General features: G+C 45.8%; 2 protein-coding genes and 3 long non-coding RNA genes across 7 annotated transcripts; 2 read left to right on the forward strand and 3 right to left on the reverse strand.

Annotated features, from left to right (window-relative positions):
* Positions 1–2,164: 2,164 nt before the first annotated feature.
* Positions 2,165–19,213, forward strand: LOC150044869 (uncharacterized). Of its 2 annotated transcripts, XR_016533107.1 has the most exons (5): positions 2,165–2,834; positions 4,835–4,868; positions 9,950–10,130; positions 10,928–11,106; positions 13,453–19,213. It is a non-coding gene; the product is annotated as an uncharacterized LOC150044869 (long non-coding RNA). The 2 variants fall into 2 exon arrangements; XR_016533106.1 differs by having other exon boundaries at positions 10,928–19,213.
* A 10,042-nt stretch (positions 19,214–29,255) lies between these two features.
* C29H5orf15 (chromosome 29 C5orf15 homolog) lies at positions 29,256–33,751 on the reverse strand. Its single transcript, XM_090320857.1, has 3 exons — positions 33,573–33,751; positions 31,887–32,395; positions 29,256–30,709 (listed from the first exon to the last, which is right to left on the reverse strand). The coding sequence occupies exons 1-3, from the start codon at positions 33,706–33,708 to the stop codon at positions 30,578–30,580; spliced, it is 777 nt and encodes a 258-aa protein (XP_090176983.1). The 5' UTR covers positions 33,709–33,751; the 3' UTR covers positions 29,256–30,577.
* A 73-nt stretch (positions 33,752–33,824) lies between these two features.
* On the forward strand, positions 33,825–91,842 carry LOC150044871 (uncharacterized). Of its 2 annotated transcripts, XR_016533115.1 has the most exons (6): positions 33,825–33,913; positions 45,660–45,826; positions 65,429–65,598; positions 67,781–67,835; positions 90,890–91,036; positions 91,461–91,842. It is a non-coding gene; the product is annotated as an uncharacterized LOC150044871 (long non-coding RNA). The 2 variants fall into 2 exon arrangements; XR_016533114.1 differs by lacking the exon at positions 91,461–91,842 and having other exon boundaries at positions 65,429–65,641; positions 90,890–90,978.
* Positions 37,087–64,760, reverse strand: Vdac1 (voltage dependent anion channel 1). The gene is made up of 9 exons (XM_090321189.1): positions 64,677–64,760; positions 52,975–53,047; positions 51,703–51,752; positions 50,516–50,668; positions 50,376–50,428; positions 43,915–44,142; positions 40,571–40,721; positions 39,881–39,938; positions 37,087–38,054 (listed from the first exon to the last, which is right to left on the reverse strand). The coding sequence occupies exons 2-9, from the start codon at positions 53,039–53,041 to the stop codon at positions 37,963–37,965; spliced, it is 852 nt and encodes a 283-aa protein (XP_090177315.1). The 5' UTR covers positions 53,042–53,047; positions 64,677–64,760; the 3' UTR covers positions 37,087–37,962.
* Positions 90,919–93,525, reverse strand: LOC150044873 (uncharacterized). Its single transcript, XR_016533116.1, has 3 exons — positions 93,485–93,525; positions 91,800–92,657; positions 90,919–91,003 (listed from the first exon to the last, which is right to left on the reverse strand). It is a non-coding gene; the product is annotated as an uncharacterized LOC150044873 (long non-coding RNA).
* Positions 93,526–126,241: the final 32,716 nt, after the last annotated feature.

Raw genomic sequence — 126,241 nt, forward strand, 5'->3', positions numbered from 1 at the left:
TCTGTAGCCCACTGTTGGGTTAACCATGTGAAGGAAGGTATCACCTAAGGCTTACCAGATTGTAGCTTCGACTGGGTTGAGAGTGAAGGCAGCAGGAGAAAATTGCAGTTACACCCCTGGCACAGTGAGAGAATCTAATTAACTCAGTTTAATACCATAGTAATAACTCCTGGACCTAAACTGAGACATCTAAAAATTCTCAAGCTGAAGAATGTAGTAATTGAAAATATATATATTAAAAAAAAAATACCAGAGGGGCTCAGGAGCAGATATGGGCAAGCAGAGCACACTTGAACAGAGAACAATTCAAATTACCAATCCTAACAAAGCTAAAAGACCTGCCTGTAAGACACCATCATAATAACTAATATATGCATTATGGAAGTCCCATGGGCCAGGACTGTGGCCTAGTGGTAGAATGCTTGCCTAGCATGCATGAAGCCCTGGGTTCGATTCCTCATTACTATATACACAGAATAAGGTCAGAAGTGGGCGCTGTGGCTCCAGTGGGAGAGCAATAACCTTGAGCAAAAAGTGCCTAAGGACCATGCCCAGGCCCTGAGTTCAAACCCCAGGACTGGCAAAAAGGAAGGAAGGGAGGGAGGGAGGGAGGAAAGGAGGGAGGGAGATGCACCCTCCCTTAGCATATGCATCAGCTACTTGTTGGCATTTTCTTCAGTCTCTGGATTTGTTTGCTTCTTAAACTGGAGGCCCCTTTAGTGACCTCTTTGCCAGCCTTGGGCGTGCCTACACCTTCAGGGTCCCAAGACCTCCCCACAAGATGCCCGCGGCCTTTGCGGCTGGAGCACGTGGGCGCAGAGGTCCTAGGCCCTGGGAGCCCTTAAGGATAGAGGCCGTTGGCCTATGTCCTCGCGGAAAGTAGGACAGGACGTGGACCGACCGCCCTCCAGCATGGCAGCTATTGGCCAGTGTCCCCGCGGAAGCTATTCATCAGCCAAAGGGGTCCAACGAGAGAAGGGTGGAGGCCGTTGGCCCACTGTCCTCGCGGGTCCTGAGGTGCCGCCAGGAAGGTGCTGAACCTCCCCCTCAAGCCCTTGGCAACAACAGTCCTCCAGGCCTACCCTGGGTCCGTGCCCAGCGGTGATTGGTCCATTCCTCGCCTGACGTCACCGGGCCGGGCTCTGATTTGTCCGTTCCTTCCTCGCCTGACGTCACCGAGCCGGGCTCTGATTTGTCCGTTCCTTCCACGTGTCGCTGAAGCCCCACCCCCACCCCGAGGCGGGTGTCCCCGCGGGTGTAACTGCTGTGCTCCCCTTTCGTCTGTCCGTTACACCGCCCGGAGACTCTCCGGATTGTCTGCGCTGAGCACTTGTATCACCACAAGACCTGAAGCCCGACCACATCCTGTGGGACGCCAAAAGCCAATGGCCAGAGGCAACACGAAAGTCGGTGATTCGGGGCCCTGAGTGCTAGGTTCACTCCGGGACAGATGTGGATGGATAATGCGTGGTGCCTTCATACGCCGTGAGCCTGCACCAAGGTTACGATGGCTGCAAAGTGGATGTGTAGAGCTTGGGCATCCCCTTGTGCTCGTTTCATGGGAGGAATTTTAACCAGGAGTTTCCCTTTCCTTTGGGAAGGAAGCAGACAGCCCGAGAGGCCAGGTACAATGTATCATCTCCCCCTGTGCAAAAGGATCCAATGCCATTATCCAGTTATTAACTATGGATCCAAAGGCCCAATATAGAACAAATAATGGAGTGTCCGTGACTCAATCAGATTGAGGAATGGTTCCTGTGTCCTGGTGAGCCACTACTCAACCAGCTGGGCCCAACAATTGTTAAAAGTAATGTATGACAAAGATTCCAATGGACCTGAGATTTACAAATCTGTACTGCACAGAACATTTGATGACGCCATGGGCATATACCTCTTGATCAAAGAATGCTTAAAGCAAGAGAGTGCCAGCAATCTCAAACCCAGCTCCCACAAACCTTTCCACCTTCCCTCTCCAAAGAGGAGAGCCAATTCACCCGCCCTGCTTCATTCACCTTGTCATCTGAATTTCAGCTGCACCGGGATGACAAGCAGAAGAAAGAAAAGTACCACCCTGCCTGCCATTCTCCTCTGCTTCCTGCAGAGCGCCAATCTCAGCATAATCTCACAATTCTGTTGCTGCCCTCAACTACTGGTTTTCCTGCTGGAGAGCCATGACGTGACAGTAGTAAATCCAAAGAAAAAGTCCTCCCCTTTGGACAGGTGCATGATGCAACCATAGTCTCTAGCATTAACAAGAGCCAGGGCGGAGTGGAGCCTGTAATGGGACATGGAAATATGCCTAGTATGAAAGTAAAGAGCAGCAAGAGGAAACTGGGCAGAAAGCTCACACTGCTGTGTTCCCAACACTTCCAGCAAAGACCTCTGGCTGCTCTTCCTGGATATCAAAAAAATAGACAATGCTGTCCATCAGAGGAACATGTCCTTCCCACTCCGAAGCCCCATAATGAGACTAAAGACTCTTAGTTTAAAGAGGAGTTGGGGCTGGAAGGGAATGGCTAGCAGGGCAGCTATCACTCTACTTGGACTAGACTGCTGTGTGCAGCCCCAGAAACAGCATTTCCAGAGAAAGATGTGGAAAGTTCTGAAAGAAACCAAAACAACCGAGAGTCAGGGAATCAGGAGCTTTGCAAGGTGTATACTCAAACAGCTGCAAAATGGACCCATGCCTGGAGATCAGAATGCTGTGGGACCGGCAGCAACCTCAGTCCAGTATAGTAGGGAAGAGTGTCAACTGCCATAGGTTTCTCCAGGAAGGAGTCCAGTCAAGGAACATCTAGTACTGCACTGACCTTCCATCAGCTAGGATTGCAAGTGTGAGTCAACATGCCTGGTTTACTTTTTTTTTTTTCGTTATATTTACTTTTTCTTTATATTTCTTTTGTCTTTTTCTAGTATTTAGCAATTTTCCTTTTTTTTTTTTTTTGTCAGTTGTGGGACTTGTACTCTGGGCCTGGGTGTTGTCCCTGAGCTATTCAGCTCTAGAACACCTGCCTACCCCTTGAGCCCCAGAGCCACTTCTGGTGGTTAATTGGAGATGAGTCTCATAGTCTTTAGTGCTCGGGCTGGCTTTGGACCACAGTCCTCAGATCTCAGCCTCCTGAGTAGATAGGATTACAGGCGTGAGTCACGCACCTGGCTCCAATTATCTTTTTTTTTTTTTTTTTTTTTTTTTTTGCCAGTCCTGGGCTTGAGCTCAGGGCCTGAGCACTGTCCTTGGACTTTCTCAAGGCTAGAGCTCTACCACTTGAGCCTCAGCACCACTTCCGGCTTTTTTCTATGTATGTGGTACCGAGGAATTGAACCCGGGTCTTCATGCATGCTAGGCAAGCACTTTAACCACTAGGCCAAACTCCCGGCCCCCCAATTATCTTTTTATTCTTTATTAACTACTATGTTTTTTTCTAGTTTGTTCTGTATTTTTTCCTCTCTCCTATGGTGTTATTGCTATTGTAATTATTTTAAGTCATTATTACTACTTTCCCATCTTTAGTTTGTTTATATGTTGTAATTGTTAGCAACATTTGTTTTCTTTTCTCTTGGGGATGCTGGGGATCAAGTTAGTACTTTGAGCAGTTAAGTATTCTGCTCCTGAGCTCCACCTCCATCCCAGTTGTCAGAAAAGCTGTACCTCACTATAGTTTGAATCCCACTCAAACAGTGGAGAATATTCCAACTTATAGAAAATGGAGGGTGAGGTATGGGAGATTAAAACTCCTAATCAATGACTTGGCTTCAGATAGACAAATCTCTTATGTAGAAACACAAGAAATGTGGGAAAACAAGGCAACATGACTCAGAAGTTAACACAGTACCTTTTCACAATGATAAGTGGGTAAAATGCCATGTAAAAAATTCAAAAGACATACTTAGCTCACACCTAGCTACTCCAGAGGCAGAGAATGCAAAAATGGAAGTTTGAAGGCAACCTGGGAAAAATATTCCCATTTCAATCTATAATTGCTGGGCATAGTGGTATATATCTTTCATCCTAGATTCATAGAAAGTAACAATTAGGAAGACTGAAATCTAGATCAGCCCAAGCATAAACACAAGACTATTACAAAATTAACTGAAATAAATAGGGCTAGGAGACATGGTTCAAATGAGAAAAGGGCTGCACAGAAAGCACAAGACCTTGAGTTGTAACCCTATTATCAGGAAAAAACAAAGATTTCAAAACTGATTATAAAACTCATGAACAGCCAGGCGCAGTGGCTCACACCTGTAATCCTAGCTACTCAGGAGGCTGAGATCTGAGGATCAAGGTTCAAAGCCAGCTCGGACTTGAGACTTTTATCTCCAATTAACCTCTAGAAAATGGGAAGTGGGGCTTGGCTCAAGGGTAGGGCGGTAGCCTTGATCTGAAGAACTCAGGGACAGCTCCCAGGCCCAGGGGTAGGATGGTAGCTTTGGGCTGCAGAGCTCAGGGACACAGTCCAGGCCGAGTTCAAGCCCCATGACCCACAAAAAAAAAAAAACAAACCTCATCCACAGACTGAAAGAGGATAATTTAAAAAAAATAAGGGAAGATTAGGTTATAAAAAAGTAATTTAAGAGAGATTCTGAGGGGGGAAAAAATCAGACCAAAATCTTGATAATAAAATGCTAAGTCAAAAGGAAAACAAAAGATGTAGGAAAGATGGTAAATTAGAAGCAATGTAGACTATGAATGGAAAAAGGTAATAAGAGAGACTATATTCTAAAAGATAAAATGAAGAACACTGAGAATCCTGAAAAGACTTGATAGGGAAAAGTCACAGATAAACTAAGGCAGTAAAGAAAAACAGTTTCAATTCCATGCCTATCTTTACAGGAAGAAGAAAGAAAACTGAAGATACCATCACAAGGTAAAATATTCCTGGTGACAAACCTGGTGTAAACTTTAAACCAGTATATGGATCTATGAGACAATTGTGGCTGTGGTTTGGAAAACTAGACTTGATGAAGAAGATATTCTGTCATACCCCTTATCACAAAGGGTAACCCCAAGGAGCCACCTGAGAAAGGGCATATTATTTTGAGGCTGATGTACTCTGTGCACTGAGAACAAGGAACAGTCATGGTTCAGGGAAATTTGCGCATCTTGCCAGAGTGTGAGTGAGAGTCTGCTGTGATGCCAAAGAAAGTTTCAGTCCACAGGGCACTGTGATAACACTATAAAGAGCTCATGGTGCTCTGAGGCTATTTATTCCATGGGCAGAAGAAGCATTGCCTGAGCTGGTATGAAAACAAAGCTATGAGCCTGTGACTAGCTTACTGTTCAGCCTCTAAGACTTGTATCCTGACTGTATTGGTTTCTGAATAAGTCAAATCCATGCACATAATGTCCACAGCCACATTTAGCTCACAGGAAAGTGAATTATCAGGCAAGGCCTGAAAGCATTGAGATTTTCCCCTAGAGATTGCATCCTGGTGTCTGTTATCTGAGAGGACTGAAGGCCCAAATCCAGACCTTCTGAATCATGAAACCTCTATACCTTCTTCCTCCACAAAGGGTAATGATCTGCCAAGGTGCCTTGTTTCTCCCCTAGCCAATAAATAAAGGCTCTGTTGATTCATCTGACTCTGATACACTCAGGGGTCATGCTGAAGTTGGGAATATTTGCTGCCCTGGAGCCATAAACCAAGGGGGGGGACCACGTGAAGTACAATCTGCCAGGCTCACCGGCATATACAACATTTCTTTTTCCTAATCTTGAGAGAAGTTACAGTGAACTAGAGCAAGAGAACCAGGCACCATGAAGGAGGTAGCAGGAAGAAAGAAAACTACATAGAACAGACACCAGCAGAAGAAAAGTAATATGAAGGCCTGAGCCTTTTTCCACTCTCAGGGAGTGGAAAGGGGAGGGGAAGCTGATGACACCAATACCAGGTAAAACAGGCAGCCCTGGTGATGCACTTGCCAATTCTAGCTGCAGGAAACACCCCCACACATCCCACAAACCTCATTCTCAGTACAGTAAATTGTGGGGAAGCAACTATACTAAGAGGCTAGCCTTGGTAAAGATGGTGATAGTAAGATGTGATCTTGACCAAATGTCTATTATTGGGGACTGAAGTTCCCTGAGGGTCAGAGAATCAGGAATAATCATGTCTCAAGGAGTCTATGACACCTGGCCACTAGGTCTCAAAAGGTGGTTGAGGAAGAGAAGAGAGTGCCTGAAAGGACCCCACAGGAAAGGTTAAAATGTAAGGAACCACACTAGCAGCTTAGATTCGAGAAGTGGCTGATTGAGATGCTTGGCAATGGTGGAGGCTTAGGACTCCCTTTGGGGTCCCACAGCGGAAACCCGTATGTCCGCCACTAGAGTGATACACAAGAGTGTGCAGCTGTAGCTCAATCTGTCTACTAGAGGTACCATTACAGGCAGCTTCACTTATTGGAGGCTCCACTCTTGCCAACCAGGAATGAACTCATCACCAGAGGCTAGATTTATGACTAAGGTTTGCTAAGTACTTTTCCCTCCAGGGCCTGACGGTTGGCCCAGGCATTGTGTCCACAGATGTGTGTGTGTGGAGATAGGTAGGTAGGTGGTTGTACACACAAAAACAATGGAAAATAAGTGTCTCTATTGATGTTTGCGTTCTGATGTGTCGTTTGGTGTGTGTGAGCTACCGGCTCAGCAGTTGGGGACCAGAACTAGCGGGAAATCGTTGTTTCCATGCTCCCTAGTACTAGATACCAGAGAATCTAAATTTAGTCAACCAGAAGTTGCAGTAGACAGGTTATCTTCATACACTCCCGGGGGTCGAGAGCTTGTCTCAGATGTCCCCACAGCAGACCCTGTGATTGCACACCCAACACTATGGTTTGCTGAGGCTCAGGCGCCACATGCACTCGCGCATGCGCAGACTTGCTCTCCGGGCCCCCACCGGAGCTCCGCCCCTTCTCCCTCCAGGTCAGAATCCCACGCCTTTTCGTGTTTCGGTGGGCTTCCACCAGGACCACGGACAGCATCGATACTGTCAGGTGTGAGGGACAGAGCAATGCCAGGTTTGCGTCTCTCCAAGCAGCGAGCTGGGTGGCGGCCTCCTCAAGATGGCGCCTGTCCCAGAGCCGCCATGGTCTCCATTGACAAAAGCGCAGCGGTCAGCCCCGGGGCCCCACAGAGCCCCGCCGCCCGCCGGGGCGGAAGCGCTGTTTCCCGCCCTTTCCTGACAATCAGCGTCTCCACCTCACCGTTTCCTCCCCATCACCACCACCACCACCACCACCGTTTTTACCTTGGCCTGTTTCCTCAGCCACTCACCTGGTGGGCTTTCTGGACATTTTGGTCCTGAGCCCTTGAGAAGCTGAAGTCCGATCGGCCTTGTTTTGTTTTTTCTTTCTCTTTTTAGATAAAGTGAGTACAGTGTATTTGGAACTGAGGGCCCCCGAAAGAAAAGAGCGGAGCCCTCCGGGCACGAAGCGCGGACGGGAGGGCTCCGCCCACCCCGGGCTCCGCCCACCCCGGGCTCCGCCCACCCCGGGCTCCGCCCACCCCGGGCTCCGCCCACCCCGGGCTCCGCCCACCCCGGGCTCCGCCCACCCCGGGCTCCGCCCACAGAGCTTCTTGGCCTTCTGCATGCTCTTCTATCGGTTGAGCGGGGCATTGTGGGCACTAGAGGTACAGGACGAGCCGTGTCATCTGCCAAGTGTATTTTTATCAGAGCCTGTAATAGACAAGATATGGTAGGCAAATGCAAACGCGTGGAGATGTGGACTACTCTGAGATGGTATGTACTGAGAACCGTGTAATATCTGAGGAGGCATCTAGGAAGACACGACTTTTTATCCCGAATGTAGGAGGGTAGGCAGGATTTCAATGAAAATTTCTAGAGAAACTTGACCATCCTTGTCAACTTCAGGAAGGATAAATGGTACAGCTAATGTAGGCTCTGGATGTGGTATGATGAAAATGGCAAGTTACCTCTATGGACTTGCCCTCACAAACCCATAACCTGGTGTGATCGTAAGAAAAACACTAGACAAATTCTGGTGTGGAGGCATTCTACAAACTACCCAGGCACGAGCTAGGCATAATGCCACACACTTGTAATCTCCGTCCTTGGTGACGGAGGGAAACACCTCAAGTGAGTTATGCATGGTGAAATGTGTGTCATTTCCTCTGAAAAGGGAAACACAGAAAGGTTTAGCACAGAACGGTTCCAGGGTGTTGTTATAATGATTCAAGTGCTAAACAAAAGCTAGTACTGCAGATATCACTTGTGCTAATGACAAGATAACTAACAAAAATTACTGGCTCCCAGAGTGATAAGCAGTGTTAATGCTGAGGAGGAGAGCTGGTGAGCATGCGTATAGACTGCCATAGTGAGAGCATGTCAGGGGTGACTCTGGTACCAGTGCTCAAGACATGTCCAGAGCTTTCCACCATAGTCAGACCCCAGTCACCACCTGGGAAGGTACTCAGTCTTTCAAAGCAACTAGTGCCAATATTTTTTTGAAACTAAAATCATGATTACATACTGGCTGAGATTTCTGGAGCTGAGAGCACAGTGAGATATTTGCATGAAGGCCTTGGAGGGTCTGGAGCTCTGTCATTTACAGCATTCCTTTAACCACTTTACTTTTAAATATCTGTCTAATGTTGGACTCTTGAGGCATCGTCTCGCCTTTCAGCTCTGCTTCCAAAATCCTATTTACAGGATTTTGAGTAAAAGAATCTTTGCCTCTTCAAAGCAGGATTTAACAGCTCTGCTTTCCTGATTCTGCCTATCTGTGGCTGGGGCAGCACGTTGGGATTATTTCAATTCCATTTAAATTCTCTGGGGGTCTGGCAGTCTGGGAAGGCAGCTGCTGTCTTTCCTGACTTTCTTTTCTCCAAGAAGGCTGTGGATTTGGTACCTGCAGATATCTGTCTTCACCCACTGGGACTCCACCAAGGCTGGAGGGACCTCCACAGAATTGCTCTCCACTTCAGAGACCCTCTCTTGGGTGTTATGCAAAAAAGTGTGTTAGCCAATTTTGTATCTGTGAGTGCAAGTGCTCTGGGCCATGTAGAAGCTGGATTTAAGAAGCAAGCTCATTCCCTGTGTAAACAACCCCAACTGTGTACCAGTCACTGGCCATACAGAGGTGCCAAGTCACTTTCTAGTTGGTGGAAGTGGTAAATCTTGCAAAAGAGAACACATGGAGTGCTGTGGCTCCTAAGAGTGAAAGGCTTCCTGGAGGAGGTGGTAGCTTCAGTATTAAAGGGTGAGCCACTTCTCTTGTCTAGAGGAGAAGATGGGGCCACTGGATCTGCCCTATACAGGTCTGGCTGGCACCTTGGCAGGAATGATGTGAGGTGATGACGTTACAAGACATAGGTAGTTCTAAGGACTGGAAGTGACAACAAGGTACAGCTATCCATTCACTGGAAAAGAGCAAGGTGATCAGGGCTGCTTCCCTTTCTGGCCCATGTAAAGGATCAGGGGTCCTTCCTAACTTGGTTGAATCTGGAAGTGGCTTCTCTAGTGTTAGGGGGATGCATGGATCTTGGCTGGGGTATGCAAAGCTTTTGGTATATTCTTCAAGAACTCTGAGGCAAACAGGAGCTGGATCCACTGGCTGAGGCTCTATAGTATCACTGAGACTAAGCTAACCACTTGGCCTGGTAGATACCTGGGCCCCTGCGGCCAGGTTCACTAGGTTCACAGTGAGCCAGCACTGTACTTAATTAATGTCTCAAGGAGAGCAAATGGTAGGAGAGGCTCATCTGGCATCTTTTGGTGTGGTGACATCACAGGTCCTGTTCTTAGAAAAACGCAGCTTATTGTGATGGATTTGCTGGATTCTGTGGTCAGTTTGCTAGCTTTATCGTTTTCCCTATGTTTTTCTTTTCGTTCTATGTTCTGGCTTCGTAGGATGTCGGTAGGTAAGCTTATATGTGGTATTCCCATGATATATGGCAAGGCTAATATGCCCATCTACTCCTCTATTCTGCAGAATCCTTTCCTGGACCTCCCCAATTGGCCTTAAGGATCCAGGGAGAAACCATAACCACCAAGACCTGTCTCTGTGGTGACTCGGATCTTCATTTCAACATAGGAAAAAGTCAGAGCAACGGATGTGACGATGAACGTAACAGCAGGGATCTGAAAATAGCTTCTCTGACAGCTTGGGATGGGTGGGCAGCACTGATTTTATCTGTCTGCAGTTCCTTAGCTCACAGAGACAGCAATATGCCCTTCCCAGATAGAACCAGGAGGTTCATGGTAGTATGGAAGGAAGATAGCGCCCCTGTCATCATGTCTGGCTCCCCAGAAAACCCCATGTGAATGTGGAGACCATAGGTGGTAGGCTTAGGCATTATTGATGGAAGATTCCAGATTTCAGTCCTCTCTCTCTCTCTCTCTCTCTCTCTCTCTCTCTCTCTCTCTCTCTCTCTCTCTCTCTCTCTCTCTCTCTTTCTTTCTCTCTCTCTGGCCTAGGCAGGTGTTATTCCCCCATTTTATGGGTAGAAAAGGTAAGATCTAGCATTTTCCTAATTCTTTAAGCCACACACTAAGTAGAAGGCAGTATAGTCTAGAAACTAGATTCCAGATTTTGTGGTACATGCGCCACCAGTCCTGAGGCTTGAACACATGACCTAGAAGCTGTCCCTGAACTTGTTTTGCTCAAAGCTAGTGCTCTAAATAAACACTGAGCCAGAGCTCCATTTCTGGCTTTTGTTGGGGATAGTTTATTGGAGATGAGTCTCATAGACTTTTCTGCCTGGGTGGCTTTGAGTCTTCTGAGAAGCTAGGATTACAAATATGAGCCACCAGTGCCTGGTCAGGTTTTTATGATAATATAAATCCTAGTTTTGACAGGTAGGTTAAATAACTTAACCTTTTCAGAATAACTATTATTTGCTATAAGACAATACTCATCACCCCTGTGACTCCCCCTTCTTTTTCTTTTGCACATGGTTGCTCTCTGAAGCTAGGCTACGGAAAGCATGATCCTCAGAACTGCAACAGTCACAATATGATCATCTGGGGGCATGTTGAAGAACCGGAATATATCAGGCCAGCCCTGCAAAACACAACTGGCATGGTAGCAGCATCCCTAGGTGATTCATAGACTGTAATTTGAGAGATTGAGGTCAACAAGAACTACACGTGAGTCTTCTGCCTGTGGGCCTCCTATAAGATAGACCCTCCTATAAGATGAACACTCCTGCTTCAAATGTCCTTCTGTACTTGAATTAGCAAAGAGTGGATCCCTTATCCTGTGATAAGGTTGGATCACTGGCAATGTTAGTAACTTCTCTGGGTGCTTTTCGGCTGGGACGCTAGGGGAGGGACCATTGAGAAAACTCCTCAGGCATATATGTCTAGCATATAAAATTGCCAAGACCTGAGGAAGAGTGGCTTCAGAAAAGGAAGCAGGCAAGACAGGTTGGATTCATTCAGTGCAAAGACCTTCCAAAACTCCTGAGAAATTGTGCTGTTTGTTCCACTCAATAGAAAACTTGCCCTGCTGACTCTAGCAGTATTACACACAATCTCAGGGTTTGTCTCAGTTCATGAAACAGAGCTTTCCCCTGCCTCTAGCCCCACCTACCTCTGTAATTTTCCCCAAGTTGTAATGGATAAATTATTGAGCTGGAAGCTGTGAACACGCTCTCTGAATTTCCAGGTCACCATGCTGAAGAAGTCAGCTACAGAGAGGAAAGCAGTAAGCAGGGCTACCGTATACAGCCACACTCCCATTTTCCAAATGAGGATAAAGTGGTTAAAGTGGCCTCTCAGCAAAGAGTAGTGCTGAGCATCTGAGTTAGGGCATCTCAGTGCGTATAGCAAGTGCTTAACGTGTCTTGTGACTGTCACTAACCTGTATAGGGGTTTCTGAGCTTTTGTGTCCCTGGACTAAAGGGAGCTTGTTAGGCCTAAGGAAATGCAGAGGAAGAAGAGAAAGCTTGAGAAAAGACCAGAACCCTGCTGGCACAAGCACTAGGAGGGTCTGAATGGGTACTGGAAAAGTCCTACCTCAGTGCAGTATCTCTTGTTATATACCTCTCACTGGGACATTCTTCTTGGGGGAAGGTGGGGTATGAGGGAATGTCATGTTTCCAGAAAGCTTGGCCACTGACTGTCCCAAGAACCTGTAGAGAGGTATCAACTGATGGGTAAGCTCCCAAGTAATTCAGTGTTTTGCATCTCAGTACTTTTTTTTCTTATGGATAATTTCTCTAAGATATACAAGAAGAAGGAGAAGCTGAGGGGCTTAAGTGTCTTAACTGGGCTGAAATATTTAAGACTCCTCCTGTATCTACACTGCTTGACCATCTGAACTAGACTTACAGGTGGCTTCACACCACTTTGTGTCCCTCAGGTAAGGTGTATGTGAGGACAGGAAAACAATCACCACTGCTTGTCCTGAGCTGGAGTCCTCTGGGTAGAAGAAGAACCATGTTGACCACCCTCCTCCCTTACTGATGTAGACCAGGTCCCAAGGGGTCACACCCTCTACTTCTTTGTTTTGCTATGGCAGTGGTTGGTGAACATGTAGGGAAGGTTGCTTGGTTATATTTGATGTATTGAGTCATTCAACAAGTATCCACCAGTGAGCTAGCTTCCTGATGGGTAGGAGAGACGCCACTGATAAACATCATGTCTACAGCAGTCCTGGCTGGGATACGATATCTACTGAGGGCTGTGACTGAGATGCGAATAATAACAAATACAGGGTTAAGAGCGTGGCTTAGTGGTAGAGTGCTTGCCTAGCACCCTCGATGCCCTGGATTTGATTCCTTGGTGTACAGGAAACACCAGAAGTGGTACTGTAGCTCAAGTGGTAGAGTGCTAACTTTGAGAAAGCTCAAGGACAGTCCCCAGGCCAGTAAATTCATTTGGCACTGTTTTATTTTTTTTATCATTTATATTTCATACATGAGGAAGAGAAGTCTAGAGAATGAAAGAAAGTTGCCTAACATTACATATAGGCAGTAGGTGAAGGAGCTGAATGTGGAATTCAAGCATGTGCTTCCTGGGGACTATTGTCTTACTCTAGAACTGTGCACAACACTTCAGCAGGTACAGAGTAGGGAGAGCACAGAAGCCACTCTCTAAGGAGAGAAGGTTAAGCTTGAAGTTAATTTGAGCATTGCAAACCACCTAAACTTAAGTGTAAAACAATACAGTTATCTCTCATTATCATCAATCATAGTACTGACAGGCTCACTTAGGAGCCTTAACTGGGGCTCCATGTGCTTAACTAGTTGGCAGCTGAAATGGATCAGTCTTTGAAGATCTCCTCATTTACCTGTGTAGCTCTGGAAGTTGTCCCTTAGCCAAGCCCCCAGCTAGTGCTCAAATGAGATCTCTACATAACCTGAACTTCTCTAAAGGACAGCTTCTATCTACAGGAAGAATCTTCCTGAAACAAGGTCAGCAAAAGTTATCTTGCCTTTACAGTTTAGCCTTGGAAGTAATTTAGTATCACTTCTGTATTTTATTCATTAGAAGCAGCTTACTATGGCCAACCTCCATGCAGGGAGAATGGAATTAGAGTCTACCTCTCCATTGGAAGAGTGTCAAGAAACCGGTAGACACATTGGGACAAATTCAGAGCAGAAGACCAGCAGAAGGATAAGAAACAAGATAAGTAGCAAAATAAAAGGTCGGCTGAAGGGATCTTGAGGGCAAAGACTTGGAGGGATCAGTGCATCTGGGTGAGGTGTAAAAGGCTAGTGAAAGAAGTATAAAGGATGTCCTCTGCAGAACTGAGAATAGTGGCAAGAGTTGGATTAGCTGAGAAGGCCTTGTGGGCCACTGCAGGCAATATTAGTATAATAGTTCGTTGGGTTTTTTCCTCTCATTATTGAATGAAGGGAAAAATTTCCTCCCTTCCTCCCTTTCTGATAGTCGTTTTCCCACATGAATCTGATCCTTAAAACCCAGAACCAATCTGTCTCTCTTGAGCTACATGAGAGATACAGGGGAACTGTCTACCCTTTTTGAATATTCATTCAAAGAGTGTGAAGGAGATGGAACTAAAATTGGCTCTTTTGGATTATTTGTTTGTTTTTCTTGTAATCCAGGCCAGCCTAGAACTCCCTATGTGGCTCTGGCTGACCTTGGACTCCACAATTTTCTCTTTCAGTGCTGATATTATGCCAACATAATAGGTGGACCAACACCTATGGCTCCAAAACCTTCTATACTGATAGTCACTGTTTTCTCTTGGAGATAAACATTTGTAAAATATTTAATATTTTCACGGCAGATCTAATAATGACACTCTCGCCCAGTTTTTGTCTGAAAAATGTGTTTTGAGGATTTTCCACAAGCTATAATGCAGTGTTATGGGTTGCCTTCATCATGTCGTTCCCTTCAAGTCTGACAGGTTGTGACAGGTTCTCAGTTGCTTTTTTAAAAAAATTATTTTAAAGTTGTTGTACAAAGGAGGTGCCATTCAACAAACCAATGTATGAACGCAATTCATTTTGGTCTCTGTTGCTCTTAAAATGAAATTTGTTGGTGAGCTATCCTAGTTACTGAGGGGGTAAAATAAGTGGTTTGAAGCCAGTACAGGCAGGAGCAGCCTATGAAACTCTCATCTTCAAGGTTACGTAAGACAAATTAAAAGCCTGGTCCAGGAATTGAAAGAGAATCAGGAAGAAAGCATCCCTCCCCATCTCCAGAAGTTCTCTCCAGCAGCTGTTTGAGTCCATACCTAGGAAATCTCCCATATTCCACTACAGGCCTTTCAGTCCCATCTCCTGTTAACAGTAGATTCTGTGGTTTCATCATTGGGCTGCCCAGAGAGAAGGGCTTTTTCTTCTGACTGACAGCTCTCTATCTCCTCATAGCTGCCCAGGAAGAAGGAGCAGCTGTGGGCAGCCACAGAATTATGGTGGAAGAATATGCTGGCCTGGGAGTTCTCTACAGGAAGCAGAAGAGAATGGGCAGAGTGGAACCTCTGCCTCTCTTCTTCCCTGACTTCTTAACATCATAGGGCAGTTGACATTTAAATGACAAGAAAGTGAAGGTATGAATGAGGGCAGGTAAAAGCTGTCCTTCCTAAAAGGAAAAGGAAGGTGAGAAGGTCTGTGCTGGGCATGTTACTGGTGCTCTTACCCTAACTTAAGTGTTCTTGAATCAAGAGGTATGCACCCATGGACTCACTGAATTCTGAGTCCTGCACAGGTTTGCCTATCTCAGGTGGATTGTAACCCACGTCACACATTACTGCCACAATGGTGCTATCCAGGTAGTTGGGTTGTATTCCACCAAGACTCAGGAATATACTTTGCTTGGTTGAGCCACAGGCCCCCCATTATTTGTTCTACTGTGGATCTCTGCCTAAGATCTATGGTTACCAATTGGATGATGGTATTTCTTTCCTTTTGCAAATAGTGAGTTGGAACATTGTATCTTGCCTGCAGAAGTTGTATCTGTGTTTGGGAAAAATTCTTCTCATCAAATGAGAATTTTCCCATGGGGAGAGGGGAATAAAAAGGATTCTTAGACTCCGAAGTCTACCTTGCAGCTGTAGTACTCTTGGCACAGGAAGATTTCGGGGGACAATGAATGTCAAAATGCCACACATAATGCTAACTTTGTACTCTGACCAAAGTCATGTTGTCTTTGGCATCCAACAGAACATTTTCAGGCTTCCGGTCTCTGTGTACAATGCCAATCTAGTGACAGAATTACACAGCAAACATAATCTACTGGAAGAGCCTCAGGGACACATCCTCAAAGAAGCACTGGGAATATTATCCTGGAAAACATTCCCGATATCTAGTAAATCTAGTGTACCATCTCAATCACATAGAAAACTGTCATCACCAGTGGTGAAGGAGGCTCCCTCAGGTATCTATTTTGCTTGCAAACAGAGTAGACTGCTCTCTCACAGTTAGGAAATTTACTGCAACCCTAATATAAGTGACTATTAGGGCAATTTCAACTATCCAATGTCACACTTGAAGTTAGTCTTCACCATGTGATAATGATTGGTGGGCATTATCAGAGTAGCTTGTTGAGAAGCTGTTCTGGGTTGAGCACCATGTGCTAAATAAACTAAGATTTAAAGCCATTATAAATAAGTTGTAAAACCAGGAAAGAGGATGAATAAAAAACAGCCAAGAATTTTAAAAATTAAGAAGAAGGAGCGCCACAGGCCCTTGTCCACAAACAAATGGCATTGGTATGCATCAGCTATTGTGGGGACAGGGACTCTCCTGCTGGCCAGATTATGGGCCAAGTAGATGTGGTTGGAACACTAATCGACCTGGAACTTCTTCATCATGTGTGGGTAACGCACACATGATGCCTACCTCCTTTGCAACCAGAGCGGGCTCTTCATACCTATGCCACCTGGGCCATGGTTGCATGGCCCTCATCATGTAAGCAGTTCATCATCAAAGGAACTGGGCATACCAACCATCCTGGGACCTAAAGCCCACAAAATAGAAGAAAACTAAGAAATAAGTGCAAGAAGAAGAAATCTGAAATACGGAGACAACTAAAAACAAAGTTTTAAAAATAAAAAGAGTCTAAAGGCCTCATACTGAAAACAGGCCCCAGGAGTGTTGGCTTATTCTGTTATTAGGTAGATGTGGTCAGCTGCCTCAGTGACTGGACTTCCTTCATCCTGTATGTGGGTGATACAGATTCTTTATGATAGCTACTTCGTTTCCCAGCCTTGGACAGCTACCAGCATGCCAGTGACTCTTTGGTAAGCCAGTATCACACAACCAGTTTCCCTGTGGTTAGTGATCCCCAACTTTTGGTTGTGAATGGTGAGTGACTGCTCATTGCAACAGCTAAGCAACAATAAGTATAAACTGGAAAATGTAACGAATAAATGAAAATGAACAGCCAAAGGAAGGGAGAGCGTGGGGCAGGCAGCAGAAATACTAGATCCACCCCCACATCTCCCCAGTTGGATTTGGTCAGTTGCCTTGACTACCTGGAATTTATGATGTGCGGGTGATGAAGATTCTTTCTAATGCCTACTTTCTCTTCAACCATAGCAGGGTGCTCTCCATCTCCCAAAAAAAAAGGAGAGACTGAGAGCCTGGAATTCCAGCCATCATCCGGGATGTTCCACCTGCTACAGAAGGCCTACCTTGCTGGCCAGTTTCGTCACCAGGTAGATGTGGTTAGCTGCCTCGCTGACTGGACTTCCTTCATTCCCAGTGTGGATGGTGCAGATCCTTTATGATATCGACCTCCTTTGCAACCAGAGCTGGCTGTTCTCCCTTCTGTAGCACTTCTACTTCCACCTCGGTGTCAATGACTTTACGGTAAACCATTTTTATGAGGCCTAAGCTGCTATAGCCATTATCCGCATCATGTAATATGACTGGGGAGCATCTCCTCATTAGGGGAGCTGAATAAGAAGCCATGTTGTGCTGCCTTCCTCATATTATCTCATATTCATTAAATAGAAAAAACTAAGAAATAAATAAGTACAAGAAGAATAAATATTAACTACAAAAACAACACAAAAATAGCCAAGTGAAAGAGGAGCCTAAGGGCATCATCCTGAAACAAATGCCAGAAATGTCAAACCTGCTATGGATAGGGCTATCCTAATGGCCTGTTCCATTACTTGTTAGTTTTGATTGGCTGTCTTGATGACTGGACTTCCTCAATCCCACGTGCGGATTCAGATTCTTTACATCTACATTTGCAACCAGGGTGTGTTGTCTTCCCAAATGCTTTTATTCCCACCTGGGTGTCAGTGACTGTCTGCTAGTCCATTTTCACATAGTCAAAGCTACCATGTCCAGGACCCTCATCGCATGATACTGAGTGAGAAGCTAGTCTAGAAGCAGTGCTGAAGCAGCCTTCCACATACTAACCATCCTAGACAGCAACTACTAAACAAATGGAAAAAAAAACAAATGAAATATAAGTGCAAGAAGAAAAATAAACATTAACTACATAGAGTAGTAAAAGAATACAGTGAAAGAGCCTCATAGCTTCATGATGAAACAGGCACCAGCAGCATTGGGTTGCTACCGAAGGACTATCTTGCTGCCCTATGGATGTGGTCAGGTGGATGTGGTCAGCTGCCTTGATGACTGGACTTCCTTCATCTTGCATGTGGGTGATACAGTTGCATCAGGACATCTACCTCATTTGAAACCTTAAGGTAGCACCCCATTTCTCACCAATTCTACTAACACCTGTGTCAATGGTAGGCCAGAATCACATGGCCACTTCCCTGCAGCTAACTATCCTCAGATAATCCATCAGAACATCTGGTCAACAAGTGAATTGGTGCTGCCATCCTGTGTTAAGAGATTATGAAGACCTAATGCCTGCTAAATGATGTAAGTCTAAGAAATAAGTATAAACTGGAAAATATAATGAATTAATGAAAATGAGCAGCTAAAGGAAGGAAGAGATTTAGGGACTTGTCCTGAAACAGGCAGCAAAAGTATTTACATCCACTCCCAGAAGATCTCCCCAGATGACCAGTTCTAGATGAAGTGGATTTAGTCAGCTGCCTAGATAACCTGGGATTTTTGTATCATGTATGGATGATGCAGACTCTAATGCCAGCTTTCTCTTCAAGCAGAGCAGGGTGTTTTCCATCTCCCAGCATATTAACTGTTACCTGGGCGTCAGTGACTTTGTGGTATGTTGCATGTGGCCAAATCCACCAATTTCATGCTCTTCCTCACATGATTTGGAGTGGTGAGCCTCTCATCAGAGGAGATAGGTGAGAAGCAATTCTACTGCCATACATGTACTTAGCATCATGAGTCACAATGTGAGTGACTCATTTTTTTAAAAAACTTCATTTAAAAATAATTAAGCAGGAAAACAGGAGAAAAATAGGAAACAAACAACTAAATATAAAGAACTAAACAAAAGGAGAAACTTGGCGCATCCACTTCCAGTGGTCAGCAAGGGTAGTTCACTGCTTATCCTTGATGGCTAGTTACATCACCAGGTAGATGTGATTAGCTGCCTTGATGACTGGACTTCCTTCATCCCAAGGGTGACACAGATTCTTTATGATATCAACCTCATTTGCAACCACAGTGGACTGCTCTCCCTTCTCTAGGACTTTTCTTGGCACCTAAATATCAGAGACTTAGTGGTAGGTACTTGTACGTACCCAAAGGCACCATTAAAGATAGTGCTCATGATATAGTGTTGCTTGATGTGGGCATCTACTCACCAGAGAATCTGGGCCAAGAAGCTGCCATCCTTCTACCAACCAACATGGGTACCAAACTGGTGCACTAATAAAAATAAAGCTAATCAGAAAAAAAAAAACATAGAAACATAGGGAAAGATAAAATACTGGCAAACCACCAAATATAAACGACAGAAGAACCATTGAACCTTTACCTCAAACTGTGGTGTCTAGGCTACTGCAGGATGTCTCTTGTGCTGGACAGATTCTAGGCCAGGTAGATGTGTGGCATGTGTGGGCAAGGCAGAGTCCTACTGATGACTAAGTCCACTACAACCAGAGCTGGCTGCTCTTACTTTCACAGTGCTTTCAACTAACAATGAATATCAGTGGCTGTCTGGGAGCCCATTTCCACATGGCCAAAACTGCCATTGTCATAACCCACTTCATGTGATACTGATTGAGGGGCATCTCCTCATCAGAAGAGTTGCATGAGTGGCAGTGCTTTGCTGTCTTACACCTCCTAGGAATCGGAATCCTCACTACATAGAAGAAAAGTAAGAAATAAAGGGCAAACAGAAAAAGAAATACTAACTACCTAGACTACCAAAAATAAACTCAAAGTAGAAGAGTCTGAGGGAGAGCTTCATCCTAAAATGGGCAACAGGAGTGTTGGGTCTGCTATAGAAGGTCTATTCTGCTGGCATGTTCCATTATCAGGTAAGATGATGGAAAGGTTAGCTCCCTCCATGACTGGACTTCCTTCACCGTGTATGAATGATGTAAATTCTTTATGATATCTACTTCGTTTGAAACCAGAGCAGACTGTCCAAACTTTCCCTGCCTTTTTTACGGCCACTAGTTTTCCAGTGACTCTGTGGTAGGGCCACTTTTCCTCGGCCAATACCTATAATTGGTTGTCCTCACTGTGTGACATTGACCGGTCAATATCACTTACTAGAACAGTTAGACAATATGCCGTTCTGGGCCATTGTTCTTGTGCTAATGATCGTGAGGACCTACTGCTCACTATCGGAGGTAAATCTATCTTTAAAAAAAAGTAAATATAAATACAAATAGTGAACAGCGAAAAATGTGCCTCAGGGACTTGTCCTGAAACAGGCAGCAGGAATATTAGATCCACCCCCAGATGGCCAGTTCTAGACCAAGAGGATTTGATCAGCTGCCTCAGTCCACTGGAATTGTTTAATCACATGCAGGGGTGCATTGACCATTACCTGAGTGTCAGTGACTCTGTGGTAGGACTGTTACACGTCCTGGCCAAATCGGCCAATCCCATTGGCTTCCTTGTGTGATTTTTTTTGTCTTGTGCCTCTCATCTGAGGAGAAAGGCAAGAAGCAGTTCTCTACTAGCATCTAACCATCATGAGTTGCAATGTGAGTGACACATTAAAAAAAAACTCACTGGAAAATAAGTATAAAAACAGGAGAAAATAGGGAACAAATGAATAAGCAACCAAATATAAACACAATGAAAGACTCAGAGCCTTCATGTCCAATAGTCAGCCAGGGGCATTTCACCCGCTGCACAAGGCCATCCTTGCTGACCAGTTTCATCACCAGGTAGATGTGGTCAGCTGCCTCGATGACTGTACTCCGCCATCCCAAGTATGGGTGATACAGATTCTTTATGATATCAGCCTCATTTACGACCAGAGCGGGCTGCTCTCCCTTCTCTAGGACTTTTATTGCCACAAAGGTAGCAAGAAACCCAGTGGTAGGCTACTTTTACACACCCAAAAAGTACCTTTGAAGATAGGCCACCATGTGATATTGATTGGTGAGCATCTCCTCCACAGAGGAGCGAGACAAGAAATTGCTTGGGGCTGCTAATCAGGGTTCCCTAATTAAGATAAAAAGGAATAAAGTAGAAACAGCAAATAAGATACTGACCAAAAAAAAAAAAAAACCTTCAAGACCTTGTCCTCAAACAAGTGGCCATGGTATCCCATTGGCAGTGAGTGGTCTTGCCTGCTCTCTAATTTCTAGACCAGGTAGATGTGGTCAGACCCTCTGATAACCTGGAATTCCTTCACCATGTGTGAGTGGTGCTTATATCCCTTACAAACCAGAGCGGCTTCTCTTCCTTCCACAGCACACTTACTGCGACCTGGGTGTCGGTGACTCCTTGGTAGGTTGTAAGTTGTTTGCATATGGCCAAAGCTGCCATAGCCATCACCCTCACCATGTGATATTGATTGGGGAGCATCTATCTCCTCACAAGAGGAGCTGGGGCAAAGAGCAGTGCTGTGCTGCCTTCCATATACCAACCATCCTGAGAACCTAACCCTAACAGTGAAGGGAAGAAAATTAAAATAAGAATGAATATCAAAATCACAGAAGCCCAAACCAAACAGAGAAGAGTCTCGTCCTGCAACAGGAACCAGGGGTGATAGATTCGTGACAGAAGTCTATCTTGCTGGCCTGTTCCATCGAGCTCCCTCATGGCTGGACTTCCCTCATCTCAAATGTGGGTGCTGCAGATTCTTTATGATATCTACTTCGTTTGCAACCAGAGTGGACTATCTAACCCTTTGCAGCCCTTTGGCTGCCACTTGCGTGTCAGTGACTCTGTGGTAAGCCAATGACCCCATGACTGGTGATCCTCACCATGGGATATTGACTGGTGAACTCATCAGAACAGCTTGGGCAATCAGTGATTCTGTGCCATGGTCCTTGTGCCAAGGATTGCGGGGTCCTAGTGCTCACTAAATGAGATAGATACAATGAATTCTGAAGACAGACAATAAAATGAAAGGAAGGGCCTCAGGAACCTGTTCAAAAAACAGGCAGCAAAACTATCAGAACCCAGAAGATCTCTCCAGGTGACCAGTTCTGGACCAAGTAGATTTGGTCAGCTACCTCGACCACCCTGGAACTATGTCAGCATCACAAACTGAACTTGTCCTCACCCAAGTGATTACAGTGCCCCCTCTGCTGTGGGGTGGTCTCCTGTGCTAGCCAGATTCTAGGCCAAGTAGATATAATCAGACCCTCTGGTTACCTGGACCTCCGATTACGCATGGGTTATGCAGTGTCTTGACGACCTTCCCTCCTGTGCAACTAGAGCAACTGCCACTGCACTTTTACTAACACTTGAGTGTCAGTGGATCTCTGATAAGCCATTTTCATATGGTCATAGCTACCATGTCTCTGACCGTCACCTTGTGATACTGATTGACGATCTCACCAAAAGAGCTGGGAAAAAAGCAATGCTGTGCTGTCATCCATGTACTAACTACATAGGTCACGGTGGGAACAAGCTAAAGTAAAACTCATAAACATTTAAAAACAGGAGGAAAATAATACTAAAAACCCACAGAAAGGAGAGACTGAGAGCCTTGTCTTCTACAGTTGGCAGATGTGTTCTATTCACTACCTTGCTGACCAATTTTATCACCAGAGAGATGTGGTGAGCTGTCTCTTTAACACATGTTGGTTATGCAGATTCTATGTCTACTTCATTTGCAATGAGTGGACTGGTTTTTTTTTTTTTTTTTTTTGCTAGTCCTGGGCTTGAACTCAGGGCCTGGGCACTATCCTTGAGCTTTCTCAAGGCTAGCACTCTACCCCTTGAGACACACAGCACCACTTCCAGCTTTTTCTGTATATGTGATGCCAAAAAAGTCAAACCAGGGTTTCATGCATGCTAGGCAAACATTCTTACCACTAGACCACACTCCCAGCCCTGGGCTGCTCTTTCAGTACTGCGCTGCTTCCTGGCTATATCATGACTTTATGTGTATGCAAATGAATTGCAAACAAGAATTGTAACCTAACGCCAAGTTCACTAATACTTGAAACAGTCAACAAGTGGAAACAGTCAACAGATGAAATAAAATGTCTACATACAAAAGAAATGAAACACATATATATATAACATGGTCACAACAGATCATTTTCACACCATTTATGTGAAATGTATTGAAGGAAACCAATTTATTGAAACAAAGTAGATTGAAAGTGTTCAGCAGTAGAGTGTTGGGAAAGTTGTTGATCAATGATTCTGGGTTGTTTCAAATGTGAAAGTTTTGAAATAGTGGTATTAGTTGCACAATAATTGGTGAAATAAAGACTGAGATTTAAGTAATAACAACGTACTAGTGGTTATGTGCTGGGGATTGAGGAGAAAAACTGGGAAACTGTTTACTACTTGGAAAGTTTCTGTTAAATCTAAAATTATTCTCAAACAAAATTTGTTTTTTGTTTTTGGCCAGTCCTGGGGCTTCAACTCAGGACCTGCGCACTGTCCTTGGACACTTTTTGCTCAAGGCTAGTGCTCTGCCCTTGAGCCATAGTGCTTCTTCCAGCCTTTTCTGTATATATGGTACAGAGAACCCAGGCTTTCATGACTGCTACCCGAGCACTCTACACTAGGCTACACTCCTGGCCCCCCCAAAATTTGTTTTTAAAGTGCAACTAGGCAAGGTGTAGTGACAAATCTGTAACCTCAGCTCTCAAGGTAGGCAGATTAATTTAAAACTAGCCTATGCTGTATTTAAACACTGCTTTAAAAGAGAGAGAGACAGAGAGAGAAACAAAGAGAGAGAGAGAGATAGGGGGCTGGGAGAGAATAAACCACCCTCTAACAAAACTGAAAACAAGAAGACAGAAAAATTTCATGAGTGATTTTCTAAAAAACACACCTTTAAGGGGGAAAAAATTTTTTTAAAAAGCACTGGGCATCAAACCCAGGAAATGGCCTGCAGTAAGCAAACCCTTTACCACTTGTCATGTCTGTCAGTCAAGTCTATTTGTAGAGTCTTCATAACTTTGCCCTGGCCAGCCTACAACATGTGATCATCCTGCCTCTACCTCCCGAGTAGCTGGGATTACTGACATGCACCAGCTCACCCTGTTTCATAAATTCAGAAAAGGAAGGAACACTTCCTATTTTTATAATCCAAGGACAAAATGAGAACCTAATTATAGCAATTTCCTAATGAAGAGTATGACAAAGAAAATCCTAAACATATCCCCTCCCCCTCCCTTCCTCCCCCCCCCCCCCATCTCTCTCTCACTCACTCAACGATTTAAGCCAAGCACTAGTGGCTCATGTCTGTAATCCTAGCTACTCAAAAGGCTGAGATCTGAGGTCCATGATTCAAAACTAGCCCAGGCAGGAAAGTCCATGAGCCTTTTATCTCCAATTCACCACCAAAAAGTAAAAAGTAGAGCTGTGTCTCAAGTGGTAAACTGTAAGCCTTAGGCAAAATAGCTCAGGAACAGTGCCAGGCCCTGAGCTCAACAACTGGCAAAAAGAAAAAAAAGGATATTTTATGGGGCCGGAAGTTTGGCCTTGTGGTGCTTGCCTAGCTTGCACAAAGACCAGGATTCAATTCTTCGGTACCATATACATAGAAAAAAGCTGGAAGTGGTGCTGAGGTTCAAGTGGTAGAGATCTAGCCTTGAGAAAATCCAAGGACAGTGCTCAGGCCCTGAGTTCAAGCCCAAGGCTGGCAAAAAAAAAAAAAAAGATTTTCTTTCTAAAGACTGATTGGGGCCACACACCATACCTTGCTTCACAGTAACCAGTCCAGAGAAACACATCCTAACAAAATGTTGAATTCTTCCCCCACTGGTTTTGAAGAACTATAGTTATACAGTCACCAGAGCCCAACTTTAATATTATATGTAACAAAGTTTTATAGCTTTCATCTAACTTATTGACCTAGAAAAGGGTTAACAGCACATTTTAAAAATAAACTAGGCTGGGCACCAGTGGTTCATAACTGTAATCCTAGCTACTCAGGATCATGGTTTAAAGCCAGCCTGGGCAGGAAAAGTCCATGAACCAGCAGAAAATTTGAGCTATGGCTCAAGTGGTAGAGTGTTAGTCTTGAGCTGAAGAGCTCAGGAAACACACCCAAACCCAGAGTTCAAGCCCCATGACCCACCAAAAAAAAAAAAAAAAAGGAAAGATAAAATTAAGACAAATTGGGGCCGGGAGTTTGGCCTAGTGGTTAAAGTGCTTACCTAGCATGCATGAAGACCCAGTTCAATTCCTCAGTACCACATACGTAGAAAAAAGCTGGAAGTGGTGCTGAGGCTCAAGTGGTAGAGTGCTAGCCTTGAGAAAGTCCAAGGACAGTGCTCAGGCCCTGAGCTCAAGCCCAGGACTGGCAAAAAAAAAAAAAAAAAGACAAATTAATTCACATATCCGAGGCCAGGAGTTTGGCCTAGTGGTAGAATGCTTGCCTAGCATGCTTGAAGACCCAGGTTTGATTCCTCTGTACCGCATACATAGGGGAAAAAAAGCCAGAAGTGGTGCTGTGGCTCAAGTGGTGCTGTGGCTCAAGAGGTAGAGCTCTAGTGTTGAGAAAGTCCAAGGGCAGTGCTCAGGCTCTGAGTCCAAGCTCCAGGACTGGCAAAAAAAAAAAAAAAACAAAAGAAAAGTAAACTACTAAACAAAAAGGGCTATAACAAAATAACTATAACAAAATGCAGGAAAAAGGAATGGCATTCCAGCAATCTAGTTAACAAGAATGTAGACAATGATGAATGATAAGAGATGAGGGAACAGGTGCAGAAGGAAGTAATAAGAGAACAGTTCTGCTTATAGATAGAATTTAAATATAAATTGAAAAGGGCTCTAGAAAGGGGGTGAAAATATGTGTTAAAATTGAATGCTGAAAGGCAGGAGTTTAAATATAATAGCATCAAGGAACAGCAAAGATGGAGCAGGACTGAATAGTAAATGGAAATAACAGTGTATAATACAAATCAAAACTAAAAAGATATACAGAAAAAAATCCATGTGGTTAAATGTAAACAAATCAGCCAGGAGTTTGGCCTAGTGGTAGAGTGCTTGCCCAGCATGCACAAGGACCCAGGTTTGATTCCTTTGTACCACAGACACAGGAAAAGCCCGAAGTGGTGCTGAGGCTCAAGTGGTAGAGCTCTAGCCTTGAGAAAACCCAAAGACAGTGAGTGTTCAGGCCCTGAGTTCAAGCCCTGGGACTGGCAAAAAAAAAAATAAATAAACAAAATCAAAGTCAAACCAATAAAGTAACACAGGCTGGAATGTATCTACACAGATCACAGGCCCAAAGCACCATTTTATCAGGTGGTGCCAATGTAATTCTCTCCTTGCTTGTGAGGGTGAATGCTACAGACAGCAGCCACGCAACTCCTTTCAGGATCCTAACTGCTTCTTATGGCTTCTCTCCTGTGTGACCCTGCATGCTGCTGCCTTTGGCATCTCTGCCACCTCTAGTGGTTGGGTAATCCAGAAGTCCCTAAACCTTTCTCTAGCCTTCAAATATCAGGGTTGTAGTTCAATCCCAAAGCCTATCTGGCTTCAAGCTGTATGCAACCCAATCAGTGTAAGCTGATCCTAGCTAACTACCACTGATGCTGTATTTTCTGAAATGGCCCCCACAGAAGGAAGATGTTGGGTGGGGGCAGCCAGTGGCTGGGGTCTGAGTTTGCCTGCCAGTAACCAATGTATACTGACCTATGACTAATCAGAGCTCTCAACCAGCAGAGGCTAATCATTTGTACTTAGAAACAATGGTTGGCCCAAGGCTTTCACTGAGGAACTGGCCAACTCTCCCAGTCCAGGTCACCAATGATGGACATGAGCTATGTGGACACTGTCTGGTGCTGCAGATCAGCTGATTGCTGATTGTTTTTTGGTTTTCAAGGCCCCAGTGCTATCTCATTCTTAGGGACCTGGTTTGAGTTGGCACCTGTGGCTCATACCTGTAATCCTAGCTACTCAGGAAGCTGAAATCTAAGCATCACGGTTCAAAGCCTGCCAAAGCAAGGAAGTCCATGAAACGCTTATCTCCAGTTAACCAACAGAAAACCAGAAATGACACTGTGTCTCAAAGCTCAGGGACAACATTCAGGCCCTGAGTTCAAGCCCTACCACCACCACCACCAACAACAAAAAGAACCTAGCTAGCTGCTAATGAAACCTGATGCCTGGAAGTAGGTCTGCCTCAAACAAGATGCCCTCACACAAGCTGGCATCTAGCTCCAACTTGCCAAGACATGGGAAATGTCTTCATGATAGGCTGGTCTGTCATGGAGACGTCATTGACCTACCAAATCCCCACACTGAGATCTGATGCTTTCAGATAGGGATTTGCCCCACAGCTAGGTCTGCTGATCTGTCACCAGGTCCTCTTCTTTTTCCTAGGAGATCTGGGGCTGGTGGTACAAACTCTTGGCTCATTTTCTCTGTCCTCTTTCCTGCCTTGTGCTGCTCAATGACCTCCCTAAGTCTGGCTTTTCTAAATATAGTCTCTTAGAATATTCAGAGCCCAAAGAAGAAAGTCACCCTGCTCTAAGGCAGGCAATTATGTCCTCTTTCCCCTTTAATAAACTTCTGTTGTTCCTTTTCTTTGCAGTCTTCCTGAGCCACATATCTATGTGCCTTTCATCATTTAATCCTAAATCATTTTTTCCCCACATTCCTTCAAATGCCATGGAGATTCATAGCAGTTTTTGATTAAGTTCTCCCTCCCACTCTGACCCCTAACAAAAGGGAAACAGAAGATTTGATCTAGCTTCAGCCAAAGTCACAAATCTGACTGTTAAGAATATGATTAAAAAGAACAGCAGCAAGGCCAGTGCAGTGGCTCATGCCTGTAATCCTACCTCCTTGAAGGCCGAGATCTGATGATCAGGGTTCAAAGCCACCCCAAGCACAAAAGGACCTGAGACTCTTACTTCCAATTAACTTCTAGAAAATGGGAAGTGGGGCTTGGCTCAAGGGTAGAGCAGTAGCCTTGAGCTGAAGAGCTCAGGGACAGTGCCTAGGCTGAGTTTAAGCTCCCTGGATGTTGATGAAAATGAACTATACAACTGATGAGCAGAGATGGGAGGGACTGGGAGTGAATGAGGAAACAAGATACAGTACAAAAGGAAATGTATTTGTTAGCTGACTCATAATATTTTTTTTTAATTTAACCAGCTACTCAGGAGGCTGAGATGTGAGGATCACAGCTCAAAGCCATCCTGGGTAGATCTATCTAGAGCATCAATTTTGGGACTATATGCCAGAAGTGTGATCCTGTGCAGAGCTAAGGCTACTTTAGTTCTCACTATATCTAGTTTCTCAAATACTTTATCAAACTTGTGCCAGTAGCTCACATTATAATCCTACTTAGGAAGCTGAAATCTGAGAATCATGGTTCAAAGCCAGCACAGGCAGAAAAAAATCTGAGACTCTTTATCTCCAAAAAACTACACAGAAAAAGCTGGAAGTAGAGTTGTGGCTCAAAGGCTCGAGTGGTAGCCTTGAGCCTAGTCCCTGGGCTGAGGGACTGTGCCGTGGCTGAGTTTAAGCCCCAGGAGAGGCAAAATAAATACTCTAAAGAGAGTCTGAAAGATGCTAGGCAGTACCAAGTTGGAAGGCAGGAGGAAAAAAAGGCCACACCCTGCCTTCAACATACTCTATGGGGCAATTCACACTTTCCACAAAAGAGCCTTTCATGACTTAATTCCTAAATGCAAGAAATTCCAGTCAAGACAGCCAGCTTGCCTGCCTGCCTTGGCAAATCTTAAACATTTATTTGTCTGCTTTTCAAGTTTCAATAAACCTTTTCAGCTAATACCCAGAAACAGAAGTTATGGGGAGGCCCAATATACCATCAGGCACACACTGAGGACTGCTCTATCCAGATAGCCGGTCTTGAAAATGGAAGCAGATCACAGATAAATGAGTAAGATGCCTCAGTGCTGTCATCTCACATAGGTTCTAAATCCCTCCCATCCAGCATTTCCAATCAATATACGACATGATGTTCCAAGCATAAAGCCACTGGATAACAGCAATGGAACTTTCAGAGCAGACTGTACCATGTCAAATACAATACTGGAGAGCCCTAGGTACACTAAGAAATGGTCCTGCAAGCAGAGGCAGCCTTCCAGAAAAAGGGAGCCTACGATGCTGGAAAGAGCACAATGATCAGCCAGTTTTCTTTCCCTTCCTACATTGCTGAAGTGTCAATATATGTCAGCACCCAGCAGTGAGCCTAAGAAAAGTTGCTACACTGGAAATGGCATTCCTTGCAGGCAGAGTTCTGCAGCTGACAGAGACTGTAAGCTATTCAGGCTCACTTTCCAGATGCAGGACTGTGCTGTTCCTACTACATGTTACCAGTGAAATGAAACACCCTTGTAAAAGCACTGATTTGGACCTTTACAATTTATTTTTTAAAACCTTATTCAAAATATTAAATAATACAATTTCAGATACGAAAAAAACGCTGCAATAAAACAGTTCAGGTGTATATCCATTGTGCTTCCCTTATTGAGAGTCAGCTGTCCACTGGAGAGCAGGATGGATGGCACTGCAACTCCAGCTCTACCCAAAGCATGTGACCACTGGCTCCCCTGGGCTTTGGTTAGCACACGGTAAAGATTAGGTTTCCATGACAACAGGATTCAAGCCACATATTTATATACTGATCAATTCTTTATGATAGAAACACAGGCTAAAATGAAATATAGTAAATAATTTCCAGTTGCTGTAAATAACGAATAAAACAAGACAGGGCATAGGAAGGTCATTGTACATACATACATACACACATACATATGTATATACAATGTATACATACATATACTATGTGTATACATATATATGTACATATATATATACCCTTTATACAAATGACTCCAGTAATTTTAGTTTGAAAGACCTGCATATATTATTTAAATGATGACATAAAGGATTTATTCAAACGTATTATACAATAAGAAAGTGAACAAATATAACTTTAAACTCTTCCTGTTGCCTGAAACCTTGGGACCAGTGCTACAATGAACTGCTAAAATTAAACTTCACACATTTAGTTCTTTATCACCTTTTCTACCTCTAAATTTAACTCAAACCAAAAGCTGATATCTATATGATATTTTATCTTATGTTCACTGCAAACTATATTCTCTTTTGCCAGAGTTTCTGACATACTTAATGTGTTGCCTAAAACTGGGGTCAGATTGAATAGGATCACTATCTTAACTCGTGTTTTAATTGCCTAAAAATATCTAGAGAAGTTCTCTTGAGAGAAAAACAAGTGTTAATGCACCACATTATCACATATCATACCCTTCTACTTACAGTGTGGGACCAATAAGAAGTGCTTAAAAAAATATCATTTGGATGGCAAAGAATAATCTAAATCAGTATTAGATATGTTAGAAATTTTTTGAGATGTTTTACAAGTAGTATTAGCTTGAGAACAATAAATGGAAAATAATAAAAACTGTAAATATAAAATGATGCTTAACTCATATTTTGGACACCTGATTAATTCAGCTCTAAAAGTGTAGATACAAAAGAGTATACTCTTTGTTTGTGACACTTAATTTCCAAAGCACCAAGGCAAAGAGAGAGATCTACCTCTTGTGTAAGTACCAAATGCCATGGCAAACATCTGCACAATATCATATATAAAAAGTCAAGCAAATAAAATGACATAATAAGCAAACTCAAATCACAGTGCTTTAAAAAATATAATCATTGGTAATCTTTAGAGAGGGCATAGCCTCATTAACATTCTGGTCTAAGCGATGATATTCCACTGTTTTGGAACAAAGGCCATCCCGCCATTTCCTGCTTTGAACTAGAAGGAAAATCTGGAATAAAACAAAATTAGACATTCATAAGAGAAAACAGAAGATATATTAAAACTTTTCAAGCAAGTTCTCTCTTTCTCACAAACTCACACACACACAAAGTTGCATCAAAAATATGTTGTTGCCAGGTGCCAGTGGCTCACACATGTAATCCTAGCTACTCAGGAGGCTAAGATCTGAGGATGGAGGTTCAAAGCCAGCCCAGGTACTAAAGTCCATAAGACTCTTATCTCCAATTAACCACCAGAAAACCAGAAATGGTGCTGTGACTCAAAACAGTAGAGTACTATCCTTGAGCTGAAGTGCTTAGGCTCAGGGTTCAAGCCCCATGACTGCCAATAAGTAAATAAGTAAACATGAGATAGGAAACCAGGCACTAGTAGCTCTCACCTATAATCCTAGCTACTCAAGAAGCTGAAAACTGAGAAAGTTCAAAGCCAAGCCTGGGCTGAAAACTCTGAGACTCTCATCCCCAACAAACCAGCAAAATTAAAATCAGAAGTAGGGATGTGACATCAGCCTTGAAAGAAAAAGCCAAAGGAGAGCATCAAGACCTGAGTTCAAGCCCCAGTACTGGGCGCGCGCGCGCACGCACACACACACACACACACACACACAAAATCTAAAAGTTATAACATGTACACATATATAGACTAGAAACAGAAACACACTAAATGCTAATAATGCTCTAGATAGTAATGAATAGCTGACTGTTTTTTTTCTTTTAATTTTTCCCCCTCCTTTTTCTTGAAACTGGGTCTCATTAAGGACCTGGAACTCACTAAACTGGACTCAAACATGATCCTCCTGCCACAAACTCCTGAATGCTAGTGTATACCAGCATATTCAGCCTAAATTTTATTTTCTAAATACCCCAACCTTTTACCACCACTTTTAACTTGACTAAAAAAATAATTTGAAAATAACTCATATAATAAAACTAGAGGGACTTAAAAGTCTCAAACTAAAGCTGGGAATGTCACTTAGTGGTAGAGCACAACCTGCCATGAAGCCCTGAGTTCCAATCCTCAGTACAACATAACCAGAAGAAGCTGGAAGTGGCACTGTGGCTCAAGTGGTAAAATGTTAGCCTTGAACACAAAGAAGGTCAGGGACAGTGCCCAGGCCCTGAATTCAAGCCCCAAGACTGGCAGGAAAAAAAAATTCTCAAACTTACCTTCCTTTTGTTGTGATATGTAACATAAACAACAGCAATACAAAAAGCAAAAATAATAAGGTGAAAAAAGAAGTGGCTATCTTCCTCTTCTACTTCTGAGGACGGGGCCTTAAAAGATTTCACTGACTGCTCAATTTCCATATAACTCCTGTTTTCTTCCAAAGTCTCATCAGGCTCATCGTCCCTAGGGCTAGTGGTCCAGTCATAGTCTGGTTCTCCATAATCTCCATTGTCCAGAGAGTCTTTGGCTGTGGATGGAGAACTGTTCAGTGTGAGAAGATCCTCCTCTTCCATGCTAGGATCTTCATTGTTCTCAGCCTCCTCTAGGGACACCGAGGTGGTAGGTGAGGGACGGGGAGCCACAGATGTTCCTTTACTTTTCCCCGTGCTAGTTGGGGGAGCGAGAGTGGTACTGATTTGAAAAACAGAAGGTTTGGTTTGGTTTTCCTGTGGTGAAACAACCACATTTAAAGAAGCATCTGTATTTTGTACAATTTGGCCAGTTGTATCTAATATAGAGGAAATGAAGAAAAACGTTATATGAAGAAAAACATTATTATATTATATTTAATTCCACTAAGCAAAAAGCTTCCTTACCCCTTTTCACTATGCATTTCTCTTGGCTAATAGCTAGTCTATAACTTTCTCCTAAGTAGTTAAATCTCAATGGCCATCTGTTGTATTTCTTATTTTCTACTTATTTTACCTATTCAGCACAGCAGATTTATTGAAGTACATGAAAAGATTAGCAGTTAGGTACATAAAAATTAAAATCAGAGCTGGGCATTGGTCGGTCAGCTGTAGCTTTGAGCTCAAGAGCTCAGGGACAGCGCCCAGGTGGAGTTCAAGCCCCACAACAGACCAAAAATTACCAAAAAAAAAAAAAAAAAAAATCAGAACAGGAACAAGTGGCTCACACTGTAATCCTAGCTACTCAAGAGGATGAGATCTATGGCAAACTTTTAAGTGCATATACAGACACACTCTTTGTACATTTGTTTTTATGTGAACTTAAAATTTTGTCTGAAAAAAATAATTGGAGAGGGGCAGAGTGCTTGCCTAGCATGCATGAAGACCCAGGTTCGATTCCTTGGTACCACATTCACAGAAAAAAAAAGCCAGAGGTGGTGCTGTGGCTCAAGTGCTAGAGCTCTAGCCTTGAGAAACCCCAAGGACAGTGCTCAGGCAAAAAAAAATAAATAAATAAAAATAAAAAAAAGTGAAGATAAGGCTCACAGACCTTCCTGCCCAGGCTGGCTTTTAACTATGATCTTCAGATCTCAGCCTCCTGAGTACCTAGGATTATAGGTACCACGTACTCAGCCGGAAGTGGTGCTGTGGCTCAAGTGGCAGGGTGCTTTGAGCAAGCAGTGTCCGAGGTAAGTTAAGTGCCCAGGCCCTGAGTTCAAGCCCCGGGACAGGCAAAATAAAAAATAAACAATACATAAAATAAAAATAAATTAAGAGGGCTCGGGACGCCACCACCGCTCCCCCCTTCCCCGCATTCTGGTCCCTGCATTTCCCAACCTGGCTTCTCAAGACCCTGGGGAAAACCCCCACCGTCTCGGACCCCTCCCCGGCCTCCACGAGACGAGGCTCGGTCCGCTCGGGACACCCGGAAGCGTCTTCCCCCGGCCCGGCCTGTCTCCCGACCCCGCGCCCCTCGGGCAGCCGCGTTCCCTTTACCAGCAGACACGGCAGAAGCAAACAGAAGCGCCAGGACGAGCGGCCTCGCCAGCCCGCCGGAAACGCGGATGCCCAGCCCCAGCAGTAAGTGCGCTGGCACGGCCGCTCTCATCTTCCCCAGGGCGGCAGCCGCCATAACGGAATCAGCCGGGAACCTGCGCTGTTGCTAGGTTGTACGTCATGACGCCGGATATGCGTCAGGGGCCGCGCCGGAGCCGCCTTACGTCCCAGCGTGATGACGTTTTCTGTCAAGGGCTGGTGGTGGCGTCGCGGAAAGGGCGCCTTTTTGCCTCTCATTGGGAGGTTACTGGGAAACGCAGCGCCCCCTTCCCCTACAAAAGGTAAAAGAAAGGAAAATGTCACTATCTATAATCATATTTATTATTGCGACAAATATTTACTTCATCACCTTTGGGGAACAATGGTGAATGAACGCCAAGCGTATGCAGTTTACTTGCTTGTGAGGCAGATTACAGTGTCGAGTATACGTTATATAAGATGGCAAGCGCATATGTTATGTAGTTGTATGTGTATAATTAATATTATATTTTTAGTTGTGTACGGTTTATGTGGCTTAGTTATACATTTATAATTAAAGTTTGTAAGCCCTTGGTATACAGAAATTTAGAAACTTCCAAGAAGTTTACTTAGGGCCCTGACACAATGCTTTGGTCTGTATGTTCTTTTTTTTTTCTTTTCTTTTCTTTTTTTGCCAGTCCTGGGCTTGAGCTCAGGGCCTGAGCACTGTCCTTGGACTTTCTCAAGGCTAGAGCTCTACCACTTGAGCCTCAGCACCACTTCTGGCTTTTTTCTATGTATGTGGTACCGAGGAATCGAACCCGGGTCTTCATGCATGCTAGGCAAGCACTTTAACCACTAGGCCAACCTCCCGGCCCCTGGTCTGTATGTTCTGTGAATGCTTCCTTCATAAACAGCTCTCAGCTTCCGTTCATCAGTTTTTCAGGAAATCAAGGTAGCACAAAGCCCATATTTACTGTGTCCACAGCAGTGCAGTGATTTCCTCAGAAGAGTGCTTGTGTCCCCCAAAGACAACTGAGCTGCCCCTAAAGAGAAGGGCCTGTGTTCCCAATCAGGTTTCCCCACACCATTTATCTGGCCCCAAGACAACACAGAAACACAGACTCTTGTTCAGAAAACTAAGAAGTCATTCACTGCATTTTTCAGAAGTCTGCCACAAGCCCATTGAGAGAATAGTGCCCTTACTGCAACGCTCCAGGTTAGCCAAGGCACACAGTCTTGCCAAGTGCCTTGAAGTTTGTCTTCTGTCAGTAGGCAGAAAACACCATTCATTTTCATGACTAAGCCTCTTCAGTCTTCTACTTGTTTGGAGATTGTTTCAGAATTGAAGAAAACTTATAAACTTAACACACTGCAGTCCTCTTCCTTGATGATTTGCCCATTTGTCTTCATAACAAACTTGCTTTCTTTTTTTTGGGGGGGGGGCAGTCCTGGGGCTTGAACTCAGGGAGCTTTCTCAAGGCTAGTGCTCTACCACTTGAGCCACAGCACCACTTCCGGCTTTTTCTGTGTTAGGTCGTACCAAGGAATGGGGCCCAGAGCTTTGTGCATGTTAGGCAAGCACTTTACCACTAGGTCACACTCCTGGCCTAGCCTCAATTATTTTAACTGATGTTTTTGCATAGTGATATCCCAACACACTGCATACAATAGGCATTTAATAATGAACTTGTATGTGAAATGTTTTCACATATTCAAAGGGCTCTTATATACATGTCAAAGTATTTAACACTGTACCTAGTACCTAGCAATGTACCTAGCAATGACTATGTGCCAAAACCTAGACAAATTTTAACATTCTTTTAAAAACAGCTGCATGTCCTTATAAGCCTGATGACAACATTGACAAACACTGAGACATAGTTTCTGGACATCTGATCCTTGTTTTCTTCTTTGGAAAGTACTAGGGTTTGAACTCAGGACCTTGAGCCTGCTACACAGGCTGTCACTTGAGCTATTCACCTATCCCTTTTTGATTTTGAGATAGGGTCTCAATAGCCAGCCTGGACTGCATTCCTATTTATACTCGCCAAATAACTGGGATGACAAGCCACCATACATTTATAAGTAGTGAGTACATTACTTCTTGAACATTGTTACCCCTTCCCATATTTTCTTCCTGCTTTCCCCTCCCCCTCCTGTTATTTCTAAGTGAGACTATTGTATATTGATGTAAGCTTACACACACACACACACACCACATTCACTTGAAGTCATTAAAAAAAATTACAATTTGTCCCAATGTAAACCAGAAACATTAATTTAAAATGAACAAATCTACACATATGTAAATACAATTTACATATAACTTGTATGTAAATGTGATTTGCATGTATCTGAATCCTTGGAGCTAACTCCAAAATTATCCCTGGCCATAACCTACTGGTAGAAAGTTGTATGATGAGGTTTATACCTGATTAGGTTACCTCACCAAGTACTTAACTTTTTGGAAGGGAAATCATCCTTTGAAGTAGAGAGAAGGCCTAACCTATCAAGTCAGCCATTAAAAGGAACAGAGTAATATCTCATGCCTGTAATCCCAGATACTTGGGAGGCTGAGACCTGGCCGGTAACAGTTTGAAGCCAGCCTAAACAGAAAAATCTAAATTGCCACTCCATCTGCAGTTAACTAGCAAAATAAAAAACCTTGACCAGAGGCATGGTTCAAGTGGTGGAGCACCAGCTGGGAGCAAGAAAGCTGAATGAGCGCATAAGGCTCTGAATACTGGCACATAAAAACTTGAAAATTAGGGTGGTGGAGGAAGAGGGGGACAAAAGCATGAAAAGGGATATCAAGGTTTGAGAAGTAATGTACCCATTACATGACAAATGTAACTGTAACCCCTCTATATATTATCCCAGCAATAAGATAAATAAAAATTGAAAGAAAAAAATAGAAATAATAGAAAATTAAAAGAAAAACAAAAAAGGATGAGCTCTCCCTGGAAAAGATTTAAAGTCTAAGGGACAGAAAAGTTTATATATTCGTGATATAGAGACAAAGATAACATGAGAAGGAATTCTGGTGGGCTCTAGGCCCAGAGAACGGTCCCCAGGTGTTGACAAGGAAAAAAAGGACTTTTATGTTACAACCAAAAAAAGAACTAACTCCTGCTAAATCATGCAGAAGATGTCGAGCATCTTACTAATGAGAACAAAACCTACTTGACAACCCAATTTCAAGCATTTTTAGAACCTGAAGAAAGCCCACACACCTGCTTGAGCTTCTGACCTGCAAAAGGCAAAAAAGCTCAGGGACAGCATATCTGAGTTCAAGCCCTACAACTAACATAAAACAAAAATCACAATCCTAACAGGTGTATGTTCTGGTCATGAGTGTCATTTCAAATTCATGGTAATCTGTTGTATAACAAGAGAAAACTAATAACGGACAAGGACTAATCAATAATGTAAATAATTAAATAAAACCAATGCTCTGTACATTTCTGTTTTTATTAATAACAACGAAGGAGGGTGAGGTTTCAATATTTTATTCAAGTTTTATTTTAAGTGTTGTTAATTACAGCCTTTGAAGGGGGAGGACCTAATTCCACACAAAATGGAAGACTCTAAAATGTACTCATTAAACTGCTAAAAAATAAATTGAGTGGTGAAAATACAACAGAACTCCAATTTAGATTTTTAGTGTTGTCACCATGTGATGATTACAATCATACAGGTGTTTTCCAGCGTGTATCTGGAGCTCCTGGAAGCGATTTCAAACTCCGTGCAAGGTCAAAAAGAAAAATCACAACACAAAAAGGAATTATGTCCTGAAATTGTTGGCTTTATCACACCCACCCTCTCCACCCAAAAAATGGCACAAAAAGAAATAGCTAACACACCCTGCTGACTACTTTTGGTTGTAAAAGAGGTTGGATGATGGGCTAGGGTAGAAACTGGGGTATGAAGATCTGTCTAAAAAAGTCCCTTTCAGATGAGTCCGTTACACACCATCAAGCAATGAGAACTTCTCATCAATAAGAGTTAAGGAAAGCAAGGTTTGAATCTCAGGAAGTCACAATTTCATTTGCTGTCTCAATACAGATTAACAAAGGGCCTACAGTTCATTATTAGTTTCCACTTGCAGTAATTCAATTCCTAGATTTAAAAACAAAGAAACGTGGCATCTTTAGAGGGGGCCACTGAGTTCTCCCCTATTCTACAGCTGAAAGGATCTTTTTTGGAATCGGGTTTCCTCTGTAATACCTTAAAGCTGAATCATCTTTATAAATCTGGAGATCTAATGCGATATTTAGCATTCTTGCATCCCACACAGACAACATTAAAAGGTACACTAAATTCTGAAGGTAGCTATGCTGCTTAAAATGAATGATTGTACAGTATTCATTTATGCTTGAAATTCCAGTCCTAGACCAAGCTTGTGGCCACCAGCATTGACATTTTTTCCATCCAGCAGAGCTGACAGTGTCAGTTTGATACCTGCAAGGCAGAAGCCAGAGAATAAAGGAGGAAAGATGGAGGAAAGAAAAGAGACATTAACTCCAAATGCAGAACTTGTTCTAGACTTGATTGGCCAAAGCCAAACTGCTTGATTTTTGTGGTGCTCATTATAAAATACCATCTGACCAGCAGGTGTCCTAGAGGGAATTTATATAATTATCAGTGTTCCATAGAGCAGAGAACCTGCCCAAATCCACTTTGAGGTCTCCCACTTTCCTTTCCCTCTCATTATCTCACTACTACAATTACCCTGTCTATTGCTGGTACCATACAGCTTACTGCTTCCACAGTCATCTCCTGAAAGGAAATTCCAATCCTGAATCAGGCCTCCTGAGGCTTGGCATTCACTGTCCAGAGTGTGCATGTACACATACACTTAATGAATTGGGGTGTAGTTGTAATCTTAATGGGCTGATTCTTCCAAAGGTAGCTTGATTCCAACATCATGTTAATTAACATGGTACCAGGTGGTGGTTCCTCCTAGATCTCTCACACACCATGGACTGGCCTAGCCAGCTGTGCAGAACAGCTACAAACCACTAATCACGATGCTACTTATGAGGATCTATTAAAGATAAAGTATTATATATACTCTGAAAAAAAAATATGAAAGAAAATAGTCCCCTCCCCCCTACCAAAAAAAAATATATGTTCTGGGTGCCAGCCAGTCTTGGCTGTAATCCTAGCTATTCAGGAGGCTGATATCTGAGGATTGAGGTTTGAAGACAGCCCAAGCAGAAAAGTTTGTGAGACTTCTCTCCAATTAAATCACCAGTTAGAACTATGGCTCAAGTGGTAGAGCACCAGTCTTGAGCAAAAGGAGAAGCTCAGGGACAGCAAGCTTGTTCACATGCTGAGTTCAAGCCCTAGGACCATCACAAAATGATAATAATAACAATTTAATGTATTTTAATATATGTGAACTCAGGCTGCTTTTTCTTACTGCTTACTATTTGTCTAAATGTTTTATAATGATGCTACAACTCTTTTATTAACATTTAATTAGAAAACTTGATTTGAATTCCTTTACGAAGCAGGGCATTGGTGGCTCATTCTTATAATCCTAGTTACTCTGGAGGCTGAAATCTGAGGATCCTGGTTCAAAGCCTGCCAAGGCAGGAAAGTCCATGAGACTGTTATCTACAGTTAAATAACCAGAAACTGGGGGCCGGGAGTTTGGCCTAGTGGTAGAGTGCTTGCCTAGCATGCACAAAGACCCGCCTTCGATTCCTCGGTACCACATACATAGAAAAAAAAAAAAGCCAGAAGTGGTGCTGAGGCTCAAGTGGTAGAGCTCTGGCTTTGAGAAAGTCCAAGGACAGTGCTCAGGCCCTGAGCTCAAGCCCAGGACTGGCCAAAAAAAAAAAAAAAAGTCTATCCTGGGTCGGGAGTTTGACCTAGTGGTAGAGTGCTTGCCTGGCATGCACAAAGACCCGGGTTCAATTCCTTGGTACCACATACATAGAAAAAAAAAAGCCAGAAGTGCTATGGCTCAAGTGGTAGAGCTCTAGCCTTGAGAAAACCTAAGGACAGTGGTCAGGCCCCGAGTTCAAGCTCCAAGACTGGCCAAAAAAAAAAAAAAACTGGAAGTGGCTCAAAGTGGCAGAGCACTAACCTTGAACAGAAAGAACTCAAGAACAATACCCAGGCTCTGAGTTCAGGACCCAAGATCGACCAAAAAAAAAAAAAAATCCTTTACAATTGTCCTACCATAGGCATATGTCAGCATAAATCAGCAAGCTAGAACCCTATTTTTAATAAAAACACACAACAGAGAACTGACTTCTCACAGGAATAAAACATACCTGGCTTTAGGGTCTGAGTGTACCCTAATCCAATCAGGCTGGAGTTGTTCACTTTGGCCTAAATAGAAAAAGGGAGAAGTCCAAGTGAAAACATGAAGAGTTTTGAGCTTCCATCTTAAAACTGAGTAACAGCTTTTCTAGTCAAGCAAACTCTAGGCTTCAGAATCAAATTATCTTCCTTCATGGGATTCATTACATTCAATCTGAAAATGTACCAAATGTAAGCACACATTTTCCTGCTGAAATTGTGAACTCTGACACTGGAAACAAAGCTAGGGAAAATAAAGGCTCTTGGCAGGCAGTATCCCCTCTGACTGTTCCAGTTTACTTGTCACAACCAGACAATCAGGTCCCTTCTGCCTGTTATTTTATGTGCCTCATGCTAAGAAGAAAAGTTTAGTTCCCAGGGTAGGGTAGTAGCCTTGAGCTGAAAATCTCAGGGACAACACCCAGGCTGAGTTCAAGGCCCATGACCCACAAAAAAATAAAAAGTGAGAAAGAAAAGTAACAACCTCTTCCAAATGGGATTAAATACAATAATTCTCGTGTAAAAGGCTCCCCACAACACCGGCATCCACAGTAAATACTATTAGTACTAGCATCCAGTCACATTTGGAAGTCTTCACAGTGAGAAAACTCTCTTGAGCAAATCACTGAAAGCTAGAAATCCTCTAAGATGTATGCACCCACCGAGAAGCAGGCGTCAGGGTCGATCTGATACTTGGCTGCTATTCCAAAGCGAGTGTTACTATTCCCGGCTGTCCAGGCAAGATTGACAGCAGTCTCCAACTTCTTGTTCACCTTCTGATAAATGGAGCCGCCAAACTCTGTCCCATCATTCCTGAAAAACAAGACATAGAACAGTCAAATGCTCAGCTGCCCAGAGGAGTGAGACAGAGACCAGGCAGGGTCTAATAAGTCAACCTGATGGCAGAGATGCAGGAAATAAAATAAGCCTAACCCTTGCCAAAATCTTACCAGATTGCACAAATAACTAGATAGCTAAATAAATACAATAAAGTACAGAAGCTTGATGAGAATGAGACAGAGATAAAGCAGAGTTGCAAAGGGTCAGAAAGTCATGGCTTCCTTGAGTACCACTGGGAACACACTACACAGAACCTGAAGTTTGCCTTCTGATGCTCTGGAAAACAGAAGCAGCAAGCTGGGTGCTCATGCTCACACCTATAATACTACCCACACCTACAATCCTAAAAGAAGATCTGAGGATCACAGTTCAAAACCAGCCAGGCAGAAAAGTTTCATTTCCACTTAACCACCAAAATAAGAATACAAAATTTTAGAAGTTGGAAGTAGAGCTGTGCCTGCCATCCTGAATGAAAAAGCTAAAGGAGAACAACCAACCTGAGTTCCAGACCAGCACCAAAAAAGCCCCAAAAACTCAAACTTAAAAAAAGGTCAGAATCAGCTACTCAGGAGGCTGAGATCTGATTATCCTGGTTCAAAGGCAACCCGGGCACAGAAGTCCATGAGACTCATTAACTACCAAAAAATCAAAAGTGACACTGTGCCTCAAAGTAGAGCTAGCCTTGAGCTGAAGAGCTCAGGAACAATGCCCAGGCCCAGAGTTGAGGCCCCATGACCAAAAAAAGGGGGTCAGAATCCAAAGCCAGCAGAAACACAACATTGCTTTCTAGAACCTAGACGCTGTCCATGAGATTATTTTGCTCAAGGCTAGCATTCTACTACCTTGAACCAGATTTTAAAATGATTACTGAGGCTGGGTGCTGCTGGTAGCTCATGCCTACAATCTAAATACTCAAATGGCTGAGACCAAAAACTCAAAGTTCAAAGCCAGCCTGGGCAGGAAAGTCTGTAAGAGTCTCTGATTAACTAGCAGAAAACCAGAAGTAGACCTGTGTCTCAAGGCCTTGTGCAAAAAAAGCTCAGGATAGCCAAGCTGGTAGCTCATGCCTGTAATCCTAGCTACTCAGGAGGCTGAGATCTGAGGATCACAGTGCAAAGCCAGCCCAGGCACTAAAGTCCATGAGATTCTTATCTCCAGTTAACCACCAGAAAACCGGAAGTGGTGCCGTGCTTCAAGGGGTAGGGTGGTAGCTTTGAGCTAAAGAGCTCAGGGACAATGCCTAGGCCCAGAGTTCAAGTCCCACAACTGACAAAACAAAAAAAGCTCAGGGACAGCATCCAGGCCCTGAGTGACAAAAATAAAATAAAAAAATAAAACCATTACCTAATGGTAATAATTTTACCATAACCATTACCAATGGCTCCCTGATCAAGCCACATTACAAACACATGGGCATGCAAATACACACACACACACACACACACACACACACACACTCTGAAATCAGCTTTGTGGACTTATATCCACAGAAGCCTGATCACTCTCCCTACCCTTCTGCCCACCACCACACTGTCCTGTAGCATAGTGCATGTTTGTTTTTTCCTCACATGTAGAAGTTAGATCTAAAATACAAATATACATAACATATACAGAATTATATGCATAGATGCACAAATTTACTAAAGGATGATGTATTTAGGGGATGAGTCTGATAGTGTAACTCTTCAGAACAATTAACTAATTGTTTAAGGAAATGAACAGCAGGAAGCTGAAACATGTTCTGGGGCGGGGTGGGGTACACAAATGGAGGGTAATGGTAAGCAAATTCAGTCATTATATTCCATGTACATTATGTAAAACTTGAACTATGTAAATTGAGAGAATAGATGGTATGGAAAATGATCAGGAAGAACCATGGAAGGGTAATACTAACTCAAGATGCATTGTATTCATAACCTGAATACAGCTAAATTGAAACCGCTGCTTAATAAAAAATAATTATTAGGAAAGCAACAGTGTACAAACTAACACCTTACTGGGCTAAGTTTAAGTCATTTCTTCAGTGACCTCTAGTGGGAAGAATAAAACTTGTAAAGTTGAACCCATAATTGCAACAGGTTAATTTCCTCAATAAATAAAAACAAGATTTTTTTATGTGGTGGAGGTACCATTCCTGGAGCTTGAACTCAGGGCCTTGGCACTGTCCCTGAAGTTGTTCAGGGCTAACACTCTACCACTTGAGTCACTCTTCTGCTTCTAGCATTTTTGTAGTTAAATGGAGATAAGAGTCTGATAGACTACATGCCAGTGCAGGCTTTGAAATGCAGTCCACACATCTCAGCCTCTTGAGCAGCTAGGATTACAAGTAGGAGCCACAGGAGCCTGGCTATTTTTACACCTGAAATATTTATTTTCCTCAGCCTAAAAATCATCACTGTCCCCAAAACTCAACTCTGCTGATAGGGGCTCTCTCCAACCTAACCTGCCATCTGCTTTCTACCATACTGTCCGGCAGGCACTAAACTGTTAAATGTCCCATGGTGCTGAGAAGACCTTTTACACTACACTAATAACCATCTTGTTTGTCTCCCACAAATCTGTTTTGTCAAATCTATTGTACCAGGCAGACAACTACATATACCCAAGTGTCTTGCACCCAGAAAACTGCAGCAAAGGATCACCCCTCTAGGCTCACACCACATGCCTTTGTTGTACTTAACCAGCCATCCCATGTGTACACCATGTTTGTTCCACAGAACAAAAAAACCAAAGACAGACACTATGGGTAGGTAGGTAGGAAGGAAAAACAAAAATGCTCAAAGGCCATTTGGTTCATCCAGCGCCAACAAATTCACATTACAATAATTAGTCATTGAGTTTAGAATAAAGAAAGCTGGGCACCAATGAATGGCTTATGCTTGTAACCCTAGCTACTCAGCAGGCTGAGATGTGAGGATCATGGTTCAAAACCAGTCCATGCAGGAAAGTCTATGAGACTTATCTCCAATTAACTACCAAAACACCAAGAGTGGAGTTGTGGCTCAAGTAATAGAGTGTTAGCCTGGAGCAAAAACATTAAGAGATGAAATAGTGCCCAGGTCCTGAATTCAAGGCTTAGTCCTGGAACAAAATAATAATAACAAAAACAATAGTGAAAAATGGCTCACCTCTTGCATACACTCAGACTCCACACACAGCTACTTACACATTAGTGTGAAGCTGGAATTCATCCGTCTTGTAGCCAACTGCAAAGTTGCTCTGGGTCACTCGGGACTTTGCAGTCTCAAAATTCATCTGGTAACCTGCCAGCCAGCCCTCGTAACCTAGCACCAGGGCACCCCGGATCGAAGGGCCAGCGATGTCAAAGTCCACGTCGCAGCCCAGATTGATGTGCTCACGTTTGTACCCTGTCTTGATTTTAGCATTTTTTTTCCTGAAAGAAAAGTATATTATAATTAGAGGCTACTTCGCTTTGATACAGTCATACCAAGAAATCTGAATTTGTTGATTTGGGATCCCAGTTTGAATATGGGGGATTGGACAGGGCAGGTCAGAGCAGGACCTAGCTCTCTCAAGTAGTTAGAATGTAGTCTCTCCTGACCAAAATAATCTAGCCTGAAGGAAACCACCATCACAAAGTCAGGGAATAGGCAGAGAGGCCTGGAAAATAAGGGCTAAATTCCCCTTTCCCTAGCTACTTAAGAGACTGAGATCTAAAGGTTGTAGTTCAAAGACAACCTGGGCATGAACACTCATGAGATTCTTCTCTCCAATCAACTAGCAAAAAGGGGAAGCAGAGGCATAGTTCAAGTGATAGAGCACCAACCCCTCCTTGAGCTTGGAAACAGCCAGGCAAGAGCACAGAAGTACTGAGTTCAAACAAACAAAACAAACAACAACAACAAAAATATAAAGTAATCAAACATTTTACTCTATCCTACACTAACTATACCTCAAGATAACTAAGTAGTTGATACAAATTTTCTCTTTATTGGACTATTATAGCAATGAAAGAAGGAATTACAAAAGGATAATCATCATTTTGTAATGAATAGTCTCACTCATACAACTCAGTCAGAAGTATACAGCACTCCCTAATCCCTGAGATATATGTTCAGAGCCAGCCTGGGCACAAAAGTCTGTGAGACTCTTATTTCCAATTAATCACCAGAAAACCAGAAGTGGCATTGTTGTCCAAAGTGGTAGAGTGCTAGCCTTGAGACGAAGAGCTCACGGACAGTGCCTACCTAGGCCCAGAGTTCAAGCTCCATGATTGGAAAAGAAAGAAAAAGAAAAGAAAAGAAAAAAGAAAAATTCCAGCCAATCAAAACACTGAAATTCCATCTCACCCCAATCAGAATGTTTATCATCAAGAAAACAAGCAAGGGGCCGGGAGTTTGGCCTAGTGGTTAAAGTGCTTGCCTAGCATGCACGAAGACCCGGGTTCGATTCCTTGGTACCACATACATACAAAAAAGCCGGAAGTGGTGCTGAGGCTCAAGTGGTAGAGCTCTAGCCTTGAGAAAGTCCAAGGCCAGTGTTCAGGCCCTGAGCTCAAGCCCAGGACTGGCAAAAAAAAAAAAAAAAAAAAGAAAGAAAGAAAACAAGCAAGGATGTGGTAAGGAAGGGAGAAAAACCCTTATATACTATAGATGGGAATGTAAATTAATGCAACCACTATGGAAATCAGTATGGAGGCTCATCACAAAACTAAAAATATATCTACCATCTGACTCTCCTATTTTACCACTGGGCATATATTTGAAGGAATATTAAGTCTGCATAGAATAAAAACACCTGCACATCCATGATTACCACAGCAGTACTCACACTAGCCAGGATATGAATCAACCTAAGTGCCAACAACTGATGAACAGATAAAGTGAATGAGAAAAGATATACACAGGATTATTCCATAATAAACAATGGAAAAAAAATTTTGTTTTTCAGGAAAGTGGATGGAACCGGAGATCATCATGTTGAGTTAGATAAACCAGGCTCAGAAAGACAAATATGTCTTCACTCATACACAGAATCTAGACCAGGAAATAATAACAGTAATGATGATAATGACATGATTGTAAAAATAGGACTGCTGAAGGGGACCAAAGGATGAGGTAAGAGAACAATAGAAGGTAGTAGTGAATATGATCAAAGCATATTTATATGTAACATGAATTTGATATATAACATGTGCATAATACAAATATAATGTACTGTATATTCTGTATCATATGAATATAATGTGCACTATATAAGAATGTAATATATATTATATATTACATAATATGAGAATATATATATATACTTCAATAGCAAATGATATCCACTAAAATTGTTAAAAGGAAGAAAAAGAAGATTAAGAAATTGACCAGGTGCTGGTGGTTCACTCCTGGAATCCTGTTCAGGAGGCTGAGATCTGAGGACTGAGGTTCAAAGCCATCCAGGCAGTCCATGAGACTCTTTCTTCAGTGAACCACCATAAAATAAGAAGTGGAGCTGTGACTCAAAGTGGTAGAACACCAGCCCTGAACAAAAGAGCTCAGGGTCAGCAACCCAGGCCCTGAATTCAAGCCCATGACTGACAAAAAAAAAAAGAAAAAGAAAAAAGAAATACTAATATAGATGGGATAAATTTGGTCAAAGTACAGCATATATGTATATATACAAATTCACAATACCCTTTTTGTATGTTAATGCAAGTATGCATGCATGTATGATGCACGCATATATGTATGTATGTATGTGGAGAGAGAGAGATTGAGAATTTTTTTAAAGGAAAGAAAATTTCCAAATCCTGTCTTTATCTGCCCACTCTTTGGTGGAAGGAGGACACTGATTTAGGTATCAAACTGGGTCTAGAGATGATAGAGCTGCTAAGACAGAAAAGAAACCACAAAATACAGAAATCAGATATCTTACAACCACTAGATCAGAAGCTGTTGCCCAACCGCAAGTGTGATCAAGTGGCTTATACTGAGGCAGGTTGCAGAGACTGACCAGTGGTTTGTACTTAGCCGGAGACTGAGCAGTGATTTGTCCTGAGCCAGTTTGCACAATACCTCTCTACCCACAGTCTCTAGGGATCTTGACCAGTGACTCAGGCTCCCCAAGAATAAGGGTTGGGCCATAGCTAAAGCCTTTTTCCAGGTTTCTACTCTTGTTAGCAGAGAGCACCACAGGCACCTTTACTTTCTTAAATATCACTAGGGTTTTTGTTGTTGTTTAAGAGTGCTAATTTGACAAGCACCCAAGAAAGGGGTGACTGATCTGTGATTAACAAGGAAGCAGTAGACACTCAGATTGGGTTCTGGTCCCTAAATAATGTCTGCAGTACTACCCAGATGTGGTCTTTCAGTAGCTTGGTTTTTTCCAGGCAGTACCAGAAAGCCAGTGTTCATTTCTAATTCCCGTCAAGAGCCAACAAAGCTTTCTTCAAATAAACTACATAGTACCCATAACCTTTAGCTTCTTAACTCCATTCTTCAATGGTCTTCTGGACCAAGGAAAAGCAGGCATAAGTTAATCTGATATTCTAAAAACCAAAACCACAGATGAGCTCAAAAAAAAAAAATAGGAGAAAAGAAAGACACTGAGGGCTCATGCCTATAATCCTGGCTATTCGAGTGACTAAGATGTGAAGATCCAGGTCCAAAGCTAACCTTGGGTAGTCAAATCCTTGAAACTTTTATGTCCATTAGCCATCAATACCCTAGAGATAGAAGTATGACTCAAGTGGTTTAACTTTGACCCTGAAAAAAAAAAAAAGCCAAATGAGAGCACAAAACCCTGAGTTCAAACCCCAGTACTGACACATAGACACAAAGCACACTAGATGTCCATCTGTAGAAGCTCCCAACGGCCAAATGTGAACCACAAAATAAATGATATATGTTAATGTTTAATTAATTCATTAATGTTAAGTTAATGTTAAAACTAATAGCCATGAACCTATACTAATATAAATCACTGCTTAAGTAACTGAAAGCCAAGTACTGGTGGCACATGCTTGTAATCCTAGATATCCAGGAGGCTGAGATATGAGGATCACTGTTCAAAGCCAGCCTGGGCACTAAAGAACATGAGACTCTTATCTCCAATTAGACACACAAAAAAGCAAGAAGTGGAGCAAGTGGGAGAGGGATAGCCTTGATCACACAAGTTAAGGGACAGCACCCAGGCCCTGAGTTTAAGCCCCAGGACTGGCACTAAGAAAAAAAGAGAGAAAGCCGAGTGTGGTGGCTCATGCCTGTAATCCTAGCTACTCAGGAAGCTGAGATCTGAGGATCACAGTTCAAAGCCAGCCTGGGCACTAAAGAACATGAGACTCTTATCTCCAATTGATCACCAAAAACTGGGAAGTAGGTCTGTCACTCAAGGGATAGGGTGGTAGCCTTAAGATGAAGAACTCAGGGACAACACCCAGACCCAAAGTTCAAGCCCTATGACCCACACACATAAAAAAAGACAGAGAGACAGAGACAGAGAGTCCACGCGAGCATGTATGTGTGTGTGTGGGGATGGGGGGATCATTTACCAAACCTACTGCAAGCCAGAATTACCAAGCCAACTTTTTATTTGTAAACCAAAGCATGGTAAGAAGTAGAATATTTGCTATCTTAAAATATCTGCCTGGCTGGCACTGGTGGCTCTGACCTATAATCCTATTTATGAGGCTGAGATCTGAGAATCACAGTTCAAAGCCAGCCTGGGAACCAAAAAAGCCGTAAGTGGAGCTGTGGCTCAAAAGGCAGAGTGCTAGCCTTGAGGGGGGTAATAAAAGGCTCAGGGACAGCACCCAGACCCTGAGTTCAAGCCCTAGGACTGTGCCAATAACCAAAAGAAAAAGGAAAAACAAAACAGTATTCCCACTAGGTGTCTACTAAATACAAAAATAATAGCATTTTTACAAAGAGATTTGTAGACATCATTTTACCCAATTGATCAGTCAATAGTGGCAGTGTTGATACATTCTCCCTCTGATAGCATGCACTGAGCACACAATACTTTGACAAATTGCCAACAATGCATAAGCTGAATTTAATCATGAAGAAACATCAGTCTAAGCTAAACTAAAGGACATTCTACAAAACAACTGGCTGTCCTTCAAAACTGTCTGGGTCAGAGCCGAGGGTGTGGGGCAAGGCTAAAGTAAGAGTATTTGCCTAGTAATCACAAGGCTCTCATTCAAATCCCAGTACCACTCCCCTTGAACACACACACATACACACACAGAGCCCAATGTTGATGGCTCACACCTATAATCCTAGCTACTCAGAAGGCTTAGATCTGAGGATTACAGTTTGAAGCCAGCGCAAGCAGGAAAGTCCTTGAGACACTTCTCTCCAATTAACCAGCAAAAAAGCCCAAAGTGGTAGAGTGCCAGTCTTGAGCAAAAAAAGCTCAAGGACAGCACCCAGGCCCTGAGTTCAAGCCCAAGTACCAGCACCTGAGAGAAAGGGGAGAGGGGTTCACTAGTTCACTAGAGCACCCAGAAACGAAATAGACCAAAGTGTTGTTTTGCTTCCTGATCAATAACTAAGCCCTTCAGTCTTGACCACGCACATCACCAGCTGCTCTGCTTGTATGAAATGCAGCATCATTCATGAAATCCTGAAGCCAGCAGCCAGGACCACAAGACAGTATGGACTTTTAGAAAACCTGACTACTTGCCGGGGCTTACCGGCAGCAAATTGGGGTTCCTGAAATAGGGGGCAGGGACTGGAAAAAATAGAAGAGAGACAAACACATCGGGTCCGGGAGGTCTGCCGCCCAGGCAAAAACTGCAGCCTCATTTATTGTCAACTCCAGGCTTATATCCCTTCTTGAAACCAGGAAACTTCCAGCTGTTACATTCATATGGTAAATCTCAGGTCATTTAAACAGAATAAGGCCATAAAACAATAAGACAATAAAGCCATTGTCTGATGCAAATCAAGGTACAATTTGATTCCACTCTGGCTCCCAACATAGGGGAGAGGGGTTCACTAGTTCACTAGAGCACCCAGAAACGAAATAGACCAAAGTGTTGTTTTGCTTCCTGATCAATAAATAAGCCCTTCAGTCTTGACCACGCACATCACCAGCTGCTCTGCTTGTATGAAATGCAGCATCATTCATGAAATCCTGAAGCCAGCAGCCAGGACCACAAGACAGTATGGACTTTTAGAAAACCTGACTAGTCAGGCACTAGTGGCTCAGGCCTGGAATCCTAGCCATCAGGAGACTGAGAACTGAGGATTGCAGTTCAAAACCAGTGAGGGCAGGGAAGTCTATGCGACTCTTAATTCCAATTAACCAGCAGCAAAATGCTAGAAGGGGAACTGTGGCTCAAAGGATAGAGCACTAGCCTTGAGCAAAAAGAGCTCAGGGACAACACCCAGACTCTGAGTTCAAGCCCCAAGACCAGCACACACACACAAAAAAAACCCATTAACAGTTGCATGAATATCTTTCCTAAATTAAGCTGTGCTTGTTGCAACACTGTTCATTAAAGATTGAATGTTTAGGTGTTCTGGGGGTGAAACAAAACCAGAGATCTTGAAGATCCCACTGGAGATCCCACTTTAGACGACATCCACCTCATCCCCAAAACCCTTTATCACTGAGGGTACCCAGAATCCACAGCATCATAGAATGTCCTCATGGAAAAGAGGAGACTCTTACCCAGTGTTGGGTGAAAAGGACGAATCGAAGGTTAGCTTCAGTCCTCGTGCAAGCTAAACAGAAAAGAAAGGAATCAGTAGGGTTAACGAGACCAAGCTCGTGTGAACAGCTCCCCCATGTCTTCTCCTGGGCAGCCTTACCTGATCCTCCACGGTAATCTCCGTGCCTAGTGTGTTGTCAGTGTTCCACCTCTCAGTGAATGTCAGGCCATACTCAGTCCACCTGTACTTGGTTTCCAGGCTGCCATTCACTTTGGTGGTCTCAGTATTGGCTGAGCCTGAGCTTGTAAATTCCTTCAAAGGAGAGAGACAGTTACTGCCTGTAGTACAACCGGCCTTGGCTCCCTACCACTCCAGGCCTTTAGGCATCAGGCAAGTCACTAAGCATTCCCAGGCAAAAGCTACTTCTAGCTAGATGCCAGTGTCTCACCTCCCATAATCCTAGCTTCTCAGGAATTTGAGATCTGAGAATTTGTGGGTTTGAAGCCAGCCTAGATAAAAAAGTCTGTGAGAGTTTTATCTCCAATTGACTACCCAAAAGCTGGAAGTAGAGCTGTGACTCAAAATGGTACAGCCCAGCCTTGGGGAAAAAAAGCTAAAGGATAGTCTCCAGGCCCTGAGTTCAAGCCCCAGCCCATGCATACACATACATACATACACACACACACACACACACATACAAAGTGCTACTTCTACAGTTTACTTTGATATTGAAAATGTGAAAGGGGGTAAAGAAATCTTAGAGGGAGGGCCGGGAGTTTGGCCTTGTGGTAGAGTGCTTGCCTAGCATGCACAAAGATCTGGGTTTGATTCCTCGGTACCACATCCATAGAAAAAAGCCAGAAGTGGTGCTGTGGCTCAAGTGGTAGATCTCTAGCCTTGAGAAAACCCAAGGACAGTAACTAGAATTATAGGCATGAAACACTGGCAGCTGGCCAAAGATGATGTTTTCGTTTTGAATAACACGAGTTCTTTTTTTTTTTTTTTGGCCAGTCCTGGGCCTCAGCTCAGGGCCTGAGCACTGTCCTTGGGCGTTCCTCAAGGCTAGTGTTCTACCCTGAACTACCACACCACTTCTGGCTTTTTCTATATATGTAATACTGAGGAATCAAATCCGGGTCTTTGTGCATGCTAGGCAGGCACTCTACCACTAGGCCAAACTCCCAGCCCAACATGAATTCATTTTAAAATTAGCAACATTTAGCATTGGGCTAGGGTATAGGTCAATGGAACACTACTTGCCTAGTATCCTAGATACAAAGGCTGGGTTTTGGTCCCCAGTACTAAAAGAAAGGAGAGGAAGATGGAGAGGGGAAAGTACAACTTACCAGTCCATTCTCAGACTTTGTTTTCAAGTCAAGTTTTATTAAACCGAATCCTAAAGAAAGAAGAAAACAACTATAAGTGGGTAATTCAAGCCAGGAACAGCATCTCTGCTCCCCTCATGGCTGTTTGGAAATGCTTTCTAAAGGAAGCCCTTGAAGCAGCTCACACCTGTAACTCTTAACTACTCAGGAGGCTGAGATATTAAGGATTCCAGTTCAAAGCCAACCTGGATAGGAATGTCTCAGATTCTTATCTCCAATTAAAAACCAACAACAGGGGCTAGGAGTTTGGCCTAGTGGTAGAGTGCTTGCCTAGCATGCACGAAGACCCAGGTTGGATTCCTCCATACCACATACATAGAAAAAAAGCCAGAAGTGGTACTGTGGCTCAAGTGGTGGAGCTCTAGCCTTGAGAAACCCCAAGGACAGTGCTCAGGCTCTGAGCTCAAACCCAGGACTGGCCAAAAAAAAATCAACAACAATAAGTGGAGATGTGGCTCAAAGTGACAGAACACCAGTCTTGAATCAAAAAATTAAGAAACAGTATTCTGGCCCAGAATTCAAACCCCAGTACTGGCATAAACAGATAGATAAATAAATATTATTTAAGGGCCAGAAATGTGACTTAGTGGTAGAGTGCTTGCCTAGCATGCATGAAGCACTGGGTTCAATTCCTCAGTACCACATAAGTAAAAAGGCCAGAAATAGCATTGTGGCTCAAGTGGTAGAATGCTAGCCTTGAGCAAGAGAAGCCCAGGAACAGTGCCCAGGCCTTGAGTTCAAGCCCCAGGACTGGCAAAAAGAAAAAAGAAAGACAAGTTAATTAAATACACACATTAAAATAAAATAAATCCCTCTACAGTGAGACCTAGGCGCACCCAATGCCTGCAGCTGCCATGAAATAGCAACAGACAGAAAACCAGGCACTGGCTCCACCTAAGCCCTGCCTGTTGCTCCTAGCAGGGCTGGAGATAGGGTGCCTGGCAGCTGGCACACAGTCATTAGCCCTTGTGGGCACATTAGGCTAAATATAGAAGCTGCGCTCCATAGCAGGCCACAAAGCTGCTGAACAGTGTCGACAGAGAGAAAAGAAAATGACAATGTGCACTTTACCCACAGCTGCGCGCCTGCTGCCACCTACTGGTGACACAACCAGCTGCCCAAAGCTGATCCCCATCTCCCCAATATCTGATCTCCCAAATCTACCCCAGGGAAAATAAAAACATCCCCAAACCCATCTGGGTATGGAAGAGCCCAGCCTCCCCTGATGCTTACCGTAACCCTTGGTGAAGACATCCCGGGCAGATTTGCCAAGATCAGCATACGTGGGAGGAACAGCCATCTTCTGCTGCAATAAAAGAACCACCAGAATAAAGGCACTGGTAATTAGGAAAATTAGTTTACCCTCAGTAATGTTTATGAGATACAATTAACAGCCAATAAAAATTATCCACTGAGAATTCCAAGAACCCTAAATTCCCAGATTATGGACAGAGAAGCTCATGCTATCTAGTGGAGGGACAACACCCCCCCCTCTCCCAGAAGGAAGGCTAGAGCTGGAGATACTGAGTTTTTGTTGACAGATCAGCATGACCTTTGACCTCTCTACATGGGCATCTTCAGGCCTTAACATAAACCCAGGACACGGTAAACACCAGAAAACATTTACTGAATGAATTAACTGCCAAAGACATATTCCCATGAGCCAGCTATTTTACTGAAACACAGGACACTTGCCAGTAAAACAGATCATCTTACAAAATGTCGGGCAGCCAACAGAATATGCACTGAAAATACATCAGAACTTTTGAACCTATGATGAGCCAGAATGAATCCAACTTTTCATTAAACTTTTTTTTTTCATTAAACTTTTGTACTTTGAGGAACTCACTTTTAGAGTACCATATTTTCCTCATTGAGCATACAATCAATACTAGTCAGGCAAACTAGTTAGGAGCAGGAATCTACATATTACCAAAAATAAAAAATTAAGCCAGGCCCAGTGGCTCACATCTATAATCTTAGACATTTGTAGGGTTAAGACAGCACCCAGACCTGGAGCTGGGACCTGCAAGCCCAAACCCTGGGACCAGCATAAATAAATAATACATGCTGGATGGCTTACGCCTGTAACCCAGCTACTTAGGAGGTTGAGATCTAAAGACTGTAGTTTGAAGCCAGCATGGGCAGAAAAGTCCCCATGAGACTCTTATCTCCAATTAACCACCAGAAAACCCAAAATGATGTCGTGGCTCAAAGTGCTAGAATGCTAGCCTTGAACTGGAGAATTTAGGGACAGCACCCAGGACCAGAGGTCAAGACCCGCAACCAACAAAAAATAAATAGAATGAAATATGCGTACAGGCAAACAAGCATACAGGAATACATACAGCATAACTTAATTACCACTCTATGGAGAGTTAGTCATACGACATTCACATAAATGGACACACGTTCCTAGAGAGTGGGCAGCTGCTGAGATCAAGTGATCCCAAGAACAACCCCACAACTGGAAGTTGCTTTGTTGACCAAGGCCTTCCCTTCAGACACTGCAGACCAATCTTCAGAAACCCAGGGTATGATGCAAGAGAAGCCACTGTAAACTTCCCTAGGTTAAAACACAAAGCTCTGGTCCAGGCCCCTGTTGCAAACGTCTTGCTCACCTACCCTGTAGAGGAGAGCAGTGAGCTGTTTACTGTGTTCTATTTTTGTTGCTGCTGCTATTTCTTGCACAGGAGCAAGCTGGAACCATGGCTGGGTCAGCCCATATGATGTGGTTAAGGGCATGAGAGGGAACTGAGAAGACCCAATTTAGGGTACTCCTGCTGGCTCAGTCGGGTCTGAGAACACCTGTCCTCCCACTTGATCTTTCCTCCCAAACTACCCCATATAGGCACATGCACCCCAGTTAGACCAGGAAACCATAAGCCAGGTCCTGGAGAAGAGGGCCTCGAAATCACAACGCTGGACTGAAAGCTGAGGTAACACAGCCCAGAAGACTTGCAGAACCTCATGGGCAAATGGCCCAGAACATTCTCTGTCCCTTCTAGGATTAAGTAGCCATTTTGGACACAGCACTTCTCTGTAGTGTTATCCCTCACTGACTCAGCGTGGGGTAAAGCTGGCAGCAATTCTGAGTCTAGTAGGTGTTCTCAAAGCTCAAAAGAAGTTTTGCTCGCCACTGGTTATGTTGTTGTTGCTTTTGTTTTTGTTTGTTTTTTGCCTGTCCTGGAGCTTGGCCTCTGTCTCTGAGCCTCTCAGTACTCAAGGCTAGTGCTTTACCACTTGAGCCACAGTGCCACTTCCAGCTTTTTCTGCTTATGTGGTATGGAGGAATTGAACCCAGAGCTTCATTAATGCTAGGCAAGAACTCTACTACTAAGCCACACCCCCAGCCCTCCTTGCCACTATTTCTATGGCCCCACCAAAGACTCCAGGACCCACCACTGGACACAGAAGCCTTCACATCCAGACTAGTCTCTCCCTTGGAAAAAAAGCAAATGATCCATTGTGTGTGTGTGTGTGTGCGCGCGCGCGCGCGCGTGTGTGTGTGTGTGTGTGTGTGTGTGCGCGTGTGTGTGCGTGTGTGTTTGAATTTAGGCCCTGAACTCTTATCTAGCTTTTTCGCCCAAGGCTGGTGTTCTACCACATTAGCCACAGCTCAACTTCTGCCTTTTTGGTAGTTAATCAGAGAACAGTCTCATAAACCTTCCTCGTTGGGGCTGGCTTTGAGCTGCGATCCTCAGATCTCAATCTCCTGATTACAGTTGTGAGTCACCCGCACCTTAGTAGGGCATTTAACATTCCCTAATGACACTGTCACCACTAATCCTCAAGACCCAATACACCAAGCCACCGTCAAAGAACATTTTCCCTACATCAAACAGCAGCCAGGCCACTAAGGAGATTACTAGCCAAGAGCAGACAAAGGAGTCAGAAGGGCAAAGCTCACACAGGGCCAGACTTTCTGTGGCCATGGGCTTCCTTCCTTGAAGGCCTACTTCACCTCATTTATTTAGTACCAGAACTTACCAGTTCATTAAAACAGTCTTCCCTGCCAGCATTTATGTGAACCATTTGGATGCTGACTTTCTTACATGTGTGTCACCCCCATTTCAGCCCCTAAAACACTGAGAAGGAAACAGAACCTCTTCAGTTCCAGACCTCCGGCAGGTGCAGTGTATACAGGAAAACTGTGCAGGAAATTGAATCCAACTTCTTCCTGGGCCTGAGGCAACCCCCACATTGAGACCAATGCATTCCTGGCCCTGAGCCCAGGCTCCAGTCCACCAAGAGCTTATGGCTGCCCCTTGGACTTTTGGTATGGGCTCTCCCCATTCTCTGTAGCACTTACCCAACAGGATTAAGGAGAGCAGGATTAAGTGGGGTTGGGTTTTTTTTTTTGCTTTGTTTTGGGATAGATAGATAGATAGATAGATAGATAGATAGATAGATAGATAGATATAGGCTTGAATTCAGAGCCTAGTAGCTATACCTTGGCTCAGAGTCTCAGGCTTTCCTGCCTGGGCTGGTTTCAAACCATGATCCTCAGATCTCAGCCTTCTGAGTAGCTAGCATTACAGGTGTAGAGACACCAATTGTAACCTAGTATTGCCTTCTTACAACCACCAACAATTCCCACATGTACCCACTTCACACAGTTCTCAGAGCTGATGCTACAGGAGAAAGGATAATATGCATGGTGTTTCCTCAGGCCAGGGCTACAGGAAAGAGATCCCAGCATGTTTCCTTATCTAACAGAGACAAGATCCAACCCTGGAAGCTGAACTCTGACCTCCTCAGCCCTTCTACCCACCAATCACTCACTGCTTCCGCTGCACTGCTCAGTTGTCCAGGAACAGAGTACCCAGCCCCCACCCTGAGTGCTGAGCATAAAGCAGAGCAGTCTGACAGGAGTCAGGCAGCCTGCCCTGCATAGACAGAAGGCAGAAAGCAGCCTAGAAAGACAGGACTCTAGCTCTCTACCTTAATGAAGGCTTACAGGGCAGGACCTAGGATGGACAGGAAGAGAGGAATGGGCAGGGCCAGACAGAAGAGACCAGCCGATGGTCACTGATGACCTTGACAAGGGTCAGCAAGCCACACCTTGGTCCTCAGCCACAGTCTGCCAGCCTACCTAACCAACCCTACCCTGACTGACCTTGGAACATATTACGCAAACACCACCTCCCTCCCTCCCCCCACACCCAGTTAAAGAATGTAAATCCAGCAATACTGGAAGCTCAAAAGGAAGGGATTGTGTATCAGCCCAGCACGGTCTGCATAACACATTTATATAACCTCTATCCTGGCAAAGGGGGAGAAGGGGGGGTCATATCTTCACTGACTCATTAGCTAGCTACACAGCAGTGACAGCTGTTCGGCTCATTGCGCCCCCAACCCCCTACACCTACCCCACCCACCACATTCCCAAACTCAAAGCCCCTCAAGAGTGTGTCATGAGTAAATCTATTCAAAATGTGAAGAAAGCTCTGAGTATATAAGCCAGGTGCTCTTAACTCGTGCCTATAATTCTAGTAACTCAGGAGGCCGAGACCTGAGGATTGAGGTTCCAAGCCAGTCAGGGCAAAAATGTCTGTGAGACTTTTATCAACAATTAACCCTCAAAAAGCAGAAGTGGAGGTGTGTCATAAATGGTAAGTACCAACCTTGAGTGAAAAAGCTAAGGGAGAGTGGCCTGACCCTGAGTTCAAGCCCCAGTTCACATACACACGCATATAGCTATGTACATAGCACAAAAGCTATGTATATAAAGACACGAAGGCAAGATACATGGTAGGTATCCAATATAAAATACATTCAGTGAGTGAATATTCAAATGAGCATCATAGTATTATTGTAAGCCAAGTATGCTAGTGCTCATCTTTAGTTCCAGCTACTCAGGAAGCTAAGACTGGACAATCTCTTGAACTTATGAATTCAAGACCAATCCATATAGCCAGATACTGTCTGTCTGTCTGTCTAGAGAAAGAGAGAGAGAAGAGAGAGGGAGTAAGGAAGGAAAGAGGGACAGCAAGGAGGGGAGAAAAAGAAAAAAAACTTACATGGAAAAGAAAAGGTAAAGAAACTGATAATATAAGCAGGGAGTGTCGGCTCAGTGGCTCCAGCCTGTAATCCTAGCTACTCAGGAGGCTGAGATCTGAGGATCAAGATTCAAAGCCAGCCCAGGCACAAAAGGATCTGAGATTCTTATTTCCAATTATTCCCTAGGAAAAAAAAAAAACAGGAAGTAGGGCTTGGCTCAAGGGTAGGGCGGTAGTCGTGAGCTGAGAGCACATGGACAACGCCCAGGCCTAGGAGTAGGGTGGTAGCCCTGAGCTGAAGAGCTTTGGGACAGCACCATTTCAAGCCCCATGACACACACAAAAACAAAAAAACTGACTGTGCAGAGGAACAAACAGCAGCAATGCTGAATGGGGACAGGGAGAGAGTCAGAACTAGCACCCCTCTATCCAGACACTGAATTCAATTCAAGCTGCAGGAGAAGCAAACCCCCCCCAAAAAAATGAGACCCTGTATAAAATAAGTGCAGATATGACACACCCACTGTTTTGGAAGGCAACTGCTCATTCATTCATTCTAGTGGCCGTTTCACTCCTAGAAACCTACCCCAATACCAGGACTTTGGGAACCCAAAGACACATAACGGCCTACCTGCTCATCAGTGGGGAAAGAAATGAACAACACTTAAGGTACTCACAGACTAAGGAGGACCATGTGGTTATCCAAAATAAGGGAGAGGCTCCGAATGTGGCCTAGTGGTAGAATGCTTGCCTAGCTGCATGAAGCCCTGGGTTTCTGGGTTTGATTCCTCAGTACCACATAAACAGAAAAATCCAGAAGTGGCGCTGTGGCTCAAGTGACAGAGTGCTAGCCTTGACCAAAAGAAACTTAGGAACAGTGCCAGTCCCAAACCCAAGGGCTAGCCAAACAATTTTTTTAAAAAGGGGAGGGTAAATTTCTATGTATGTGGTAGCACCAAAAGCTATACTTGTGTTACAGTTGACTGAAAACCAAATCACAAGCCAGGCCCCAGTGGCTCATGCCCGTAATCATAGCTAATCAGAGAGGATGAGATCTGAGGATGGTGGTTCAAAGCCAGGCCAGGCAGGACACTTATTTCCAACTAACCAGCAAAAAGCCAGAAGTGGAGTTGGCTCAACTGGTAAGAGTACTAGACTCGAGTGATAAAGTTAAGGGGCAGTGCTCAGACACACACAAACAATCCTAGAAAATTTCTAATCCCCTGTGATTCAAGGAAGCCTTTTTACACACAGTATGGGTTCATAGTGTGACCAGGTAGGGAACAGTGTGGAAAGACCTCTGCTATCTGTGAACTTGGCATTGGCCTCCCCTTCTGCAGAGGGAAGATGATTGAGGAGTTCAAACAAGAATGTAAGTTTTTGTTCTCCTTGATTATTTACATTGTATACATTGATACTTTCTCTAAGAATAGGAAATGTTAAAAACCACATTGTCCCAGAGGGACTGCCAGAAGGATAAGCAACTAGGTAGCTTTCCAGAAACATATTCAAACCAGGCTGCGAAGTGAGGTTTTCACCCATAATCTACAGAGGTGACCTGGGAGTAGCTCACACCTGTAACCCTAGCTACTCAAGAGGCTGAGATCTAAGAATCATGGTTCAAACCCAGCTCTGGCAGGAAAGTCCACGAGACTCTTATCTCCAATAAATACCAGAAATCAGTGGTTCAGAGTGACAGCCTTGAGCACAAAAGCTCGAGGACAGTGTCCAGGCCCTGAGTTCAAGCCCCAAGACTGGCAAAAAAAAAAAAAAAAAACTAACAGCCGGAAACTTAGACCATCATACTTTGCCATCCCAAGATTCCTCTCAAGAAGAGAGAAGTGTGGGAAGGCCTTTGGCCCTACTGTTTTACCAAATCTATTCCAGATGGCTTGCCTATGGGGAAAAAAAGTGTGCCAGCCTATAGAAGGAAGGGGCATCAGACCAGCCAGTGCTAGATTATAGATTAGAGCAAAAGCAACTCTCTACCCCTACAGACCAGGAAAAGCACAGCTCTGAATGCCAGAACACCCTCACAAGCCTCCCTCCCTGAAACACACACACACATTTTCTCCCAAGGCAGAAGCCGAGCCCAGGGTACAGTCACTGATTTCTGATGCTGACAAATCTGATGGCTCTCGGCTGGTGGCAGGTTAGTGTTGCCATTGCAGCTGCCCATCCCCCCCTTCCCCGACAACTCACAACGGGGGGAGGGGGGCAGCCTTGCTTTCCAGGCGTTGCTCCTATTTTAAAACACTCTGGAAGCTGGGCCATCATGGCCTTCCATGAGACTCACAAGAATGTCGTGGACTCAGGGCTGCCTGTCCACCCGAGGGCTACAGGGAGAAAGATTGGGCTGGCAGTTAACACACCAGGGTTTAGGGTTCATATGTAAAAGGACTCCCCTGCCTGACCTCAGGTTCCCTGGAGTCCCTCTGCCTTGCTTGGCCACCTGGGGTTTAACACTGACAGCAATCCAGGAATCAAGAGAACCTGAATCTCAATCCTATCCCACCATTCCAATCACAACCTCTCTGTACCTCCTTTTCCTTCAGCTCTAACACAGGATGGGGCCCCTGGCTCAGTCTTAAGAGGATCATATTGATTCTTCAATAGAGAGTACAGTGCCATTGGGGCTGGGATGGTAGCTTAGTGGTAGAGTGCTTGCCTAACATGCATGAAGCCCTGGGTTTGAGTACTCAGTACCATATAAACAGCAAAACTCAGAAGTGGCTATGTGGCTCAAAAGTGGTAAAGCACTAGCCTTGAGAAGCTCAGGGACAATGCCCAGGCTCTGAGTTCAAGCCCCAGAACTGGCAAAGGAAACAAAGTACAGAGCCATGCATGCTGATACACAACAGATCTGCACACCTACCACATCTTATAGATGTGAAATCAGGTTCTTTTGTGATGTGGGTCTAAAGCTCAAACTCAAGACTTCACCCATGGTAAGCCAGCACCCAACCCCCGAGCCTTCTTTCTGCATATTTCTTATTAGAATAATGGCTGTATATTACTCAAAAGTCACCCTGAACCACAGGGTCCAGAGTCCACCCTGTCCATAAAGAAGCATTGATTGGCTGACTGCTGTCCAGTCAGGTGTTAGAAGAATGCCCCCACCTCAGCACAACTGTCCTCATTTCCTACAGGGCAAATCTACTAAACACTGTCCACTGCCAGCTAGCTAACCCCAGACACCCTGAACCACATCTGATCAGTGTGAAAAAATAACACGCTCCATCTGAGCAGAAACTTCTACTTTCCAAAGGTACTCACAGCCATTAGCTCCTGCAAACAGAGAAGTGACTACAGTGTGAGACTGCCAGTAATAGACTGCCAAGGAGTGCCCAGCCCCAATGCCATCCATTCACCTATCCAACACCTTACTACTGTGCCAAAGCACAGAACTTACATTGCAGTGGCACAGAACATACATCAAAACCCCAGAATGGGCTGTGAGGACTGCGGTGATCATGTTACCATGGCAGAGAAACTGAGTCACAGGAAAGTGATTTAAGTTGTACTAGACAAGTTGGCTCATGGCATAAGTGTTGTAAGCCCAGGATACTCTCTAGGGCTCTTTCCTGCTGACGTGTGGATTAAAAAAAAAAAAAAAAGCTTAGAATTGCCAGGGGCAGGTGGGTGGCTTGCACGTGGAATCCTAGCTACTCAAGAGGCTGAGTTCTGAGGATCGTGATTTACAACCAGCCAGGTAATGGGAGAGTGCCCAGGCCTTGAGTTCAAACCTCAGTACAGGTGTATGGACACACACACAGAGCCTAGAATCCTTATGAGTAAGAAAAAAATGTACCTAGGCCCAACTGAGGACCCCCTTGGCCCCTTTTCTTGGTGGCCACCACAGGAATCTGGGAAGAGTCACCCAAGGCCATAGACCACAGACACACATGGCCTGAGTATGGGGCCTGAACTTCTGGGGCCACCTTCCGGGCTTGGGTGATTCTTGACCACCCAAACATCCACTCAAACATCACACTGTGGAGAACTTCAATAAGTGGAAAGGAGACTAAGGTGCCTTGGGAGCATCTTACTGGTAAAGATGGCATGAGCCAATTATTGCCACCAGGTTAGTCTACACCTGTCCAGTTCCAGTTGGGACCAACTCACTGTCTGGACCCATTCATCCTCCACCAATAATAACCATACCAGACTAGCAGAAATAAAACTAAGAAATCAGCACCAAGCACCCACTCTCTGGGACCAAGCATTTTATTTAGTTGAAGAAAACGCCCGAATGGGGGCTGGGAATGTAGGTTAATGGTAGAGTGCTTGCCTAGCATGCATGAAGCCCTGAGTTGTATTCCTCAGTATCACATAAACAGAAAAGGCTGGAAGTGGTACTGTGGCTCAAGTGATAGAATGCTAGCCTTGAGCAAAAGAAGCTCAGGGATGGGCTGGGAGTTTAGCCTGGTGGTAAGAGTGCTTGCCTGGCATGCATGAAGACCCGGGTTTGATTCCTTGGTACCACATACATAGAAAAAGCCAGAAGTGGTGGCTGAAGTGGTAGAACTCTAGCCTTGAGAAAGCCTAAAGACAGTGTTCAGGCCCTAAGCTCAAGCCCCAAGGACTGGCACCAAAAAAAAAAAACTCAGGGACAGTGCCCAGACCCAAGTCCCAGGACTGATTAAAAAAAAAAAAGGGGGGAAAGAAAGAAAAGGCCAACAGCCAGATGCCAGTGGTTCATGCCTGTAACCTTAGCTACTCAGGAGACTGAGACCTGAGGATCACAGTTCAAACCCAGCTTGAGGGAAGTCTGTGAGACTCTTAGCTCCAAATTAACCAGCAAAAAAGCTCAGGGACAGCACCCTGGCTCAGAGTTCAAGCCTCAGAGTCAGGAATGGAAGGGAGGGAGAGAGGGAGGGAGGGAGAGAGGGAGGGAGGCAGAGAGAGAGGGAGGGAGGGAATGCCCCAACACACCATCAGGAAAGGAAAAAGATGCACAGGCTCAGGGACTCAAATAGGAACCTGTTCACCCACATCACCCCAGAAACATCAGTTGGACAACTTTTCCATGAGACTTGGAAAGTCATGGTATAAAGATACTGTTTAAAGCAGTTATTTCGAGAGAAACCCACTGCTCTAGAACTGTATCTACCAATATAGTCCTCTAAATACTTGTGACTCTCTGCTAGGCAAAGCTCTTTTCTTTACGTGTGTGTGTGTGTGTGTGTGTGTGTTGGTCCTGGCACTTGAACTTGGGCCTGGATGCTGAGCTTTTTTTTTTTTTCAAGGCTGACCCTGGTTAATTTGAAGGTAAGAGTCTCACAGACTTCCCCCCAGCTGGCTTTGAACTCTGATCCTCAGACTGAAGCCTCTGGGGTAGCTAGGATTACAGGCCTAAGCCACCAGTACCCAAGCCAAAGCTACTTTCTGAAACAGAGATGTCTAGGATCAAAGGACTACCACTGCCTATTCAGTAATTCCTCCACTATTTAATGTGATACTATGTATCACCCACTGGAATAGTCAGATTAGCCTTCTGTCAACAAAAAGGGTTGCAAAGAGCTCATTTATACCCAGCCACAGGCCTTTCTGAAGCATCCACTTGTAACAAGCTCCACCCCAGACCCTTGAAGTCAAGGCTGCCAGGGCCGGGGTTCTGAGCCTCTAGGAGTTCAGTGAGAACTACGGGAAAGGCAGGTAGGTGTGTAATCGGTATCAGTTCTATCATCAATCTAAGTTTAGTCCTTCCTCTGCTATCAAAGAGGCTGCAGGGGAAAGATGCCTAGCCTCCACTCTGCTCCCGCATTCAGGGTCTGCACAGGCAAATTCCGCGCCCCAATCTCAGCAGACAGGAATTATGACCCGGAAAGATGCCTGTTATCTGAACGTTCATTCGTAAGGTTAACCAGGACCCAGTAAAGAATCCCTTCCGGGACACCACCGGGAGCAAAAATGGCTGAGGGGGGAGGGGGATGGGCTCCATCGTCCCCAGATGCACCAAGGTAAGTGTCCCCGTTTCCATGGAAGCCGATTGTATGACAGGCACTGTTCCTGTTAATCAGCTCACTTTGAGTCTACCCACTCCCCCCCCCCAAAAAAAAAACCTACCAAGGGAGAAGTATAACTGCTCCCATTTTACAGACAGAGAAAACTGAGGCCTGGTATCTAACTAGCAGTGTGACCTTAGGTAAATCACCAGGGGGTCATTGGCAGGCTCTGAACCAGCCACGTGTGTGAATGAACTGAGCCAGAATCACATCGCTGACCGATGGGGAGGTGAGGAGGTCTCCCTTTTCAGAAGTCACACCTCCTACCAAAGCCCCAAGTCCCGGAGGCCTAAGAGTGGAGGCTTTAGCAGCCCGTTCCGCCCGGGAAGGCGCTGGCACGCGCTTGGAGGTGCTGGGTGCCAGCTTCTGCTTCCCCGCGTGGGCCGACCAGGGCGTGCAAGAGCCCGGGTTGGGGGGGGGGGTACAGCTGGCTGTCAGGGGAGCTCATCCCGGAGGGAGCCAGCTTGGCTAACACGACCCCGCGAGTCCAGCCGAACAAGTGTGGGCAGCTGGAGGGTCCCTACCCAGCCCTGGCGCACAGGGTGCAAGACCAGAGGGCGCCGCCGGGGAAGGTCACCTAGGCGCGCCGGGCCTCCACGCGGCGGCCCGTGCCCTTCCGCCCGCAGGTCCGCACCATTCCTCGCCCCCCCCTCCCCGCCCAGGTGCACCAGCTCCGGGACCTTCGTCCTCGCGATCCTAAGCCTTGGACCCCGGGTCACTCAGCGGCCCGTCCACCAGGCCTTCTGCGCCCGCGTGGATGACCCATCCAAAGGCCTGGTCGAGCTGCCCCTGCTTCTCTCCCAGAGCCCGGGCTCCGAGGCCCTCCAACTTTCCCCCCGGGATCTCCGGGGATCGCCTCCCCCAGAGGCCCCGGTTGGAGGCTCCGGGGCGCAGGCCAGAGCCAAACCGTTTCCAATGCGCCTACCTCGGAGGCGGTGGAGGCCGGAGCAGCGGCAGCTACGGCGGAGGCTGCGGCGAGGAGGAACCCAGGGCGCGGGCCGAGGGAGGGGCGGAGCGCACGGCGGCGGCGCGGACCTGCCCTCTCCCGGCGTGCCGGGGCCCGGCGAGCTCCGCCCCAGGCTCCGCCCCGGACAGCGGCGGCCCCCAGGATCTCCCCCCCCCCATCCCCCGCCAGTCCCTTCGGCTCCCGCGGGTCTGACTTCGGGGCCGCTCCGCGCCCGCAGCAGATGCGCGGTCCTGCGGGCGGGTGCGCGCGGAGGGGCTGCGTGCGCCCGGGCACGGGGCGGCCGGAGGCGGGGGCAGGCGTGCGCGCGGTGCGTGCGTGCTCGGGGACACGCGGGGCCCTGCCGTCCCCACTGGCCTGGATGGGCAAGGTGGCCTTTGGCTCTCCTAGGAGTGGTTCCTTCCGTTCAGCTCGGAGTTCCGGAGGATTACCCGGGTTCCAGCGAGGGGTGGGGGTGAAGGGTGCGGCTCACCCGAGCCAGCAGCGCCCTTCGGGTTGCATGGAGACCGTACTCCTCTCCAGCAAAGCTCCTCAGCGTCATTTTCCCGAGCATGTGGGAAGTAAAACAACTTTTTAAGTTTTGCAAGATTCCCCCCCCACACACACACACACTCATACACTGGTTCTCGCTGTTCAGGGTCACCCGGGGCCGGCCAGAGCCGGCCCTGCTGGCTGGACTCCCTTAGTGAACCCTCCACTTTCTCCCCTTCTAGGCCTCGCAGATTCTCCAGTTCACCACTTGAGGTCAGCGTCCTGTGCCAGGCGCAACCGCATCCGACGTTCCATCAATTCCTGGATGGAGGAAGACTACCTCCACCCCCATCACCTTCTAACCAACTGAAGGTTCTTTTCGGCATCCGGCAGTTAAAGACCCGAGAAGGAGGTGCCAAGTTACGGGATCACAGTCCCGACTCACAGCCATCAATGTAATTAATTGGTAGGGGCAATCGAGGCAGGCCGCTGGGTGGAGGCGGCAGGCTTAAATGGAAAATAGGCCATCCCGGGTTAGAAATGGTGTTCCAGCCAGCTGGATGCAGAGAAAGAAAGAAATTGATTAGGAAAGGGGAGATGATGCAAACATGATGTCCTACATTCTGGGGGATGTGCTCAGATCTGCCAAAGCCCCTTTAGGATTGGGGGGGGGGGGGGGCCTGGCTAGATGGGGCATAGATCAGTGCCAGAAGCACTTGCTTAGCATGCAGCAGGCCTTGAGTTTGATTCTAAGGAACCTGGGATAGCTGCTCCAGTCCCCATTTACTAGAGACTCCCAAGTTCCCAACTGTATGTTAAAGGGCCAACACACTCCCTGTAAAGGGGGGGTCAGGGGAAGCTGCTGAGTCAACTTGAGCATCCAGTGAGGAGGCATATTTGAGAGGTCCAGAGCTCCAGGAAAGGGCAGGACAATTTTAAAAACAGCAGGGTGGGGCAGGAGTTTGGTCTAGTGGTAGAGTGCTTGCCTAGCACACACGGAAGACCCGGGTTTGATTCCTAGGTACCACACACATAGAAAAAACTGGCTCAAGTGGTAGAGCTCTAGCCTTGAGAAAGCCCAAGGACAGAGCCCAAGCCCTGATTTCAAGCCCCAGGACTGGCAAAAAAAAAAAAAAAAAAAAAAAAAAAAGAGGGGGGAGGGAGGGGCCAGTGTCTATGGGCCAGTGTGCCCCAACTGTGAGGCTAGAAACAAATATCCAAGGTCTTCCCTGTCTCTTCAGTTCCATCCCAGCCCCCTTCCAGGATTTACATGTTCCCCCCACACACACACCTCTGCCTTTAATAAGCCCCTTCCCCAGCTAACATGGGTGCCACACATGTCATGGTCTGGGTCACTTGATCTTGAGTAATGTATGTATATTGATGTAACTTTCAAATGGGACACTTAAAGAGCAAACACTCAATACACAGGACCTGGAAGCCCTGGGGTTGGAACTAATTTGAAGTCACCAAAAGGTGACTCAAGTGTGAGTCATCACCAGATTCCCAGCCACTCCTCCTGAAGGAAGAGGGGAAGGCAGGCAGCCTTTTTATATCAGATTTAATCCCCACTTCCTTGGCCACACACCCCAACCCAGTCTGCCACAGCTTATTGGATTAGGGTAAGCACCTCACTTCAAGCCTAGCCAATCAGGTTCCCCTCTTGCAAATTTGAACTATGTAACAGTTTCAGTGAAAATGCAGGGAAAGCTTTGGTCCTTCCCAAGTCCCTCTGGCATTCTGGGGCATCTGTTGGCCTGAGGAGCCAAAGCAGGCATTTCAAGGAGCAGAGGAAAGGACTGCCCTCAGAAGAGAGTGGCTCTGGGCCTGCTTTCTCAGGCACCCCATTCTTCCTATGTTTGGATTTCCCTGTCCTTTCAATAATCCAGCTTTAGTTTGTCCCAACTCAGAAAAATCAATCTCTGAGAAGTCCCCAAGTAGAGAGGAATCTTGCTGAATTTTCTTTTTCTTTCTTTTTTTTTTTTTTGGCCAGTCCTGGGGCTTGAACTCAGGAACCAGGCACTATCCTTGAGCTTTCTCAAGGCTAGCACTCTACCACTTGAGCCACAGCACCACTTCCAGGCTTTTTCTGTGTTATGTGGTACTGAGGACTTGAACCCAGTGCATGCTAGGCAAGCACTCTACCACTAAGCCACACTCGCAACCCCTGAGTTTTTCTTTGAGTGAACGGAGCCTACTTCACCTTCCACAGACTTTTTGCGGGGGTGTGACAGCAGCATGCCCACAGGTGGACTAGACTAGAGCTTGAACATAGGACCTGTAGCTCTCATTGGGATTTTTTGTTCGTTTTTCTCAAAGGTGGCACTTTGCTACATGAGCCACAACTCCACTTTTAGCTTTTTGGTGGTTAGTTGGGGATTAGAGTCTCATGGATTTTCCTGCCCAGGCTGGCTTGGAACTGCAGTTCTCCGATCTCAGCATCCTGAGTGTCTAGGATTATAAGAAAGACCCAACACCACCCAGCTTCTAACTATGCAATTCTTGATTTGCTCCTGAAGAATTGAGTCCTAGCTAGACTGAGGGGTGAGGGTAGGGCACTAGCTCTGACTTATCCACCCTGCTTACCTCCCCAGGGCTGTCACATGGCAAGAATTCAACAACCAGAATGGAAGTGATGAGTGATTCGGGGTAAGAACAAATGGCTGATCTGAAGTGGTTTCCCTCCCCTCCCCTTCCCTCCCCTCCCCTCCCCTCTCTGAGGACTGTACACCTTGGGGGCAGATGAAAATCAAGTCCAGTGACCAGTCAACTCCCCCTTGAAGAATGAACTCACCCCAAATGCAGGCTGAGTACTGTTTAATCTGCCTTCACAGGAAAGAATTTAGCCTTGCCCAAGCAGAGGCCCCGCCTTTGCCCTTGGCCTCTGGAAGGTAATCTCTAATCCTTGCAGTGTCATGCAAGTGTCTTCAGTTTGGATGCAAGCCATCCCTACCACAGAAACTAACACAATGATTTTGGTTGTGTGCTGGGCACATTGGATAAACCAACGGTGTGATTTATTGGGCAGGCTATGAATCCAGGCATGGTCAGCTGATCCTTGACCAACAGCAGCCAGCATTTGCCGGGGCCAACCGGCAGCAAACCAGGGTTCGCAGATTGGGGTTCCTGAAATAGGGGGCAAGGACTAGGAAAAATTAGAAGAGAGACAAACAGATGGGGTTCAGGAGGGCTACAGCCCAAATCAGGAGCCACAGCTTAAGAAGCCTGTCGCCCAAGACCGTAGCCCAGTTTATTTCCAGTTCTGATCTTAAATACACTTCTTTAGACTAGGGAACTGCCAGGGGCTACATTCGTGCAAACAGTATCAAGTCTGAAATAGGTTGAATGAGAAGCTATCAAGTCCCAAACAGGTTAAATGAGAAGCTATTGACACAGCCCAAAATCATGATAAGAGCTTACTTCCTTATGTACTCAATTGTGCGGGTCCAAGGTCACTGACCCCACAGTCAGTCCCCAACAAGCATTGAGCCCTAAGGATACCAAGGCTGGGAGGGGCTTCTCTGATTACCAAGGCTCCCGATGGTGGTCTCACATCATTACAGGGAAGAGGAGATCTCAGCCTTGGCCCCTTTGGGTGAAAACATCTAAGAGTTCTTGGAGGACCCTGTAGCTTCTGTGTACCTCCTCTCATGGCTGACTTCACCTGTGTCCTCCTGGCATGAACTGTGCCCACAGAGATCTCAGGGAGTTGAGTTCTAGCCCAGGCACAAAAGTCTATGAGACTCTTATCTCCAGTGAACCACCAGAAAACCATTAGTGGTGCTGCTGTGGCTCAAGTGGTGGAGTGCTAGCCTTGAGCTGAAGAGCTCAGGGACAGAGCCCAGGCCGCGAGTTCAAGCCCCACAACTACCACCACCACCAACAACAACAAAAACTTTACTAAATGTTCCACACATGAGCCCCAAACACAAACATCACTATTACACACGCACACCACACACAATAAATCTAAATAGATGAAGAGTGCTTTCACCCAATCCAGGCAGCTTAGGGTGAGCCAGCCCAGCTCTAAGGAGGAACTTGAGTTACTCAGGAGCTTCCCAAGATAATGCAGATGGATGGATAGATATTATTTCCTAGGACTTGCAGAACACGTGTTTCCAAAGCCTTCTAGGGGGAAAAAAAGATCAATATAAAGCCACCAAAATCTTAAGAGATACAAAGTATCCGTAGAGGGAGAAAAAAAAATCAGCCCAAGAAAATCCCAACTTGAAATAGAGTAAGGGAAAGATGAGAAGGTTCTCCAAAAGAGATACACCAGAGAGTCTTCTAGAAACTGAACAGCCTGCAGGGGGAGGGGAAGCCAATCCGACAAGTTCTCCATTCATACTTGTAGGTCGCAGCTGACCCCTGTACTTTTCCCAAACACCTTGAGTGAGCTTGGAGTAATCAAGGCCCTGGGGGGGGGGGGGGTGAAAAAACAAGGTTTTGATCTTACATAATCACAAAAAAAAAAAAAAGGAAAGAAATTCAGGATTGTTAAATGCCATTCCCTGGTTTTTGTTTGTTTGGTTGGTTGGTTTGTTTTTGTTTTGCCAGTCCTGGGGCTTGAGCTCAGGGCCTGAGTACTGCCCTCAAGGCTAGTGCTCTACTACTTGAGTCGAGCACCACTTCTGGATTTTCTGTGTATGTGATACCAAGGAGTAGAACCCTGGTCTTCTTGCTTGCCAAGCAAGCACTCTACCACTAGGCCAAACTCCCCACCCATTCTGTTATCCTCTTAAAGACAGAAAAGCAACAAACAAGATAAAAAGAAAACAAAATAGTAACAAAGAAAAGACCCTATTTCCTATAGTTCATGCTGATAGGTTTATTATTTTTTATAAGTTTCTTTTCTTTGTTGTTGCTTTCTTTTCATCTTGTTTGTTGATTTATCTTTGTGAGGGTTATGGGGGGCACAGAACTGAAGGATGCTGGGGACTTACTCCTGTAATCCTAGATACTCAGGAGGCTGAGATCTGCGGCTCCAAGCCACCCCTGTTTGGAAAGTGTGTGAAACTTATTCCTAGCTAAACACCAGACAACCACAAGTGGTGCTGTACAACAAGAGCTCAGGGGTAGCACCTAGGCCCCAAGTTCAAGCTCTACAACCATCACCAACAACAAAGCCCTTCTAGCCAAGCAGAGTTATTATTGTACAAAAAACTGGATATGACACTCAGGGTTCCTTCCTTGATGTAAACCCATGGAGCTAAATTCTGAATCAGAGAAACGCTAAGGAAGTGAAATCATAGGGTCTGTAGAAAAAGGGAGAAATAAAGCCTGATTTAATTTTTTTTTTAAATCACTAGACATCTCAGCAAATTGATAGGAAAACATCTCATTCTCAATACCTCCCCCGCACATCCTGTCTGGCCTTATTTGAGACTTCCTTGGCCCCTGCTTTGAGGCCTTCACCTCTAAGAGACCTATCCAGGTCCAACCCGGCAGGCATGTTGCTTCACTCTGGTCCTGAGCTGATCATTCTATGGTGCACTTCCACAAACTCGCCACTAGATGGAAGTATTTTCGAAGCCTATGGCATCAAAGCCTGCCAAATGTTAGAAAAATAAAATTCTCAAGCCAGTTTTCTCAGAGGACGAATTAATCTTTCCGTGCTTTAGTGAAGAGAAAACTGAGGCTGATGAGAATATGAGTCCAAACCCAAGCTCATTTTTATGCAAAGATTTCAGACCCCTAGGCTGTTGGGCTGTCTGATTTAGTTCCAAACTTAATTTGATCCTTAACCTTAAGCAGCATTTGGCAATACCAAATTTTTGTCTTTTTTTATTAAAGAATTTATTAACATTTATTTTTACATCATATTTCAAATGACATGTTTAACAAACAAGTACTCAAGAAGGGAATCTCTATATACAATCATTGGCGCACTTAGTTTTTAGAACATAATCAAAATTAGGCTAAGGATTTGTATATCATAGATACATATTAATCTATGTAATAAAACATTATGTCTATAGAGTCATAGGTTTTTATGTCTATGTAGTTGTGTTTATATTTCCATTACCATGTCCATAGCATTGGGAATGCAAATATTGAGTCCTCGCTCTTGTACTGTTTGGATCTAATAGCCACCTATTAAGGATAACCATGCGCCTTTTGTTCCTTTGGTCTTAACTTGTCTCACTCAACATGATTCGCTCTAGATTCATCCACTTCCCTGTGAATGCCATTATTTTATCTTGTCTGTTGGCTATGTAGAATTCCATTGTGTATATATACCACATTTTCTGTATCCATTCATCTGCAGTGGGGCATCTGGATTGTTTCCATCACCTGGCTATTGTGAATAGTGCAGAGATGAAAATAGTCGAGCAGGTGTCCTTGTCATATCTTGGGTCATGATCTTCAGGATAGATGCCCAGAAGTGGTATGGTGGGATCATAGGGAAGGTCTATTTTCAGTTCTTTAAGGAACCTCCGCACTGCTTTCCAGAGTGGCTGAACTAGTTTACAATCCCACCAGCAGTGCAGTAAGGTTCCTTTTTCTCCACAACCCTGCCAGCAACTGTCATTATCTGAGTTCAAAATTTTGGCCATTCTTGTTGGGGTAAGGTGGTATCTTAGGGTTGCTTTTATTTATATTTCCTTTATGACCATGGATGGTGAACATTTTTCTCATATGCTTTTCTGTCATTTTAATCTCTTCTTTTGATAAGTCTCTCTTTAGTTCCCTGGCCCATTTAGTGAATGGTTTGTTGGGTTTGGGGGGGGATTAGTGTCTTTTTTCTTTTAAGCTTGGAAGAAAAGCCAGGCATTGGTGGCTCACACCTGCAATCCTAGCTACTCATGAGGCTAAGATCTGAGGACTGGGGTTGGAAGCCAAGCCAGGCAGGAAAGTCTATGAAACTATCTCCAATTAGTTACCAAAAAAAGCTGGAAGTGGAGCTGTGGCTCAAATGACAGAACCCTAGCCTTGAACAAAAAAGCTCAGGGTCTCGGACAGCACCCACGCTCAGAGTTCAAACCCCATGACCAACTAAAAAAAAAAAAAACTCACAAAAAAGCTCAGTAACAGTGCCCAGATCCTGAGTTCAAAGCCCCTGCACACAGTCACACAAAAAGACTGGCTTCTTAAGGCTACCGTCTAGTGAAAGTGTTACACAGTCAATATAACTTTATCATGCATTTCTTTATCTTCCATTTTCTCACATCCTACTTTCTGTGTTCTTGTAAAAGCAACAACAAAAAAAACACCTTGTCCAGTTATTTTTTTCAGCTGAGTGCAAGTAGTTTATGCCTGTAATGCTAGCTATTCAGGAGGCTGAGATCTGAGGATTGTGGTTCAAAGCCTGCCTGGGTAGGAAAGTCCATGAGACTCTTATCCCCAATAAGCTACACAGAAGAGCCAAAAGTGGTGCTGTGGCTCATGTGGTAGAGAGTTAGCCCTGAGTGAAAGAAGCTCAGGGACAGCACCCAGGCCCTGAGTTCAAGCCCCATGACTGGCAAAAACACACCCACACACTAAAAACTGCCAGCCAGGTGACAAAAGCAGCTCCATGATGACCAACATGCAAATTTCCTCACCACCTAAGTGGTTGTGGCTTTAACCTCTGACATTCAGGGTTATTTATGATACCAAATAGACAAGTAATAGCATCAAGAATATGTATTTCATCACCCTGCTGGGTCATTCAGGCTGTGAATCAGTGTTTGTGAACTCTAGATCAGGCCTTTTCCTTCCTAGTCCCTAAAGCATTACTTTACAGTGGAATTTCCTGTGGTAGTGCCTGTGCTTCTGCTCTCCAGAGTATGTGAATTACTCCCCCATGGTAGTACTGAAAGCACTGCCAGTATACCTGCTGCAGCCAAGAAATTCAGTTTTGTCCGGTGGATTGTTTATGTGTGCTGGCACACTTGTCAGTTCTGTCAAGGCTGGCTCTCTACCACCTGAGTCACACCTCCACTTCCGGCTTTTTGCTAGTTGATTGTTGTTACTTTTGGGGGGGGGATATCAGTCATAGAGAATCAATCTCAGCGCCTGTGGGGGGGGCACTATCCTTGAGCTTTTTTTGCTCAAGGCTAGTGCTCTACTAACTTTGAGCCACAGCTCCACTTTGGTTTTTAGATAGTTAAGTGGAGAGATAAAGAGTCTTCGACTTTTCTATCCAGGCTGGCTTTAAACCACAATCCTTAGATCGCAGCCTCCTGAGTAATGACCAGTGCCCAGTTTCAGGTTCTACTTTAAACATAAACTTTATAAATAGTCTTTGTAGCCAAAAAGACTTTAAAATTAAATAACACATATGTGGTTCCATTTAAATAACCTTCTGGAAAAATTGTGGAGATGGAAAGAGATTAGTGGTTAGAACAGTTAGAGATGGCGAGTAAGGAGGTGGGTCTGAGTAGAAAAGGGCAGCTTGAGGGAGATGTCTGTGGTGTTGGGATGGCTCTGTATCTTGATTAGGTGGTGGTTAGACAAATATGCACATGAGAGACCTGGCATAGGACTTAACAGGATCTAAACCAACATCGATTTCCTGGTTTGGATATTACAGTACAGAACTGTAAAGCTGGGTAAATGGAATAAAGAGTACATGGCACCTCTCAGTCCTACTTATTCAACTTCCTGTTCCTTTGCAACAAGGCTGCAGTAAACAATGAGAGTGCAGAACTGGGGGAGGACAGCAAGAGGGGAGAACACTCAAATAGGGGGAGAAAGAGTGAGCAAATACAGTTAGCATATATTCAATGCACATTATGTAAAAATTGAACCTTGAAGGTAGGGTGGGGAAAGATGGTGAAGAATGACGGTAGGAGGTAACATTGATCAAGATGCATTGCCCTCATAACCTGGTTTATGGAGTTGAAATCCCTTTAGACAACGACTTAGTTTTAAAAGAATAGTAACAATAATGAGGAGGAAGAGGGGAAGAACCAGAGTGCTATTTGAGAACGTTCCACTAGGTGGTGCTATATGACCAAAGAGACATTGATGGACTGTGGCCTGGCTTCTAAAGGAGAGCTGCCGGCCAGCAGGCGTGGGGAATGCCCAGCCTGCAAGCAATGAAAGGTCTGCCTGGCAGTTGGCACAGAAACATCTGGGTGCTGTCACAGCCCAGGCCACCACACTGCTGTACTACCAGCTTATTAAATGGAAGTGGCCCCAAACCTTTCTTGGGATTCTTTACTCTGTGCCTTCACCAGCATTTCATCTGTTCCTCCATCTCAGCACTGCTGGCTGGCTCTCTGAACTATATTGTGTATTTGAGACTCAAGTCTTGTATAGTGTCGGGTGAGGAAGCTTGCTTCACTCATTCATGGAGTGACTCCGTTTTAGTAGTGGTACTGATCAAATAAATCTTCTCTTCTGTTGCCCATTTTGGAGAACAGTAGAGTTTGAGATTTCACTTCCTCTGTAAGTCTAGGTGAACGATCTAGGAGCCTAGAGTAACTTGTATTCTTTAATGATTGGAGGAAACTTTAATTCTCTACCTTTCTAGTAGATAACTGGAACTAGAAGAGTAGCATGCAGAAATCTTTAAATAATGTGCTATTTTAAAAAAAAATGTTTCTCAATGGAGAGACTACAAAAAAGGCTTTCCGGCAGGAAAGGTGTGCCTAAAGATGTAAGCAGGATAAGTGCAATATTCTCTGTCGAGTACTCCCTCATTACCTCTCTCTCCAATAACAGAGGCATGTAACTGGCACACCTTATGAAGAGAGGACAGGTGGCTATGAATGTTTGTTACAGGACTGTTCTCACAGAGGGCTTTCTGAATTCTGCTCTTGGGAGATCAGCAAATAAAATCCTTTGTTGAAACTGGAAAAAAAAAATAATAATTTGGTTTGTCCCTGCCAAAGAAGTGCAGGCAGGACTTGAAATTCAATCAATCTAGGAGCTTTTTCAATAGCAAACATAAAGAGGAATGTCGGCTAACATCTCATACCAATGGCCCTAGCAAAAAATAGCTTCACCATCCCAGATTGGGCACACAAGCACTAACTTCTGGCCATTTGAAGTCCTTTTTTGTTTGTTTTGCTTTGTTGGTGCCAATCCTAGTTGAACTCGGCCTGGGCACTGTTCCCTGAGCTTTTCTACTCAAGGCTAGTGCTCTACCACTTGAGCTACAGCTTCATTTCTGGCTTTTGGGAAATTAAATGGAGCTAAGAGTCTTGTGACTATTCCTGCCTGGGTTGGCTTTGAACTGCAATCTTCAGCTCTCAACCTCCTGTGTAGCCAGGATTTCAGGCACAAACCAACAGTGCCCAGCCAAGAAAGATTGCTTCTCCCCACAATAGAAATGATAGAATTGTAGGCCAGAAATATTTCTGACTTCCAAACTCTTCTGGGCTGGAGCCTCAGTGAGGCCTAACAAACTACAGACACCTCCCAGAAGCAGATGCATTGATTGCCCTTGCCTATAATCTTGTAATAACCTGGCAGACTTAGCTGCCAAATTGTTTTTGTTTTTGTAAAAATACTTAACCTGCTCGACTACCTGCCAGTGGTTAGGACCACCTGCCTGTGGGATTTCCCTTCAAAAGCTCAGCCCCACTAAAGGTCAAGGCTGCTGTCTATTAGCCCTAAGGTAGAGAGTAGCTGCTACGCTGCTATTAAAGTGGCTTCTAGCTCCGTTCACTGAATGGTGATGACTGCATTGCTGTGGGCTTCAGGGCCCCTCCCCCCCCCAAAGTGGCTGGGATTACAGCTACTTGGAAGGCAGAGACAGGAGTTTGAAGTCAACTGAGACTAAGATAGTGAGAACCTATCACCAAAAAAAAAAAAAAATCTGAGGTTGTGGCTCAGTGGTAGAGCATTTTCCTAGCATATGCCACGTCCTGACTTGGGTTCAAAAAAAGAAAAAAAGAAAAATAAAGTAAAAGGTGTCAGCACATCCCATCCTAGTATAAGAACTCTGGCAATTCCCAAAGTAATGATCCTACCAGGCCCCTGAGAGAAGCAGCTCCCCCCAAATCCACAAAAGTCACTGCATCTTTTGGTAACTACAGAATAGCACCCTCCAGTCAAAAGCAATTGATTCCATATCCTGGAAATGAAGGTTAGGAAGTAGCTCTCCTCAAATGAGAAACATAAGTCCTGCTAGGGAGTTTCTTTCCTCCCTAGGTTCTTTCCTTAAAACTTCCCATGAATTGGGGCTGGGAGTTTGGCCTAGTGGTAGAATGCTTGCCTAGCATGCACAAAGACCCGGGTTCAATTCCTCGGTACCACATATATAGAAAAAAGCTGGAAGTGGTGCTGAGGCTCAAGTGGTAGAGCTCTGACCTTGAGAAAGTCCAAGGACAGTGCTCAGGCCCTGAGTTCAAGCCCAGGACTGGCAAAAAAAAAAAACAAAACCCAACAACGTTCCATGGATTAAGCATGGAGAGCTGTTATGCCTCTTTCCATGAGTTGCCAAATGATGCCACTCAATGACAAGGTCTTTAGTTTTTTTCACTAGAAGGATTAAGGACAGGAGAGCCAGCTTCTGCTGTTATAATTCACACCTTTCACTGTAGCTGTTCATCACGCTGAGACCTGAGGACTGCAGTTCAAAGCCAATTAACCACCAAAAAGCTGGGGGTGGAGCTATGGCTCTAAAGTGGTAGAACACTAACCCTGAGCACAAGCTCCAGGACCTGCACACACACACAAAAGTCAAAGCTAACTGTAGCACAGGTTTGGGTAGAGCCTGGTGGGCCTGTTTTATTAGAGCAAACCAAAGCTCAGAAAAAGCAATGCCTTATCTAGCATCACACAGCAAGAGGTCTTAGAACCAGGCCTGGGACTGGGCTTGCTGCTTTCTACCAGGGCCTTTCCTCTGGTCAACGAACCCCAAGTTCCAACATCCTGTTGAGGCATGGGGCCCACCCAGGGTGACCTGACCAACCCCTTCTCGGGAGCCAGGCACCACCTCCCACCCCTCCGTGGCTGCCAGGCCACCCTCAAAGCTCCTGAGGTAACCCATTTCCTTCACTCTCCTCTGCAGCTTCAAAACAAACCAAAATGCAGACCAACATCCTTTGTTTGTTTTGGGGAATCAGAGATGGAAGGGGGGGAGCAGCTCTGTGGGTTTATACTTAAAAACAAAACTGCTCTGAGCCGCCCAAGCAGAAACCAAAGCGAAGGTGAAGCTGGAGGCCAGACCCTCTCCAAGGCTATGCTCTCAGAATGAGTCAGGCTGGGTGGAAAGCGGGGGGGGCTGGGAACAAGGCTGCCTCCAGACTGTGGGGCCAGACAGCGGGGCCAGGGGGGTAGGGGGTTGGTATTCAAGGCCATGGCCACCCCCCATTCATTCTGAGCAGCATAGACTAAGAGGAAGCCTAGAGAAGAACACACATAGAACAACAGAATCCACCGTGCCTAGATATCTGGGGTCTCCCCTTGTCCATCAGCCACAGAATGGGAGCCTGAACAGCAGCTGATGGAGACTACCGCGCCTGCGAGGAGGTGGGACCAGAGGTCCAACTGGAGTCTGTAGGGGCCCCCTGTCAGCAGGAGCTAGGGATGAGATGGAGACCAGAGGCCTGAGGGTTGGTGGCCTGTAGTCAGCTGGCTGCTTGAGGGTAGGAGAGTTCCCAGCTGATTCCTTACCTCTCTTAATGGCTTTATTTTTTATTACTTACACTGCAACTTGGACTCAGAGCTGTTTCTTAGCTTATTTTATTTTATTTATTTATTTATTTATGTATTTATTTAGCAAGTCCTGGAGTTTGATCTCCAGGCCTCATCACAGTCCCTGAGCTTCTTTTGCTCAAGGCTAGTGCTCCACCATTTGAGCCACAGCACCACTTCTGGCTTTTTTTCTATTTATGTGGTACTGAGGACTTGAACTCAGAGCTTCATGCATGCTAGGCAAGCACTCTATCACTAACCACATTCCCAGCCCCGTCTCTTAGCATTTTCATTGAGGGTTGGCATTCTATCACTTGAGCCACAGCTCTACTTGTGGCTTTTTTTTTTTTTCTGGTTAGTTTAAGATAAGGGTCTCGTAGACTTTTCTGCTTGGGCTGGCTTTGAACTCGGATCCTGATCTCAGTTGCCTGAGTATTTAGATGACAGGTGTGAGCCACATTTCTTTTGGGACAGTGTCACCCCTGGAAGGGACTTCATTGAGCATGTCTGGAATGATTATTCTTTAGTTCTTTGACCAGAAACGGGACACCTGACTTCCCATCTTCTCATCCAATTCTTATCACAGCCAGTAGTTGCCTTCAATAACCTGTTTCAGAGATGATGAAGCTGAGACACAGAAATACTTCATAACCAGCCCATCATCACACAGCTAATAAATGACATACTGGGATGCAAACCAAGCCCTCCACTGGGGAGCAAGGACTCTTTTCATCCCAGTAGCCTCCTTGCTCCTATTTCTTCACTGATAGAATGTTGGGTTTGCCCCCCTCTCTTCTAGGAGAGTTACCCCCAAACTGGATCTCTTCTAGGATCAAGGGACTTTCTAATTTGAGACCTAAATGTCAAAGCTCAGCTCACTTGCTGGCAGGTGACTCAGACATTTGCGCAGGGCCCCAGTCTCTTCTGGGCCTAACTCTGGCTCTCATCATAAGTGATGCATCAACAGCAGCCAACATGGAGCTACCTGCTCCCATTCATGAGGAACTTGTACCATCCTTCCTGCCTGCACCTCCCAGGAAAGCCCCAGGCGTCCACGGATTTATAAAACCTTCCAAGGGTTGCTAGACTGCCTGGCACTGCAGTCCTGTCAGTGGATAGGAGCATCCTCCTTCTTCAAAATACAGCTCCATGCTCCATGTTGCCCTGTGTGCACACATACCCATGTGCAATTGAACAAAAACAGGCCCTGTTGAGCAGCACACCCAATGAGAGGAAAAGGAGACTCTTCTCCAGGCATCGGTGGGTGAGTGGCTCACACTTGTAAATCCTAGCCACTCGGGAGGCTGAGATCTGAGAATTGTGATTCAAAGCCAGCTTGAGCAGGAAAATCCACGAGACTCTTGTCTCTAAGTAGTTACCAAAACAAAGCAACCAGAAGTGGAGCTCTGGTTCAAGTGGTAGAGCACTAGCAAAGGAGCTGGCACCGGTGGCTCGTACCTGTAATCCTAACTTCTCAGGAGGCTGAGATATGAGGATTACCATTCAAAGCCAACCCAGGCACAGACACTTATCTCCAATTAACCACCAAAAACTGGGAGTGGCGCTGTGGCTCAAGTGATGGAGCCCTAGCCTTGAGCCAGGGACAATGCTCAGGCCCAGAGTTCAAGCCCTTCCAGTGGGATGACCCGGGGCTACATGTCTCAGGCCTCTATTTTCTTATCTGTGAGGATAGGTGCTATTGGTATTGTTGTGGCCTGTTTTGATGGTGCATGTTTCGGCTACACAGTTTGAAAGTGGGTGATGGTCCTATAGCCAATCCCCCCTCCATGTAACAGGAGAAGAGAGGAACTCAAATGGCCCCATCAGGCTTTGGTAGCTGAGATAAGGCTCCCGCCCTTTGGAGCCCTTCTCCCACCCCTTCCAGAGCAATGACCTCAGCTGAGGGACCCCTTTCTGGGACATAACCCAAGTGAACAAAGGCTTTGATGCTAAGTGGAGCAGGGGGAGGGAACAAAAGGCTGTCAGTGGGAAGAGTCACGGGAAGAGGCAGGAAGAAGAACCAGAGTGATAAAAGTTGGGTCTTGTAACTGCAGACCCACCAGCAGGTGGTGTGGGGGTGGGATGGCAGAGAGGGAGCTACACCAGAAGTATGCTTGAAGCAGTTCCAAACAGGAGGAGGGGGTGGCAAAGGGGAAGAGAGACTCCTGGGGTGGAGAGAAAAAAATACCCCAGCATCCATCTCAGATCAAGAGCCCCCATTCAGCCCCCACAGGAGGAAACTTGGTTTCCTGGGCCAGTGAAAAGTTCACCAGCTGGTCAAACCACCTATCACAGACATTAGTGACATCTTTTTAAAATATATAAAAAATTGCAGTATTTCTCACAGGAAAAATGAAAAAATATGGATTTAGGAGCCAGGCATGATGGTTAACACTTGCAATCCCAGATACATGGGAAGTAGGTAACATGTGAGTGAGTTCTCTCAAAGAACTATAGGGTATAGTGGAGCCCATCAGGAATCCCAGCTGCACAGATGGTAGAGGTAGAAAGATCATGGCTCTAGAGGTAGGCCCTGGATAAAATGGTCAAGACTCTTATCAAAAACTAACTTTAAGCAAGACTGGGGAGACTCACGCCTGTAATCCTAGCCACTTAGAAAGCTGAGATCTGAAGACTGCAGTTCAAAGCCAGTCTGGGTACTAAAGTCCATGAGACTCTCATCTCCAATGAACCACCAGAAAAACAGAAGTTGTGCTGTGGCTCAAAGGGGTAGAGTGCTACTCTTGACTGCCAAAATTCAGGCACAGCACCCAGGCCGAGTTTCAGCAACCAACAACAACAAATATGACTAACTTGAAATAAGTAAAAAGGGCTGAAGGGTTGGGATTGCCTAGAAAGTGTGACACCCAGAGTTTAAACTCCAGAATCACCAGTGGACTATCCAAAGACAATAGCAGCTAATAATCATAGCTCATCTATTTCCTTCTAGTCTTCATGGTTCCTCACTGCCCCCCTCCCAGTACTGGAGCTTGAATTCAGAGCCTGAGCACTGCCCCTTAGCTCTTTTACTCAAGGCTACAGCTCCGCTCTTTCACTTGAGCCACAGCTTCGCCTCTGGCTTTTTGTTGGTTACTGACGAGAAGAGTCTCATGGACTTTCCAGCTCAGGCTAGCATCAAACCACAACCTTCAGATCTCAGTCTCCTAAGAAACTGGGATCACAGATGGGAACTCTGGGTGCCGGGACATCTTTTTCATTTTTAACCTGTCTGTGCTCACGCTGCATCTCAAGTTCTGTGTCTTCTGTGTCACTAATTCATTTACCCCGTAGGTTCACCTCTTTGGGCAGTACTTGGCACGCCTGGGACTACACGAAACCCTGGCAGAATGACTGAACAAAGGTTTCCTGTGTTATATAGGAGTAACAGTAGTCAGGAAAGGTAAAGATGGAGGGCTTGCTTATCTCAAGAAATTCACAACCGATCCTAGCTACTCAGGAGGCTGAGATCTGAGGATCGAGGTTCAAAGCCAGCCCGGGCACTAAAGACCCTGAGACTTTTTTTCTTTTTTTTGCCAGTCCTGGGCTTGAGCTCAGGGCCTGAGCGCTGTCCTTGGACTTTCTCAAGGCTAGAGCTCTACCACTTAAGCCTCAGCACCACTTCCGGCTTTTTTCTATGTATGTGGTACCAAGGAATCGAACCCGGGTCTTCGCGCATGCTAGGCAAGCACTTTAACCACTAGGCCAAACTCCCGGCCCGACCCTGAGACTGGTTATCTACAGTTAAACCTAGAAAACTGGAAGTGGCTACTGTGGCTCAAGGGTGGGGGGATAGCCTTAAGCTGAGGAGCTCAGGGATATCACCCAGGCCCAGAATTCAAGCCTCACAAACGGCAAAAAAATAAAATAAAATAAAAAAGACAAGAAAAGAAAGAAATTCATAATGGCTCTATGAAGAAGTGGTTAGCATTATTCCCACCACCCAGATGTGGATAGGAAGTTCCAATGTCACATGACATCCATAATATCACATTTCTAACCAACTGAGACTGACACCCAGCCATTGCTCCTGAATGTTCACCTCTGCCCAGAGGCCTTTTAGAAATAGCATTGAAAATGACTTCACACTATTCTCTTCTAGGGTCTGAGCCACACTCCTCAGTTACCAACAATTGGATTCTTTTCTGGCTTTATTTTTCACGGTCACAGATAATTCTGCAATAAACTACCTTGTCTCTGTATTTAAGGGTAATTCATTAGTCAAGACTCCTCAGAAATAGAATTATTGGTTCAAAGTGGTTTTCTTTTTTTAAGCTTTTCAAGTATTTTCTTTTTCTTTGGCTTCATTGTGTGTTTTGCTTCACATGTGGAAAATTAGATATATGAAATCTGTCGCTTTCTCTCATCTATTGCCCATAGTTTCCAGACACAAAGCAGCTTTCCCTTGCACAGAGATTAATAATTGTATTTTCCTGTGGTTGTGCAGGTAGCTTTTAAATTATTCAGCCTTTTAATTCTTCAGTACATCCTTGGGCTGGGGTGGGGCGGGGCCCCATTTTTACTCCCAGCCTCCACCCAGAACTCCCTCTGGAATGAAAGGGAATATGGAATCGAATGGGGAGGGTGAAATGGGAAGGTAGATTGTCTTTCTAATTCCAGGGGAAGGCCAACCTACCTTCCCCCAGTAATGCCTTTCTCCCCAAGTCTTCCAGGTCTGCATAGCAGATTTGAAAGTTTATTCATTGGCCTGGAGTTTAAGTGGCAACAGTCCTAATGAAAATTAGCTTTAAGCTGGGTGCTGGTGGCTTATGTCTCAGATCCTAGCTACTCAGAGGCTGAGAGCTGCAGAGTCCAAGAGAGACTTTTTTTTTTTTTGCTGTTCCTGGGGCTTGAACTCTGGGTGCTGTCCCTGAGCCTCTGTACTAAAGCTAGCTCTCTGCCATTTGAGCCACAGCACCATCTCCACTTTTTCTGAGTAGTTTAATTGGACTACAAACTTTCCTGCCTGTGCTGGCTTGATACTCAGCCTCCTGCACAAGTAGGATTATAGGCATGAATCACCAATGCCTAGCATTTCTTTCTAAACTGGGGCTTCTTTCCAGTCTGTCTTTCTGGTGGATTCCTCCTGCAGCTGGCCTTTACTCACACTTACTAAAAATGCACATCCACAAAGAGGACCTAGTTACTAGACTTCCTGTGCGCTGTGGAGCCCAGAGGAGTGAACAATTAGATCTTTTGTTGTGTGCAGGGTGGCTTGTCATACATGACATTCTTAAGGAATTATGCTGTTAAGGATTCAATGCCATTTGATGGATGCAGTAAAACATGTCAATTGCAGAGTTTATGGAAAGTGCAGTCCTCAACTACTAACAAGAATTTAGGCTGGGTGCCATGGTTCCTATTTACAATCCCAGCTACTCAGGAGGCTGAGCTCTGAGGATCGAGGTTCAAAGCCAGCCCAGGCAAGAAAGTCCATTAGACTCTTATCTCCAGTTAACCAACCACTAGAAAACCAGAAGTGGTGCTGTGGCTCAAAGTGGTGGAGTGATAATTACCAAGTTCTAAATTAGATTTCCCCCTCCCTCTTGGTGCAATGATTTTCTGAATAAAGTTCCCCAAAAGTGCTAGTTCATTTTCATGCATGATTTATCCTAGCAACAGGAACTGCATGAATCTTGATGGACAGGCACATTTTGCTACAGGTTGGGTCACTCCTGGCTGGGGAGATGAGAGTAATTCATTGGAACTGGTTCAGCTCCTAGGCTCTTCCTGCTGAGAACTGACCACAGGCAGTGAATACGACCTGGAGATGCCTCCCTCCCTTCTGCTCCTCCTGACTAAGAGGGAGAGGGGAGGGGGGGGGGGATCTGTTCCCAACAGAAGGAGGGAATGGCTGGCTTTGGGTGGCAGTAATTGCCCCAGGGTGACAGGTGCTAAGCAGAGGGCATTAGGTGACCACACAGGTACCTGCCGTTCATTCCTCTGATGGGTCCTCTGTCCTTCCAGCCTTGTTGCTCATGGAGGCATTTGTGAGGCTGTCAGTGCATGGGAGGAGTGGAGATGGAGGAGGTGACCAATCTGAAGTGCTCAGTGTGTGGGTAGGTGGGTAGTGGGAAGTGGCCACAGATGAGACAGGCAGGCACTCTTGGAGAGGGCAGTGGGCAAGGAGGCCCACAAACAACCCAGGAGGAGGGATGAGGGGGGGTGTGGGGGGGTGGATGTATGTGGGTGTAGGTGTGATGTGGCTGAGAGCGTGGCTCAGGCAGAACATTTGCCTGAGTGCGCTCTGACCCACTCAGCAATCAACTCACGGAGCCAAGGGCCAGCTTTAGAGCCTCAAGTTCAAAGCTTTGTTGTCACCCTGATCTCTGGCTAGAAAAGCAGACTCACAACAACCCAAGTCTTCAGCATCCCAGCTCCCCCTAGTGGTGCTTTTGCCAGTCATTTTGCATGCCAGCTGTTCCTATCCATAGACAACCAGAGAAGTTTCTATGCGTCCACTGTATGTCTCCACAGGGAATCCCAACCTTGGTCACCCATCTCGGCCAGGCATCTTGAACGGTCATCTCATAGCTGAGCTACCAGTTGAAACTTCTCCCTCTCCTTAGCGCCCCCTCTCTCTTTTGTGTCAGTCATGGGACTTGAACTCTGGGGGCTTGGGCACTTTCCTGGAACTCTTCAGCTCAAGGCTACCACCCTACCCCTTGAGCCATAGAACCACTTCCTTAGCCATCTCTTATGACCAACTTACACTCAAACTCTATGGCAAGGTGTCCCATGACTCATTGACCTCTGATTGCTTCTCATAAACAATCCCAGGATTCATCTCCAACAGTGCAATCCTGTCAAGATGGTTTCTTGCTATTGTCCTCTTAGGTAAGAGGAGTGACAGAATGCCTTCCTTCACCAAGGCTAGCTCTTCACACCAGAGAAGTCAGTCTCACAAATCCCTGTCCTGCAGGATGTGGGGGAGAATTGACAGTCAACAGGGACATACATTTTATCTTGTTTTGTTTTTTTTGCCAGTCCTGGGCTTGAGCTCAGGGCCTGAGCCCTGTCCTTGGACTTTCTCAAGGCTAGAGCTCTACCACTTGAGCCTCAGCACCACTTTTTTCTATGAATATGGTACCGAGGAATCAAACCCAGGTCTTCATGCATGCTAGGCAAGCACTCTACCACTAGGCCAAACTCCCGCTCATACATTTTATCTTTAATGCTTCCTCTTCCCATTCTCAAGACGTGAGGGACAAGCTTAGAACTTCTTGCGGATTTTTTTTTTTTTTTTGGTGGTAGTTTCTTCTATGGTCTTCCATCTTCCCTTCACCTCCTCTAGTTTTGTTTTCTCATTCTCTCTTCAGATTTCCCTTTTTCTCATTTCATTCATGGAATGAAAATGATAGATATTTCTAAATTTGCCATCTTGCCCCATTTCCTCAGTATTAAAGTTTTAAACTCAGGGCCTTACAATTGTTAAGCAGGTTTTCAACCATTTGAGCCATGTACTCAGTGCTTTTTGCTTTCTTACTTTTTTTTTTCTTTGCCAACCTTCCTCCCTCCCTTCCTCTCTCCCTCCACACCTCCGTCTCTTTCCTCCCACCCTTCCCTCATCCTCTCTTTCTTTCTTGAATAGACTTTGTTTTTGCCCAAGTTCTCCTGGACCATAACCCTGCTCTTTATCCTCGGTGGCTGGAGGAACTGACATGAGCCTCTGTGCTCAACTTTATGGGTAGGTTGAGCTCTTACTATTTTTTTTTTTCCGGACCTGGTTTTGGAGCTTCAATCCTCCTTATCTTTGTTTCTGGGAGTAGCTGAAATTACAAGTGTGAGCCATATCTGGGCCTCCCTTTCTCCTTTTTTGACCACTTAATGATAATCAGCTGAATGAGTGACAGAGGAGCCACCAGGTCTGCAGCCTGCCTGTCCCTCAGCTGTCCCCTGGCTTGTTAGTCCATAAGGCCTCTAGAGAGGTCCTTGAGAAACCATGCACTGAGCCAGAATTGATTATGCCAAGTCCTCTCTGACCCATTTGAGATGAAAAGCAGAGGAAACATGAGCCCATCATTCCCAAGGCCTTCCTGAGACAGAGTTCTTGACCTGTCTCAGTACTGGTGGCCTGGGCTTCAAAGCCTCTGAAACAGCCGCCAGGGAATGGGGTGAGCTCCCCACAGCAGCTCTGGGTGGGCCTCCTTCCTCCAGCACCCATGAGGAGACTGGTAGAAAAGGGTAGCCTGGTGACTCAGTACTGCCTGTGCGTGGTTTACCAACCCATGGCGACAGGCCATGAGTCACAAATTATAGGCCTTGTCTGCAAGAAGGCTTTAACCACCCGGTGAGGCAGCAGCCCGGGCAAAGAGCTCTAGAGCTCCAGAAAAGGGTCAGGAGACAAAAGCTCAGATAGGACTCTCCAGCTTTCCTCCTCACCAGCCATGAGGAGGATCCCACAATACAGGGCAGCCCGCGCCCCCAGTTCAGTGGGCAAGTCCCAAAAGAAAGGCTTGGAGATGTACTTAGGCTTCCTGGGCCCCAGACCAGGAGAAAACACCGGGTCACAGTAGATTTCCAAAGACTGCCTCTTACAAATGAAGGGATAGACGGAGCCATGCGCTATGGGGGAGGAGGAAGGGAAGGGGGAATGTGTGCTCTCTGAGAGACCCTCTGCTGTCACCTAAGACATCCCTGCATCTAGGCCCTTGAGCCCCAAACTTGGTCACAGTGTCAGGAAGTCAGAATGTCAACATACCGTGTCATAAGCCCTTGAAAAAGAGGAGCTAACACCAGCTCTGCCAAGCATTGGCTCATCCCCAAGCCCTTTTAACCAAGGCTGAGTAGTTGACCAAGGCAGCAGGAGCTTTTAACATTTTTCAGAGACCTTTCCTAATCGGATACTGATGCCAACACCACCCTCATCTACCCATATTGGTCCTGCCCCAGCAAAGTTTCCTCAGGCTCAAGAACAGATTCAGCAGTAGTACATTTAAATGCTTGTTTGGGTTTTTGTTATTAATGTTTGGGTGGCTTCAGATGAGACAAATAGGCACAAGCAGCGAATGAAGCTGAAAGCCAAAGGAGACCACGAATCCCTTGAGAGATCACACCCACTCTCAAAACACTACGGATTGCTAAAAAGTGAGGCAGGATGGATGAGGAGACATGGAAATTGTATTACTTCTTTTTCTTTTCGTGCCAGTTATGGAACTTGAACTCAGAGCCTGGGTGCTGTCCCTGAGCTTTTTTTTTTTGCTCAAGGCTGATGTTGTACCATTTTTTTTTTTTTTTTTTTTTTTTGCCAGTCCTGGGCTTGAGCTCTGGGCCAGAGCACTGGCCTTGGACTTTCTCAAGGCTAGAACTCTACCACTTGAGCCTCAGCACCACTTCCGGCTTTTTTCTATGTATGTGGTACCGAGGAATTGAACCCGGGTCTTCATGCATGCGAGGCAAACACTTTAACCACTAGGCCAAACTCCTGGCCCCTAATGTTGTACCATTTAAGTTCCCCTTCCAGCTTTTTGGTGGTTCACTGGAGGTAAACATCTCATGGACTTTCCTGCCCAGATTGGTGTCAAACCTTGATCCTCAGATCTCAGCCTCGTGAGTAGCTAGGATTACAGGCATGAGCCACTAGAGTTTGAGACAGACTCAGACTAGGAAGTAAAAGCTGAAGAGAAACAAGACCAAAACACAGGTGGTTTCCCTCCTGTCTCCTTTTAGATGTTTAGTTGCACAGGGATCTGGAAACCTAAGAGAGGCTGTATCTGCCTCTCATTCCCTTGGAATGGTACAAAGCTGTGAACACTTCATGAATGGATAAACAGAAAAGTGAAAAGCAAATGCTTAGGCACTGATGGCTCACACCTACAATTCTACTTATGAGGCTGAGATCTGAGGATCTTGCTTTGAAGCCAGCGTGGGTAGTAGAGTCCATGAGGCTCTTATCTCCAAATAACCACCTAAAAGGCCAGAAGTAGAGCTATGGTTCAAGTGGTAGAATGCTAGCCTTAAACACAAAAGTTCAGGGACAGAACCCAGGCCCAAAGTTCAAGCCCTAACACAAGCATGTACACACACACACACACACACACACACACACACACACACACACACACACACAAAGAAGCATATCATAGTTATATATATATTCCCCCAGCTCAGAAAGAATACAGATAGCAGATAGCAGATGCCATTTTTTTTTTCCTTCAACTCCTACTTCTTGCCTGGGGAGCTGGAAATGTTTATTTTTTCATCTCTCCCTATTTTTTCTATAAATCCTTGCTAAAAGAAAGTTCTACCTTGTGAGGCTCTCCTGTTTATGAGACATCCTGAATTTTTTTTTCATGTGTGGATTTCAAGGACTTGTGATTTTTTTTTTTTTCAAAAATGGGGAAACCCTCGTTAATCATCCAATGACAAAAAGCCCAAGGGCACTATCTTTCTCTTTGGACAACAATCACATCCACCTCCAAACTCCATTGAGCCAGGCTTCCCCAGTACTCCTGGCCTGGCCTCTACATCCTCTGCTGCTCCACTCAGGGAATCTCTCACTCCATGGGACTCTGCTAGTGATAAGAACTCATTCATGCTTTGAGCCGCTGGCTTGAGCACTGGCTGAGGAGAGAGGAACACACACTGATAAGCACAGCGGGACGCTGGTCCTGTTGACCAGTTCTTAGAAAGCAACAAAGAACCTGATGATAGCAGTGGTCACCACAGAGTGGTGTTACTGTTATTAGCCCCTCATGACCTATTTTTTCCATGCCTGGCCCAGGGGCTGCCCCCAGTGCTCAGGGAAAAGTGGGGAAGGGTGAGGTAGGCACACAAAAGAAACCAAAGTTCTTCCCATTCAAGATACTCTTTTTCTAAATGTTTGTAGGTTTTCTTTTGCTTTCATCTGTTTTATTTTTATTTTTGCCAGTCCTGGGGTTTGAATTCAGGGCCTGGACACTGTCTTCGGCTTCTGGCTTTTTTTTTTTTTTTTCTGTACTGAGGAATAGAATCTAGGTCTTCATGCATGCTAGGTAAGCTCTTTACCACTAGGCCATGCTCTCAGTCCCTTGACATACACATTTTAAGACTAGAAACATGTTTTTTTTTTTTTTTTTTTGGAAATAGTCAAACTAGGGAAAGTACAGAAAATAATGTTCCTGTCAGGCATACTGGTACAAAATTGTAAATGGAGCACTGAGGTGGCTAAGGCAGGAGATCATGAAGTAAATCTAGCCTGGGTTACATAGCAAGATGCTGTCTCAAAGAATAATAAACTAGTAGGGCCGGGAGTTTGGCCTAGTGGTAGAGTGCTTGCCTAGCATGCACGAAGATCCGGGTTCGATTCTTCGGTACCACATATATAGAAAAAAGCCAGAAGTGGTGCTGAGGCTCAAGTGGTAGAGCTCTAGCCTTGAGAAAGTCCAAGGACAATGCTCAGGCCCTGAGCTCAAGGCCAGGACTGGCAAAAAAATAAAATAATAATAATAATAATAATAAACTAGCACATCTGCTGTAATCCTTGCATCTTTGAAGACTACAATTGGGACAATTATGGTTTGAGGCCAGCCAGCCCACCCCATCTCCAGAAATAAAAAGCTAGGAATGGTGATATGAACTTGTCATCTACCTAGAGGTGGGAAATGCAAATAAGAGGATGGAAGCCCAGGCAAGCTCTGGAAAAGAGGAGAGAGCAAAAGTAACTTGATATGTGTCTTAATCAATAGTGTACTGTCCTATCAAACACAAGAACCTGAGTTCAAACTCCAGTGCCTCCATACATAAGATGGTAGTATAATGCCTGCCTTGCATGCTTACACCCTGGGTTTGACTCCCTAGCACCAATAAAGAGGGTGGGAAGAAAGAAACGGAAAAAGGAGGAGAAAGAAATTAACTTTTTGGGCCGGGAGTTTGGCCTAGTGGTTAAAGTGCTTGCCTAGCATGCATGAAGACCCGGGTTCGATTCCTGGGTACCACATATGTAGAAAAAAGCTGGAAGTGGTGCTGAGGCTCAAGTGGTAGAGCTCTAGCCTTGAGAAAGTCCAAGGACAGTGCTCAGGCCCTGAGCTCAAGCCCAGGACTGGCAAAAAAAAAAAAAAAAGTAACTTTTTTTGTTGGTCATGGGAATTGAACTCAGAGCCTGGGTGCTGTCCCTAAGCTCTTCTGCTCAAGGCTAGCATCCTAATACTTTGAGGCACAGCACCACTTCTGGTTTTCTGTCGTTCATTATAGATAAGAGTCTCATGGACTTTTGTGCCTGGGTTAGGATTACAGGTGTGAACTGCCAACACCCAGCTTGGAAACTATTTTTTAACTTTAGCTTACCTGTGGGCTAGAAATTAGGATAGATGAGGTGACTAGGAAATTAAATATTTCACAAATTAAGCCGGGTACAGGAACTGAACAGAATCAAGAAGCTGAAAACCACTTGCAAGCATCATACTCCCTTTATTTAGATGCAGAGTTACAATCTTCCTAGATGGGTAACTTCGTCAGAGAATAGCAGGTAAATCCTTGACCAGAAGGGAATACTCTATATACTACACCCACTGTCTCCACACTTTGAGAAATAGGAAACTATCCTAGGTACTATGTCTCTATGACTGTGGGCCATAATAGACATACCTAAAGTCTTTGTCTCCATGCTAGAGAATTCAGCCAAATGCTTAGGTGATATGACCAAGTGTATAGGTAAGGACAGGCTGGAACCCCCAGTACCAAGTAGCTTTGGTAGCCCTTTAGCTCACTGGGACTCTGTTTTACCCAGAGTATGCCAGGGTAGCACCAGATGCCCCTTGGCTAAATCACCCTGCATGAAGAAGTCCATGGAAGTTGACATGCTGCTTGTGCTGGACTGATTTCTTTGCTGGGCACACTGGACAACAGCAGTGTGAACCTCCTGCACTCTTCCCTTCTGCACCCCTTGGAATTCATACTTTCCCGTTCTTGTACAGTTCAGACAGAATCCATGTATCCCAGAGACTTCTGGCTCTCATTTGCTTTGGTGTCTGCCTTGGCACTCCTTTCCTTAGGAACAACTTTGTTCCTGACCTGTGTTTCACTTGGACTCACACACAGAGGCATATTCTGAGAAGAGTATTAACAGTACTTCTGGCTATCCCCCTCCTCATGCAGCTGTTCTGAGAGGAGTGTGTATTCTTCTGATTGACAGCTCTCTTATCTCCTCACAGCTGTCCAAGAGGAAAGAGCAGCAAGGAATCGACACAGAACCAAGGTGGGGGACTACACTGGGCCTGCAGGCAATGTGGCACTTTCTGTTTCTTTTCCACTATTTGTCATCATAGCTGAAATTCAAAGAGGAAAAGGTGTAAAACAGGGTAGGTGATTTCCTCATTTGTAATAATGAGTATATGTACATATGACCATACAGGAAGATGCTAAGTAAAATGGACTCTAGGATATGGAAACAAGAGGATTTTTTGGTTTTTTTCCCCATGGGCTTGAACTCAGGGCCTGGGCACCATCCTTGTGCTTTCTCAAGGGTAGCACTTGAGCCATAACACCACTTTCTGGCTTTTTCTGTGCATGTGGTACCTAGGAACTGAACTCAGGGCTTCATGCATGCTAGGCAAGCACTCTACTACTATTAGGCCATGAGTCCCGCCCTGTGGTTGTTGTTTTTAATGTGCTATGTCAAGTTCTTTTTCTCTTTTGTTTTTTTTCCCCCTTATGGCTTATCCCTGTTGTCACAGTATCTGACTTTGGTACCTGGTGTGTTGTATATATGTTTATTTGAATCAGGGAAGAGAAGGGGAACAACAAGATGATGAGACCAAGGACAAAGGGTGAACCCATGTAACAGCGATAATCACAAGACAATATGTTGGAAATGAATTTACATCTTGGTGGGGAGGGAAAATGGGAGAAAAGCATGGGAGGGGCTAACAATGCTCCAGAAGAAATGTCCTCACTACCTTACACATGTAACTATAACCCCTATGTACATCACCCTGACAATAAAATTAAAGACAGACAAAAACAGGGCAGGTGAACTGGCTGTCTTTCACAGAGGGAAAAGGCAGATGGAAGGGAATGAATCCAGACAGACTAGGGAAAATGAGGTACAGACTTAAACCTCACCTCCAGCCAGTGACAAGGAGATGCAAATGGTATAATCCCTGGTTGCAGTGATACATCCTGGACGCTTCTGGTGCCTCGTGACTCAAGTAGTCCTGTTGAGTAATAAGGTATGTGCTCATGGCTTCGTTGAATTTTCTGTCCAGCAGAGATCTGTGGATCTCATGTCCGTTGTAGCCCATCTCAGACATTACTGTAACAACAGTGGGATCCAGACTGTTGGGGGTTAGCTCACAAGAACTCAGGGAACATTTCTCATCTTGCTTGAGCCAGGGGTACCCCTCTATTTGTTCTATGATAGGCCTCTGTCAGTTAACAAGTGAATGATGATATTTTGTCCTTTTGCAGAGAGGTAAGTTGGAACATTATATTTTGCCTGCAGAACCTGCATCTGTATCTGGATAAAATGTTACCCTTTAAGTGGGAAATGAACCGTGATGCTAAAAAACAAAATGATACCCAGGCTCCATCATACTTTGGCTCAGTCTGTTTGAAGCGCCTTCCGGCTTCAGCCTCAAGTAGGCGGTGGGAGTTTCGCAGAAGGTCTACCCAGGTGGTCAGTTACATCACCAGGTAGCTGTGGTCAGCCGCCTCCATCACCTGAACATGCGAGGGTGGTACAACACTTTATGATATCTATTTTATTTGCTATTCAGGAAGATGAGTCTCCCATCTGGAGTACTTTCCCAGCCACCTGGATATCTGTGAAGTAAGGATGGGCCAGCTTCATATGTCCAGAGCCACCAGGGCCAATGATCTCCGTAGGTATTGTTCCATGAATATTTTTTCATCAGAGGAACTGGCCAAGGGGTGGTGCTGTCCTGCCAGCCACTTACTAAGCATTTTGGATAGCAATGCTAACTGTAAACAAAGAAATAAAAGAGAGAGAGAGAAACATAAATGTATACATACATAAACACCAACGAAATATAAATATAACTATGAACACAATTTTATAAATACATAAAGAAAACAACTTTAAAGAAAACAAAAGGAAAACCAACACAAATATCAACTAAGAAAAACAAGAATAGTTTAAAAAAATATATCAGCTCAAAAAAAAAATAAAAGCAGAAATAAAACAAAGAAAACTTTTCTAAAAAAAATAAGAAAAAAAATTAAACACAACAAAGCCCCCCCTTTTGCCCCTGCCTCTTGTGGGGACCCCACAAGAGTTCCCAGCGCCATAACGGACATCCACTGAGCCGCACGGGGCCTCCTTATATACCCGGCGAGGACATCCAATCACAAGGAAGCCCCTCTGTGACGTCAGAGAGGAAACGGACCAATCACGGGTGAGCGCGGACACAAGCCGTGTGTGGAGGCATCGAGGCCCTCGGGTACCACCGCCGCCGCCAGCCACCACTGCAGCCGGGCCCGCGGCCTCTATCCTCCTCCCCTGACCGGGCCGCGTGCGTGCACCGGCCTCGAGCCTTCCATCCTTGCGGTGGGCGTGCCCTGGAAATGGGGCCAACAAACCATCTGGGAAACAAAGATGGATTACTATCAAGTTCTAGGGACGCCCTAGAGAAGAAGAGAAATTGGAAAAGAAAAAGAATGAAGAGGAAATTCAGACAAGTAGCCGAAGCATATGAGATGCTAAGCAATGGGATATTTATTACCAAGATGGCCAAGAAGGAGTGAATGGTGAAACCCAAGTGCAGGCTGCTTTCCCCGGCCATCCTTACCTGGATTCAATGCATTCCTTTCTGCAGGCTGAGCTGGGGGGGGGGGGGTCACTCCTCTCAGGAGCTCTTCCCCTAGTCACTTGGTGGCTGGGAAGTGGGCAGCTTTCTGCCCAAGCTGGCTTGGAACAATAATCCTCAGATCTCATCTTGCTGAGTAGCCAGGATGGCAGGCCTGAACAATCTTTTAAGAAAGGTTTCTGAAGGCAGTCCCTTTAACCTCCCTGGGGAGCCCTCACCCCCCTCCCCTTAGGGACGAATTTGCAAATAGTGCTCAGCATGTCACAAAATATTCTTATGTAAAGGCCAAGGCCTAAGTACTGGCACAGTGGGGTGGAAAAGGACACTTCTAGTTGGGGGGGAGGAGGTGACAGCAAAGGCACTTCAAAGCGCTCCTTTCTTTTGGGGATGCAAAGAAAGGGGATAGGCTCAGGGAAACCTCCTAGGGGAAAACCCGTTCTTCCTACTTCCCTCCTGGAAAGTTGCTGCAAAGCCTGGTCCCTGAACCCTCCTGGGGCGTGGGGTCCTCCCCCTTAAGGCCACAACCCTTGATCCTCAGTGGCTCAGCTTTGGGTGGTTGTACTTGGAGATTCAAGGTTGGAGTGGCCAACACCAAGACCAAAAGTAACACCTGGAGCTTTGGCACCAGGCAGAATTCCCCCTGAACTCCATTTTCACCTTCTGAGTTGGGGACTAGAGTCTTGAAAGACATGAGAAGTGAAGTTTTGAATCAGAAAAGATGAAAAATCTCTGCCCCGCCTACCCCTCCTGTAGTTGCGGTATTACTGCAGAGTGGGTGAGGGGCTGCTGAGATCCCCAGACAGAGCCAGCCTTACCCTTGGCCCTAGCAGGCAGATCTGGCAGCCTGAAGGCCCCCATAATGTTTCAAATGAATTGCACTCCTTCTTCCCTGGAAAAGACTGCCCTTTCACCCCATCTCTTTGTCCCTACTCCTCTTGTGAGGAGTAACCTTCAGTAAGGACGCTGGAAGTTTCCACAGGCCCCTGGCACATCTAGTTTGGGCAAAGGTTTCCCTGGTGGTGGAACCCAAATACTTAAATGGCTTGACTCTGGGCTCTAGCTCCACATTTAGCAATGAATTAGTTCAGGCCCATTTTGAAAACAACTTCTAAAATCTTCCAGGAGCCTCCACTGGCTTAGCAATGGAGGGCTTAAGGCCCTGATTTCAAACTCTGGTACAGCCAAAAGAATGAACACACATCTTCCTATTTTCACTCATTCAGCAAGGGTATGGTAGGAGCTGAGAACAGTGTGCATGAGTCAAACAAGACTTCAGATGTAACTTGAATAGAGAGGGGCTCACAAACACAATGCTGCCCCCAAAGAATCATTCATTGCAGGACTAGAACCCAATCTGCACCCTTCTCCTACAAAGGGGAGGAGCCTGGAGCAGCTCCCATTCCATTTGTGACATGTAACCCTGTCTTCAGCCTCCTTTTGGATTCCTGCAGCATAGAAAGGAGCCAGGGGTTTTTTTGTTTTGTTTGTTTGCCGGTCTTAGGGCTTAAACTCAGGGCCTGGGCACTGTCTCTGAGCTGCTTTTGCTCCAAGCTAGCAGTCTACCATTTGAGTCACAGCACTACCCACCAATAGTCTTGAGTAAGCTGCCTTTGAAGATCAAGGTTAGGTTGCTGTGTTCATGGACACGTCATTCTGGATCATGGTTCAGTTCTGGGCAGAAGCAACAGACAAGTGCCCACTGGGTCTGCCTTTTACCCCCCTACCCCCCCGGGTAGAGGCTACCTCCAGGACGGGGAATGTGGCTAAGTGGTAGAGTACTTGCCTAGCATGTGTGAAGCCCTGGGTTGGATTTCTCAGTACCACATAAACAGAAAAGTCCAGAGTGCCACTGTGGCTCAAGTGGTAGAGTGCTTGCCTTGAGCAAGAAAAGCTCAGGGACACAACCCAGGCCCTGAGTTCAAGCCCCAGGACCATAAGTGGGGGAGTAGGGTGGGGGGGGAGGTACCTCCCAAATTTACCAGGAAGGTCTGGAAAAATAAGAGACGTTCCTCTGACTGATTCTTAGTTCCAAGGATCCAGGCTTCTGCTTCTCCTTACTTTACCCCTTTACATCCTCTCCCCACTCAGGATGACCTCTTGTAGTCATGTTAAGAACACAAAGAGCCTTGGGGTCCTGAGGCCTCAAGACTTCTAGAAGCCCTTCTCTGGGGATGTGGTCTTCTGTTGTTTCTTTTATGAAAACCTCAGAGCACTTTGCAATCATGCTGTGGAAACGGCTCACCCCTAAGTCACAGAGGCCTTCATTAAGCTCCAAAGGGAAGAAGGAAGTACAGCCCTGCACAGAGCGGAGAGGTTGCTGCTCAGAAAAGTCTTGTCCTGTAGGCTTTCTTTTCCTTGTCAAGAGGCAAGAGGTCCTGGACTTTGAGCAGACAACTTTACCATCAAGACCTCTGGACTTGTCCCCAGAGGATGGATGCCAGTTAGAGCACTTACTTCCCAATAGAACAAGGGTCCACAGTGAGTTCTCAGTGAGGGTTGTCTTACTTCAGGTAAGTGGAGGTTGAGCAGTCACCACCCTGACACAGTGATTCGCAGATCTCTGGACCATCAGTCTCACCTGGGAACTTTGAAGTAATGTAGATTCTCAGGCCTTACTCCAGACTCCTGAACCAAAAACTCCAAAGGTCTTTCTGAGCAATTTGTAACTTAAAAATCTTTTCAGGATTGGACATTGGACATGGTTACACGTGCCTAGAATTCCAGCATTCTGAAGGCTGAGGCAAGAAAATCTAGGCTAGCTTGAGCTACATAGCAACATACATAGCAAGACCACATATATATAGTCTTGGACTCAAGACCCAGGCCCTGTCATAGAGCTTTTGTGCTCAAAACTAACATGCTACCACTTTGAGCCACAATTCCATTTCATGGACTTTCCTGACCAGGCTGGCTTTGAACTGTGATCCTTAGATTTCAGCCTCCTGACTAAGATTATAGACATGAGCCACTGGTGCCCTGCTAAGACCCTGTATATTTTAATTAATAAATTAAATAGGACTGGGAATGTAAGGGGTCACTTCATATTGTATACAATGAATGAATGAAAACTCACTAGGCACTTCTCATATATAGAAAAGTTTGAACATCACCCCTCTGAAATAAGGATTAGCTTTTCCCTTCTCTTGCACTTTTTACCTTTTATTCAAATACTTCCTTTGTTGGAGCTCTCACCACCCAAGGAAAGCACTGGTCCTTGAGTAGAGCCAGGCTGAATTATATACCAGGACATTTGCTTCAGTGCAGACTACAGTGAGAATTTGAAAATGTCATATTTATCTGTGGGGTAACAGGTAGATTGCAGAGATGAAGATGTCCCATCAAGTGAAAAAATGAAACTGCTGAACAGATGTATGTAAAAAATACATTTCACTATACCCCCCAAAAAATTTTATCTTTGGGTCTGAAAACATATGAATAGAAATGTCCTAAGAAAAGACAGCCAGCTGATGAAAATCCTCAAAGAGGGGTCCGGGCTGGGAAAAAAAAATCTTGCTTTTCCCATATGATTTATTGTCTCCGTTATCTGTATTATTTATGGCATTAAAAAATCTAGGCTGGGTGCAGGGGCTCATGCCTGCGAGTCTAATGACCTGATAGGCAGAAATCAAGAAGACTGACATTCAAGCCAATCTCACCAAAAGTTAGTGAGCAAGATCCCAGCTCAACAAGTAGGTCGTAATGGTGTGTCTATAACAGCAGTGGTAAAGCACCTACAAGCTTGACTTCAAAACCTCTTCGGTACCACAAAAAGAGTCTGTTTTTAAAAAATGAATTTTCTAAAGAACCTTTGAAATTAAAATCTCTACTTCTCTGTCTATGTCATGGGTTTCCCCTCGTACATAAGAACTTACAGTGTTTCTCGTTTTAAGCCACGAAACATTCACCTCAATTGCCTAGCAAAACTTTCCTTCCCTGCTATCAGTGAGAAATAAAATTGGAAAAAAAATGAGAAAGACTTCAACTTTAGCCTAAAGGATTTCGAAGTTGTCTATCTGTTGGACACATGTACTAAATATCCTGCTTAGTACACACCTTTTGGGTACAGCCTCTACATGGGCTCTATTTCCACCAATGAGGAGTTTCGGCTTGGTCCCATACACACAAAGCCTGTCTTCCCAGCACTGGGACATGAACACTTTCTGTCATCCATCCATGCCTCATGGACTACCTTTGTCATCTTCAGAGCTAACAGACTGCCAGGTGTGGCACCACACACCTGCAATCCTAGAACTCAGGAGGCTATGGCAGAAGGATCAAAGCTGAAGGCCAGCTTAGACTTCATAAGGAGAATCAGGAGAGCTGTTTTGATTCTAAATATGAGCTCCCAAGATTGTAAAAGGCTTAGAACCATTCCCGTCCAGCACACACTGAGTACCTGCTGTGTGTTCAGGGCACCCCTGGGCTGGGCTTAGAAGGGTTGGCTGGCAGACACAGCCCACACCAGACTCCTAGCTTTCAGATGCTGGAGATACACATAGGGAGGGAGACTACCTTTGGGGAAGTTCAAGGGGGTGATGGGGTTAAAGCTGGAGCAGGGAGGAGGGAAGGGGTTCCATGGAAAGTTGATAGTTGATGTCCTCAGAGGCCCAAGGACAGCAGAGCCCAGAAGGCTGGAAAAGCTGTGTGCTTAGGGACTCCTGTGGTTCCAGGTGCTTTCAGCCCAAGTCCAGCAAGTATCCTGAATAAATTCTGAGAAGCCTCCTGGATACTGGGCACTGGTGGCTCGAGCCTATCATCCTAGCTACTCACGAGGCTGAGATCTGAGAATTGTAGTTCAAAGCCAGCCCAGACAGGAAAACCTGAAAGACTCTGATCTCCAATGAACCACCAGAAAACCAGAAATGGTGATGTGGTACAAAGGAGTAGAGCACTAAACTTTACCTGAAGAGCTCAGGGACAGCATCCAGGCCTAGAGTTCAAGCCCCCACAACTGACCCCTTCCCAGCCCCCCACAATAAAAAGGTCACCTGGGCCTGGAGGGTCTCATGGAGGTTTGTATACAAAGATGGGGTGCAGAGTAGCTCCATCCTTTGTGATGTGATGCCTCAGTGTCTAGGAAAAATGCTTCCACTAGGTAGCCTGTGGATGGAAAGAGGCTTGGAGCATGAATGGGAAAGGAGAGCTGCATCTGGAAGCTACACGGATGAAGAAGGACAGGTGGGCTTAGCATTCACTGAAGGAATGGGAGTGACAGGGGGCAAAAAGGTCAGGAAGTGCCACCAGGGTATATGGTACATGATATTAAATGGAGGTCTCTGCTATGCCAGGAGCCTGAGAAAGAGCTATGTTTAGGTAGGGATATGTCTTCAATCCAGATCGAAGATTGATGTCTGTGTGGCCAGCCAGATTCTACCTTTGTTGGCCAAACCACAGATGAGCTAGTTCCATCTGAAGGCCTCCTGGCACAGACATCCCAGCCCAGGGATGGTTCTTCCATCTACATGAGGAGATCCTCAAAGGCCATGACACCCCAAGATTTTCACCCGCTACCCAAAGCCCACTCCCCACAACTTAAACAGAAAGAGACAACACAGGTTGTTATCGACTAGAGAGGAAAACCCAGGTTTCCTGTTTGAACTCCTGTGGGTACTGGAAGCTGTGAGTAATGCTGCACCCAGGCCCGCCTGAAGGCAGCCTGCGGTGGGGACTGTTCATAGTTACCTGCTTGGGGAAGGGGGGACCCTGGGCCCAGCCGTGCAGGCTTGTGTGTGGAAGGAACCCTGCATCTGCACAAGCAGCCCACAGGGGAGGCTACATCAAAGCTGGTTCACCAGTGGCCTCTCTCATTCTGCTTCCTGTGGTCAGTTGCCCTCAATAAGGACCCAGTACCAGAGAGGCCAAGAGCATTTCAAGGCACCAATCCCCATAGCCTCTATTCCCCAAGTCTGGGTATCTGGATCAGGAATGTAGGCTTCTTCCAGCCACTGGTTCCTGTTTATACCACACCTCTGTGGAGGTTGAGGTACCTGGACAATTCAGTGTGGGCCTCCCCCTAACTCACTGAGCTCCAATCCCTTAACTCACTTCAACCTCCCCATATTCCAGTCAGGGACAAAGAACTATTTTCAAAACCTACTTGTTTTGTATTTTTAGAGAGAGTTGTATGTGTGTCTGCCAGACCTGGGGCTTGAACTCAAGACCTTGAGATCTCACTTGGTTTTTCCCTCAAGGCTTGGTGGCACTCTACCACTTGAACCATAGCTCTACTTCCAGATTTTTGGTGGTTAACTGGAGATAAGAATCCCTCAGATTTGTCTACTCAGGCTGGCTTTGATCTTAACCTCCTGAGTAGCTAGGATTGTAGGTGTGAGCCCACCCAGCTGTAAATTCTTTTTTTTTTTTTTTTTTTTTGCCAGTCCTGGGCTTGAGCTCAGGGCCTGAGCACTGTCCTTGGACTTTCTCAAGGCTAGAGCTTTACCACTTGAGCCTCAGCACCACTTCTGGCTTTTTTTCTATGTATGTGGTACCGAGGAATCGAACCTTGGTCTTCATGCATGCTAGGCAAGCACTTTAACCACTAGGCCAAACTCCCGGCCCCTGTAAATTCTTTTTATCCAGGAAGAAAATAGTAGTTTCAAGGACTTTATTCCTTACCTTTTTCTCCTCTCCCAACTACCATTCTGATTCCTGTTTGATGATTTTTTTTTCTTTTTTGTAAAATCTAGGCAGGCAGGCAGGCAAGAGGGAGAATTTCAGACTCAGCACATTTCTATTCAACTTCTCCTAAGTTCAGGTGCCTGATTTTTCTCTGTGACGTTGCACCCTGATGGCTGGTGTGCCCTAGGGTACAGTGAGTGGTTTTGAAGACAGCTTCCTTATCTTGAAGCGTTATCTAAGCCATCAAAGTGCACTTTTAAGAAAAAAAAAAAAGCAGTTTCAACATCAAGCTTGAAAGTTTTGACTGTTAAAAGGAAGAGCCAGGACAAAAGCAACCACAGTTTTCATCGCACACTGATGAAGGCATCATGCGGTGGGAATATTTATATTTTCAGCTCACTGTTAAGAATGCTTGCATGGCCTTTGACCAAAATGCAAACCATGCTATGGAAATTGCCAGTAATTGTCTTTACCTACAGTTTCAGAGGGCGCACACCGGGCCTTGCGGTTGTGGTGCCTTTTTATGCTTGGGGTTCGTGTCTCTGTTGGGCATGAACTGGAACAGATGAAGCCTCAGATCTCTGTGCACCTGTGGTTCTGCAAGGAGGCAGGGGAGTAGATTGCCCAGAGATAAGGCAACAATGGAAAGTTTCTCACCTGAAAGGTTTGGGGAAGAGCCAGGGTTCTGGGGAGACTCATGTGCCCCAGAAAAATAAGGAGAGTAGAGGAAGCCAGCCCCCCCCACCTCCCTGCAAGAGCCTCCCCTCGCCCACACTTCACTTTCTCAACCTCTCTGTTTAGGGATTCCTTGTACCCATTAAAAGGCAATACCCCGTTGATAGTTCTTGAAGAAAAGAAAAAGAGCAAACAGAACTTTGACGATCACAGACTTCTTTTTTTTTTTTTTCCAAAAAGGCTCAGGTTCTAGAGAGATGCCTTAGATTCACAGCCAAGGCCCTCCTGAGTGTCTCTGCGGGAGAGATGTCACTGTTGATGGCTCTGAGCTGAGTCTTCTGGTCCATTGATTTACTTGGCCCCAGTGGCCAGTGACATCGGCTCAGAAGGCCATTCCAGCACCGATAGACAGCTCTGAAATTTCTGACTCCAGGAGGGAAAATGTGGGATGTCTCTGGAAAAGTCACGTTAGCCCTCAGTACAAGGCTATCCCCTGGTGGGCCAGAGGCTACTGAGAACAGCCCTGATTGGTCCCCTAAACTCCCAGGCTGTCTTGGGAGGGTGGAGAGTCAGAAAGTCCCATTTATCTCTTAATTTCCAAGTTAAGTTTCTGTTGTTATAACAAAATATCCGAAGTAGAATAATTTGGGTTTATTTAAATAGCGGTGTAGCAGGATACCAGTGTTACATACCTAGAAATCCTAGCTATTCAGGAGGCTGAGATCCAAAGGATAGTGGTTCAAAGCCAGCAGGGTAGAGAAATCAGGTCCGGTTGATTGATTGCTTAAGAGCCAGAATACCACTGTGCAAGCATGAAGCCCTGAGTTCAAATTTCAAACTTGGAAACTGGCAATAAATTAATTAACTTATTCATTGAAATGAAAGAATAGAGGTTTATCTGGCTCATGATTCTGGAGACTGTGACGTTCAAAAGCCTGGTGCTTTCCCATGCTCAGATCTGATGAGAGCATCTGGCTGTATCATATCAGGACCGATGAATATGGCGCAGGGAGACAGAACAAACATGCATTATAGAAACTCCACCCTCATGGCTTCATATTATCCTAACTGCCTCCTAAACAGTCTACATCTAAGGACAGCTAGCACATGAATTTGAGTATAAGAAATGCAATATGTGGACTCTGAGCGTGTGTGCATACACACGTGCATGTGCGAGCATATTAGTTAATTGAGAGTATGTCTCCCAGACTTCCATGTCCAGGCAGAATTGCTTCGAACTGATCCTCAAATCTCAGCCTCCCGGGAAGCTAGGATGACAGGCGTGAGCCACCAGCACCTGGCTCAACTTTTGAGGGGCATTCTGAAACCATAGCACAGACCTAGGTTTGGGCCAGGCTGGTAACACCAGTAGGAAAGTATCAAAGCAGGCCTGGGGTGGTGTGGGGGAATGGTGGGGGGAAGGGAGCTTCCTAGGGGGCCCAGCCAGGCAAAACTGAAGGAGAAGGAAAAGGAACAGACCAAGGAAAGCAGTGAGTCCCAGGCTCTGTTCAATGTCTCTAACTTTGGTTTCTTAATCTTTTATACTCCTTTTTTTGCAGTGCTGAAGACAGAACCCAGAACCTAGCGCATGCCAGGTAAGTGCACTGTCCCTGGGCTATCTTCTCAGCCCCTATAACCTGTGCTTATGGAACACAAAGATCAGGGGCGCAGATTAATGGATTGTGACCGCATGAATGCTGGGTAGCCCCCTCCCAGGATCAAGAGTGGAACAGGGTCATCCCTTGAAGTACTCCACTTCATTCTTCTGGCCCTCTGTGCTACCCCAACTGTTTTTTTTTTTTTTTGGTTGACCATTAGACTTGACCTTGGGGTCCCAGCCCAAGGTTATCACTCTACCACTTTGAACCACAGCTTTACTTCTAGTTTTTGAGTGATTAGCTAGATAGGTAAGAGTCTCAGGGGGACTTTTCTCCCACGCCAGCTTTGAACTGTGTTCCTCAGATCGTAGCCTCCTGAGCAGCTAGGATTATAGACATGAGCCACCAGCATCCAGTGATGGCTCATTTACCCATAGACTTGGCAAATGGTGCACAAACAACCAGTTTAACATTTTATTTTTTTATGGTGATGGTAATTGGGTTTTGAACTCAGCACCTTGCACTTGCTAGGCAAGCTATATCTATATCTATATCCCACTATATCTATAGCCCACTGTCCCAACTTTTATTTATTTTTTATTTTTATTTTTTGCCAGTCCTGGGCTTGAGCTCAGGGCCTGAGCACTGTCCTTGGACTTTCTCAAGGCTAGAGCTCTACCACTTGAGCCTCAGCACCACTTCCGGAGCCTCAGCACCACTTCCGGCTTTTTTGTATGTATGTGGTACCAAGGAATCGAACCCCGGTCTTCATGCATGCTAGGCAAGCACTTTAACCACTAGGCCAAACTCCTGGCCCTGTCCCAACTTTTAGACTACTCATATCCACTCTGGATATGATTATCCAGCCTCAAGCATGTCTCTGTGGATATGGTAACCATGGTTTTGCAAGCAGTCACACAAGATCTTCCAGCATTTACCCTACTTTTTTTTTTTTTTTTTTTTTTTTTTTTTGCCAGTCCTGGGCTTGGGTTCAGGGCCTGAGCACTGTCCTTGGACTTTCTCAAGGCTTAGCACTCTACCACTTGAGCCTTAGCACCACTTCCGGCTTTTTTTTCTATGTACGTGGTACCGAGGAATCGAACCTGGGTCTTCGTGCATGCTAGGCAAGCACTTTAACCACTAGGCCAAACTCCCAGCCCCTTACCCTACTTCTTATAACCTTGGTGTGCTCATTCTTGGCAGGTGGTACTTTGTCTCCCTTGAGGTAACCAATCTCAGTTCTCAAGAGACAGTCCTGGAAGGCTTATGTCAACTCTGCTATCTCCAAAACCCTGCTGGGCAGTAGTAGAACCAACCACCAAAGGAGGGCACATCTCGAGAAGCAGCAGGTAGCTTTGCAAGATGCATTTTCCTTAGGTTCCTTTGCTTTCCATCCCCCCTTTTTCTCATTGGCTATGGGGCTTGAACTCAGAGCCTGAGCACTGTCCTTGAACTTTTGTGTTCAAGGCTAATGTGCTATCACTTTGAGCCACCGCTCTACTTTTTACTTTTTGGTAGTTAATTGGAGATAAGAGTTTCATTGAGTTTCCTGCCCCAGCCTGGCTTTGAACTGAGATCCCCAGATCTCAGCTTCCTGAGTAGCTAGGATTACAAGCAAGAGCCACCCACCTTGGTTTACCCTCTTAATGTGGTTCCCGTTTTCAGGAGAAGTCCGAGTCTTTGGTGCCTATAACTCATGAAAAATGATAGAAATTATAGCTTACCACCCCCCGCCTGGCTGCTTGGGATCTTGACATAAACAGTCAGGCAGAGCCACCCTGATTATAAGGTAGAGCCCTGAGGAGAGCTGGGGGTGGGGTGCAGACAGCCCCTCAACATGCCTTTCTCCATTCCCTTTTGGATATGAGGAGCAGCCAGCTCAGCTTTCCCAGGCATCCTGTTGAGAAGGGTTGCACCACAGAGCGTTCATGCTCCAGCCTATTCCATCCTGCACACAAACCTCACTTCCACCCCAGTCCTTCTGCCTTTTGTTCCTCTTTTCAAGCCAAGTTACACCCTACCTCCTAGCTGTAGCCTACAGATCTGACTGTCTTGTCACCTACCAGAGATTTTCAAGACCCTGGGAGCTATTCGAATTCTTCATGGAGTGTGTCTGGGTGGTTCGTGCCGAGACCCACTGAGACCTCAGCCCCCAGTGTTTGGCATGCCTCCTCTTCGGAACCACACCAATTAGCCCTGATTACAGAATGCATGCATTGTTCTGTGATGGTTTCATGTGTGTAAACCCCAATCCCCCAGATAATGAGAGTGCATGGATGTTGGCGGTGGGATGGAAAATGGAGATTTGTCAAACCTCTGACTCCTCTCTGGGCCTCAGTTTGCCCATCTCTAAAAAGGATCCTCAGAACCCCTCAATTCTGACGATCACCATGACCTTTAGGAAAGATAGGCCATGGAAGGCTCTCCTCTCACCTCACCCCTAGCCTGTGCCAGGAAACCTACTCTTACTACCTACAGCCTAAAGTCACCCCTACCCTCTCTGCCAAAAAGCAGCGTGGGGCAAACATCCTAAACCACCAAATGCTTCTAAAAATACAATGTTTTTGTGAGAGATCAACCTTTTCTACTTCCTTCAGACTTTGATCTCCAAACAACCCACAAAGACTCACAATAACAGTTTGAAGCCCCCTATGGGGGACTACCCCTCCAGGGCTTTGAATCTCCAATGAATGGACTTTGTAAGCATGCTTAGCTACATCTGCAGTTGGCCAAGATGGTGATACTGCTCTGGGGGAGGTGGTCTGGGGTCAGGGAGAAAGCTGTAAACAGCAAAGCTGTCAGAGCACAAACCAGCTCAGAGACTGCCTGCAACCTTGTAAGATCCCTCATTGTCCAGACTCCACAGAAGAAGAAACTTGGTGCCGTAGATAGGGTGATTAAAATGGCCCCTGGAAGGAGGTAGAATGGATACTCAGTAAATATTCTCTGAACTCCATGAATGTTTCAGATTGAGTGAAATCAGAGAAGTTCTACACGCAGCCATGTGAGTTAGGCTTTGTGTGTGTGTGTGTGTGTGTGTGTGTGTGTGTGTGTGTGTGTGTGTGTGCGCCAGTCCTGGGGCTTGAACTCAGGGCCTGGGCACTGTTCTTGGACATTTTCTACTCAAGGCTAGTGCTCTGTCATTTCAGAGCCACAGCACCACTTCTGGCTTTTTCCTCTGTGTGTAATACCGAGGAACTGAACCCAGGGCAAACACTCTACCACTAGGCCAAGCTCCCGGCTCTGTGAGCTAGGCATTTTAAAGGATGTTGATATAGGAGACAGAGAAGAAAGGGATTTCCTATTAAAGCAAGTTCAAAGGCTGAGCTGCACTCTGAAAAAGACAGAAAGACATAAAGGAAGGAAGGAAGGAAGGAAGGAAGGAAGGAAGGAAGGAAGGAAGGATTCCATAGATTCTCCTGTCAGTAGAAATAGAACAGGGATGGTGGCAAAGGGGCATCTGTGAGTGTTGGTTGTGTACCAGGCCCCTTTCCAAGCTCTCAGCACTGTGGTCCTTGTGTTGTATATGTTGCCTAGAGAGAAACAGCCCCGGAGAAGGGAATGTTCCTTAGCCCCAGGTGTGCCAAAGAGCTGCCTCTGAATCCCACGTGTGCAGCAACTGGTCTGTGAGCTTGAGCAGGCTCTGTGCTTCTGAGGTGAGGCCTTGAGTAGATGCCAGGAAAAAACCCCAGCACTCAGGATATTCCCTGGGCCCACCTCATTTATTCATTTATTCACCCAATTTGGAACTAAGGCCCATTGTTACTACTAAAACCAGGTGAAGAAGCAAAGATCTGAGTAGTGAGCTTTGAACTCATGATGGCTGGGTAAGGATTTGAACTCCTGATTCCAAACCTTGCATCCTCACTTCTGTACTCTGCAGGCTTACCCCTGGCCTGGCAACTTCAGACTACATATGATTTAAAGATGTCTGTAAAAGCATAAGTCCTTATAATTTTCTAAAGATATATTTGTTTAGTTAGTACCAGAACTCAGGTTCTCACAGTCTTGGCTTTTTTTCTACCACTTGAGCCATACCCCCACTTCCAGCTTTTTGATTGTTAGCGATAAGAATCTTGTAGATTTGTCTGTCCAGGCTGGCTTCAAACCTTGGTCCTCAAATCTCAGCCTCCTGAGTAGCTAGGATTACAGGCATGAGCCTGTAATCAGCAAAATTATCTTGGGGTCTCTGAATACCTGCCTTGAGCCTCTTTCTGTTATGGAGAGTGGCATAAATTGGTAAGCTCCAAGGCATGAGCCAGGCTTGGAAGATTAAGGCTGGGGTCCCAGCTTTGCACCTACTATCCTGGGGTGGTGTCTTGGTCTTTCTGAATCTATTTTCTCCCCCTAGAAGATGTACAGGTTTCCTTGGGTGACTTCTGACACAGCACTTCTGATATCATTCATGTCAGGGTCCCCAGGCTTCCCGCAGCCCCTCACAGGTCTTGAACTTGAGGCAGGTTAATGAACATTTCCAGGGTTCTAGCTCTCAGGGGTGTTTGATGACACCTTCGATCTCTTTGGCAGCCCTGCTGCTTCTCAAAACCAGCAAAGTTGCCATTATTTCCATATGGCTGAAAGTGCACAGCTTCAGGATTTGCCAACACCTGCAGCCACAGCTGCAGCACCACCTTTCCAGAGGCCTGAAAGTGTTTTATAGATTTGGAGTTTGGGCCTGAGCACTGTCTCAAGCTTTTTGCCAAAGGCTACCTACTACTGTACCACTTGAGCCAAGGGGCTCCACTTCCAGCTTTTCAGTGGCTAATGACATATAAGAGTCTCAAGGACTTTCCTGCCCAAGCTGGCTTCACCTCTGCCCATCTCCCCTCTGCAGCACTCAGCGCTAGCTCCATCAAGTAAACAAACAAAACTTGGCACTGCTGGGTGATTCACAACTGTAATCCTAGCAACTCAGGAGGCTGAGATCTGAAAGTCAAGATTCAAAGCCAGTCTGGGCAGACATATCCTCAGGACTTTTCGTGGTAATTAACCAGCCAAAGGCCACACGTGAAGAAATGGCTCAAGTGATAGAGCACCAGCCTTAAGGGGGGGGGGGAAGCTGTGACAGCATGATGTCCTGAGTTCAAGTCCCAGTACCGGCAAAACAAAACAGTCCTGACTACCAGGACCTTTCTAACTGAAATCAATACCCCTCAGGTCTCAAATATCTTGTTCCCAACATTTTCACAATGGTATGTTGTTTTCTTTTAGAAGAAAATCCAGACCGGATTGATTAACAAATCATCATCATTTAACCTCAGAACTTGGTTTTTGAAATTAATTCACAGTAAAAAAAAAAAATCCACATGAAATAATCTCTTTAATTAAAACTCCAAATGGAAACCATTGAGGGACAGAGACCCAGCCCAGCTCATTAGCTCTGTTTTGCCTCCAACTTATCCCTGTGGCCACTGGCTAAGGGTCCCGGGGACAAAGTCTTTTCAAATCAGAGCATTCAAATCTCCACCGGAAATAGCCACTGCCCAAAGCTCTTCTCACTGAACCTATGGATGGTGAGATGGTTCAGGCATCCAGGCATCACCTCTTCTAGAGGTGGCAGCCTGACCTCTGGTCCAATTCTGCCTCAATACCACATCCCCGAGTACCCAGGCCCACCATGGCCTGCCCTGAGCACAGCCACCCGAGATAATAGGGAAACAGATGTTGTTTGTTTATGTGTTCATTTATGAATAAACTCAGAGCCTGGGCATTGTCTCTTGGCTTTTTCCACTCAAGACTACTGCTTTACCACTTGAGCCACAGCTTCACTTCCAGCTTTTTGGTAGTTCATTGGAGATAAGAATCTTGAGAGCTTCCCTGTCTGAGCTGGTTTCGAACCGCCGATCTCAGCCTCCTGAGTAGCTGGGATTACAGATGTGAGCCACCCGTACCTGGTTGTTGGTTTGTTTGGTAGAGTCTCACTGTGTGACTCAGGCTCATCTCCAACTCCTAGGTTCAACAGTCTTGGCATCCCAAGTGCAGGGACTACAGGCACCACTGATTAGCTGGAATGCTTAATGTTGATTTGTCTAGACATTACAGTGAGGGCCTTCAGGGTGGCATGCCAAAGGTCCAGAGATACCAACCTCCAATAGCCAGGGCTTCCTCTAGGAGGAAGAGGTAGCTCTTACTGGGAACAAGTTGTGTTGAACATTTTCAGGACACAGAAAGCACCAACCAGCCTGAGCCACCCTGTTGGCCAAGGGGTTTTCCAGGACACTGTGCTACCATATTCAGTGTATAAGTGATACACACTTGCTTTGCTCCCACAACTGCAGCACCTCAAAACAACTGGGTCCTACCCTTTTATCTAGATCGGGGCTTCTTGCCACCTGGGACCCAGCTCACAGTTGGGGGCTGCCAACTGCTAGGAAGGTGGTAGCTGTAGCAAAGACCTAGAAAAACAAGATACTTTCACATGTGACTCACATGAAAGACCAAAAACAAAATTACAGTGTGAAAACCAGGGCCATCTCAGTCTCCCTGGGGATTCCCCTCTGAGTCCTCCTCTTTTACTCCTTGAAAAAGCCCTAGCCATACACCAGTTCTAGTGTTCTAGAACCTTCCATCTCCAGCCTCCATCGATGATGGACAGGGACTGTGCTACCCTTCCACTCATGGGCTGGGCTTTCCTGATTGATTCTTCCTCAGGGTCTGAGTCTCAAAACACGGGGCACCAGCGGGGCATGATGGCTCACACCTGTCTTCCTAGCTACTCAGGAGGCTGAAATCTGAGGATCAAGGTTCAAAGCCAGCCCCAGTTCAAAAGGACCTGAGACTCATCCCCAATTAACCTCTAGAAAATGGGAAGTGGGACTTGGCTCAAGGGTAGAGTGGTAGCCTTGAGCTGAAGAGCTCAGGGACAATGCCCAGGCTGAGTTCAAGCCCTGTGACCCACAAACAACAACAACAACTGGGCACTGGCTACTTGGAAGTCTTGAGGATTGCAGCTCAAAACCATCCCAGAGCAGGAAAGTCCATGAGACTTTTATCTCCAATTAACCACCAGAAAACCAGAAGTGGTGCTGTGGCTCAAGTGGTAGAATGTCAGCTTTAAATGAAAAACAAAACAAAACGAAAACGAAAATACCTGCACACACAAGAGAAAACCACCCATCACACCTAACCAGAGAAAGGAGCAGATACAGATTCACCCCAAGGCAAGGCCCAGGGGAACCAGTTATGCCAGAATTGCTTGCTCCTTTTAATCCATCCTGTGAGCTATTCCATATGTTCTTAGTGAACTCTGGATTCATCCCAGACCACCAGAGCTGATGTCTATAGCCTGCAAGCAGTAATTCCAGCAGGCACATTCTCTACCATGGCAGGATGCCGAAGCCCCTGGCATTGGCTGTCTTCCATGACTGACACACCCTAAGATTTTTCTGCCACCGCTTTGCCCCCCCCCAGACTAGCCTGATTTCAAAAGCTGCTCTGTCAGCCCCTCGTGTGACCCTGGGCACTTCCTCTCTCTGAGCCCCCAGTTCCCTCACCTGTAAAATGAAGCTGTTAATTAAGAAGAGGATGGGGGAAAGATTAAATGAGATAAAAAGGAAATCTAACATAGGCAAGGGACTCCACAAACCTTCATTTCCTTTCATTGTCATATGTCTTTCCAATCATGCCTGTTTTCTTGTCACTTCATTATCTGCCAAGCCTTTATTATCTTTCCTGACTCAGGGAGAGAAACTGAGGCCTTGATAGAAAGATGTAGAGAGGGCCAGGAGTTTAGCCTAGTAGTCGAGTGCTTGCCTGGCATGCACAAAGACCCAGGTTTGATTCCTCGGTACCACATACATAGAAAAAGCTGGTGCTGTGGCTCATGTGGTAGAGCGTTAGCCTTGAGAAAGCCCAAGGACAGTGCTCAGGCCCTGAGAGTTAACCCCAGGACTGGCAAAAAGAAAGAGAGAAAGAGAAGAAGTACAGAGTGAGTTCCCAAGTCACTCCCTAAATTCAAATCCCACTTCCAGCACTATGTGACCTTGCACCAAGGTCACTTAGATCCTCCATTTTCTTATTCATAAAATGGGTGTGATGAAGACCCCCGCTCTTGCCCTGGGTGGGTCTTAGTCATTGTGAAGGACCTGATAATGCCTTGGGGATTATTGAAGAAATGTTTTTGTTTGTTTGGTTTTTTTAGGAACATTTACTATAGCATGGATATTTCAATACATACTGAAATGACCTCGTGGTTGGGCTTTCCGCTAAAGTATTTAATTAAGGAGAAAGAGAGACACTTGCCAGACCCATAATCCAAGCTACTCAGAAGGCTCAGATCTAAAGACTGTGGTTCAAAGCTAGCCCGGGTAGAGTCTGTAAGTCTCTTCTCTCCAATTAACCACCAGAAAAATGGAAGTGATGTTGTGGCTCAATGTAATAGAGCACTAACCTTGAACCAGAGATTAGGATCCAGGTTCAAAACCAACCAGGGGCAGAAAAGTCTGTGAGATTCTTCAATTAACCAACAAAAAGCAAGAAGTAGGGATGTAGCTCAACTAGTAGAATTCTAGCCAAGCAAGAGCAAGAGGCCCTGAGTTCAAGCCCTAGTACAGTCCACCCCCCCTCAAAAAAAATGGAGAAAGGAGATGAGAAGGGAAAGTATTGTGTCAATATCTTAACACTGGCTAAATTGGTGTTATGAGTCATATGTAAGCACATTGCATTATTCCCTTTATCTTTGAGAGTGTTTTATCTGGAAAAAAAAAGCCCTTTTCTGTGATTTGTTCTGGGGCTGGTGTCCTGCACAAAGCATCATTACTGTCATGCCATGCTATGAAGCCACTGAGCCAGGGTAGAGCCAGGACTCCTGACTCTCTTGGGGACACCCTGTACCATCCTAACTGGGGACTTCAAGCCTTAGTCTTCCACATTGAAGATGAGGCTAACATGACTGGATACTATGCTTGCTTCAGAGGCCAAATAAGCATGCTGTAGGCTCCAGTCCACTGATCACCAATATGCCACCAATGGTGGCAGCTGTTAGGAGAGGTAAGACGTGACATCTGGGTCCAAAGAAACACACTATTCTTACTCCCTACCCTGGGGTTTCGACCCGGCCCCTTCCAGATGCGGCCACCAGAGGGCGCCTTGCACAGGCGCTGCTGCTCTCAGGTGGAATCCCCCAGCTCTTCCCCTTCACCAATGGGCCCTGAGGTGACTGTGGCTCCCTGGGTCACACTGGGACGGGGGCAAGGAGTCAGGCAAGTTTGTGAATGCAGCAAGATCCCAGCTCCATCTTCCCCAGGCATAAAACTATTCGTTTCCACCTGTAATCTTTGTAATGACAATAAAGCTTATTTTTTTTTTCATTACAAAGGCAGTTCATGCTGTGCCACCATCCCCACCACACCCCCTCTGCAGCTGTAATCCCAGCTACTCTGAAGGGTGAGAGGGTTGCAGCTGGAAGCCAGGCCCAGCAGGGAAGTCCTTGAAGTTCTTATCCTCCAATTAACCACACACACACACACACACACACACACACACACACACACACACACACACACGCACTTGGAAGCTGTAGCTCAAGTGGTAGAATGCTGTCCTTGAACAAAAAAAAAAGCTCAGGGACAGTGTCTAAGCCCTGAGTTCAAGTACTAGGACTGAAACAGAAAAAAAAAGGGAAAGAAAGAAAGGAAGAAAGAGAAAGGGGGAAACAGAAAGAAAAGAAATTGCCGCTGTCTTGGGATTTGTTTTATGTGTGTTGTATGTCTGGAGATTTCTTAGACTTAGAGCGAATGGTCCCTAAATGGATGGATTATGGGGTGAGAGTGGTTCCTTGCCCTGTCTCTGTACCTCAGTTTCCCCCGGGAGCGTGTTTGGAAGTCCTGATATTCTCCCCCAAGTCTTTCTGAATTCTAAGCTGTCTCTCTCTTCAGTGCTGCGGGAGGAATGGGAGGGTCAGCCCCAATCTCTGCCCTCCACTTCCTGCCTCCCACCTCACTTGGCCTTCAGTGTACAGTGTGGCCTCCTCCAGGATCTGTGACGAGTAGTTTCTGCTATTCAGGGCACACATAACCCAACTTCCTGTTCTCTGTGTGCTCTGGTGGTGACAATGACAAAGAGAAAGCCAGTCCTCCCTGTGCCAGTCTTACAGCTCAGCTCCCCAGCCAGCCTACAAACTGCTACCAGAAGTCTTTGAGACTTTTTGTGACCACAAAAGAAAAGCCAAGATAGCATTTCCCAGGCCCCCAGCCTGAGGTCCTAGGGCTGAGCAAAGGGCAAGGCACATATTTCTGGGTCCAAGGTGCAAGCAGAAACGCAGGCACTTAGGTGCATGCCAGAAGGCTCCCCAGCTTCTGATGACTGGTCCAGCCCACTACAATTGAGGAACCCCCCCCCCCAGTGCAGACCTGGGTGAGGGGGGGAGCTGTGGATTTCAGAAGAGGAGCTTTTAGCTGTAGAAGCCATCCCCCAATGAATCAGGACAAGCACAGCGACCTCCAGCCTTCACGAGTGTCTGCTGTGTGTGCTACCCTCAGCAGGCCCAGGATGCTAGAAGCTTTCCCCCACGGTGAGAGCATCCCTTGAGACAGGGAAGAAGTTGAGAAGAATGGGGTACACCCACTTGGAACAAGGGAAGAACCCCCAGTTTACCAAGGCATACTATCTGTGCCAGGTGTTGCACTCGGATGTACCAGAAGCAGAGACAAGGATGCAAGGGAGGTGGTTTTTTTTTCTTTGTCTGTTTATTTGGTGGTGATGGGACTTGAACTCACAGCCCTGATGCTGTCCCCGAGGTCTTTTTTTTTTTTTTTTTTTTTTTTTTTTTTGGCTCGGAGCTAGTGCACCACTTCTGATTTCCTGATGGTTAATTAGAAGTAAGAGTCTCAGGGACTCTCCTGCCCAGACTGGCTTTGAACCATGATCCTCAGATCTCAACCTACTGAATAGACAAGATTACAAAATGAGATCTTTAAAAACAACAACAACAACAACAAAACAGCCCCATTGTTCCTTCCCAAACCATTCAGAGGTAGAAGAGGAGGAAATGGAGGGGGAAGGGGAGGAGAGACCTTTAGAATCATCAAAACAAAAGGCAAAACTTGACCAGAAGGGGGAAAACCTTTATTGCGTCAGTAACTAACGCCTGAGTGGTGAACTGAGCGAAATACCGTGGTGCTGCTGAAGAAAACCACAAAGTCAGCAGAGGCTGCCCGTGACCCCAAATGAAAGTGTCCCTTTCACCATGAGAGCAAACGCTGCTCTCAGGACCCCCCCCCTCCCCTAGGCACAGCCAAGCAGAAACTGGAGGCTCCAGGGTCAGGAGAACCAAATGTGATTTCCCCAAATCTGAAGTCCTGGAGACCAAGACTCTGTGCCCCTAGGAGCCAATAACACCCTTTCTCTAGAGAAGCCCTTTGGCGGAGGGGGGGGATCCCATCACCAACTGAGTACTGCTGGCCTTTCTCTCCATCCTCACACAACTTCTGCAGGATATAGAGCCAGGGTTGATGGAGAGTTCAAGGACCAAGGTTCAAGCTGGGTGACATCATTGGGGCAAAAGTTATTTCCTCTTCCAGAGCCACAGTTTCCTCATCTGTAGGATGGGGTTAAAAACTGGACCTCTCGGGGTTAGGTCATAAGAATGAGGTGAGGTCACAGACAGGAAGGTGATGGTAAGCTGTGAAGTGCTGTACACACGCCTAGAGTCATCCTTGGAACCAACCAGCAGTTACTGGACCTCTATTTCCTGCTAGGTCCTGGTTTTGCCCAAGGATGCAGACATTGAAGAGATGAAAGAGGGGCTGAGAGTTTGGCCTAGTGGTAGAGTGCTTGCCTAGCATGCGAGAAGACCTGGGTTCGATTCCTTCGTACCACATACATAGAAAAAGCCAGAAGTGGTGCTGTGACTCAAGTGGTAGAGCTCTAGCCTAGAGAAAGCCCAAGGATAGTGCTCAGGCCCTGAGCTCAAGATCCAGGACTGGAGGGGGGCGGGGGACAATCTGCTGGATCAGAGTAGAAAACAGGGTAAGCAGGATTCCCTAGTCCCACAGCCCAGATAAGGAACCCAGGTTTCTGATTTCCATGTCCTGTTGGTGTTGGGGCACACAGCCCATCCTCAATCCAGCTTTGGCACAGCCCAGCCCAGAAGTTTTCTCCCCACTGGTTCTCAGGGTGCCATCCTCACTGTGCAGGACTGCTGCTGGCAATGAGTCACTCAGCAAGGTTTTCCCAAATTAGGCCACTTGCTCCAGCCAGAGAGGAAAGAAGAGAGGGCTTACCCTGATCCCCTAGATAACTGTTGTGTTGTCACCCAGCTCTGGGGGACACTTCACCTCCTTACAGAGGCTGCCAAGTCTTGAGATGTAGAACAAGGGTAAGGCCCTTGGCTTAGACTTTAGCTTTGCCTTCTACCAGCTGTGTGACCTTGGGCAAAGAACTTGACCTTCCGGATTCATTTTTCCTAGTCATAGTCATTCCGGTCTTGTTAGGCTGTTATGAAGACTAAACAGATGATTGATGTCAAGTTTTATATATCTACAGTACTGGGTCCAGCTGAGTTGTGTAATTAAGCTTTATCTATTTAGCAAACAGAAGACTATAAAGTCCTCCCAGTAGTTGCATAGAATAGCTCCTTTTAAATTTTTTTATTTTATTTTATTTTTTTGCCAGTCCTGGGGCTTGAACTTAGGGCCTAGGCACTATTCTTGAACCCTTTTTGCTCAAGGCTAGCACCCTGCCATTTGAGCCACAGCACCACTTCCAGCTTTTTCTGAATATGTTGTACCAAGGTATTAAACCCAGGGTTTTGTGCATGCTGGGCAAGCACTCTACCACTAGGCTATGCTCGCAGCCCTAAGTTCCTTTTTTTTTTTTTAAACCTGCCTTGGGGTTTGAACTCAGGGCCTGAGCACTGTCCCTGAGCTTCTTTTGCTCAAGGGTAGCACTCTACCACTTGAGCCACAGTGCCACTTCTGGTTTTCTGTTGGTTATTTGCAGATAAGAGTCTCACAGAACTTTCTGCCTAGGCTGGCCTTGAATCACAGTCCTCAAATCTCAGCCTCCTGAGTAGCTAAGACTACAGGTGCGAACCACCAGTACCTGTTTCCCAAAAACCTTGACAATACTCATAGAAACCCTCTAAGTAGCATGATTAGTCCATCTACCCATGAAAACAGAAACAAGACCCAAAGAAGTTAGGTGACTTGCTCGAAGTCATAAAACTATCATGAAGCAGAGCCAAAACAGAGACCCCAGCTCCCTGATATCTCCCTTCCCATCCTTGGTTTTAGATCATTAAAAAAAAAAAGTGACAAAGGGCGTTTGGCCTAGTGGTAGAGTGCTTGCCTAGCATGCACAAAGGCCCAGGTTCGATTCCTCGGTACCACATACATAGGAAAAAAAAAAAAAAAAAAAAAAGCTGGAAGTGGTGCTATGGCTCAAGTGGTAGAGATCTAGCCTTGAGAAAGTCCCAGGACAGAGCTCAGGCTCTGAGCTCAAACCCACGACTAGAAAAAAAAAAAAAAATGACAGAGGGGCTGGGAGTGTGGCCTAGTGGTAGAGTGCTTGCCTGCCATAAGCACTGGGTTTTATTCCTCAGTACCACATACATAGAAAAAGCCAGAAGTGGTGCTGTGGCCCAAGTGGTAGAGTGTTAGCCTTGATAAAAGTCCAAGGACAATGTCCAGGCCCTGAGTTCAGAAGTGAGAAGCTAATTAAACAACCCTGGCCCCTCAGTTTCTTGCCCTTTCTGACCCCACATGGTCTGAGGAAGGGAAATGAACTCAGGCTTGATGCTTGGGACAATGCAATGAGCTGCTTCTCCCCTAAAGCCGCCATGGCCTGTTCAGCCTCTTACAGGATCCCCCCCGCACGCCCTGTTTGGACACCTCCAGAGGCACCCAAACTTTGTCTCTCACACTCACCTGGACCAAGGGAGGGACAGAAACACATCAAAAATTTAAGGAACCATTGTCACGCCTGGAGAGTCTGGTAGAGTGGAGACCCTCTCAGCAGCTTCCCTCCTGGCACTGTGTCACCACACCTCTGGGGACAGGTAGCCTACTACCTCAGCCATAGTGATGGGCCTCTGTCTGTCAGCCACTGCTGGCTAGCTCTGACTGATTGACGGGCTTCTTCAAGCCTGGATGATGAAATCTCTCCTGTAATTTCCTCCCATTAGCCCTGTCTCTGCCCTCAGGCTTTGCAGGGCCTGTGTTCTTCCAGTCTGTAGACATCTGGAGTTGACCATCTCTTGCTCTTGGCAGGAGGAGCCTCCCATCCGCTGAACCTGCTGGAGTCAAGGCCTGGCTGCACAAGCAGGATTCCTGCTGCCACCTGCTGCCCTCCCTTCCCCTGTGAGGGGGGAAAAAAAAGATTCCAGTGGAGAGGTGACAAACTAGGATTTTCAAGCCCAGCTCTTGATCACCAAGAGACCAAAGACACAGCACCAAGGAACTAGGAGACTCAGGCACAGGACCAGAGCAGGAGAAGCTGTGTGACTTCAGTGCCCAGGACAGTGGAGCCTGGGAGGGAGGGAGGACCCTGTGGGGCATGGAAAGCTTCCTGATTAAGGGCAGACCAGAGATGGCCTTAGTTTGTTTCATTTTGTTCTGTTTTTGCTTTTGCATTTGTTTTGCCAGTCCTGAGTAGGCTTTGAACTCGTGGCCTAGGCTTCTTTTACTCAAGGCTAGTACTCAACCACTTGAGCCACAGTGCCACTTCCAGCCTTTTCTGTTTATGTGGTACTGAGGAATCAAACCCAGGGCTTCATGCATGCTAGGCAAGCTCTCTACCACTAAACCACATTCCCAGTCCAAGAAATGGCTTTAGAAATACAAAGTCCCATTGGAATCACCCGCCTCAGTAGCTTACTGTATGGAGCCTTCATGTATCATCTGGGTAGCAAGCATTTATTAAATGCCATAGTATGCCTAGGTTTGGGGTATACTCAGCTAGCGACTGATGACTGTTCCACAATCCCCAGAATCTAAGGAAGAATCCTAGGAAGATAAATGAGAAATCAGAGGGGAGGGAGGGAAAGAAAGAGAGAGAGAGAGAGAGAGAGAGAGAGAGAGAGAGAGAGAGAGAGAGAGAGAGAGAGAGAGACTGTGACCAGCCAGCATTTGGCGGTTCAACAGTTGCTGATTTCCTCAGGTTCGGCATATCCATTAACAATACCTCCTCTGGGATGTCTGGATGTTTTGGATAAAGGGTGTGTCTCACAGCTCTAGGCATCCAGGGACCCCAGCACCCCCCACACCCCCTCCCCCAAGGACAACTGAATGAACCGTATTACTCATATTTGGAAAAAGAGTAGGGTTGTCAAAAAAAAAAAAAGTGGCAGGAAGTCAGGCACCAGCAGCTCATTTCTTTTTCTCTTTTGCCAGTCCTGGGCTTGAGCTCAGGGCCTGAGCACTGTCCTTGGACTTTCTCAAGGCTAGCACCCTACCACTTGAGCCTCAGCACCACTTCCAGCTTTTTGCTATGTATGTGGGGTACCGAGGAATCGAACCTGGGTCTTCGTGCATGCTAGGCAAGCACTCTACCACTAGGCCAAACTCCCGGCCCCCAGTAGCTCATTTCTGTAATCCTAAAATATGAGGTCAAAGCTAGCCTGGGCAGGAAAGCCTGTGAGACTCAACACACACACACACACACACACACACACACACACACACACACACACACACACACACACAAAATGAGAGCACTTGATAATGGAGGCTTAACAGGAGGAGTGTGCTCCAGAATGGCTGAGTCCCCTTGACTGTGTATGCCAGGACTGCTGATATCTGGGCTTGTTTTTCTTACTCCTAACACTCCAGCTGCCCTGGACCAAAGAGGTGAATCTCAGCACTGACCACTGGGTTCCAGGCTAGGAAAGTCTCTAGGTTTTCTATGAGAAATCAGGCTGGGCCATATTGCCAGAAGGTAGACTATTCCAAGCAAGGGATGCTTGGATGGAATTTCCCCATGGACAAGGCCTAGGAATGTGTTAGGGTATAAGACCTGAGACTCAATAGATGGCCAAACCTTACCAAAGGATCCTGTCTCTGGGATCCTGGGGCACTGTGAAGTCAAAGTCTACCAGATATCAGAGATCGGGCCACTTGTCTCACTTCTAGAAAGCCCTGTCCTCTTCATCCCTACTTGTTTTCCACATTGTACAGCATGATATGAGCCCACCAGGACCTCTGTTTGGCCTAGGAGCTCCCATAAGATGGCATGTTCCTGACTGCAGGTACTGGACCTAAGTGATCACTGCCAGGAATGATGTATCATTCTGACTGTTCACCAAAATGTCTGAGCCCTGCAATTTACCAGCTCTGTGCTGTAGGCATAAGCCAAGCCCTTCATAGGCCAGTGTCAAGCAAGAATAGAGAACTAAGCCAGGCAGAGTGGCTTATGCATGTAATCCTAGTTTCTCAGGAGGCTGAAATCAGGAAAATCACAGTTTCAGAAGAAAATGAAGAGGAGAAAAGTGAATAGTTTATGAGATGTCCCCATATCAATAGAAAAGTCTGAGTGTGGTGGTATAGCCCGCCATCCCAGCTGTGGTAGGAATTGTAAACAGAAGAATGGTAGTGCAGGGGCCGGGAATTTAGCCTAGTGGTTAAAGTGCTTGCCTAGCATGCATGAAGACCCCAGTTCAATTCCTTGGTTGCACATACATAGAAAAAGCTGGAAGTGGTGCTGTGGTTCAAGTGGTAGAACTCTAGCCTTGAGAAAGTCCAAGGACAGTGCTCAGCCCCTGAGTTCAACCCACAGGATTGGCAAAAAGAAGAAGAAGAAAGAGGAGGAGGAGGAGGAAGAGAGGTAGTGCAGGTCAGTCCAGGTCTGAGAAAAGAATGGTAGTACAGATCAGTCTAGGCTTGAGACATAAACAAGATGCTATCTCAAAAATAACTGGAGCAGCTGGGTGGGGGTTCATACCTGTAATCCTAGCTATTCTGGTGGCTGAGATCTAAGAGGATCATGGTTCAAAGCCAGCCCAGGCAGGAAAGCCCATGATACTCATTTTTTTTTTCTCATCCTGGGGCTTGAACTTTGGGCCTAGGGTCTATCCCTGAGCTTCTTTTGCTCAAGGAAAGCATTCTACCACTTGAGCCACAGCACCACTTCTGGCTTTTCTTAAATAGCTTATTGGAATTAAGAGTCTTATGGAGTTTCTAGCCCAGCCACAATCCTTGGATCTCAGCCTCCTGAGTAGCTGGGATTACAGGCATCAGTTTTTGCACCTGGCTGTGACACTATTATCTCCTGTTAACCACCAGAAAACTGGAAGTGGCATTGCGGCTTAAAGTGATAGAGTACTAGCTTTGAGCAAAAGAACTCAGAGACAGCACCCAGGTCACAAGTTCAAGTCCCAGGATTGACAAAAATAAAACAAAACAAAACAACAACAACAAACCAGAGCTAAAAGGACCTAAGGCTGTGGCTTAGCAGTGGGGTACCTGCTTAGCAAGGATGAAATCCTGAATTCAGATCCTAGTGCCCAGAAGCATAGAGTTCTAATGGCATTTCTTTCCTAGTAAGACCTCAAGAGCCCTGCGCAGCCAAAATGGGGTTAGTGTGTGGCCGCATTCCTCTGTGAAGCTGCAGGCAGAACCCACATCAAGGCTAGCACTTGGTTCATCCCCCCTTCTGTTGTGTTTGTGATGTCTCTTGGCATGAGATACTCATTGCACCCCGTATAGAAATAACTAGAGTTTTCCGGGTATTGGTGGTGCATACCTGTAATCCTAGCTATTCAGAAAGCTGAGATCTGAGAATCATGGTTTAAAGCCAGCCCCAGCAGGAAAGCCTGTGAGACTCTTATGTCAAAAACCTGAAGTGGGGGCCGGGAGTTTGGCCTAGTGGTTGAGTGCTTACCTAGCATGCACGAAGACCCAGGGTTCGATTCCTCCATACCACATACATAGAAAAAAGCCAGAAGTGGTGCTGAGGCTCAAGTGGTAAAGCTCTAGCCTTGAGAAAGTCCAAGGACAGTGCTCAGGCCCTAAGCTCAAGCCCAGGACTGGCAAAAAAAAAACAACAAAAAAACAAAAAAACCTGAAGTGGTGCTGTGGCTCAAAGTGGTAGAGTGCTAGCTTTGAGAACAGAGAGGCTCAGGGACAATGCCCAGGCCCTGAGTTCAAGGCCCAAGACTGATTTTAAAGAAAGAAGATACTTAGAGTTTCTAGATGTTTCAGGGCCAGAGAAGGCAATGGATTTACTTGAGTTTGTTCAACAAGCCAATGGTGGAGTGGGGGCAGAGACATGAGATGGCTCTCCAAGCTCGTGAGGGATCAAACACACTTGGTACTTAGTGGCACTGTTGTAGTCACTGTGGTATGGCAGACTCCAGACATTTCTTCTAGAAAACAAGGGGGAGGTTTTATTTTTGACAAGCCAATCCTAGCTTTAGTAATTAGGAACCCCTCGGGACAGAGCGCTTTTATTCTTTCTCTAGCCAACCTAGCCAAACTTCCTTTTGGTTTCACCAAGAGAAACCAACTTTTAGCTTTGTTTTTCAGTTTTTAATCTTGATAGTGATTCTTGGTATTGCATAAAATCTGAGAGGTAAGTGGGGGGGGGAGAGGAAAACCCACAGAAGATTCTTTGCTTTTCTGTGGGGAGGCAGGGCCAGCAAGGTTAGTGGTGTACTAGATTGAACTCAAAGGCTCAAGCTTAGCAAAGGGTTGCTAAGTCCTTTTCACATTTGTTATTACTTTTTTTTTTTTTTCCCAAATAGGGTCTTATACTGTTTTTTTGTACGTCACCCATAGAACTTGAATTCAGGGCCTGGGCTCTTTCCCTGAGCTTTTATGATTAAGGCTAGCCGTCGACCACTTTGAGCTACAGCTCCGGTTGTGGTTTTCTGATGGTTAATTAGAGATAAAAGTCTTATGCACGTTTCTATCCAGGCTCTTTCCTACCATAATCCTGAAATCTCAGCCATCTGAGTCGACAGGATTACAGGTGTGAGCCATCGGTGCCCCGAAGGTCTCACACTTTTTGCCTGGGCCAGCCTTGGACTTTAATCCTCCAACCAATACCTCTTACATAGTAGGACTATTAATGCATACCACCACAGCTGGCTTGTTGATTGAGATGGGAATCTCATTACCTTTTTACCTTTTGGGCTGGCATGGAACCCCATTCCTCTCACCTCTACCTTCTGGAGTAGCTGGGATGACAGTTATAAGCTACTAATTATGTAGATTCAACGTCCTTCCCTGTAGACGAAGGAAGAAATGACTTCTAAACCCTTCTTGCTTCATTTCCATAGCCATTTTATGTTTCCATCACGATACAGGGCCACAACCCACCCTGACCACTCTCCCCACCCCTGTAGACACCCAAGCTTAGACACACTGTGCAACTAGTTCCCAAGTGTGTGTGTGTGTGTGTGTGTGTGTGTGTGTGTGTGTGTGTGTTTCTAGGAATAAGCCACAGTGTGTCTTGGGGACACGTGAGCGGGCTCTGCCCTGAAAGGACCCTCTTGGGCAAGCCCTGAAGCCTGAGGAGGCAGCAGGAGCCTGCAGCCAGCCCGCCTGCAAGCAGCTTTTTGGCATGTTCTAACAGGATGCCAGGCCGGCTGGGGGCAGGAAGGGAGCTGCTAGCTGCTGGCTGAGAACCTCTCCTTGCTGTAATTTACTAAATCCATCTGGGACTCCTTTGAGACATTTTCTGGAAATACCACATTTCAAGGGTCTCCCTGTTAGGAAAGGTCAGAGAGTTCATGCAGGCCTTTCATGTTAAAGGAACTTGAAAGGAAAGGAAAGGAAATGTATCTTTTCAGCTTTAGCTGTGATTAAGTAGGCTCAGGCCATGAGAACATTCAGATGATTTACATGAGGTTACACGAAAAGCCAATTAGTCTAACAACTTCCGAAAAAGAAAAAAAAAAAATAGCTCAAGAGTACCCATTTATTAGGGATCTTGGAATGTACCAGGCAGTGTGCTAAGTTCTTTACTGGGGGAATGATTTATCTACCGCTCCCCTTAGCAGGGCGAGGCAGGCCCAGGTAGGCGCCTAGTTCACCCAACAGGAAGCTGCCACTCAAGATTGTTGTTATTTACCTGAGATCCCATGGCAGGTAGAAGGCTAGGCAGGATGGAAATTCAGGTGTGCCCAAATCAAATGTGGAAGGTGTTTTATTGTTGTTTCAGTCAGTTATGGGGCTTGAACTCAGGATCTGGGTACTTTCCCAGAGCCTTTTTGCTCAAGGCTAACACACTACCACTTTGAGCTTCCTGAAAAATTTTTTTAAATGTAATTTTATTATTATAAATATATTATACACAGGGGTCAGATAATTCTTCTTCTTCTTTTTTTTTGTTTTTTGCCAGTCCTAGGCTTGAACTCAGAGCATGAGCACTGTCCTTGGACTTTCTCAAGGCTAGCACTCTACCACTTGAGCCTCAGCACCACTTCCGGCTTTTTGCTATGTATGTGGGGCACCGAGGAATCGAACCCGGGTCTTCATGCATGCTAGGCAAGCACTCTACCACTAGGCCAAACTCCTGGGCCCTTCTTTTTCTGTTGGTTATAGAGCTTGAACTCAGGACCTGGGCACTGTCCCTTAGCTCTTTTACTCAAGGCTAGCACTCTACCACTTTGAGCCACAGTTCCACTTTCAGTTTGGGAGTGGTCAGAAAAGTCAGAGACTTTTCTGCCTAGGCTGGCTCTGAAACTTGATCCTTGGATCTCAGCCTCCTGATATCCTGCAAACTTGGCTGGAGATTTCTTGTGTTGAAGCCTCAAGCCTTGAGGTTCCTGACTTGGCGCTGCCTGCATCAAGCCTCTAAGTACAATCAAGGTCACTTGCATGGAGGTGAAACCTAGTGACCACTTCTGACTTGGCTGCATATGTTCAAAAGCTTCTGGGGCCTCCCTGCAGTTGGTCCTGTCTTGAGTCCCTTTAGGCCCCTGGTAGAGTGGATTAGCCTCAGCACATCAACACTCATTATCCCATGGATGACCTCCAGATACCAAGGTCTTGGTACAGGATCTGAGTCAGGGCCTGATAGCCTAGAGCAGGCCCTGGAGAGATGGTGCAGGTCTGGCTCTAGAGAGAAGCACTGAGTCTCCAGCAAAGGGCTTGGACCACTTTATAAGGGCCATCCAGGGAGAATCCCCTCTGTGTAACAAGAGCCACCCAGAAAGCCAGGACTCTATTGTGACAGCTCATTCGTCACCACCTAGGTAGGAAGACCACACAGCATGTAAGGCGGCTTTATCATAAAGAAGCACTGGAGTGTGGAGTTAGCTTTCTCACACTCCCATTTTTTAAGCTGTGAGACTTTGGCAGGCTTACTTAACCTCTCCAAGTTTTAGTTTCTTTATTAGTAAGACGTGGGTAAGAGTCCCCGTGTCACAGGGTTGGGGTGATGATTAAATGAGATAATATGAGTGAAGCCGCTAACACGGTGTCTGGTCTACAATAGTAACTCTGCCAATAATGCTCACATTGTGATCAATGCTGGCCAGGCAAAGAGACTCTAGCTGGACTCTCCTTCCCCTTCTTATTCTTTCTTTCTTCTTTTTGGATGAGTCTCATTATACACCCTCAGGTTGGCCCTGAACTCATGATTTCCTGCCTCAGCTTTCCCAGTGCTGGAATTACAGGCATGTAGTACCACTCCCAGTACTTACCTGCTGAATGGAAAACTCCTATTTCTTTCTAGCTTTTCCAAGCCCTCCTTTGGCTTTTTCCCAGGCTCAGTTGAAATCCATTTCCTCCAGAAAGTCATCCTAAGTAACCCAGGTTATTTAATCTCACTGTATCTGAGCTCCTTCTACCCAGTCCCTCCAGATGGCATGCCTCTGGCCTGGCTTCAGCATGGGCATGGACTGCCATTCAGCTTCTCCTTCCTCCTTTTTTTTTTCTGTCCGCCATGGGGCTTGAACTTATAACCTAGGTGCTGTCCCTGAGCTCTTTTGCTCAAGGATAGCGCTTTATCACTTTGAGCCACAGTTCCTGTTTTTGGGTAGGACTTTCCTACCCAGGCTGGCTTTGAACTGTGATCCTTAGATCTCAGCCTCCTGAGTAGTTAGGATTCTAGGCATGAGCCACCAGGACCCAGCTTCTCCTCCCTTTCTTGCCTCTCCTCAAGCTCCTATTCTCTTCCCAAATAGCAAGAAGTCGACTCCATGGGGCATTTCACAACCATATAATAAATGTGGAAAGAAACTTGAGGATGAATGAACAGATTAGACAAAATGTCCTTATTCTCCTTTTGCAAATAAGGATATTTAAGAAAAAAAGATTCTTACCATTTGAATAAAGAAAGGTGACTTTTACACAATAAAGAAAACTATATATATATATATATATATATATATATATATATATTTTAGCCAGTCCTGGGCTTGAACTGGGGCCTGGACATTGTCCTTGGGTTTTCTCAAGGCTAGCACTCTACCACTTGATCCACAGCACCACTTCCAGGTTTTCCTGTATATATGGTACCAATGAATCAAACCCAGTGCTTATGGCAGGCAAGCACTCTTATCACCCGGCCAGCTTCTAGCAAGACCATGATCTTTAATTAAAGGTTAGTACCAAACTGGAGGGGGGGGGGGCTTACCCTGGAGACAACAAAAATGCATTTATTTGCCCTGACTTTTCTCTTCCCTTCTTAGATTGGAGAAGACTTCAGTCTCCACTGGTCGGTGTCTCCCAAAACTTCCTCATCTTCTAACTGTTCTGAAAATGGTTCTGTCTGAGCTGGAGTCACCCATAAACACAGTAGGATTCCCCTTCCCTCCACTCCAACACCTTGGGTTTAGGTGAATCCTCATTCTAGCTCAAATCTCAGAGGAGGTTCATTCCGAAGTGCCAGACCCCACAACCTCAGGGGCTGAGGCCGGCCCTGGGCCAACTGCAACTGTGGCAAGGCCACCTTTGGCTGGAGCCTTTTCTCCTAATCAAGAGGGAATTGGAGGTGGGGGGAGGTGTTAAGCTCACACTGGAGGGAAGGAGATGGGAGAGACCCAAGGACACCAGCCCTGGGAAGGGAGGAAAAGCAGGCACCCTAGGCCGGAGGTGGGGGGCCGGGGCACCCTGCTGGGCAGGCGCAGATAGCATCTGAACACACTGAAGCCCGGCCCTGGCTCTTTGATCCGCGGCCAGCCAGGCTGAGCCTGGACAGGGAGGGGTGGCGCGGCTGTCTTCCGGCCGGCTTTGCACTGCTGCCAAGGGGTCCTGTGGGGCCCAGGGCTGGAAAAGGCATCCAGTACCCCCTCCCCTCTCTAATACCTTCTGTCCCAATTGCTCTCGGAGTGTGGGGGGGGCATCTACACTGAGATCATTACTTCAACCTGTTGTGGGGTGAGGACTGGCAGGGCGGGGGGTGGGGAGGGGTTGGAAGGTGGGGGACCCGGGGAGGGAAGAGGACGACATGGCTGTTTTCTGCACCACCAACCAAAAGTCCGTAGTCTTTTGTAGACGCAATGGCTGGGGCCTAGGCCAAGCTTGCCCTGGAGATCCGAGGAGATGCCACGGCGGTGGGAGGCTCCCGCCAGCCTCCATCCACCGGAAGGCAACTTCCCCACTTCCCAGATCCAGTTGCCGCGGCCCGGGGGCCCCGGCTCGGCAGGTTCCCGGGTGGAGGCGGGCATGGGTGGCGGGCATAGGAGGTGGAGGACCTGCATGGGTGGCTCCCGCTGCCCTGGTCCCGTGTGCTCGGCCTGGGAGCTGCAAAACGCTCGTTACGGATGAATGCTAAGTGCGCTCCGCGTGTGCCAGTTCCCACGTGGGCGGACGGCCCGCAAGGGGTGAAGGATGGGGCAGACAATGGAGTCCCAACCCTGGGGCCCCACGGCAGCTCGCCTTTTCCTTTAATTGGTTGTGGGGCTTGAGCTGAGTTCCTGGGCGCCGTCCCTGCGCTCCTTCGCTCAGGGCTAGCGTTCTACCCC

The sequence above is a fragment of the Megascapheus bottae genome, chromosome 29, assembly GCF_031878675.1.
Source record: "Megascapheus bottae isolate mThoBot1 chromosome 29, mThoBot2.hap1, whole genome shotgun sequence".
NCBI classification, from domain to species: Eukaryota; Metazoa; Chordata; class Mammalia; order Rodentia; family Geomyidae; genus Megascapheus; species Megascapheus bottae.

Bases quoted from the DNA above. Each gene is read 5' to 3' on its own strand.
- C29H5orf15 (XM_090320857.1), bottom strand. From the start codon at position 33,708: ATGGCGGCTGCCGCCCTGGGGAAGATGAGAGCGGCCGTGCCAGCGCAC. The intron at 32,396-33,572 runs GTAAAGGGAACG...CCTCTATATTAG, and splicing joins TGCTTCTGCCGTGTCTGCTG to ATACAACTGGCCAAATTGTA. The intron at 30,710-31,886 runs GTAAGTTTGAGA...GTTTTATTCCAG, and splicing joins CATATCACAACAAAAGGAAG to ATTTTCCTTCTAGTTCAAAG.
- Vdac1 (XM_090321189.1), bottom strand. From the start codon at position 53,041: ATGGCTGTTCCTCCCACGTATGCTGATCTTGGCAAATCTGCCCGGGAT. The intron at 50,669-51,702 runs GTAAGTTGTACT...TCTCCTTTGAAG, and splicing joins CAAAGTCTGAGAATGGACTG to GAATTTACAAGCTCAGGCTC. The intron at 38,055-39,880 runs GTATGTTTTATT...TCTGCCTTGCAG, and splicing joins CACTCAGACCCTAAAGCCAG to GTATCAAACTGACACTGTCA.